Consider the following 144,179-nt stretch of genomic DNA (forward strand, 5'->3'; position numbering starts at 1 on the left):
AGATGCTCAAATATAGGGTCTATGACGATTTGGCACCGGGACAACTGGACGCCACGGAATTCGAAAATAAATAGACGTTATGTATTTGTAGGTACTTTAAAAAAATATATTTAATATTATTATTTATATTTAAATGATTATATTAAGATTTAATAGTTGGTGAGAATGTAAATATGCAGACGTAAATAATGATTTAATCGTGCATATGTTGAAGTTCCAACGAAAAAAGAGTTTTTTATTTTATATAAAGCCTTAGGCATGGTAATTCTCAATCCGCAATAACTAATACATTATGTTAAGAGTAAAATGAATTAAAACTACTAAGTAGTAGACAGAAACTGATTAAAATACCTCGTCTACGTTCTGTATACGTGTCTACGACAGTGCGGCGTCCAATTGTCCGGAGTCCAGTTGTCCCATTCCCCAAATATATTATCAGCCATGTACGCAACAAACATTATATAGTAATATAAAATTAATTGCGTTTTTTTGGAAGCAATGCACCGCGGTGCACCGGTTTCGGAGCACTGCTCTAGCTAGAGGACAACCTTTATTTTGGGTTATTTTATTATTATGAATTGCATTATAATTCAAACTATTTAATGTACCTACTTATATAAATTCAATTTTAGAACGCATGAAATAGTTGCGTGAATTAATGAACGACAAACTATTTTCAGGAACGACAAGACGTTATAATACTGTATTACGATTTGGTTACATGTAAATTGTAAGTAAAACATTTCACCGTGGCACAGTTCGCCGTGAGATTTCTTATCGGAAAGAGATGACCGTTTACTATACGGTCTCCAATTTTATTGGATTCAATATGAACATTAATTCAGTTTGCATAGCTGATTTTGGCAAAATTCATGAATTCAAGAATGAAAACCTAACCTAACAAATAATCCAGTATATCGGCTATTTTCAAAACTTGTTTGCTGCTGGCTTCTTGTAAAGTGTTAACCGACAAGAACCGTGTTTTATTTAGACATGAATTCTATGTCAGTACTATACGACCCAAAGAGGTTGGACGGTATTTTATATACGGCTATATATTTCCGATACAACATTTCACGATGAAGTGTGATACGGCGTACTGCATACGTACATGTTTCCGGAAACGTTACGTTTGAGCAGTGGCGGAACTAAATTGCGCAATACCCCGCAGCGGGAGGGGGGCTAAGAACAACACACCCCTTTTTAAGGAAAATACATTTTTGTAATTATTATATTATATTTTTTTTGTGTGGTATACTTCTGGATACATTGTATAATCAGTCATTTGAATGTTTGGGGCAAATCAAATAAGTACATTATTGTTTTCCAATGAGTATTCAATTCCTCATTAGGTACCTACGATTAAACAATAACCAATTTAATTAAAAATAACGCATTATTTGGTATATACCTAATGAAAATATTTTCCGTGTTCATAGATTTGTTTACGTAAGTATGTAAAATAAAACTATCCGGTAATTAAGTTCTTGTACAGAATTTTGTACGTATGCAGTTAACCATATCACAGTTCATCGTGAGTTGTCGTATCGGAAATAGGTGACCGTATAGTATTGAGATCAAACTCATATATAAATAACACACTTAAAAATATGTAATAAAAACCACCGGAATAAAAGAGAAGTACATAAGACAATAGGTATGTAAGTAAATTAGAAACGCAGTCATAACGTATATATTATGTATATAAAATTCTAGCAAGTGCTCGTGATATCTGATAATACTGACAGCATTATTATTAGATAGTTGATACCAATCAGTATCAAATTGATGTTCTTATTGAATTTAATAAAATTGGAGCATTGCTGTCTGCAATGCTCGACGGACAACGTGTATTTTTTTAACTCACTGATATACGGTCATCTCTTAACGGTAAGATAGTTCTCGATGATATGTAAAACATACAATTTACATTTATAACCATTTTAGTTGGGCAAACACTTATTTTTGCGGGGGGATATACAATTTGAAGTTCAGATAATATATTTTTTCTGAAACATATTATTGTGAAAAACGCATACGTACACATATTGTAACTATTAGGATTAGTTGTGTTGGTGTATAAACGCTTGGCTCCAAAATGAAAAATGGTTTCAACTAGAAGTTGCAGAAAATATCAACAATGGAAAGTGACGTAGAATGCGAGAAGTTCTCAGTTACTTTCTGTATCACAAATAATAGTAACAGGGCCACAATTACGTAACATTACCAAACATCGGATGTCCGATGTTACGGCTTCCGCCTTTTCTCTTTTTGAAGCATGCGTGCCCGTTTTATTTTAATACTAAAAGATAACTTTACTTTTCTATTCCGTGCATTTGCCCCGCCCTCTTTTTAGATATTGTGTCACTTATTTATTTTTTCCAGAAAATATGGTCACCGTAGGTCACTTACCGATATGATTGATTGTTGATGGCATATTTTGAGCACTGTATTTTTTATTCTGACTGTAAACTAAATGCTTAACACAATGTGTAATGAAACAAAGAGGTACACGGGTATCATGAATCAGTCGAAAAATACAAATTTGAAAAACTTAAACTGAAACCTGCACGGTCCCTCGTGACACAAAATTCTAAATGCAACGTCTCTTAGCTAATTCGGCACCAGTTATTAATTATGATTGTTTGAACAATAAATTAGTAAACAATGTTATCGAAATTATAAATATTTTCAGCTATCATTACCAACCTACTTATTACATGTAAATTAATAATCAATCGGTTCGCCGAAATATTGTTACGTAGGTAAATAATAGAAAGCACCTACAGTTTTCATTTATCTTCACCAGTGCTTCCCAAAGTGAATGATAACTCCCCTGAGGGGCGCTGGAGCGATCCAGGGAGCCGGTTGTAGCCTCAGAAACAATTAAGGAGCGTTGAATAGGTTATTAGAGTAACCGGACGAAGAAACAGAACGGTGACAAAACAGAACGGCCAGTGGAAAAATAAAACATTAATTTTTCTCGTATCTATTTTTTTTCTTTTATTTTGTTAACTGTCAATTCACGGTGGAACTGCATTGTATTGTTGTTTTAATTTAATAAAACGCATTTTTTTGTAGTACTTATTCCACTTTTAATCAATAGATTAGGACCGGTTTTGTCCGCCTCATAGTTTTTTGAGTTGAAAATGTCCCTCTGAGGCGGACGAAACCGGTCCTAATCTATTGATTAAAAGTGGAATAAGTACTACATAAAAAATTCGTTTTATTAAATTAAAACAACAATCGTATCTATTTATTAATTAAATACTTATAAGCCTTCTTTGCATGTTGTAACAATCTCTGCATGTTGGCCATTCGGCGTAAAAACCTCAATTTATCTGCTTGATTTTGATAATCATGCAGAACTCCACAGAATTATTAAACTCATTATTTCGTTGAACCCCAAGCATTTTGAACATATTAGATTGATTATTAAAACGAGATTATACCTAGCTTGCGGCAACACCGAGTTGAGTCCCATTTAATTGAGGCTTCCCAGCGATTAGGAATGCAGAAATTATATAATTTGATTTTTTACGGCGTATTGAAAACCTGTGTTATTAAAAATCTACACAATATAATATAGAGATACGACAATTTCAATATTAAATGTTATATTTTTCCTGAAATGTCACCGTTCTGTTTTTTCGTGTTCTGTTTATCGCTGTTATGTTTTGTCACCGCTCTGTGTCTTCATGTTCTGTTTATTCATGAGCATCTATTATATACACAAGACTGCTATCGGCAGCAATCGAGAGTAGTTTTTCATATGTTTGTATCGAAGTATTAGCCGTCCAAACAGTCAAAACTGTCTATCTCGCTCTAAAATTTAGCACACCCAAGAGAGGTGCTGTTAAAACATAGCACTTATTATAGTAACTAACTAACAACTAACTTATTGTAATTATTACAGTAACATGAACAAGTTTCGATACTAAGTATTTTTTTATACTGGTAGTAAGTATACTTAGTCTTCAAAGTCGAGCAGTTTTCCCACCTCTAGTGTACTTCGACACGAGAAAAGTAGAAGTAGGTAGTTCTTGCTCTGGAAAAGTTCGCTCACTTGCCTACTAGCTCCTACCCTCTACCCTCTAGATTCCTATCAATAATTTAAATCGAGACCGTTTTTAGCTCTTCCTACCAAAATCTTCAGTTTTCTTCTAAAATCGTGTCTACAGCTTTATAATGACTGGGTTTTGGGGTCCAGAGCCTTATTATGACCCATGGGTCGCGGCAAGGCCGGCAGTTACTACTCAAACTACTAAAACAGATACGGACTTAATCACAAAAAATAAACCACTAATATTATTGTTTGTCATCGCTGTCATCTTCAATAATAATCGAATACGGAAGAGATACATTGGTATTTCTACTAGGTGCCTAAGTGAGAAGGTAAGTAGTTGGAATTTATGGTTTTTATTTTACTTTTTACCGAGCCTCGGGCCTCCATGTTGCCACTGTAATGAATGCATAAATAAAATTGTTAGTTATTAATAATGTCCTGTCATATATTTCAACGATTTCTTTTATGAAAACATTAGTTTGATTTCATCGGTTTTAGAACGAGTTCGGTCCTGAAGAGAATGTGTATAAAAACGACATAGTTTTTAAAAACTTTGAATAAATCATAATTTTATAAAATTGCCAAACCTACGAAGATTCAGAGGACGAGTAATATTGCAATTTCAAAAAAACTTCATTTGGATATTTAATTAAGTACCTATGTGCAATGACGTCCTATGTGATTGAATGTATCGCAAATATTATGATTGATAACAATTGCACAAATGGATGGATAATTTCGTTTTTATTTTAATGTAATTGATTGCATGGACTATATAGTGGAACAACTTTTAACATTGAAATTACTCAGATTGAGATCTCTTCTACTGCGCACGAATTGCATCGGGTAAATTTAAATATTGTTACCGTTATTATATCCGACTGCTCTTACACGAACCCTGTTCCATTTCTCGCTCTGGATTGCTCTAACTAGGTACGTCATATGTTTTGCTATCACAACTATTTGCTGCAGTTTTTATTGCATCAATTAAAATAGAAAATAACACCGTGTCGACAATATTTACAATATTATAAAAAATAAAGATTTAAGTACTTAAGTACTTAATTAAACCATTATTCTGCATGCCCGAAGGCCGAAGTATTACCAAAGCATGAAGTGTTAGTTTTTTCCGATGTTGTTACGATTGCGTAAGGCAGCAAAAAATGGTTGTTTATTATCTGGTGTTTCTCCATGTGACTAGTGGGTCTCTAAAATAGCAATCTCTGGTAGTGCGCAATGGTTTACTTTTTATAAAAAGAAGACAGATTAGGTGTACGAGTAAATGGCTGAAACGTCTAACTAAATGTTCCTTGATTTATTTACTCTATTTCTCAAATTCACTTCACGGATGTTACTTGAATTGTACATACATATGTGGATTTTTCAATTTATGTTAAAACAATTTACAAATCTAAACGATTTTCATTTATAAAATTTCATAGAATCTATATTGTCTTTAGTGTTCACATAATATATTATATGAGATTGCTGTTTCTGATAGTAAAGACTTAATGAATGGGTTAGCGAGGTTTAAAAAAAGTAAATCATGGTTTATGGCCTTTCCTCTTCATAAATCTAATTAGTCAGCCAAATATGAAACTGTTGTAAAAAGTATGGTGGAATCATTTTGTTAAAAGTGCGAAGCATTTTTTTTTCCCAATATTTCTCATTTTTATTAATATATGTGAAAAAATAAAATGAATTGGCAACACATGGGTAATAAATCAAACTTCATAAACTCAGTTTATTTCTAATTTTTAGTTATTAAAAGTATTTTTTTCTGTTTTTTTCGTTTTCATTTTTTTCCCATAAAAATTAATAAAAAAAATCAATCCCAAAAGTTTCGGGATTGTGTTTACCAATCCCGGGATTCATAGGTATCGAAAACAGTTCGGGATCCCGGGATTAGAATCCCTAACCTTGACCCTGCCGAAGGTTGATTCGATTTTTTTGTTTAGAAAAATCGAAGTTTTTAAGTATTATATTTTTTTCCATAAACCTACCTATTTTGTGTTGTGGAATATTATTTATAATTTAGACACTCACAGGGATCACAATAAAACGTATTACATATTTTTCTGCCACCTTCCTATTTAAATAAAATGATATGTTTGCAGAGACATCTCTCGGTCATCCAATAGAAAAGAATTGACAGTTCGCTGTCTGCGCTGTCGGCTGTCATGCGAAAACGTAAACATAATAATATTATTTTGATAGCGATAGGTTTATAAATTATTCAGAACATTTAGCGAAAAAAGTTTTGCACTTCGGACCCCGTCATAAGTAATATACCTATTATCAGTTAGTTCAAGATCCAGGTGAATAGCAGAACTGCTGTTTAGTGACAAGTATATTTTTTTTTAAATCCCAGTTATTTGATCTGTGATCTAAGATTAAAAATGTCTTCAGAGGACGTTGAAATTAACGGGGATACGATTCTAGCAGAATCCTTGAAAGCTCAGGTATGGTGACATTATTTCTTAATCTAATTTACTAATTTTATGAACTAATCAAACTTAAATGAAACAAGAAAATAAAACTATCATTACCATAATCCTAATCTGTCTTCAAAACGCAGCTATTTAATCTTTCCTATGTCAGTGCTGAATTTATTTCCTGTCAATTCAAATCATTGCTTTGTGTCCCTAACCTTTTTCTTTTTTTCAAGAGTTTTAAATTTATCATTCTATATAATCGATTGGTATTCTTATCAACACTGTTTTCCCAACATGAGATTACCTATCAACGTTATAATATGAGAAAATAAAATTAGTAAATTCTCCAAGAAAATAACTACTTAACTATTTTTATATTACAAAAAATACTATTATATTTCTATTCTGAATAAAATATAAACCTTTGCAGTCATGGGTCATGAACTCATATTATGAGTATTATAGCTATGAATACTACCTAGCTGATAGGTTAACATTTCCATATTCTATTTTAAGTAGGTACTTACCTATTGTACTTAATGTTATACAGGCGGACCTCGACTTTCGCACAATTCGCTATTTCGCACATTTCAAAAAAATCGTTTTTTTAAAACGTCGCGCTGGCCGTGGGGTTAAGATATCCTTTTCTCGCTCGCTCACAAGCAAGTGCATTTCTTGCGTCACTTGCATCCTGCTCGCACCCGTCACTTTGCTTGTGAGCTAGCTAGGATAGGTTTAGTCTTGCGCAGGAGCGCGTGCGGGCGTTGTCGTGTTGTGCGTTTTGCTAATTTTCTTCATTTGAAATATTTCACCCTAAAAATTTATAAACATGAGTGAGAAACGGAAAAACTGCAGTGTTGATACGAACAAAAAGAAATCAAGGACATATAAACTTCACATGACGTTCTGATTGCGGTGAATCTTTTGCTTCAATCGGACGTTTGTATGATACAAATAGGTCTACTACGATATGTTCAATTTTGAAAAATAAAAATGAACTTAAGGAATACGTTCAAAATTGTGGAAATATATTATCTTTAAAGGTTATTTCCAAAAGACACGGCATAGTTATGGATGAAATGGAAAAATATTTGTCATCATGGATCGACGACCAACATCAAAAAGATGTCCCTCTGAATATTTCAATTATTCAAGCGAAGGCTCTTAGTTTGTACAAAGATTGGAAGGCTAGAAAAAGAAGATTCTAACACGATTTTTCAAGCAAGTAACGGTTGGTTTATATTAAATTCACTGGAGAATCGACTGATGCGGATAAAGATGCTGCAAAAGAATTTATTTCCTCATTATCCAAAATTATTGAAGATGGAGAATATTCCTCTAGCCAAATATTTAATGTAGATGACACAGGTTTATTTTGGAAAAAATGCCTAGTCGTACATTCTTATCTAAGGAAGAATCAGTTGCCCCTGGGCATAAACCTTCTAAAAACCGATTGACATTGCTTCTTGGTGGAAACTTGGCTGGTGATTTAAAATTGATGCCAATGTTAATTTATCAACCAGAAAATCCCAGAGCATTGAAAGGGAAGGATAAAGAACTGCTTCCAGTAATCAAATAAAAAAGCCTGGGTTTACTGCGTTAATATTAAAAGATTGGTTCACTTTACATTTCGTGCCAGCAGTTAAGCAATATTGTAAAGTTAATGATTTACCATTTAAAATATTTTATTTAAAATAAGAAAAAGAAGAGTGGCAAACAGTTAACTCTTGATAACTTTTTAATGGAAACACCCGCATACCCCACTTAAACATGTCTCTTAAACATCTTATATTTACTTGATAAATACATATTTCAAAATACACACAATTTAATTTTTTTTTACTTCCCTCTACTTTCGAACATTCAACATTCGCACACCTTTTCAGGAACCAATTATGTGCGAAAGTCGAGGTCCTCCTGTATTATGTAAAATGCAGTTACGTCCCGTGGGGGTAGGCAGATTGAGCATCGTTTGGAGGCGGCAGTTATCCGAAGGGCGGCAAATCTAGGAGAATCATTATTTATATATAGAAATAGCTACCTTAACTTAATAATAACGGAAATATCTTTCCATTTAAAAGTTCTTGGTGAACAGCAATAACACGTTATTATATTTACAAATAATATTTGAATTATGTTTAGGTAGGTACATACTTACATAATTTAAAATTTAACCAAATATGTTTGCTAGTTACTCGCGAGTTTTGGAAGTTGTCAGGCGTATTTTTAAATGTAGGTACCTATCTGAAATCATTGTCAATTGAAGCAGATATGGCATTTAAATTAGACTAATACCCTATCCATCCAAAATTTTCGAATGCGATTTTACGCCAGATGGCGTGCGAAACGTATAATTGCGTTCATGGAGATTTTGTATATAAGCATCTCGTCGAATCCGAACACAGAATGCCCCTCTACCATAAGTTTAGCGAACCGATTGCAAAATTTGCCAGAGTCGATATTTGAGTGGGGAGTTTGGGAGTACCATTTAAAAAAAAAAAAAATATTTTGGTTAGGTACATGTTCAAACACGCGCGTTAACATCATTTTACTCCCTACTTCAATTATAGTTTGTCAATTTATGGCTACGGCCGTATGTTGTAGCTTAACCACCGGGGAATGCCAAAAGAAATGGCGTATTTCAAAAAAACACTACCTTATTCTTAGGTCAATAATTATTATAAAGCAATCATTATTCGTAGGATGTTTATCACACTTGAATGGTCAAAAACATAGCTTATAATTAGTATCTTTAGAATTATCTTCAAATGTGTTAATCTTGCCCATTTTTTGAATAATAAAATGCCTAATTCTTGTCAAATTTGGGATCACAGAGATTATCAATATAATTTTTTATCGTAAATATTTCACTATAATAATGTCGATATAAATTATACTGATGGTTTTATAAATGCGTTTAAAAATTAATAAATGTAAAAAATCTTAACACCACTGCACATTTATGTACTGAAATATGACTATATTCTAAAACATCAGAGCGAGGTATAAAAGAATACTATTTTATGTAATAAAAATACTTTATGCAGTCATCAAATGTTTAAAATAAATATAACGGATAATGCTTCAAAATTATATAAATAGATTATCTACAACGTTTAAGGTATGTCCAGGATCATGCTTTGAAAATAGAAAAAAAGCTCCATTTTGACCCACGCTGAGCACGTCCGTCCTTAAGGGTGGAGTGTAAAAATATAATGTGATTAATACTACTATACGAAAGATTTCTTGGCTACTTTGAGATCCATAACTGTGAGCGTTGTATAATTATTGCCAGTACTAAATATATTATTCCAAATTTCAGGGAATAGAATATGTATTTGGGATTATTGGACATCCGGTTATAGAACTGTCGCTGGCAATGCAAGCAGCAGGACTCAAATATATTGGAATGAGAAATGAACAAGCAGCCTGCTATGCTGCCCAAGCCATTGGGTATTTAACAGGTTGGTACTTAATTACTAAAAAAATACATTTTTACCACGTTTTTCTTAGCTTGTATTCTTGTTTGTCCGGTGGTTGTTTATCCAGTACAAATCTTGCGATCGATTTTAACTAACTTCCCGACTAGCTAGACATTTGAAACTTTTAGAATATATCAGAACACGAATCCAATGTATTCTTTTAATACTTTTAGCCATCTTTAAATAGAATTGAATTCATTTTCAGTTAATTCTGTTTTGTGTGAAAAGTTATTTCGAAAGAAATCCGTAATCCAATCCACTATTATTGGTTGCTAAGAAGGTGGTCCTAGCAACTAAATTATTAATATATACGTCAAATCAAAATGACATTTCAGTATTCTATATTTGTTTGTTGCAAAATACCAAAAAAATGATTTGGTGACAATTGCCTTATTTGTCCTAAATTATTAATACATAGAATTGTCAAGTATATATGATTCAATAGAAAATTTAAAAACGTGGTATATAAAAAGTTCTTTTTATCTTGTAATTAAATTATTTAATAATTCGTTTGTTATGTTAGTTAATTATGTGTTTTAATAATATTGTTTACTTGATATTGTATTAATCCACAGTCGAACTTGGTTATTACGAGGAAGATGGGACTGACTGAATTTGCTCGTTATATCAGAGAATAGGTATTTTTAAATGACGGGTCACATAACACAAAAAGTCGCAATTCAAACAATAATATACAATTAGAATATTTTCCCGAAACAAGCATGGCATTCATAAACTACAAAAGAAGTTATTTATTGTAATGAACGCTGGTAGGTACCTACTTACTTCACAAACCTTGGATTTTTTTTTCAACCATATGAGTGGATAGTTTTTCAATTTTGTCGGCGAAAACACCAATTTGGTAGGTACCTACTTAGACACTTAACTAGTGTCATAAACGTAATCTGAACCCAGCGGCATCCTGTCCGGTCAGATTTTATTGCTTAGGGTCAAAACGATCAACACATTAACAGTTTTAAGAAAAAAATTTACGATATTTTAGCTCGGTATATCCGATAAGGAGCTTGTTATAAAAGTGAATAAATGTATGGAGAAAATCTTAAACTAAAATGTCATCGAATGTTTCCTCGTTACGTCCGAGATCTCGCTATATCCGTGATCGTAATAACCGAGCTCGACTGTATTAGTTATTCTTAATCCTTAAAATCTGCAATCCTACTGTAAAAAATATTTTAGCATGCTACAATTTTGATAGCAAAATGAAAAATAACCAAGTACAATATATTTTTCTGAAATACTATAATTTACATACCTTATTAAGATTATATTATAATAACTCAACATAAAAAAGATTGTAAAACAGTCATGTACTCTTCTTCAACTATCCATAGAATTTGAAGATTTGTCTAGAAGTGTGATACACCCCTGTTACAGGCGGGCTTCTCCCGGTGTAAAATAATCATTTAGTAGCTATAAGTCGAAACGTAACCCTGACCTCTAGAAACGGCTTCATAAAACATGTAATCTGATTCCTTGCTCAACCACGTAAGTATTTTTTATTCATAAGTAAAGGCCTTCGTCCGGTGTGTGAAAATCACATATTGGGCGGAGGTGTAATTAAGATGAATTTAATTTAATTTAAAAAGTTTAAATGATGATGGATGAGAGAGATAATTTTAAGACTAAATATAAGTATTCATATATAATAAATTTTGCCGCACTTGCCGGCAACGTTAAAATCTCCATGCGCCCGTACCCACGCCGTCCAGCAAAAAGGACTCGTGATTGGCCAAATTTTATCGCGTGAAGCTTATGATTTGACGAATCACGAGGACCACCCCGGCGCAGGTGCGTGGAGATTTTAACGTTGCCGCCATGCGCGGCAAAATTTATTATATTTGAATACTCATATTTAGTCTTAAAATTATCTCTTTCATCCATCATCAGCATCGGACGAAGGCCTTTACTCATGAATAAAAAAAATAAAATTACGTAGTTGAGCAAGGAATCAGATTAGATGTTTTATGAAGCCGTTTCTAGAGGTCAGGGTTACGTTTCGACTTATGACTTCTAAATGATTATTTTACACCGGGAGAAGCCCGCCTGTAACAGGGGTGTATCAATTGGTTATTGGAAAAGTTTGATTGTAAAGGTTTAACACTTTTTTTTTTAGAAAGTCATTAAATATTTAAACAAAACAGCCGTAGCCAACGTGCAATTAATTACATATATAGATGAAATAGCAATTTTATAACGTTAAATAAATTTAACAGAAACATATTTTTGAGAAAAGGATACAGCATTGCCAGCATATATCCAGAAAAAAAGCACTGCCTCTAATGAAATTATTGGGATCAGATAATAATTGGTCTCATACAACACCATCATGCAATGTTTATTTCAAAACTATATATTTCATTACTAGGAAAGCCCGGTGTGTGCTTGGTTGTATCTGGGCCTGGTCTTCTTCACTGCATTGGAGGTATGGCCAACGCGCAAATCAATTGCTGGCCACTTGTTGTCATTGGTGGTTCTACTCCGCAGGATCATGAAGCAATTGGTGGCTTCCAAGAATGTCCACAGGTATATTATTTCAACAATTTACAGCTGCACCACGCAAACTCCTACTTTACGACACTCACATCTAATATCGCCCGAAAACTTGAGGGATGGCGAAATTTCATGAGTTTTACAAAATCACCTGAATGGGGGGGCCAACCGGTAATCTGAGCCTGGCGATCGAACTGTAGGCCAATACTGCTTGTCTATGTGAGTAGCAGATTTATCCACCAAAGATATGTATATGGCCGCCATTACGTGTCGATTGGCAGGTTCAACCTGCTACTCAACCTCGCCGTGTATGCCCGGGTTATGAAGCCGAGATATAACTAAAAGTATCTTCAATAGTAGTAAAATGTGGCCTCTCAAATAATAGTAAGTTGTCTTAGGGGCCGTCCACATATTATGACATCACACTCTAGGGTGGGCCTGATATGTGATAATTGTGACCAAGGGGGATGGCGAGTCAGATAAAATGTGACATCACAAAGTAAACAAAAATATAAAAGGATCTGAAAACACAATATGTATTGGGGATCGGGGATTTAAGGATAAATATTATTATATAAAAAAACATTTTTTTTTTTTTAATGGGGGGTGACTTCATATGTGGATGGCCCCTTATGGAAATTGAATGTTAATGTTCTCATCAGGTGGAAGCTTCCCGACTCTATTGCAAATATAGTGCCCGACCACCGAGTGCTCTCTTGATTCCTCAGCATGTGGAAAAAGCTGTCAGGTTAGCTTCTTATGGCCGACCTGGTGCTTGTTATTTGGATTTCCCCGGAACACTATTAAAAGTAAGGAGTGATTTCATCTCACAATAATTGAATGAAATATCTTCTATAAAATTTATTAATCACCAAAGATATGTATTTTTTTATATTCCTAGAGTGTTATTAAGACTTCTTCTCTTCTACCAACTTACACGGCTCCACCACTCGAACGATGTCTGCCAGCGCCTACTTTGGTGAAAGATGCAGCCAAATTGCTCCTGAGTGCCAAACGTCCATTAGTTATTGTAGGCAAAGGAGCTGCTTTTGGGAGGGCGGAACATGCTGTCAGAAAATTGATAGAATCTACCGATCTTCCATTCTTACCAACCCCAATGGGTATGAATGCAAAACTAAACATTATTTAATTATTAGATTAATTACCTGTGTTGCAAGTTTTAAAATTGTTGGTACACTTATGAAAACAATCTTTGAAAAAACGCTTATTGAAATAAAATAAAAAAAGACATTCTCCTGTTTAATAAACTATTGTGTGTGTGACAATATATATTTTTTATAGGGAAAGGTGTAGTGCCAGATAATGCGCCACAATGTGTAGCGCCAGCCAGGACAACAGCATTATTGAAAGCCGACGTAATTCTTCTCTTGGGCGCAAGACTCAATTGGATCTTGCATTTTGGAAGGCCGCCGAGGTTTTCAGGCGATGTCAAAGTCATCCAAGTAAATAATCTTACCTTTCCAAACCACAAGTTTAATGAATATCCTGTTTTGGCAACATTATATTGTTGAAAATACAGTATTTTGAAATCTTAGAACATACTTGATAAGAAAAAACTGAGTTGGATTTGAGAACACATTTTACACTATCCGGGTGAGTTCTTTTAACCATTTAACCCATTGGAGATAATCGGCGCCATTTTACGCCGCTGTTGACTAAGTGATTCTAGACCAATAAGTGTCAATTTGGCGCCGCTTGTCCTTGGTAAAAATGTTTTATTTTTGATTTGAAATTTAAAAAGATAAGTTTAAATTGAAGTCTTTCAATACCTACACAAGTTTTGAAAAAATATTAAAATTAATCATATAATATAAAACTTGTAGCAGTTTTCGTAAACTCTTGTTAAATTTACTACAAAACTTAACTAACCAAACTACTTTTCTGTCTGTCTCCAATGGGTTAAGCTACCAATCCAAATGTTCTTCCTGTGAATAATAATTATTAATTACTAAACTATCTGTGTTTCAAATTTAAATCAATGTAACAACGTTAATCTACGAAAGTGGGAGCGTAGAGCATAGATATGTGTGAAAGAGCGAGGGGATTTTTAGTTCCGCATATCGGCAAAAAGACATACATAGCCGTGATATAATGGCCACTCTATATCTTGGTTTATAGATGGCTTAAGGAGTACCTAATCCAGTTTAGTTTTGATATTCTTTTACTTATTAAATAATGTGTGATGGTAAAAAATTATGTGTGAGCTTTTCAAAATAATCTATTTTCAATAGAAAAAATAGAAGATTAAATAAGAAATAAATAACCTCTTCGGCCCTGAATAATGAAGTCATGCAAACGTTTTTCCCATTGATAGGTAGATATCTGTCCAGAAGAATTGAATAATAGCATACTGTGCCAGGTAGCTGTCCACTCTGAAATTTTACCATTCGTAACACAACTGACAGACGAACTGAATGCTTCCAAGCTCAAATTGGATACTAAAACAAACCCATGGTGGATAACACTCAAAGAAAAAGAAGCTGCAAACAGACGCTTTGTTCAGGTAAGCCGTAAGGAAATAATTAATATTAATTATTTTGTTGGCATCAATAAATCTAACCGTGCTTGTAATAATTATTGTTTTATTTTAGGAACAATCTTCCCTTATAACTCCTCCATTGAATTATTATGCCGTGTTCAATAAGATTCAGAGTTTAATACCGAAGGACTGTATCATAGTTAGCGAGGGTGCCAATACAATGGATATTGGGAGGAGCATGCTTTTAAATATTCTTCCTCGGCACAGATTGGACGCAGGAACTTTTGGAACCATGGGAGTAAGACATGTTTATTAAATGCTACTACTTCACCCTGTCATAAAGAATATAATTTATGTAGAATTTTCATAAAATAATTACATAGGCTGGCATTACAGACCATTCAGATCCATAGCTCACTGCACAACGATCCTCCAGGCTCTCTATCCTGACATCTCTCTCTCTAACATGTTCTTTGCTCAAAAATACCAAAAATCTTCTATAACTATTGATAATATTCATTAATTACAATAAAACTAACAAAAAAAAAATATTTCCCGTCAAATATTTTGTCTCTAAAACGACAAGAACGCGCCAAGCGACCGATGTAAATGACAGATCAATTCAAACTGATGCACAGTGACAGGTCGCCCTGTGCTGAAGCTAGAAATGAATCAAAGCCACGATGCGCATGTTTTTTAGATCGGTTCAAACTAAACTGGCAGCTCAACGCGCCTGTTGCGTTGCGAGCATACCGGTCATGTACGTGTTAATCACATTCAGCCTATCTGTGTCTGTCTTATTATCCACCCATTGCAAAGTAATAATTAATGACTACACAACAGTACTCTCACTGATGCTAACTTATAATGCTCGTACAATTAGTTGGTTTAATCAATTAATGTTTATGCTCATATATTTTATTATGTTGGTGTTCCTCCCCATTAAGTATTAAGGTTGACTTTCTATAGATTATGGAATTGAAATGTATTAATATAAATTTTAATCCAGGTATTTACTATTTTCTGTTATCCTGAAGGTCGGACCCGGTTTCGCCACAGCCGCTGCATTTTGGTGCAAGGATAACGCTCCCAACAAAAGGGTTGTTTGTGTCGAAGGCGATTCTGCATTTGGTTTCTCAGGTACCTATCGAATATAATCTAATAATTATAAGTAGCTGAGGACGGCACCACATTTTGTGGCTCAAAAACCTATATGATCGGTATGAGTGCAGCTCTTCTCAAACTGTTCCTGGTAGCTGACAATAAGGCTAAAATCGCTGTGATGGTGGCCAACTTCTGATAGGAGAATGCACATGACTGTCTCCAAGTTTCATTGTATCTGGTGACTATGCCATCTCAATTTTGGCTTTTATCATTTCTGCATAAGAACTTTGTACTGTGCACACCCAGATTGTTTTTAGCACATATGCAATGTAAAATTACAGGAAAATTGCCAAAGCAGCATTTATTATAACCTTTTATTGAGTTAATTTGATCATTTTTATATACCTACACTTGAAATTATTGCAGGAATGGAGATTGAAACAATGTTCAGATATCGTCTGCCTGTAATTATAATAATTGTGAACAACAATGGCATCTATGGAGGATTTGATAAGGAGACATTTAAGGAAATTCAGGAATCCGGAGATATTGCCAAAGTGTAAGTTGATAAGACAAAATTTAAGAAAAATTACTATCATTCAAAACATTACAAACGAGATTGTGATTTGTTGGATAAATACAATGAATTTTGATTTTTTTAACCTTGTTCTGTGATGTAACGCTACATATACAAGTTAATTATTTTGTACCTCATCTTCTTCATCATATTTTAGCTATTCCTACAATCATTGACAAAACAATTAATAACGAATACAATAAAATCTATTTAATCGTTGACAATACCGGCATTTTTAGAAGTCAGTTTCTTGCTGAAAAAGTGGCTCAATTTATTGACAAGTGGGCTATAAACTGTTAAAGTTACTATACTGCCAATCTTTGTATAGCCAAAAATGCATTGTATGCGTCAAGAGTAAATTTAAAAATGTGTGACTGATACCTATTTGTTTTATTTTTTATGTATAATGCGTTAGAATATTTTGCAATAGCCTCGGTTCAGACACGGCTGAGTCAATTTGTACTAGCTTCTATATATTCACTCACACTTGTCCATGGCGGAGCTAGTACAAATTGACTCCGCACGGTCCAATCCGCGCGGAATCCACCGTGTCTGAACCGAGGCTTAATTAAAAATTGGGAACATGCAGAGTCCATTTGCTAATTTGATAACTGATTGAAAGATTATGCAGTAATTGGTATTTATATATAGTTTAAAATTTTAATCAAACTATTAAGTAATCGGAGTATTTTTATATACTTTTAAAAGAATAAATGTCGGTGACAATAATTTTCTTGAAAATTGCAATCGAACATATTAGTTAAGAAGTTGTGTTGATTTAGAGAGTACTATATTTTTGCACAAAACACTGAGTATGTATTAAATTTGTATATACAAGGATGTGAAAATAGTTCATTTTTGTGATTTATTACAGTACTCCACCACAATCCTTGACAGCTGAAACACATTATGAAAAAATGATGGAGATGTTTGGAGAAAAGGGCCATTTGGCAACGACCATTGATGAGTTAGAAACTGCTGTGATCCAGAGCTTAAAAATTAACGACAGACCGAACATTATCAATGTGATGATAGATCCATCTGCTGACAGAAAGCCACAAAACTTCAACTGGCTTACTGAATCTAAATTATAAACTATATATTTGTAGTATTGGTGAAAATTTTATAAATAATATTTTTGGAAATTTTAAAGAAAGGTTGCTTTGGTATAGGTACAAAATAATATATTTTTACATTAATTTTAATGAAAGAAACGTTAACCATTGTTATAATCTGTTGTAATTTTTTAACATTTTAAATAAACAAAGTTTTATTACGAAATATTCTTATTATTATAATTGACATCACAATATAATATTTTATTTGCAAGGGCTGTTTCCACAATTAGTTTTTTCACTTATAAATACCAAAAAAAATCATGCGACTTGTACAGTTTCAGCTTTTAAAAAAAAATGTGTATATGTCAGTGGCGAGGGGTGGAAATAGTGCACACTAAACTTTGTCAGTCATACTTATTTGTTTTCATTGAAGTTAGAATACAATTTACAGATGGTGCTGGTCAGTTTTTAAAATTCAATTAAGCCCTGCCTAACCAAACCATAATAGTTTAGGTCTGTTATGGGCGATCTTACAAAAATGGTATACACTTTTTCAGTCATACTTATTTGTTTTCGTTGAATTAAGAATACATATTACCAGAAGGGAGGTAGGCTGTTAAGATCCAACATAAATAATGCACACTACAATTTATCAGTCAAACATATTTGTTTTCTTTGAACTAAGACTACAATGTGTATAATAGTGTTTGTTAGTTTTTAAAATTCAATTAAACCTGCCTAATCCGAGCCATAGTAAATAAAAGTAAAAAATATTCATTTATCTATAAAATATCCAAAATTATAATAATATAATTAAATTATAATAAGTATAATTTTAGGTATTTACCCATAGTTAATATGGTAACTATTATGATTTGGTTAGGCAAAGTTTGATTGAATTTAAAAACTAACTAGCACCATCTGCAAATTGTATTCTTAGTTCAATGATGTATGATCGTATGACTGACAAAGTTTGGTATTATGTACTATTTATATCAGATCTTAACAGCCTACCTCCATCCTTCGCCATTCATGTGACAATATGAGTCACCCATGAAACCCGACAGGACTTAAACTCCTGAGTCAAATGCGCAAAAAGATAAATACCGCAAAAAGAAAAATATTTCAATTTGGTAAATACAATAAAATGAAGCAAAAATTCTATAGTTTCTATATGATATGATTACGTGTCACTCTATTACACGTTGTTATGGGTTGATACGTCACATGGGTGATGACTCTTACAAAATTATCGCAATATGGAAACAACCCTTTTCACTCTTAATTAAACCTAGAGAAAGGAAAACATTGAGCTTAACATATATCAATAATTCTCAAACGTGTAACAAAAACCTTTTATCAATTTTGCTATTTCGACAAACTGGCTTGAGGGTTTCAAAACTTTATTCTAATAAGTATTAATTAAAAAAATACAAAATATAGATAGGTACTTTTTCACCTTTCATATTTAAATTAATTACTATTGTGAATGAACATTATCTTTTCCTTCAGCTTATTCAATTACTCTAGGTCAGTGGTCGGCAACCTATGGTACATGGGTCACTGTGTAGCTCAGTCGAGACTGTAGAATTAAGTGAAGGGGTTACTGAGTGATTTCTAGGGGGCCAACAACATACTCTTAAATTCTGATGAAAATATTGATATATGATAATTTCATTAACACAATCACTGTTATTCATTCATATACATAATTTATCTGCTGAAAAAATACGGTAATTCTGAACTATTGTATTCTTTTATCTAAAAGAGCAATTTTAGATCACTGTGTGAAATTATATAAATTTAATCTTGAAATAGAATAAAACTGGTTTGACCATTATCGTGAAATCTTTCTTGTATACTTCCTTGTTCATTGGTTTCTTTTGCGGCCTTTCCATGTAATATTTTTCACTAGAATCGACTGAATTATCAAATTGATTATGTTCACCGAAAATACGAAACAGCTAACATTAAGGACTGGGGGAAATTAGAAGAATCAGTTTAGACTATTAATGAAAATATCTCAATATTGTAGAACAAAAACTTTGTTTCCAAACAATTGATAAGCCACGTGGAAACATAAAGAGTGAGAGAAGATTTATGATGATTGATAAATGATAATCCACATATGAAATTTAATTTGGTGCTATTTTTTATGTATTTTCTCATTCCATTAAAAATGTCGTTACGTGCTAACGTGGTAGTGAGGGGGGAGAGGGTTGTGGCATGCCGGATGGTCCAATACTAAAAAAAATGTGTCCACAGATGTAGGTTGCCGACTGATGGTCTAGGTTCAAAAAATCTTTTTCTATGGTAGGTCATTCATAACAAAACTTATTATAGTACATTATATTATATTATTAAGTATATACAATAATTCTAGACTAAATCCTCTAGAGAAAAAAAATATACATTTGTTTCCATGCTTCAAGATCATAGAAATAAAATATTATTTGAACCCTATTATAAAAATTTGGTGTAGCAATTTAGCATACAAATGAATATAAGTATTTCTCCTCTTAATCCAAGAGTAGATTCAATATAATACATATCTACTTTAAAAGATAGTATAAAGTATAATAGCTGCACTTTCTATTCTATATATTATGAATGAATTTTTGGGTAAGAGATTCAATTAATATTATAATAACCAGGCAAGATTGCTTTGGACCCGAAAGTTAATAATACTAACTTATAATGTAAAAAGGCATATTATAGTATGGTAATATGAGTAATATGACAGTAAACATAAATTAAGAAATACGATCGATCGGTATAGTATGATTACTATATACTGGTTTTCATTACATACAGCTGTAGAATGTGTGAGCTGTAATATAGAAGTCGCACTTCAACAGACTATTTGAAACAGCTGATTGAACTATTTTTCAATAGTACAGAAGTTCATAATTAGTTTTGTGTCTACCTCTCATAGAGTATTCGATAAAAAAACTTAATTCATAGAATTCAAAGTGTCATTCTGTAACATCTGCACGATTTCATCTGGAATGGCGAGTTCATCCATTGCAAGCAGTTTTTTAAGGACTTCCGTGAATTTCAAGCCCTGTAATTGAATATACATGCATAACATCAACAAACTTCATCTCAAGTTAGTAAGTATGACATTATGTTTAAACAGTGTGTAAAAAATATACATATAGCTCACACTAATGCGTGGAAAAACATCAAATTCCCACACTTGTAAAAAATATTTATGGGAAATGTGATTTTTTTTAAAAATTCGTAATACATAATTATTTGAATTTTTATTTTCTAAATTATTGTCATAAAAATATGGCATGTTATTTTAAAATGACTTGTTATATTGCTAAAATATAACTCATTAGTTATACAATTTCGGCACGGTTTTCGGTACATATTCTATTATGGTTTTCTGGCCTACACTAACATTTGGAAACGTTAACATTTTTGACTATATAAAGAAATTATATAGTATAATATATTAAACTTGCTCTCTCAGAAAACTGGTAAGGTCGCGAGGTTGCCATATGCTTCATAGGTGGATCCAAAGGAAGCACCACCATGGAAACAAATTTAATTTTACATTATATATTCATTCATATTCATCCATTCATATTTTTCATAAGTGATTAAATTTTTACCATTACAGCGACCTACTGAGATAATTGGGGTGCACATGAAGAGGTCTATAAATAACCAATAGTGGGTAAAGTCCCTGTCTTCAATAAAATTTTCTTTATAATATTACATACATATATTAGAGTGGAATCCCGATCTACAGTTCTCGCATAAATCGTTTTCCCGCACGGATCGTTTATTTTTGAAAGTCCCCCAAACACCCACAAGAACAATGTTAAATAATTCCGCATTAACTGTTCCCCGATTTATCGTTTTCCTCGATCTATCGTCTAAATATTATAGTCCCGTCACAAACATTATCCTGATTGACCGTTTTTGTTGAATATTTTTCATTTCGCTTTCGTAGAATTATTTACGATACATACTATTACAGACCTTTCAGTCGCGATGCTTTGTTTGCACAGGTCGGTCGACGCTCGGCTTGCCTCGCATCTCGTATAACGAATTTTTATAAGTCGTAACTAAAATGCCCCCCATGAAAAATACTAGAACTCTAGCTGAGAAACTGAAAATAATTCAAGACGTCAAAAAAATCCAAGAGAAAAACGAGTTTTTTAAAAAAAAAAAATTGTAAGTATAGCATTTATTGTTATTTTTCTTGGGTCCCTTGAAAATTGTAGAATCGGGGTTTCACTGTATTATTATATATTCCGTTTTTGATCATTTTATAATTTCGGTAATGATAAGTTAAGCTTATGAATCGAATATGGACTAAGAAAGAAGAGAAGGTATAAGCTCACTGTAGAGCAAGGGTAGAATGATTATGTCTTGATCTGTAGGTTCCTGTCGAGGTCCGTATTATGTTCCATCTTATTGTGTAAATAATAATTGTGATATACCATTTTTACAAACATATAGCTTTAAAAAATATAATTTTGTTCACATACCTCTTTCATGGCCAAAACGTGGTATCCATCTGGCTTTGTCATTCTATTTATTTCATCTAATTTGGAAAGGCTAAAAAAAACAAAAAGAACTAATTAATATCACAGTAAGTTAATAAAAAAAGATTTTTTTAACATTTACCTGACATACCTATATTGGTAATATACTGACTACTTAGAGCAAAATTACTGTGTGAGCCAGTAGAGAAGGGTGGAGGTAGGCTGTTACGATCCGCCATGAACAGTGCACAATAAACTTTTTTAATCACACTTCGTTTTTATTGAACTAAGACTACAATAATTGTAGGCAAATTATTTGCAGATGGTATTGGTTAGTTTTTAAATATCAATGAAACTCTGCCTAAACCAAACCATAATAGTTTTAGAATATACTGAGCGATACGACAAAATTGTGCACACTTTTTCATTCCTACGTATTCGTTTTCGTTGGATTAAGTATACATATTACACATATTGTTGGTTAATTTTTTTAAATTCATTAAGCTCTGCCTAAACCAAACTATAATAGATAAAAAATATTCTTTTATCTCCACAATATCCAAAGTTATGTTTGATTTAATTGCATAATTTTAGATATTCTATGGATAGATGAGTATTTTTGACTATTATCTATTATGGCTTGGTTTCGCAGGGTTTAATTGAATTTTATAAATCTGCAAATTATAGTATTATTTCAATGAAAATAAATACATAATGCCTGACAAAGTTTAATATGCACCATTTATGGTGGATCTTAACAGCCTACCTCCACCTTTCGCCACTGGTGTGAGCAGTAGGGTATTGCTTTTCGAGTGACATTATTTAACAAAAACATCCCAATGAATGTAGAAATCCGAATTTGTAATATGCACTGAAATTAAATAATGTCCAACCAGTGATCACAGTAGAGTAAAAGCCGATTCGTGTCAGCACTGGGACATGCCTTTGAAGGGGACAGACCATGATTGTCATTATATTTTAAATGAACACGGTGTTGACTGGGCACGGCCTGATGTAGCATGAATCAATCTAATGGGGGTATATTACTCCAGTGTAGCCAAACTAAAAATATTATTATAATACAAGCCAAGTGTACATATTTGATTTATGTTTTTATGTCCAAAGTATACCTACAACTACTGAAATGTATAACTGCCATTAACCCGGAATAAAGATTTGTAATAACGTTTTATTACAGTTAGTGGATCAATTAGCGGAATGGGTAGCGTGTTGTTCACCACTCACTTTGTCAAATTTTGAAATTATCAGTTAAGTCCCGTTTACACGGTTCATTTTTGACGATCATCGTGGAGGAATCATCCGCAGTGACCCGTGTAAACGCACATTCATTGTCGAATCATCGAAAGTGATCATCCGGAATCGAAATCGAATAAGGTTAAACATGTTCTACTTTTCGATCACAGCGGATGATTGCAAAAGTGGCGCGCATGCGCACCACGCCACTGCCCATGCCACGCATGCGCAATGCGCCCTTGACTACTGTCATCATACTATTTACATAAGTACTTAAACTGTCATTCTGAATTGAAAAGAAACCGGTTACATAAATACTCCCATTATATTACGTCTCATTACCCATGGTTTTATCCACCAACGTCTCTTTTTCCTATTCCTCTTTCTCTCTATGAAATTTCTGTATTCATACAACAAATATTCACTAATTGTTTGAATTCCAGCCTGCACTCTTATTTCAGTTGACGCCATTTTGAAATGATTTGAGTATTTCACTTTCGGTGACACGTGTAAACAAGCAGTATGCAGTTCCCTGCGGATGATCATCTGCAGTGACTCGTGTAAGCTAGCCTTTACCATCAAAAATCCAGCTTCGCATAGTTTCACAAACGGAACCCAGATTCACTTAACCAAGTATAATAATATCCTTTACTGATATTGAAAACACAACTAGTGCCATACTGACGAATTTTGTTAATAATATTGTCGCAAGACACTCAATCAAATTTACATTCACAAAATACTTCATCGACGTAGATGAAAACCAGGCCCTAAATGTAATTTTGACTTCATACATGTCTGTGATAAGGGAGGAGCAATATGCTGTGATTATTGGCTGAAAAAGAGATATATCATATGAATCCGTCAATGTGACTGCGGATTTAATTAAGATTACCTGGTATTATAAAAATATTGAATATCCCGTGTGCCCCCCTAGAACACAATCGACAAATGCACACACCAGTTCTCGTAGTCCAGTGTGTAAGGCACTAGCTCATCTGGGGGTTCCAAGTTCAATTTTTGGTCAGGTCACAATATATTTATGTGATTTTCACGAAACTTGTTTGTTCATTTGAAGTGTCAGAATTCAAATTTAGAATTTGCAGAAATAATCGAAAAAATCTGACATTTCAATTAGCATATTAAACAATCAATTTTAATCAAGACATGTATTGTAAGATGAAGGGAATTTTAATACTGCTATCAATAAACTGAATAATTTCAGACTTACGAGTAATATAAGAAACTACATTATATTACACATATTACATTCTTCTCAATATTATAGTAAGTATCACATATCAGATAGTTATCCTGATTCAGTAATAATTGTATTATTTTTACATTTAGGTAGGCAAATGAAATTCATGTGACGTTTAATACAAGTAATTAAAAATGAATGATGTTTACATATTTTATAATAATAATAACGCCCACGGTGGCCACGCGGCATAAGCGTTTTTTTTTTTTTTTTAGAATTATTAATAACCATGTCCTTGCTTTTTCGTACAAGGTGGTTGTTAGTAATTTTGAACAATCACAAACACCCAAGCTTTGAGAAAAACACATTAATGTTTTTGTTATGACCGGGAATCGAACCCAGAACTCTCGGGTGGAAGGCCAGCGCCTTACCCACTGCACCACGAGAGCCGCCAACGGCGGCATAAGCGTTGGACTATAAAGCCGTGGGTCCCAGGTTCGAATTCTGGGTCTGGCAAGTACACATATTGTTTTTCAATTTGTGTGTGTCAGGGTATGGACCTAATAGGTTGAGCAAGTGGCTGACATCCATTTCTCGTAAAAAAACAAAATCTGTCAATACAAACCTCCACTCTGTGGAGGCCCATATGATCCTATCAGGATCGGACATGGTCGAAGAAAAAAAAAATTATATATAAAATTACAGTAACCTTTCTTCTTCTTTTATATCATCAGTAACTATTAATACTCAATAAAACTTTAACTGCAATAGTGTTTCTTTTAATAATGACATTATGCATGTTGTTTGTAATTTTATCTTTGATCACTTCTAAGTGAAATATAATATATTATTTATAGTCAAATATAGTCAATTATGACCTTTTTACGATTTTACAATTAGGTACAATAAGTAAGTACCTGCTACTTTTTCCATTTTTGTACATGATAAAAATAATATTTTCCCCAGCCAGATAATTTGTTTAATAATAAATTTAGCATGTTGGAATTTATTCATTAGTATATTAAGTACTTACGAATTTTAAAATAAAATACCATTTTTGCTCCTAAGCAAAGCATATGGACACACCCCTTCAGGGTGGTAATTATGAGTATCTTAAAGTACATTAAGTACGAGAAATAGTTTTTACATCTTTTCAATCTAATGGGATCTTATCCCATTGAGTAAATAAAACATATTATAACGCAATAATCTAAATGTATGAAAAATTAGACTATCCTGCAGTGGCGATAGGTGGAAGTAGGGTGGATCCACCATGTATAGAACAGACTAAACTTTTTCAGTTATACGTATTTGATTAAATTGAACTACGACTACAATTTACAGATGGTGTTGGTTAGTTTTTAAAATTCAATTAAACCCTAGGAAAACCAAGCCATAATATGCATCTGTCTATAAAATATTTTAAATTATGCCATTAAATCATACATCATTTTGGATATTTAATATTTAGAAAAATATTGTTTACTACTATTGTTTGGTTTAGACAGGGTTTAATGAATTATAAAAAACTAACCAACAACATGAGTGTTATAATATGTATTCTTAGTTCAACGAAAACAAATAAGTATGAATGAAAAAGTGCAAAATATAAACATATTACCTATATTCTATTAAAATGTCAGTTGTAGCAATCGGCGATTGCCAGCTGTTCTACTAGGCCTATCAGTCTAAAGTGGTGTCAGACGATATCGTGAAGGCCAGATTCCAGAATAGACTACGCATATGACCGCAAATATAATATATTGGCTGTGACGACTTGCAAATCGTAAAAGTGACAAAGCGAAATCTCAAACTGTCTGAAGTGAATGAAAATCCATCCCGAAGGGAAAACTATGACGCCGTCTATGCATACTTCACAACTATATTAATATCCAACACCGCCAAGCCGACTGCAAGACCTAGCGAGACAGATTAGCGACCGCCAGCTGGCTCTGCTAGTAATAATTATATAAGTCCGTCAAGGGAAATATCAAAAGGCAAACTTCAACATGACTTTTACTCACATGACTGCTGCAATTTGAAGAATTTCTTTCAAATTCTTTTGAATTTCATTCTGTAATGCTGCTACTTCTTCCATCTTAGGATAATATAGTGATAATCAGTTCGCACACCTACTGCAATTTTTTCAGAAATAAGTTCAGCGAAAGCAGTTTCTGAGTTTCACCCGTTTCGACCGTTTCCCGCTAACTCTAGTGTCAAAATTAAATTTCAAAACTTACGCCATAGACTAATATGCTTTTAATTCTTATCTATGAATTGGTTATTATTTTGAGATAATAATAAGTTAACATTCAAATTATTCACGGTAGTCATACGTGTGCATAATAGGTATGCGAATGTACAAATACAGATAAATTAATATAGGTACCTAATAATTTTGGACTTTAAAACTCACTTACCTACCTATTCCTGTTATGTGAGTTTTCAAGTTTAAATTAATCTCTTGATGTTGATATTGTAAGATCTCTCGTCTTCTTAGGCATTCCCTCATGACTGAGGATCGTGACCACATCGGAGACTTTCCACACCTCTTGATCCTCTATTAGGTATATTTCTTTCAAGGCAAAGAGAAGGCTGCTTCCAGTCAGCTCTTCCACTGCTTCGTCTTCCTTGAAAACTACATACCTACCCAAAACCAGATTTTAGATCATTTTACAGGAAATATTGTCAAAAAATAATTTTCTGCCTACTAAGCAGTAAATCATAGGTGGGTACCTACCTACTTATGTAATATAATAATTGATATTTTAGTCAATGTCTATGGTTATCTATGAGTCTATGGGCACATGAGTGACACTGACAATTCATAATAAAAATAATAATATGTATGTACTACATATGTACCTACATATTATTATTTGATTCTATATAAAATTTTATATTAATACTTACTAGTAATTAATAAAATATTTCATGATGGTTAGAACCTGCTGTGTCGTAAACTGTCGTTCTATAATGAATAAACTGAACACGGTTCGAGGAGTATCATTCCATTTGTATGTTATTATTTTTACATTGCTTCTCCAATTTTGTAAAGTAACCCGGTAGTTCTTAATAAATTGTACCTACTTATTGTTTCTTCATTTTAGATTCCCCAAATCAAATTTGGAAATTCTCTCTAAGTGGGTCGACTTTTTAGATTATGGAAGTGATTGGAAACCATTGAAATCTTCGTCGATTTGCAGTCTTCATTTTCTTGATACCGATTATAGATTGGGCACCAATTTGAGAATGCTGAAAACTACTGCAGTGCCGAGTGTCACCAACACCACACCCCACGATATTAGTAAAGTGGAACCCCAAGAAATCACCATTACAGATGAAATTCAATCTCAAGGACATTTTGGAACTTGCCGTCTGTGTAGTCAGGAATTCAAATGTGGCTTGAGTAATATATTTGATACTGATAATGACTTTCCATATAAAATATTCAAATGCTTGCATCTAACAGTGTCTACTAATGATGCCTTACCGCCGTTTATGTGCTACTTATGTCAACAGAAACTAAATGATACGGAAAGTTTTATAGATGATGTCATGAAAGCTCAAGAAGTATTAAATAGTAAAAATATTCCTTTACCCAATGATAATCAGGGCGCATTATCATTCAACTGTAATGAAATTGAAGAAAATTATCCTCAGTATGATATGAATATAGTTTCATCAAAAATATGTTACAATGAAGTTGAAGAAAGACATCAAAATTTCATTACATCCTGTAAACCTTCCATCTCAATTATTCCAGTGGAGTTTTCTAAACCTGAGAATTATTCTTCGACACCTCATAACAGAAATGATATAACACGAGATGTCTTGTTAAATCCAATAAAACTTGAAATAACATCAAATAGAGAGATTTTGGGAAAAATACAGCATGGCTCTACCAATACTGAGAGATTAAATAAAAAGATAGAGATTCTTGAAGATATTAAAATAGAGCCTCCATTGAATCAGATCGCTTACAAGTCTTTCAAAACGATTTATGATGAATCTTTGTCAACAATGAATAGAAGTACCGCTCAAAAAATTGTACAGCCAGAGATTGCAAAGATACCTAATGCAGTAGTTCCTAAGAAGAAAATTGTTGTCGAAAGAAATAAATTACTTTCAAAAAGCACTGTTGTTTGCAATAATTGTAAAGCAAAGTTTATTAGTAAATATGCTTTGAATCATCACGTCAAACATCTGTGCTCAAAAAAAGAAAGTAATTCAACAATGCCACTAAAACGTATTAAATTAAAAAAGACACCTGATCCACAAGTGATTATTAATGATAATCAAAAAAATCCTTCTGATTATATTAATACATCACCATTGATGGAAACCCAACTAAAACATAAGAGAAAAGCAATTTTAACTGTCAAGAGTGAATATTATTGAGTATTCAACGACGATACGTCAATCTTTTGTCTAAGACTGTTTAGTCATGAAATTAATGGACAACATATATGAAGACTGTTATAAGTTCCAAGAGATGGTTTTGAGAGCAACCCAAGTTCCTTTGAGGATTTATTGTATGGAAGTACGTCATATCGTCACTGTTCTGGCAGAAGACACTAATTCGAAAAAATGAAATATTGAGTAAGTATCAAAATGTTCCTTATTTCAAACTCTACCGTCTGGAAACCGTCTTAATAAATAAACAGTCTTTATTTTAAAGTCATCCTTTTTACGATTACTTAATAAACTCACATGATAGACCATTATTTCAAACATTTTAACAACTTCAAAGTCAAATTACTCAAAACTAGTATTCTCCAGTTAGTGTGTTCTGCCAGAACAGAGATGATATTATCTTAACAGTGAGTAAATTATTAAATTTGTACGTACATGCAATCACTATGATTTCATCCAAATATACAATATGTATGATTATCAAAAACTTTGATTTGAAAATTAATTTCTCATGATTTAACAATGGATTAACTTTAGTAATTTGTTGATTAGACCTACAATAAGGTAAAATTTGTCTTTCTATAACTTGAACCACTTCGATTCATTGTGCCGCAAATTTGTTTACACCCTTTATATATTAATAAGGTCAACAATTCTAATATATTAGGATATCACTAATCTGGCACTTTAGAGGTTCATCATGTCCAGCAATCCGTCACACTATCAAAAGACGTTTGAGGCTTTCACGGTTGTTTTTTATTGTAGTATATTCTTGGGTTTTCACCGTGTCTCCTTCTTCTTTCTTTACTCGACGTTTCGGGCTCGTTGCAGAGGCCATTATCAAGAGATATGTTTTATGATGAAATGTAGTGTAGGTATTTGAGACCAAGATATTGGGTCGGAATAAAGGATATTTTGCACGATTGGTAAAGGAGACCATTGAAATCCACAGAAACCCTGAAAATATTAATAGGGATGATGGATTACGGTTAAAAACGTCATGGCTTCCGGCACTATCAGCAAAATCTAATATTAGAGCCGGTATCCCCGGTCGTAATGATTGACAGATTACTCTGAGCAACGTTTGCTCTTAGATAATCGGATTCCTTTTGACATTCTTAGAGCAACGTTTACATTCACACACCTACACTACATTTCATCATAAAACATATCTCTTGATAATGGCCTCTGCAACGAGCCCGAAACGTCGAGTAAAGAAGGAAGAAGGAGACACGGTGAAAACCCAAGAATATACTACGACTATCAAAAGACATTTTTTTTTAAATTACGAGAGAGTTTTTAGACAAAGTTTAAATGAGAGAAAACAATCATCGATAAGAGATTATTTAGGTGGACAATAAAAAAATATTATGATTTACTACTCTTTTCTATTATCTGTTTTTTCATACATTCCAGGTATGTATCTGGCAATTCTAGTAATCCAGCACCATCACGTTTTATATAGTACCGGATTAGTGAAATTCTACTGCATATCAAGTTTGCATCACATTTATGATCTCAAATTAATTAAAGAAGATATTTGAAGACAGGAGGAAACAAAGGTAATATACATATTTGAAGATTTTTATTATGGTTACGAAGTTTGTGCACACCATAATTATTATATTGAAGATATATATTTAAATTGTGAACGTTTCAAACCAACTTTAAGGCCTTGTTACAATTCGAATGTAATCTGTATGCATAACAATAACAAACACGAAAGTTATGCAGCTTTGCAGAAATTTAATACAGGCTCTCTCAAAGGCAAATACAATAATTGTAACCCGTATGATAACTCAATATCATAGGGCCTTTACACATGCAAAGATTTATTGCCAGCAATACTTATTGTTGTGATAATAAAAAGAATATTGTGATAGTAAACACTTAAGTAGGCCATGTACCAAAGACGCACACAGCAAGCTTGCAGTAGATACTTCACGCAAGATACAGAAGCATTTAATGCACAATGCAGTACCTATGCACTTAGGGCAAGCATTTGCTACGTGAGACAATTTGGGGAGAGACAGCGTGTGTGCCACATTATAGTCTTTATTATTTGCTGTTCAAAATTCGATGGTTGTCAAGAACTTGAAGTGTTTAAAAAGAGAAACGGCAGTTTCCATTTTCATAAAATCTAATCTTAAAAATGTCTTATTTCTTTCTTACAGGTATAATTTATGAAAAAAGTTTTCTAAATGATATTTTTATACTAGAATAACAAATGTATAACAATTAACAAAATATTTTTCAAAAATTAAAACTGCCCTTGAGCGAAACCCTTCAAGATTACAGCAGTAATGGAATTGATATGGAACAAATTTGGTGAAAAAGTTTATGAATTCGGTAAGTATTTTGAACAACTGTTTAACTGCACACTAAGAACTATACTTATTTTGCCAGGGCACGGACCATAACATTTTTTTTTTATATATGTTTATCGACATAAATATCAATATTGGTCTTCCTTGATGATTGTCGCGATAGCAAATAAATGTATTTGCTTTAGTTTATCTTAATGTGTTTAGTTGTTTTAGTAAGCAAACAACTTTAACAATTTTGACAACTTTATCCACCGTTTCGATCTCATGATAAACGATAATTAAATATTTGTCGAACATTCTTAAGTTATGGCCCTTTCATTAATATGGTTGCTAAGAGGAAATCCTTCATCTTCAACAAAATAAAAATCGAATGGTCGTCCAAATTCTTCTTCTGCTGAAAATGGAATTGGTTTTGGGATGTTTAAAATATTATTTGAATGTGTTTAGCGGTTTAGCCCAATCCGGAATTGCGAAATACTCCATAATTAATATTTCTGCCATAGTTTCCAGCATCAATACTCTTGTAAATAACCCATCTGCTTCTGTGCATACCATAATATGAATAGGGAAGTACTCTTTATATTAATTAAAGTAACTACTTCCTGATTAACTAGTTTTTAAGGCCACTGGCCGATGACAATTAGGCATATTCCACAATTCCAGAAAATTATTTTTTTATTTAAACCCAGTCAACTTGTTTTGGAGTTTTCATGTATTTTCTTTTGTGTGTATCTTGGCCGCCTTAGAAATATATTTTGTACTTTTTTTCTTTTACGACAAATGGATATTACCCACTTGCTTAACCTATTAGGTCCATGCTCTGGATTCAAGCACACGTTGAAAAACAGTATGTAAATTTTATGAGACCCGAATTTCAACAACTCAGTCATCGTGGGTGCTTGTTTGGGCGGTATTTTCATGTATTGCGATTATAAATCTTTCAAAACAATAATTACAATCTTTGTACATTATTTTTCGAATTGTTTTTTCACCTCTCGTAAACATGTGCGACATTGATCGAAAGATGAATCAGTGGCCACGTACCTTCAACAAATTTACATTTTATTAGTGTTTTATTTTATTACAGGTGCAGACTGTAGAAAAAAAATGGTAAACAATTCTTTCATCCTACAACTGTAGTTTGAATACTAAAACTAAAAGAATTCGGGATAAAATATACAATCCGAAAATACAAACTCTAAACCAAGGCAGAAAGAACTGAGGATTTCAATCAACCTTTTCCACTACCGAGAATACTATTCTTATCAACAGCTATAAATACTTGTGTCCTACACAATCAATACAACGCGGAACAAAATTAATGTAATTTTTTCAGTTTATTACAAAGTTATATTACTTATATTTTATGTACATATGACGTTTATTTTGTTATTATTTCCGTATAGTTTATTAAAAAGGCATTTTTATAATTAAAATTTTAATGTTTTTAAAAGTTGTTTTTCGCAACTATGTCCAAAATGTATCCCCCATTTGCCCCAATTTCTATTATTATTCAATTCAGTATTGATCCTCCGCCAATGCATGAAGTATAATGCTGAATGACCTCTTGTCTTCATCTAGTGCTCCACCGAAATATGGAAAATTTCACCTTGTAAAAAAATGTTATGTATAATATTTTTTCATTATTCTGTGTTTGGAACCTCAAAAACGAATGATAATATTTTTGTATCATTTCATAGTATATGAAGTTCTACAGCTAGGATCTGTCAAAAAACATATTCAGTCAAAGAGAAAATTTTCACCTTCCTCTAGTGACATACTATGACAACAGTTATATGTTTTTAAATGTACCAAATTGACAACTTTTGTTTTGATGTGGTGAAATAATATCGTAAGATGTTGAGAAAGGGTCTACGAATAATAAAAAAAATCATGCTAAAACTAATATATTTTATTTACAATTACAATACATGGCCATAATACTTTATATACACTAATTTCTTAAAAAATATTTTGTTACAAAAAACACAGTATAAAATTATGTTACATCAATCATGAATTTGCATGCTGTTTTTTAGAAAACACAAATAATGGATTATTATATTTTATTACACGTAATTGACATTTTCAATGATATTTTTAGTACATTATCAACGCATAATTTATTTGAGATTAAAAAGAGATAGAAGAGACATTACATACACAATATTTTATGGTATTTTACTCATGATAATGAAATCAAATTATTAAAATAAATATAATATTAATTAAATATAATTTTTGTTGAGCTTATGTTGCTCAAAGTGCTGGTTACATTGGTAGATATATTAATTCACGTCACATTTAATCAGACGGTTCCGAAAAATGCATTCATTTTAATGGTCTAACAATATTTTTTATATTAGCTTATTAAAACGTGTTGCACATTTAAAAAGGACATTTTTCTTGCCATTTTGACAGCAACGTCATCTGTATGATGCATTTAATGAATATGGATTATTTACCATTTTGCACTATGAATTAATTATAAAAGCTCTGTTATGCATCATTTGGCAAATAAAAAGGTTACTCAGTTCCATTTAATAAAATGATATAGACAGAAATAAATGGAGGAACTACAATATAATATAATGAACATTCAAAGCAAGCTTATTAGGTAATGTAGTCACCCTATTATGATATTTAAATTAAATCAGGAACAATGTTGAACTTATTGATTTGTACACCCAATAATAACTCAGGCTTTTTATATTATATAGGTAGATATATATTTTTTGTGATTTAGGGATACAAAGTTAGAATTTACACAATATTTAAAAAAGTATTATTTTATATTGAAAAAACATAACTTGGAAATGCCTGTGCACCGTACATATTAATAAAACTAAAAAATGTAATGTTGATTTAATGTCAATGGTATTTAAAACATCTTCAGTTTGTCGCCCACGTTGGCCTAGTTGTATTAATACAAAGCTCTGAGTTCAAACCCGTGACTGGTAAAAAAAAATGCATACAGTTTTTTCAATGTGTATTTGATCCAGTGCAAGAACCCAACAAGTTACGTGAATGGCTTAACACCATTCCTCGTAAAAGACTCTGTTAATAAAAACCTTCATTCTGTGGAGACACATATCCTCTGCTTGGGATTGATTATGGAAATTTACTTCACTACAGTTATAATATTATGGGCATTAACAATGCAAGGATACTTGAGTAAGCAAACAATGTATTCGAATTCCACTTGATCCATCATTTTTTTCTGGGATTTTTCTAATAGATATGTTTCTAAGGCTTTTTCAAGTTTTGCATTTTAAATAAAGGATTTGTATTGTTTAATCTTTCAAATCGTCCGTTGATGAGTAGAAAATAATTCATGCTTAATATTCAAAGGTTTTATTATTAGCACGCCGTCTTAATGTTGAAAGACAGCCGCCTTCTCTTTGAACTGTGCGCGTCTTGTTGCTTTTTCTTGTACGTCAAGTTTCCTTTGTTCTTGTTCTTCACGGATCTCGTCATGGAATTTGTTTGTTTTCGTTAGTTCCTCGATTTTGGCTTCAAAGAATGTTTTCGCTCCATTCACTCCCACTTCGTCCACGTCAATTTCTGTCAGTCTCGCCAATTGACACAGGCCAGAGTCGTTGTCCAGTTCACCAGCTCTTGCTTTTCTGTAAAAGATAATATTATTTCAGTGAGACATAATGGAACAGGCAATATCGACTTAGAATGCCGTCTCCTTTTCATCTCATTTTACCAATCTCGTTTTTATTAGCTCGTATTCTTGTTTGTCCGGTACAATTTTTTTCTTGTTCGTCCAAAATTTTTAACTAACTTCCCGACTAGCTAGACATTTGAAACTTTTAGAATATATCAGAACACGACGACAATGCATTCTTTTAATACTTTTGGCCATCTTTAAGCAGAATTGAATTCATTTTCAGTTAATTCTGTTTTGTATGTTTCGGAAAAAATTCGTTGAAAGTAATATTTTACTACTCACTATTATTGGTTGCTAAGTGGGTCCCAGCAACTAATTTATTAATATATACGTGCGTTACTATGGAAATCAATATGAAATGTCAAAATGACATTTCTGTATTCTATAATATTTATTCAATATTTCTATCAAGTACAATAAAAGTTTTTATTAATACATAGAATTGTCAAGTTTATATGATTCAACAGAAAATTTAAAAACGTGGTAGGTATATAAAAAGTTCTTTTTATCTTGTAATTATTTAGTCTCAAATTGTAGTTTGATATTATATATAAATTGTGTGTTAGGTATTTACACCTACATATTTTAGTATCTTAAACTGACAAATGCTACATTTTTTGTTATTGAGGATTGGAGCATTTCTACGAAACCTGCTCTCAAACAGCAATGGTTTTAGATACGCCGAGGTCTGAGGCACTGACAAGTTTGGATTTCATTAAACTAATATATTGATACTTTCTAACGAAGCGACCACATTGTCCGCTTAATGGAAAACTGCCATTGCGTTCAAAAGTTGTAATGATAGTATTCATTCCTTAATTTGCCGCCATTAAGCAACACATGACTTGCCTGCCCCCACGGGATGTCACAGTAGCTACCTTCTTCTACTAAATTGGTCAAACATTTATCTTGAATCTAAATTTACTGAAATGTTTATAAAATAGCATAGGGCTGGGCTAGGCATAATAATCTTAGTCACTGAATAATTTAAAGATGAAGAAAAAGTTTCATAAAAGCAATGTCTCGTTTTTATTAATTTTCATAAATTTATTTCAGAACAGTTATAAGATACATATTACTTTAGAACACTAGGTTGGGCAGGATAAAACAAAGGATAAAACCACTTCACCAGCCAGTGGACGTAACCAATTTTGATTGACACATCCTACATTATTAAATTGAGTCAGAAATAAAATACAGACATTTAAAGTAACCTTACTGACATTCAGGAAAGAAAAATGACTTAAACAACTTAACGAGTTTAGAAGGTAGATAAAATTTAATGCTCTCGAGTATTCCGATTTTCACAGTAATATTTTTTTTTTTTTTTCAATAACGAATAATGTTAGATTCTTTATTATAGAAAAAAATACATAATTTTAAGAAACCTCAGACTGGACTTCTTTTATGATCAAGTTAGTATCTTTTTTTGAATTTGAAGCACTCATCCGGCAAGTGAAAGGCGAGAGTTCGAGTCCCACTCGGTCCCAATATAACATATATTTTTTCCGAGGTTTTTCAAAATTATGTTTTTCCTCTAAGAATATCTGATAGTTAAGTCAATATTTTTACCTGTAAATAAGAAGAAATTCTCTGAATGATATTTTCTGGTCAAAATCTTCATCGACTTCTGCTATCATTGCTTTGAGCCCAAGATGTGTCTGTGGTGCACCAATCCTTTCCATCATCCTTTTCAGCTCTGTGAGATCTAAATATCCATCTTTACCCTCATCAAACCTGGAAAAAAGAAGAATGTACACGTTAGTAAAATTTAAAAAAATATATATATGGCACACAATTAATTAATAATGAGAGTTTAGCTCTGTGTCAAGGCTCTAAAATTCGATACAAAAACATAAACATCCGAGTCCGTAACGCGAGAATTAAAAACATCACATTTATTTGAAAATTAATCATAATACAAAGAGATGGGTTACTATTACAAATAATGTCCTCATCTCAAATCGGAAATACAATTGGTAACGAAAATCTAAAAAAATAGTTTAAAAACCTACAAAATCTTAACACCACTGCACATGGATGTACTGAAATATGACTATATTCTAAAACATTAGATCGAGAAGTTTCAAAGAATATTATTTTATGTTATAAAAATACTTACATCACAATATGTTTAAAATAAATATAAAGGATAATATGGCTTCAAAATTATATAAATAGATTATTTAAAACGTTAAAGGAGGTTTAACAAGCTTATGCTCTGAAAATACCATAAAATCTCCATTTTGACCTACGTGGCGCATGTGGGCCGTTAAGTTGTTAATTTCAAAACTTCAATGACGACACATAAAAAGATTAACATCAAATAAACACCACCTATCCCATTCTGTTACATTCGCATATTAATTTTTCATTTTATAAAAGAAACTGTCTTGTCGTAAAATATTGTGATTACGAATTTAATCATGAGGGAAAGGGTTCGCCATCGTCAGGCTGCAGCCTGATTGAAATATAATAAGAATGTTATCGCAAAATTAATGGTGGCGATATTATTACTTATATTGTCTTATTTTAAGAAAATTATTAGTGTGAAGGTTAAAGGTGATAGAAAATGATTAGATTGCATGACCTCTGCTACTTCCATGTAGCTGATTTGGCACACAAATAAATCACTCCGCTTTTTCGCTTTATTACATTTTTACGGTGTTCTAATTTTATTACCACGGCGATATAGATATATTTTTTATTATCATGTAGAATGTAGATTGTAGAAAGATGTAGGTGGCATAATGGCGCATATATTAGACTTTCAATTCAATTGCTATATTGGCAAGATGCAAAAATTAAAAGTAATGACTGAAAAAACATGTGCTTGTCATGTTATATAATTGCAATAAATTATAATAAATTAAATTGAAGGTAGGTAACAATAATTATTATTAGCACCTCGGTCTATGATGAATGTGATGATTATGCACCTACCATAATTCTCCAAGATTTTCTGTATTTTTAACGCGGTATTGTAGACCTATTTTAATTGAGCTAACAACGGTACGCGTAGTACCTATATACGTAATATTAGACATAATAATCTTCAAACCAATATAATTAGGGAGATAACTTCTCTAGATGGTAACTCGATTCATTATCGTCAAAACTATTAATTATTTAGATACCTATAATTAAATATTTTTTAGAGATTGCTATTGGTATCCATAAAGACATATTTTAAATTAAAAAAAGGTAGGTACAGACCTACAAACTTATCTAAAGCTAAAGAATGGCCAAAAATAGAACTACGAACTACCATAGGACGCCCTTTTGAAAATATCAAGATTTTGTCCAGTTACGAGTCTTGATTGGGTAGTATTCGGCAGTGGCTCACCCAACACATTCTTCAGATAAGTTTGTAGGTCTATACCTACCTAAATTATAATAATCGGATAGGTAATTAATATGTTCCTGTTTACGCTCATAAGTGAAAGTATACAGGTCTTCATGTACCTAGTTACTGTCATATCAATACACTTTTTATGAGCAATGGTTCACGATTTACTCAACGCATTAGATTCTTGGTCTGAATTAGGGAATCCAATCCCGAGCCAAAATCTTGATCCCGGGATTTCAGGATTACAATATGACGATCGCGGGATCCCGGGACCAGTCACTTTTTCAATAGTTAATATTAAATTTTTATGTATACAAATAACGTTGATAAAATCGGTCAAAAATAAATCTAGTATAATTTATACTGTTTAAGACATTTATTGTTAATATTGTGCGAAGCATTGTTTTTTCCAATCTTTCTCATTTTTATTAAATTATGTGAAAAAATAAAATGAATTGACAACACATGTGTAATAAACCAAACTTCATTAAAACTCAGTTTATTTCTAATGTAGTTATATGTTATTAAAAATATTTTTTCTGTTATATTTTCGTTTTTATTTTATTTTCCATAAAAATTGATAAAAAAAATCAATCCCGAAAGTTTCGGGATTATGTTTACCAATCCCGGGATTCATAGGTATCGAAAATAGTTCGGGATCCCGGGATTGGAATCTTTAGTCTGACTAATGAAGACAATATCATATAATTTTTCGTGTCACCATGTTCACCGTAAGCTATTGTATCAGAAATAGATGTAGTATTGCGATAAAAAAATGATTGATTTAAATTAAACACTTGAAAAACGTAATAAAAATCACCGGAATACAATGTAAAGATAAGAAAATATGTAAGTAAATTAGTAATCATAATAATATCGTATATATTTATATAAAATTCTGAATGCTTCAAAAGTAGGTTTGCAAATAGTTGCTCGTTAGTATCAATGCGTACCTATCAAATATCTGATAATAAATTGACAGCATTATTATGTATCGGATATTTGCAACCAATCAATATCAAAATACTTGTAATAAAATTGGAACATTACTATCTGCAATGCTCCACGAATAACGCGTATTTTTCGATCTCGATGCTATACGGCGATCTCTTTTCGGTACGACAGCTCACTGAGATCACCGTGAACATAATATGGCGAAATATAACACGTACAATGTGCATGTAACGGTAATTTTAACCTGACTTAGAATTAGAATCCACACCGGCGGATTCAAAGACGGCTTTCCACCAACTACTCCACTAATTCATATCATATTATAAAATTAATTATTTCACTTGATAAGTATCGTAAAATTAATGTATAACTAAAGTATGCGGTATATGCAGTCTTCATTAATATAAATAATAATACCTATGTATTATGTATATGAAATGTAATTGTTTGGACAATTAACTACCATAATGAGTAATGACTCATTGATTGTGTTTTTTGCGACATGTTATGTATATTTTCCGACCCCTCATTTTTCCACCAACCTAGTTCATAATAGTATTTTAATCGTACACGGAATCTAATATAGAACGTTATCACAGTAACCAAATGCGTCAACTCATTGATCGGCCCCTTCTAGGCTGTGCTCTATATTTGGCTATAATATTATAGCCATTCACCATGCTCCGCGGAGTTTACTCGGTTGGGGTAGGCTTTGGTTATTTTGACTGCGTATCTCTGACGTCATTCGAAGAGGGAGAAAATGATAATAAAAAATGTCGCCTCTGTTGACATAATGCCATTTTATAGTTCACAATAAATTTATTTGTTTAAAAATATCAAGGTAAGTAAGTTAGTACTGGTATTATAGTATAGTGAATTAGGTTACGGCTAAATGTCGCCTAGAATAGGTGCGAAACCTTTTGAATAAAATTCACTTTGTTATTATTATGTTTGATAAATATTTTTTTTCTTTAAGTTTTCTTTGTTACATTTTTTTATACAGGAAATTAAAAATAATTTCAAAATTTATCGAGATCTTAGTTTTCTCTAGACATGTAGTAAGACTGACTAGGTACCAGTGGCGAGGGCTAGAGGATGTAGGCTATTAAGATTCAACATAAATGGTGCACACTAAACTTTGTCAGTCATACTTATTTGTTTTCATTTAACTAATAATACAATCTGCAGATGCTGCTGGTTTGTTTTTAAAATTCAACTAAACCCTGCCTAAACCAAACCATAATAGTTTAAGTATTCTATGGGCGATCTGACAAAAATAGTGCTCACTTTTTCAGTCATAATTATTTGTTTTAGTTGAATTAAGAATACATAGTATTTGTTGTTAGTTAGATTTTTAAAATTCATTAAGCATAGATTAATATTCTTATGCCTATAAAATATCTAAAATGATGTATGGTTTAATGGCATAATTTTAAATATTTTATAGATAATCAAATATTTTATTACTATTATCTACTATTGTTTGGATTAGGCGGGGTCTAATTGAATTTTAAAAACTAAGACACACTATCTACACATTGTAGTCTTAGTTCAATGAAAACAAATATGTTGGACTGAAAAGGTTTGAAAGAAATGATTTCATTGAAATTAATAACACCAAGCAAATCATATATACAGCATAAATGCCACTAAATAAATATTGATACATAGGTATTATAATTATAGCTCTTATCAATTGAATAATTATTAGGTACATACCTATACCTATTTATAGTATTATAGTAAAAAATATTTTAAAGAAATGATTTAATAGTTTCATTGAAATTAATTCGATAGCTATTTCACCTTAAAATAATGGAAATCTAAGGTACGTGGAGGCCCAAGGCGTTGACTGATTTCGAGTCCCTTACCATCGAAACTAGGCAAACAAAAAAATATATAAATTATCATTTTATCAATCTGTAGATCTTAACAGTGTTAATTTTATAGCATTTAATTAAATTATCAAACATATGAGTTGCCTGGAGTCATATCTCACATATTCACAAAAATCGAGTTTTGCGATAATCGCAAAAAACCCACCAAAGCACTGTTTTTATAATTAGAATAAAACTATTGAACTCCCTTGCATATTAATAAGTGAATGAGTTAATTTGCATTATTAAAAAAAAAATATATATATATATAATATTCCAAATGCTGCAGACACACAGCACACAATGAGAAATATAACTCCCTGATTGGTTAGAAAGACCTTGATGACAGAACTCACATTGTACATGACGTGTTTCGTGCCTTATTCAGCTTTGGAGGCATCTTTGCGAAATAAGGCGCCATTGAATGTTAAAAGTTAAAAATATAGTAGTGGGTAGAGTTATGCAACAATGATTTTTTTCGCTTAGAAACAGCATAGTGTAAAAAATGCGAACCCGTTTAAGTTTTTGACAAATTTACTGACGAACCGAGCGCCTCCTGCGCTTTAAAGAAAGCCAGTACTGTATTTAAATTCAAATCAATGTCATTTTATTATATAAAACGTCTGACAACATGCGTTGTTCAAAAAAAAAGAATTCTCTATTTAGGAATTAACGGTAATAATAATAATAGTAATAATTAATAAAAATAATCAGTGCAAATAAAAAAATGCCAAAATGATTAACGATTTTGTCAATTTAATAATCATTAAGTTTTTTTGAAGTTAACCCGCTTTGCTGTTGATAAAATATTACTCTGCAGTAGGTAGGTACTAAAACAAGACTTAAAAGTTGGATTTCGTCTGGTTTCAAATTCATTTTCAGTCTGGAACCGGTTTTCGGAACCTTTCGTCAACCTTCGCATTATTTTGGCCACTCCTCGCTTGAAACTGATACGATACAATTAATTGCATCTCCGAGGAAAATAAATCACAGCAATGTTATACATTTTATTACTATAAAAGAGCAATGTGATATCTTTGTAATAATACAAAATACAGAAAGCATAGAAAATTTATTGTATATTACTATATTGCATATTTTAGTATACCGAATTGGTGGTGTAGCTACCTAATAGCAGGAGAATGCAAAGCTTTGGGACCAGGGAACATAAAATTATATGTTGTATGTTTGGGACCCAGTCGGGCAAGGGGGCCTGAATCTCAGACCGATGGTTGTTAATGAATATCCTATTTTATAATATTATAGCGTTCACAAAAAATATAGATATCAGTGGCGAGCGGTGGAGGTAGGCTGTTAACCATAAATAGTGCACACATTGTCAGCCATACTTATTTATTTTCATTGAACTAATGATACAATTTGCAGATGGTGCTCGTTAGTTTTTAAAATTCAATTAAACCCTGCCTAAACCAAACCAAAATAGTTTAGGGCTTGCGCAGACAGAGCGCGGTCAGGCGGTCTGCGTTCCGCGTTCGGAGTTCGACGTTCTTTGTACTGTATGGACTTCATACTGTATGGGTACACAGCCGGCGGTCAGACCGCGCCGGTCAATTGGAACGCTACAGTTCTGGAGTTCTATGCCCGGAATTACAAAGAACGCCGTACCTCCCGTCCAGTCCCGTCATAGGAATTTGAGCAGTCACACAACATAGAGCGAAACCACACGGGGGAGTGAGTACGCAACAGCGGTGCTTTCTCACTTCCACTCGCAGTCGGAATATAGCGGTTTCGCATTATGCAGCGCTTGTGTCAGTACAACGTTTGTAAACAAATGGAACGCTTATTGTTGACCGCTACCTGTCTGCTGTCCCTGAACGTTAGCGGTCAACGGTCGGTTGAACGCAGAACTCCGACCGCTCTCTGTCTGCGCAAGCCCTTAGGTATGCTATGGGCGATCCGACAAAAATTATGCATACTTTTTCAGCCATACTTATTTGTTTTCGTTGAATTAAGAATACATAATATTTATTACAGATGGTGTTGGTTAGGATTTTAAAATTCATGAATATATACTAAATAAACCATAATAGATAAACGAATATATTTTGACTATTATATAATATTATGGCCTGATTTATGCTGGGCTTAATTGAATTTTAAAAACTAACAAACACTATCTACACATTGTAGTAATAGTTCAATGAAAACAAATACTGATGAAGTTTAGTGCTCACTATTTATGTCAGGTCTTAACAGCAGATAGATATAATATAAATTGCACAGAAATCTGAAAAAATGATACTTATTAAGTTAAAAAAAAAACTCTCTCGACATCGATTTAGGATAGAAGAATTTGGGCACAAAGTTACATAATTACATCGTAGACTATTTTTGAAGGAAGGGCTAAAAAAACTCTCGACTTTGATTGTGGACGATTTTTCTAGAAACACGAGGGCCCTTGCATTATTTTCTATTTTTTATAAAATTGCTTCAAAAAAATTTTCCGTCCATATTCGAAGTCAAGATTTTTTTTTATCTACGAATTTTACAAATTCTGTTCAAAGTAAAAGTCGTGATCTTTTTATGTTTTAAAATTCCATCCAGAATCAAAATCGACAGCTTTTTATTATGTTTTATAATGTTTTCATCGGAAAATTACTCTGTATCGCTAGATTCTAGCAAAAATGGGCTAAGTTGGCGGCTACGCTACTTCCTAACCTATTTTTGTATATTATATATTGCTGGTAAAAATATTAATCGTATTCTCGAGATTCTCATTGATAATTTCTTAAGAACGATTTTTTTTCTATTTTTCAAATATTAATAGCAATTATAACGTTTTCTTGTCATTTTATTTTGTATAACTATGAAGAAAATCAATATACCTACCTATAATATAATGTATAAGTATCTATATTATTAATAATTATTTAATTGCTTTGAAACTCCAAGCGTCTGATAGTTCGCAAAGTATGCGGCAGAATCCACACGTGCTCAAAGTAGTCATACCTGTTTCACTTAATAATAATAATACTATGTATGACTTTCGATAAAGTATACGAATACCTGGTTATCTTGTCAGTGGGGCAAATTTTGAATGTTTCAAAAACACATTCTTGACACCATTAAATTATTAACGGATATGCATAATTTCGTTTTTTTCCGAGATTTATAGGCATTTTGAACGACCTTTGAAAATATTTACCGTTCCCCAGAATTAATTTTAATAATATTTTTGTTTACGGATGTAAGTGATATCAAATTTAATAAAAAAATATATATATTATGTATTAGTGTAAAGCAGGTGGATAACAGTAATTATTTTGTTGTTTACATTATAAGCAATGTTACAAATATTTTTGGCACCATACAGATTTATCCACTGAAAATGTTTAATAAATATATCTCCAATGTTCGTAAAAGGCTAAAATTATGGCTACTAATTTCAACACTTTGGACATATGTATTTATTTTAATGCAACTGCTACCTACTCGCATTTTTTCATATACCTATGTTTTTACAGTAAATTTGTATAGATTCACCAAAAACAACATGTAAATGTAACAACGACTTTATTCGATTTTCGCCTTAATTTCTGCTTAGAATATTATGTAGATTTAAAACAAGCTTTGCCAACATTCTTTTTTTGTTTTATATTTGTAAGGTAAAGTACATATAGCTTTTCATCAGATTTCATTTTAAATTTCATTGTCTATTTGTCTAGTTTATGGTATTAATTTTGTTGCTGATGGGTAGTGGATGCAACGCTACAATATTATCTATATATATGTATTATATACTATTATTATTATTGATAATGTGTTCGGGTAGCCATGATTATTACTAAATTACCTGAATTATTATTTTACTTGGCCATAAACTTTTATTTCACCAACTTTAAATTAGTGTATCTGAAAAAGTTTTCTTTGGGGAAGTCATAGACAATAATTATTACGTATATTAGAGGTAATAAATAACTGATTCTTAGATTGACCATTCAACCATAAAATTCGTTGAATGAACTCTATTAGATAGAGTACCGAATAGTAAGTCGGAATGTTGGCGACAGTTTAATACTGGTTTGTTACTAAATTAGAATACTAATTATGTCACACTCTGTATGATAGAAATATAAATAATAATATTTTTCGTTTGCCATAAATACGCCTATATTGTCAGACAGACACCTTATAAATAATAATTCAATGACATAATGTCACGTTTGTGAATTATGTACCCAACGGGCGAAACGGTCTTGAGCCGTTAAAATCAGGCGGAAACGAATATTGAATGATTGAATGCTCAATATAGTATTGTCAATTTAAGATCGGTCACAGTTTTTGTAGAATATTACAATCAATTATTATATAGTTGGTTGGCATGGCATTTTGAAATTTTGATCAATCTAAATAATATGTTGTTCTTTCAGTTGTTTTAACATGTCCATAGGAAACTGATAAGAATCTAGGAAGATAATCAGATACCTAGGTGCCTAATCTGTATCAACAATTTTTAAAATAATAAAAACTTTAAATTACATTTTATCGATTTAAATTGATATGCTGTATAAGTAAAAAAATCAATTTCTTTACATACTCATACATTGATCAAGAATCAATCTATTTTATTGCTTTTATAAAACTTAATTAAAATTAAAACACATATCTTCGAATTATAATATTAAATTCTTTTTTATTGCACTATTATTTAAGTAGGTATAACAGAACTGTGAAGTCGCATTTTATTAAATTATATATATTTTTTAATTAATCATCTTTAATTGTAAAAATCTGAGTCATGGGTCGGATGTGGAGTTGAAGTCAGAGCTCGATTTTGAGATTTGGATTCGTATTTTTGCGGTAAATTTAGGTAACTTTTAAAGTTTTCATATAAATGAGATTCATTTAGACTGCGCCGCTAACAAAATACATAAGCAGACTGCTGTAAACATAAGTCCAGGTGTAGGTATGTCATAATAATTTATATAATATGATATCCCTCTGCATTGTTAGCTAAGATAAATAGACAAGAAAAATATTCTTGGTTCTTTAATACTAAAATATAATTGGTATGTAATGAATGGACTTATAAAAATGTGAAAACAATAATTAGTAACATGCGGCATTTTGAGTGTGACTAAGAGTGAAACTTTTCATAGGGTCGCTATTGCAAATGTTACCTATGGGTGTTTTATCCAGATTTACGTACTAATTAAAATACACCAACATTTTTTTAATTGGCTCTACAATCCTATGTTATCTGGCCCGCCTGGCGGAGAGGTTTATTCCATGTCAATTTAGAATATCTTGGGTGCTGGGATCGAATTCCGGGTCTGGAAAACTCACATGTTATTTGGACCAGAATATGGACCCAATAGGTTGAGCATGTGGCTAACATCCATTTATCGTAAAAACAAAAAATATGATAATACAACCACCATTCTGTGGATGCCCATATGATCTTCTTAAAATTGGACATGGTTAAAAGAAAATGTGTCACAATTTAATAATGGACTGACGTTAGATATTTATTATAATATGTACCTGTCTAAACTGTTCCTATTGTTAAGCAATTATACAGGTAAGTACTAATTAACCCATGTGTAACTATAATTATGTAATACTAGTATTTTTCATTTCTTCTGTGTGACCATGACTATTTATCACTAAAAATATCACAAAAGAGAGTAAAATAAACACTTTATTTTAATTTATTAAATTATTCTAAGCCCCTACTTGTAGTAGGTCTACTTTATGATGTCAAAGTGTATGCTATTTTTTTTCAATTGCTATAAATTAATATAATTCGTGTGTAGGTATAACATATTATGTCATATTTATTATTTGCAACTATATAGGACATATTATAATATGATGATGAATATAATTTATAAAATATTACTTTATATGAATACTCGATTGATTGAAGAACCAACTGAATTAGAAAAGTAGCTCAGTGAAGAGAATAATAATACATTATTTGTGACATGAGACATTGATTTTATGTTACCTACATATTGACAAAATAATGAAATTAGCATTCGTCTTTTTGCACTTAGTGATACTACAAACTATGCTAATTGACATTGTCATGTCTTACGAAATGCAAATAGACATAAATTGCACAATCTACATAACATGAAGTAAACAATAGATTTATATGTACCGCTAACAGTTAACTATTTGTTTCAAATGATATAAGTATCTCAAATGCATCGTTCGAGAATTCACAATGCGATAGATTTCTCATTTTCACTTTGTTTTGCATTCCCTGAGAATCGCATTAATTAATTGCCACTCAACTGAATAACCAAACACTTTCTTTCCAGGCAGAATCGAATAAAAATGGTTCAACAAAATAGTTAGAGGTGAGTGAGTAATTCAGATTAATTGCACGGCGTACCTATTTCCATGATGGCTAATAATAAAAACAAACGAAACATTTCAGATTGAACATAAAGATGGTTTTTAGTATCTCATATCCGACAAGGGAATTTCACTTCATTGCTGTTCTTGACGCTTGTATTATCATTTTGCGGTCTAGTTGTAAAGTTAATTTCATGGCTTTTAATTCGCAGCAACAAAAATTTTAATTCAACTTAAATGTATGAAAAATACGCCTATCATTTTGTAATTAATCAGACCGATGGCCTGCCCATTAAAAATAAGTTAATACAACGTAATACTTATTAAAAATGATTAATGTTACAATTCATTGTGCCAAATAATTCCATAATATTATAATTAAAATTCACATAAATAAAGGATTAGTCAAGTTAACTTATCGATTGACACAGCCTTATGTAGATACAAAATCAGAATAGATGGAATCAGGGAACGCCAAATTAATGGAAACTGGGGTACTGTCACACACTGAATTTTCTGCCCCTGTGGGGGGCGCTCCCATAAGGAGTAGTGCCCCCCAGCCGCTCGGTCTGACCCTGGTAGTCAATGTGCCACCGGTGGAATGATTACGACCCTCGACAAAGCTGAACAAAATTAACAATATTTCATATATGTAGAAGTCCCGCAGTTTGCTCTGGCAGGTCCCACCACTTCCCAGGGTGAACTGTGGAGGAGATAAGTCGGTCGCAGACCATGTACATATAGGTAATAAGGTAATAGGGTTAAAATTTTGATCAAATATAATATGCTTAGGTAAAGGGTAATTAAATTAAATTAGATATAAAATATGATTTGGATGTTAGATAATATGTAATGTAAATTGTAATATAATGGTTAATAAAATGTAATAGGCAATGGGTTAGAGAAATAATAAAGTAGGACGTATGGACGGGCGTTAGTAATATGTAGTAGTTAAAATAATTAAGATAATTAAGGAATTAATGTAATTAAAGTAATATTAATCATATTATGTACATCGATATCGCTATATGTTTGGTTGATAGTCTGACATCCGTCAACCTTATATAAATGTGTAGCATATGGCGGTATCGGTGATCGGTGTGAATTTGTAAGAAATACAACCACCCCTAACGGATAAAAAGGCAAGATTATTAAATCCAAAGGCAGTCTGTTTTGTCACTTGTGGGTTCCGGGAGTCGCTTCTGCGACGGCTTGTATCCCCGGGACCCTCACGATCTCGTCTGCATAACTAATTAGAAATAATTAAGTTAATGTTAAATAATTAGTTAATAATAATCAAGTTAATTTTAAAATAATTAAATAATAATATTCGAATTAATTTTTAATTAATCAGTAATAAATGTGGTTATTTTTGTGACTTCGGATATTAGTTGACTCTTGTTTATTGAGACTTCGAACTGTGAACTTCGAATATTAATTGATTTGACTTTTTTTTCCTTACTAATTGTGGTGTATGGATAATAACAATAAATCGAGTTTCTTTTAATTATTATAAACTTTGGGACTTTCGATACCAATGTGAATGATACCTTTGGACTATAATCCTTGATGAAGGAATGCCATAAGGCCAAACATATTCTAATAACAATAAAATACGAGTTCTGAAGATTTCATCTGGTGTTTAATTGACTTTGTGCCCCGTGACTTCTTGGTTACTCTACGTCCATGAGGTTCCTGCCTGTTCCTCCACATTAATGAACCTCCACTTCCAAGTGCCTGAGCTAGTCAGGAAGTCGGAGGCCTTCAGTACCCTACTCCTACTGGGTGTGTTAGAACAGGAAGCGGTTCTCGGGTGTGGAAAAATATGGGATACATTTAAACACGTGTTAGAATAATGTTATTTTCAATAGTTACGTCTGTATGACAATAACATGCATCAAAGTGTGTTACGTAAATGAAATGTGCATCCAATATTGACTGCCCTCGGCACGCATTGGGCCTGACCGCCATAAAATACTCTGTTTCAAAATATTGGTCCACGGCAATGGCTTTTACATTTCTATTTATTAATCTGTTCTGTGGAAGGAATACATGTACACGTATTGCAATATGAACCCTTATTTAAATTGAGTGGAATTAATTTTTCCACGACATTTAACCGAAAAAACATAACTTTTGAGAAAAAAAAGCTGGTAACATTACACTGTACTCGTTACAAAACATCATAGAAAAATAGTTTGACTAAGTGGGACTCGGACTCTTTCATTTGCCGAGTGAGTGCTCTAGTCTTTAAGCTATCGATCCTTCTATGTTCCATGCGAATTATTTATTATAGTTACGTATTTAACTGATATAGGTATGAACTTAGGGCAATCAGTTTTGTCATCAATTATAAGGTAAATGACATTAATTACAATTTACATAATCGTAATCGACGTCCGGTGCAAGCCAAATTTAGAATTTAATTATTGACGTAAATTGATATTCTCGTACTATAATAATCAAATTATTTTTTTATTATTCAACACTGAATGTAAATGCACAAGTTAAAAATAATAAAGAACCCAAAATACATTTATTTGTGTTACGAAATAAAGAAAGAATCGACGAGTAGGGTTGTTTACGAGAGTGCTTTTATTTTTAGGTGCCCATGAATAAGCCAATCGTTAAAAATACTATTTTCAAATTTATATAAAATGCACCTAATAACGTATTGTATTTGGATTGCCTTAATATAATGCACACATTGATCTTTTTAATAGCTTCTACGTGGGTTATTTACGATTGATAGGTATAATAAGATTTTTTTTTGTATTTAACATCTTAATTAATATAGTAATTATTAGTAGTTATTTAAAAAATGTTAATATAATTAGCAGTGGCGAAGGGTGGATGCAGACTGTTAAGATCCGACATAAATAGTGTACAATACACTTTGTCAGTCATACGTATTTGTTTTCATTGAAATAAGTCTAAAATTTACACATTGTATTGCCTAGATTTTAAATTTCAATTAAACCCTGTGAAAGCCAAGCCATGATAGATAATACTCAAAAAATACTCGTCTATCTATAAAATATCAAAAATTATGCAATTAAATCACACATAACTTTGGATATTTTATAGATAGAATAATATTTTTTATATTCTATTGTAGTTTGGTTTAGGCAGGGCTTAATGAATTTAAAAAAAATGAACCAACATTATGTGTAATAAGTATTCTTAATCCAACGAAAACAAATAATAAGTATGAATGAAAAAGTGTGTACAATTTTGTCGTATAGCCCAAAGTATAGCAAAGCTATTAATGTTTGGTTAGGTAGGGTTTAATTTTTTTTTTAAAACTAACCAACACTATCTGTAAATTGTAGTTTTAGTTCAATAAAAACAAATGCGTATGACTAACAAAGTTCAATGTAGACTATTTATGGTGGATCCTAACAACCTACTTCCACTCTTCGCTACTGATATATAGATGCCTATCCCAAACAAGAAGATTAACTGCCTACCTCAGTATACATTAGATAGATTAATGAAATAAAAAAAATCGTGCTTTAGGAAATACGAAAATCTTAAGCTGTCTAAAAAGATTACCATAAAAACTAAAATAATATGCGCAAATTAAATTTGAAAAGTTAACCACGACATGGTCATTATTTCAATAAGCTATACGAGTAAATATTACGTTAAATAAGTTATCAACGTGCTTGTACAACAAGTGCCTGGCACTTTCTCGCTAAGGCGTTTTTATTAATAATATTTATTATTAGGTTTCTGCACGAACGATTTCTTCCAACTAAAACAATAAAGTTACGTCCTACATTGGTACTACTTAACTGTGGTTACTATCATTTCATATTATAATGGAAATCGCGTAAGAAATTCAGGAGAAACATGCAATATACCGAATGTATAAAATCACAATTTCTTTAGAGGGAAACTAAACCCCATTTATCATTTCTGAAATAGAAAAATATCACTGAAATAATATAATTATACAAATTGAGTTTTACTATATTCAGGCTGAGGCACTGAATTATGTATTACGATAGTGGTGCCAATTATTAATTTTCTTCGAATGCAACGCGGTAACCAGTTCACAGAAGAGATGTACATAATATGTCGGTCCAGCCAGCTATTGGGCCCATCGGGCCTTTCGATCTGGTAGCCACAAAGGCCAATTTTGTTGCCTTAAAAAATGCGGCGTCTAATTGTAGACGTGAAGATTTCTTCGCATAGTTTTGTATGATGTCCGTATTGTTTTAGCTTTTTATGTACTATATACCAATTATTTATTAATTTGAATCATTTATTTTTGTTAGCTCACCGTGCTCCTCTCTTCTATGTAGTGACCTCAGTCTTGGGTATCTGTTCCTGAGAGATTCCGAAGTGTAAAAAAGCTGCTGATACTTATCATCGAAACATAGGGCCTCGTGATACGCTCGATTAAGACCTAGTGTGGTGTTACGTTTATGTTGTTCGCAGTTCATGAATATTTTCGATATTTCGTTAAAATTATTAATTACCCTTTATTTTAATATGCAACAATCATTTTCTACCATATTGCATTCGAAGTATAAGCAGCAACTTGCACTACGATCGAAGTTTACAGTTTCGTTCACGACTAACAGCCTGACAACAATAGTTCGCCTGTCCTCGAATCCATAGTTATTAGGGAATTGTCGCATACATAGCAATCGCACATACAAAGGTAATCATGCTGATTGCGATTGATGTGCGTTCATAACCCAATAATACATTTTTTTTTTGGAATGTTTTTTAATATAATATTGTTTCTGAGGTTATTTCAAATTATGTTTATTCAATAAAGGATGTGGCCTTCATATTCATTGAATATATTATAAAATATCATCATCATCATCATCATCATCAGGGGCGCGAAAACCCGGTGTGGGTCCTGGCCTCCTCCAACAGCTCCCTCCACCTGTCCCTATCCAGTGCGGCCGCTTTCCAATTTGGTACCCCCAGAATACGGCAGTCACTGGCAGCTCGATCCAACCAGCGAATCATTGGCCTCCCTCTTCTTCTACGTCCTATTGGATTGCTGGACATCACTCTCTTTGTCGGTCCATTGTCATTCATACGGTGCACATGACCTAGCCATCGCAGTCTCCCAATCTTAATTGATTGAACTGCGCTGCAATCTTCGTACAGCCCGTAGAGCTCAGCATTATATCTTCCCCTCCAATTGGTGCCATCCCTGATCGGTTATTTACAGCGGAGAATTTGTCTTTCAAAGATGTTCAGGGCTCGTTCATTTCGCAGAGTTAATGTCCAGATTTCCTATGCGTAGATGAGCACTGGCTTTACAAGTGTCTTGTAAAGAGTTCTTTTAGTTCGGCGAGATACTCGTAGTTTACAGGTATCCGGTTTGGATCGGAAAAGGTGATTTACTTAGGTACTTATTAGAATCATATTATGAAAATCTGATTAATTAGGAACGTATTATAAAAAATAGCAATATGTGGCTATATATTTCGTATAATGTTACTGAAATCAGTAAGTACCTACTTATCACACATACAAATTGGAATATCATATTTTTGTTTCATTCTATTTTCCGAATAACATCATATTGTATTTGTGTATTTTCTCAGTTGGTAGTTAAAGCTACAAAGATTCTAAGCTAAATATTTACTAAGCTGGTAACACTTAAAAACTGAAACACTCTGTGTTAAGTATGAGATAACTAACATGCTATTATTTTTACTTTCTTTCGTACCTATCATTTAAAACGATCATTAGCTATATATCAAAAATGTATGTTCAACATTTTCGTTGTATGATAAAATTATTTCGTGAAATTGTGTACCGCTAAAAATTATATCCATGAACTATTTGGCGTTTGATGAATAGATTTTATAAGAATGAAAAATCGTGTTCACTCGTTCGTGTTTGATCATTATCGTGCATATTTTATTTAAGTAATTGCGAACACACTACACACATGTGAGTCGAAATAATGCAAATTTCGACAAAAAATACGAAACGGTTCTCAGCGCATTTATTTGGTTCGTAGCCACGGATTTATTCAATAATCATCCACATTATAAACTTAATGAATATATTCAGTTTATTAATGTTTCAATATTAACGTAGAATCTGAAAAAATAATCTTTGATTGAAATACTATTATAGCCAAAGAAAACATCTTGTAGGTGAGCCTAAATTTGCAGATCTGTTCAAATTCATCTATAGTTCGCAAGTGTGGATTCGTTGATTACTCAATTTCATAAAGTAAATAAATGCTCAGATTTTGACTGCAGCGCAGCTCTTCATTGCCCATCCCGATTAACAATAATATTATAATATTTAAATTATACATGAAACAGGGAATATTTAAAGCAAATAGATTAAAAGTCTAAGCAGTATTCTGACATCACTTTTAATTACTGTGTGGTCTTTATATAAAAGAAAAAAATAAAACATTGTAAGATGTAATTTTATCAGCTTTTTTTATTATCATGTGGAGTCTCCTAACCAGTTTGCGGTGAAAGTGTTCTAATTAGTGGAAAAATGGTAAGTCGATTTCGAAAAAATATAATACTTAATAATACTGTATAAAATAATTTATATTACATATATAGATATCCACCGCACTTCCGTGTACATTCCCCTTACCCAGACACTCGAGCGTTTTGATTCTAGCAATAAACACCTGGCCTCCAGTTATACCAGCTGGTGGGATGTTATCACACGAGTCGCTGTGCCCTGTCGAACCCACTTGTGGGTATCGTGTGCGCGTGGCCTTAACTATTGTAGGCTTAAGAGGGCATCCACAGACTGAAACCGCATGTGGTTTTGAACCGGGCGCCGTATTAAACTTATGATTTATGTTCATGGAAATATATTTTGACAAGTATATAAGCGTCCAATCATATCAGTTTTTTAATTATAAGGTAAATATGGCACATGGTTCAAAACCACATATGGTTTCGTTCTATGGGTGGCCTCCTAGTGTTCGTTTGTGTCATCCGCGCCGCATTGCCTCACATGTCGATTTTAAAATCATTTTCATTTATAAGTAATAAAATAACCGGTCCTGGGACTCGCCCTCTTGTGCACGCATCTGATCATTATCAAAGCCGTGGAAGCCTGATAAAGCAGATTTTCGGAATGAGCTTACTGCATTACTACCAACAGTAATCCTCCTAAAAAACATGTTGATAACTATGATTACCAAGACTACATATGTTAAAGCGACTTGTATGATCTGCATGAAACGAATAATGAAAAATATAATGTCATTATATTACAGAATTCGTCGCAGTTCTGATAAAAGTCTCTATCAACAAAAACATACCTAGTTAAGAGATAAGTGTCTGACAAAATTTATTTAAAGGTCTATGAAAAATCACAATATAAACATCTTTTGCATCTGATAGATTGTGTTTAGTGTAGCCAACTGTTCTTGACAAAACCATACAGGATAGCGTAAAAATAAGATAGATAACATACATATTTTTTATAATTAAAAAATGAATGTATCATTATTTTCAAAAATATTGATATAAACTAAACTGTCACGAAAACAATGACTAAAGAGGAAATGATTGTATCACAATTAATTAATACTACCGAAATCACACAATTAAAAATTAATGTAGACACAAAATATAGTGATCACTGATCAGCCAGATCAGTGTGATCACTACTTGTGTGTGTATGGAAATATGCAGAGCCGGATTTACATTTAAATAGGCTTCGAGCTAATACTATTAATTATTATCACCCCTCTCCCAAAATCCAATCTATTAAAACGCAATTTTTGAAAATGTTTATTTTGCCATATTACTATCTAGTATCTAGCTATCTATATTTGCTTACATACTGAAAACCATTATATATTATTGCTTAATCTAAATTTTTAATACATGGGTTTAAGTTGTTAACAGTTAAAATAAAAACTGAAATGCAATACAATATGAGACGTCATCGGTATACCTATAGATATATTAATATATTGTTTGATTCACCCAAAGATTGTATGTGTTTGAACTTTCGGGCTACGGGACTCCTACCAATCAGGGTAAATGGTAAATCCGGCCTTGGAAATATGGTGCAAAACAGCAACATATTGTTTTTTCGAGAAAATCTAGCGTGGGAATATTGTAAGCTATTTACTGTGTCGAAAGATGCTAGATTTAACGCCAATGGTATAGGTAAATCGTTTTACAGTGGCACCATGGGTACGGCAAATTCGGCTTGCAGTTGTAGTGGTATTGTTTGCTAGCATTGAAACAGGCATTGTCGCAAGCAATTCAATACACGCGCGAATTGCCTATGGTGCCACTGTAGAATGATTTACCTATACGCCAGATGCATATTTTGTAAGTTCTTATCCAAAAATGCTAGATCTGACAAGAAAAGCGCTGGATCAACTTAGTATATTTTGTGAACTGCCATTTGAAAGAGTGTGTTTTGCATGTACTTAATAGCGTCTGTACACGTGTATGGATTTACTGGCACCAATAGTGTATAAATTAAACTATCGTGATAGTAACTGTTTACACGCAAAAGTACTGACTGTCTCGCACATCTCATTCTTAAAGCGTAAGCGAGACGCGTTGTTGTCATTGTATGGTGCTATTTCACAAGTTGTGAAAATTGGTAAACGTCAAAATGCTCTGTGTGATGTAGTTCGTATTTTCACGTCATGCAAGTTGCAACTATCGTGTGAAAATTCAGAAGCTGCTAAACCTCTTTTGTCAGTCTTGCAACTTGCACGATAATACGTTCTGCCGCCGGTAAACCCATGCATGTGTAAACGGGTAGGTACACGTTAATCTAAAAACTACAATCTCCGTTGATAGTGGCTTTTGTTTGAACAATGACGAGATATAAACATGTAATTTCAGATGATGATCGTCAGCGACGATCTAAATTCTAGAATGTAGAATAATATAAATCGTGTAAATGGTTAGGAATCCCTGACCTTTTACATAAACATTATTGTTCTTTACCCAGTCACCACGCTCATAATGTCAAGCGATATCTGAGTCCGAGCTCTGAAGCATAAAGCGTTGCAGATATAACTCGATACCTACAATATACTAACTGTTGTTATGTTGTTAGGACGTGACAACTAGTAAATATGTATGTAGACATTGTGGCAATGTACTATGGTTATACTATAGTAATTCTTTCTAGGCACGTAAGTAAATGCAAAACTAGTCTGCAGTGCGTAATATTAGATAAACACTAGGTACATAAAATATTTGTTCTCGATTTTTTTGGGTCAATCAAATGACATTTGATGAGTAAATGAGTGAGTTTTTAAATAAAACTACAAAAATATATTTAGTATGTATGTAATGCGGTATGTCAGAGGCAATGTGTTTAATAATTATTATTATTCTCTATTTGTTTTCGTTGAACTAAGTATAGGTACATAATTCCATATGGTGTTAGTTAGTTTTTTTTTAATTCAAAGCCCTTCCTAAACCAAAACTTATTCGATGAAAATATTCTTCTATATATAAACGAATATTTTTTGATTATTATCTACTACGGTTTGGATTAGGCGGGGTTTAATAAATTGAATTTTAAAAACTAACAAAGTTAGTCTTAGTTCAATGAAGACAAATATTATGTTTGACTGAGAAAGTTTAGTGCGCACTATTTTTGTCGGATCTTAACAGCCTACCTCCACCCTTCGCCACTGCTCAATAGTGTCATATCTAATCCACTACCTACTACCGAAAGAGTCTATATCAGGCTTGTCCAACTTCAAGTCGGCTGTGATCCACTATCCAGTATCAAAACTGGCAGTAATCTATCGCTTTCTTTCATTGTCATTATTCAACTTGAACAAACGTAAATAACAGCACCTGTCTGCAATACGAATGAGGACCCGAGGACTTGCTCATGGTTAATTTGAAATGGACTTTCAAGTTAACTTTAACTGGTTAATGAAATAAAAATAGGAATGGTTTATGCTTCCTCTTCAAAATCTTAATGAAATCACAATAATTATAACAAGTGAATGTATTCATCTTTTACACTTTCGTCACTCAATTCCTCTGAACCTATGGAGTGGTCGACCGAAATCCATTCCACGATCAACGCGTTGAACATACCTGGACATATTAAACGAGTAAAATATATTATTTTTGGCTTTACAAGATTATCTAGCATACCTACCCATAGATAACAGGCGTATATTGAACACACCTACGTTTTACAGTGCGGTTTTCTAATGCCTCAGTAAATTTTGAATAGGTTTGATTATTATCTGTACTAATATGAAAAACAAACATGGTAAAATAATATATAATTTCATATCATAATGCTGACAGCTGTTTCGGTAAACAAATTCCATGGTGCCATAACTTCAATGTACCTAACATACATAATGTAATAATACCGTAATTCTGTTGAAGTGCATATTACTTCAAATTACCATATTATTCAGTAGAACAACTAATTAAAATGTTACTATTCTTCATTCGACTGATACAGTGGTAATCAAAGTGTGCGCCGCTGGGTTATAGAGCGCCCGCGCCGTGACAAATACTCAGGGGCGCTTTAGGATGTTCGAATAAAATGATTGTTTGAGACTGTCTTAATTCAAAGTGTAGGTAGCTGGTGCAAGATCACAATGATAGACTCATATGATTTCGACCGTTTTTAGGGAAAATGGCGTAACCCTCACAGAACAAATTTTACAGGAGGGGCAAAAAACGCTTTTTGAATGATTTTGGTTTTATATATTTTTTTAAAATAGACAGACATTGGGTGCATGATGATTGATGATTTGGTGTAATTAATTTTTCATCTAATAATAATTAAAGAAGTTTTTACAGAAAAATCATTAAAATTGAGGTAGGTAAATGCTTTTTTCCTTTAATTAAAACTTAATTAAAGCTCAATTAAAACCAGAATTTAGATAATAATTCGGAATTTGCGGCTTACTTCCTTTTTATAGAACGTGTATTTAGTTGTATACTTTGTTAACTAATAAAAGCACTTTTCGAAAAATCGAGGGTTACGCCCTTTTTCCTAAACACAGTTGATTTGTTGGTTGATCACAAATTCATGTTGTTTTTCAATGTATATTTGACCTAGTGAAGAGTCCCAATGGGTTGGGCGAATGACTAGCGACTAACTTTACTATTCCTTGTAAAAATCCGATTATGTAACCTCCACTCCGTGGATGCACGCATGCTGCAATTAGGATCAGTGGGTCTATTCTATACTTATCGACCGCTAAAGTGATAAAGTGATAAATATTATCAAACTTAGGGTAGGTTTGTATCAAGGTCATGGCCCCCATATCCTGAAGCGGTCCCCTAGGCCAGGAATATTATCGGCCCCCCTACCTATCGCTCGCTAAAAACAGATGCTCTACAGAAACGTTTCCCAAATGGTAACCCAGGTAGAGTTAAGGGTATTCAGTGTATCTTTAACGTTTTTTTGTATAAATTCATTTGTGTTATGAAGTTTTCGAATATCGACACACAATATTAAAAATTTGCATCACATAATCACATATTTTACAATGGTAATATTCTCAAAGAAAAATAGCGCCGCAGGCGACTATTTTACCATTAGAACAAATTTGTGTTGTGTGTTTATCTCACTTATAATGTAGGTGCCCCGCGCGGGGGCCCCCCAAAACCCGGGCCCCCAGGCTAGAGCGCTGTCATCCCCCCCTTGTGGGGGCCATGATCAAGGTATTAGCACTTATTACAACAATTACAAACATCTTATTGTAATTGTTACAATAAGTGCTAATACTTTGATACAAACCTACCCTAAGTTTGATTTAGCGGTCGATAAGTATAGAATAGACCGACAGATAAGGTAATTTACCTATTAATAAATCCATCTACATAGGTAATACTTATGTAAAGTATATTGAGGTCTTAAAAATAATACTACATAATTATAATTTATTCCAAATTTGGTAACCAATAACTGCTAAGGATATTATTCGTAAAGCCCAAAATATGAAAAAAATATTGATCTAAACACTTGATAATATGCATACATTAGGCCTTTATACGATAAAATGTACCTATTAATGTGTATACAATAAATATATGTCATTTTTTATCAATGATCGGTTGCGTGATAGTAAAAATACTAAAAATGATAAAATGCCGGAAAAATAACATGACTGACTATATCACAATCACAGAATTCATTCTTTCAGTGTAAGAAAAATGACGAATATTCGTATTTGTAAGTATAAAGAGAATTTCATGTTTTGTACTTTTCATACAATGCTATTGTGGTCATTGTGGATCAATTTTATACACCACTTACGAGCAATGAATCAATGGCATTACAACAAAGGGTGATACAATGATTCACAATAAGTACGTATGTGATTGTGGTACATTAATACATTATATCAGGGGGGGGGCAAACTGCGGCCCGCGGGCCGCATGTGGCCCGCCGGGTATTTTTTTGCGGCCCGCCATCATTAATTGTACTTCTGATTACGAATAACTTTTTTATAATTTTTTAAGAAATATTGACAATAGATTAAAATTTGAAGAATTTGTTGTTTCGTAAATGTGTTATCTCAGTAGGTACGTCTTCCTTGCGTCTCGTCTCACACTATGTAACCAATATTTTCGACGTTGAACATCGTGACATATTTAAATACTTTTAACTCCGCGTTGCAAGGAAAAAAAATATATGCCCATGATATGGTAAAAAGTTTGATTGGATTTCAATTAAAACTCAAGTTAATCCTTCGACAAATATCGAATAACAACGTGGACCACTTTCCAACTTTGAAGTTGCTGAATATACCAGAATATAAATTTGAATAATATGGTAAAATTATTAAAGCTCTGAATGACGATTTTTCACAAAGATTTGGTGACTTCCAAAAAATTGAGACAAGTTTAGCAATAGTACGCAATCCATTTTCAATAGATATTGATAGTGTACCGCATGGCCCCCACAAGGGGGGAGCTGACAGGGCTCTAGCCTAGGGGCCCGGGCTCAGGGGGGGCCCAGCGTGACAGGTCGACCAGATAAATGAGATAAACACACATCTTAATTTTGCTCTAATAGCAAAAAAAAGTCGCCTGCGGCGCTAGCTTACTTCTAACTTATTACCATTTTAAAACATATAGTTGTTGGGACGTGTTGAGAAATACTGTGTTAAAAAATCGCTAAATTACACTGAATTTTATTTGACCTCGAACACCATTTGAAAAACAATACTGGAGAGCGTCAGACTGCCTTTAACCATAGCGATAGGTAGGGGGCCCGCCCAAGACCCTGGCTTCGGGGCCCGCGTCAAGATGTGGGGGGCATGGTGTACCGACAGAGCTACAACTTAAGATTATTGATCTGCAGTGTGACACTGATTTAAGAGAATTGCATCGTCGTGAAGAAATCTCCAAATTTTACAAAGCCCTTAATTCAGACAAATTCGACCAACTTAAAGATTATGCAAGAAAAATGTTCGTTATTTTTGGATCAACCTATATATGTGAACAAACATTTTCGATCATGAACCTCAATAAAAATTCTTTACGATCAAATATCTCCGATGCCCATTTACAAGCAGTTTTGAGAATATCAACTACAAAATTAACACCTGAATTTAAAAAATGTTAAAAAAACAGTTTCGTTCTTCTAATTAATTTTTTTGTAATGTTTATTTTTCGTGATAATAAATAGTGTATATCTAAAAATGGTATTTTACTTGCGGCCCGCCACTCATTTTGAATTCTTGAATTTGGCCCTCCATCCAAAAAGTTTGCCCCCCCCTGCATTATATTAACACAAATATACTCTGGCATGACAATTAATATTTTTTTCCGCATCCAAGAGTGATTTTATTATGCGTGGGCAATGATTGCCTACTAGGCACCAATATTTAAATCAGTCATATTAATATCGGTGTATTTTCCCTAGTAGTTATTATAAACCTTATCTTATATATTAAGTAACATTGACACCGACGCTTACCATTCTTCTTTTTTTATAGAGAACGGCCATTCATTTTATGGTGTTATTCTTTAGATTTTCCCCTTATAATCCACGTGTGTCTTTATGTGTTCCATTTAAAGTATATAAATATAATATTAGCTTTGGATTCCGTACATACTTTAACTACAAACCGTATATAATGAAAAGTGTCATTGATCAAAATTCAAAATGATCATATACTTACCAATTATTGTGGTGGTAAATACCTACAAGTGTAATTGTTATTATAATATGTAAATAATATTATTACGATTTAGTTGGTGCGTATGTATCTGATCAATGATGGCAGAAAAATAATCTGTTTTAACAAAGAATTAGAGTTAGAGATGAATAAATTTCAAGCAATGGAAAATTATGTCAAATAATATGAAAAACATTCAGTTTTGCATGGTATCGTATATATTGGCAGAGTCGCAATTTATACATTTAAAAACATCATTGATACATTGCTAAAGTTCGTAAAAATATATTGTGGATTTTAATATAACAACATGATTAAATAATATTATGCATAAGGCGGTAAATCCACGAGATTATTTTTCTATATGAGCACTTAGCCATAGATGAAGATAGCTTTTAAGATTAGCAAACCATGAATTAAACATTTTTTTACATAAACATTCGTTTTGAAGATACTTGAAGTGATAGAAACTGTTAAATCAGATAGTGAGGTGTACTTTATTTGAAATAAAAATTATGTAAATATTTTTTTTAGCATATGATAATATTTTCTAAAATCTTTTTTCACAATCAGCAATACATAAATTATTGTATTGCTGGATAATTTAAATTATGCCCAAACTTGTGGTGTGGTGCTACTAAATAGGTACTGAGTACTTAAGCTCGATTCGATAATATAAAGAAAAATGATTTCAACTTAAACCCGTTTTTATCTATAAGAAAAATTGATGTTTTTATTTAAAAAAAAAAAACTATGAATAATAAAAAACAATCACATATAAGTACATCAAACTACATTTCAATGCCAAATTTTATTTAATTACGTGTTTCGTAAATCCGTAGTACAATACAATCCCACTTAAAATAAAATAAAATTGTAGTTATTTGTAGTGTTTCCGGGATCTAATACATTTTTTCTGTTTTCTTATTCGTTGTAGATGATTTAATCAATTGATAAAATTTCCGACTTACTTGATAGTAAACAGAAATTCGGAACACTAAAGAAATCAATTGGTCACTTTAAAATATTTTTATACCATTAGTCACGTATTATAAATATAAAAATATGTTTTATTTCGCATGAAATAAAATATTTTCCCATGAATACTTTTGACTGTTCGTCGGCATATTTTTTTAAAAACTAATTGCGCATACCACGGCAATTACATGTAATATTATTGATTTTTTTTACCTGTTGCTAAAACGTAGGTATTTACAGCTGTTATTCTGTGTCAATGTTTATTTTTTTCTGTTGCAACTTTATTATGTTGATTTAAAATTGACAAATTTGTCACCAGAGGAGTTGACGTTGACGGTAAAGCTTATGATAAGTTGACATCCATCGACCTCAATAAAATTGATACAAGTTAATTTGTTTTGTTCAGACCGACAAAACTCTATAAGTACCTATCCATGTATGTTGTATGAGAAATGATAAATAAATTGTCAACCATCAGGTCATACCATTGGATAGGTGACTGAATTTCAATTACTATTTACATAATATTATTATATTATATTTCTACTAAAAACTGTGACAGCAAAGCACAATATTGTGTTTTTTTGTAAACCTATACTGCGTTTAATACAAACCAACATTTATTACTTCGTTATAAGAACAACATGATTTTAATATTATACATTATAATAATTTATTATAGCGTATAGCCCGTTTACACGTGCTTGGTTTTACTAGCGACAGTACGTATTATCGTGACCATAATGATAAAATGCAAATGTAAATACGTATTATCGTGCATATTGCAAGACTGCATTCGTGGATCAAAAAAGTTTAGCGGCTTCTGAATTTTCACGAGATAGTTGCAACATACATGACGTATGCGCATGCGCAGTAGAACAATAGAGGCAAACCTGCCAGAAAAAAAAGACGAACTACACCGCGCAAAGCATTTTGACGTTTACCAATTTTCACAAATCACCATACAATGACAACAAAGCGTCTTGTTTTCGCTTGAAGAATGAAATTGGTGAGACAGTCAGCACTTTTGCGTGTAAACAGTTAGTATCGCGATAGTTTAATTTACACACTATCGGTGCCAGTAAATCGATACACGTGTACTAATATGACACATAAAACGATGTGCAGTAATATAATATAGGTATACCTATACGTAGCAATGCATTTTTTTAAATCACGTATGTAGAGGAATTATAATATAATTTTATTATCAATGTGAAGAAACAAAAAAATATGTTTTTTCGATAACTTACAAATTACTCGATCAATATATATGAAACTGACACAGCTTATAGACGATATTGTTGGTAGGTACCAACATAGACTTGTAGTAATGATTTCCGATAAAGTAGACGATAATTAACGCACTTGCAACGATGGAAGCGTCAGTAGAAAAGCATGCGCCTATCATTTGAACCATTTTATTCTTTAAACTTTCTCACCGTATTTCATATGGACGGAGTCGTTGACGATCGCTAGCTATAAAATAAATATAATATAATACTTACTTACCCAAAAAAAAATCTAACACAATCAAATATATATATATATATAATTAACATTATACATCGATTATTTGTTAAGTATCTAAAACTTCCAATATAATATTTTGAAAACACATTGAGAAATATCTTATTAAAACGACAACATATAATTACGATGGTTCACCTTTTCTGAACATACGATGTTTCTCAATATTTCAATCGTATTTATAATAAAGTTCATGTTTATGTAATAACGCATTAGTGGGAAGTTTTAGATAATCAAAAAATATGTTATGCCTAATAAACTCTACCTGTAAACATTTCAACCAGATAGGCTGTTACAGCTTTAATTGATTTCGCAAACATCTTTATTTGGATCCACTGCCAGAAAGATAGTAAAAATATTTACATTCAACCGAAAGATTTGTAGAGTATTTTTTATTTGTTGAAAATCTGTTTAATAATTTTCTAATTTACCAAAACAACCCATTATCTATAACGTTATAATACCTATTATTACGTTCAATATAAGCCATCGCTATTTTCCTAATCTGGCAAATTTTATGTGTTCTGATTAGTTGGGTACTAATTTTAAAATAATATAAATTATAAAAAAAAACTAACGTGACAGTTTTTTGTGTGAGTAATGATCACATAGCGTTGTTATTAATAGAGTAAAAACTAAAAATTTAGTTAAAACATGAACTATATAATTTTAATAATGATAAAAGTGATAATATTGCCACATCCTGTTTCCCTACGTACGTACGTCTTAAAATTTAGAAGGAAGTGGCAATACTTACTCCAAGGATTTTCTTTCTTTTTTAAATGATGAATAATTTAATTATTGCATCACTTTAAACCTATAAGAAATGAGTCTATTCTTTATTGTAATTTACGACACAATATTCCGCACACAAGAGGGGGAGAGGGGTTCGTGTCTGGAAGATAGTAAAGTTATTGTCTTGTGAATGGTTTAATTGATTCATATTTATATTAATAGTTTTGAATGTGAATTTGTAGTAATGCGGACAATGAGATTCATGATCTTCTGAGGGAGAAACAGTACGTCGATTGGATACATAGTTAGGGAAAATTAGTCACGCCCACTTCACGAAAATCTTCCTTAATATATAAATTTCATTCGGCCCTATACCGGTAGTCCAGTGCGTAACGGGCTAGCCTTTCATCCGGAGGATCCGCTCCGGGTTCCCACAATCCATTATGTGATTTTCTCAAATCCTGGGTATTGTGATTGTTTCTCTTCTATTACTAATTACACTACTGTCATTGGGCCTCGTGGCTTGTTATAGTGTGAAAAAAATGAATACATTATAAATAATACAAAAAATCTTTGTTATTTTATGTTTTAACAAAATCGAGGGAAAAAACATTATTTTATATCGAGTTGATTTTTTATTGGTTCGCCATTAAATTTAAATACAACGTAGGTATCTAATCTAAGCAATCCGTTCATTGAGATACACTTTTTCAGATAACATAACTTGTTTATATCGTGGTCGATGCTTGAAAGTGATAAATATTATTAAACTTAGTACTAACTATACTACACTTTATCACTTTAGCGGTCGATAGTCGCCTTATGTATAGAATAGACTCACTGGACTGCAATTTTTAATTAAGTATGACCTTTTTGAATTTTTGATAGTGACAATCAGTAAAAAATAATTCTTTACAGAGATATTATTTGGTAGCAAATGCATTATTGCATTTCTTCAATGGACGGAATAATATGTTCTTTTACCGTAAATTTGAATTCAGACATCTGAATATCTTTGATTATTCTTGAAATCAAATATTATCTTTTGGCACACCCTAATTTCTCACGGCATACCAGTGTACCATGGCATACTGGATAGCCCTAATGTAGTAGTAATACAAAAGTTTTTTTTTATTTTCCATTAAATGTATCGTTTAAATCGGTAACAGCCAGTAACAGCAAACAAATGTCAAAATAAATATAGGCACATTTTTATTTTACAATCTTTGAACTCTAAAAGTTCAACGTTTACATTATTTTTGAATAAACTGTTAAGTTCAATTTTGTTTATTAATAAACCTGGTTACCAGTGAGTGATACTATTTATCTTTTCCTTTGAACTGTACGCGTTGGTAATATCATAAGAAACACGTCCATACTTCCATCACACGGGATTAGACCAACGCGTTTCCAAATATGTGCGCTATTTCTGTATCGCTTCTATTCGTCGTAAATAAAGCTTCTAGCATAAATATTTACTTGACTGGAGTGAGTGCCACACAATCGTACACATTTGTTAGAATTTATATCTTTATTTAACAAACTTGCTTTATCTTATCAGTTAGCATCCGAAATAACGTGATGACGTTGACTAAACAGAACTGTGCATTATTATTATTACGATAAAAACAGTTTAACATATTTATATTGTTTTTATGTTGTATTCACAATAGAAAAAATACATTGTTATATTCAACACTTCCTCTTGAAATACTGTGTATACAAACTGAATTAATAAAATTTACTCGTAATATCTCAATAACATTAGTAAGTGAGTCAAATACCGTTTAATTAAAATTAGTTTTGATAGTATGGGATCAATGAAACAGATAATAACAACCCACATAAATTGATACAACTAGGGCAGTGGTGTTTTCATGTCACGCGTTTGAAGTGAAAAAATACCTATAATAATAATAAATGACAGGTCGCATTGTATTAATGTAAATTCGGTCCTTACATTACATATAATATTATCGCACTAACTTCATCAGGCGGCGGAGGAAGCCGCGCGAACCTCTGATTTTGATCGATTTACAAAAATCTTGACACCAACCAGTGTAGCGAGAGAACGCCTCATTTGATTTCATTTCTACCCACAAAAATGGATGCACCAAATAAGAAATAAAAACTTAGTACCTAGTAGTAATTCTGGCTGGCAGTTTCAAAATATGGTGGACCGAAATGTATGACGTAATTGAAAAAAAATAATAAACCTATTATATGCGTGCTGTATATGTTCTGTTAAGCCGTGTTGACACGGTCCAAGTACGATCCAAGTACACTTGGACCGAGAGCCATCCAAGCGCACTCATATGGGACATCTTCATACAAATTACTCCTATCAGTCCTATCCAAGCTATTTGGACCGCGTCCTACTAATCCAAGCTAGCTTGGATAGGAATAATTAGTATAAAGATGTCTCATATGAGTGCACTTGGAATTGGATGGCACTCGGTCCAAGTGTACTTGGATCGTACTTGGACCGTGTCAACGCGCTTTTAAGTGGTATCTAGAACGTCATCATTTATAATTTTTAAAAACCATTTTCCTATGAAAATCTGCTCGGCACGTCAAACAGTTGAAAAATAATATTTGGGAAATTTTGGCACGCGTATGTAAAAAGGTTCGTCAACCCTGAACTACGGTTTTCAAGAAAAAAAAATCATTGACTGTTTTTTAAATAAAAATATGTTATTTATTATAATCAGCATCATGAGCGCTACAACCCTAGGTGGATCCTGGATTCCTCCAACAACTCTCTCCACCTATCACTACCGAAAAGTAACCGCTTTCCAGTTCGATACCGCGTATATACGGTAGTCATTAAAATCTCCATCTCTTCTTCTTCGTCGTATTGGATTGCTCGACGTTACACTCTTTACTATTCGGTGAACATGACCAATCATCATACAAACCATTTTAAAGGAATAGAGGGAAGAACCGATATGCGCCCTGCATAAAAAAGGAGACTGACTGCAATACATAATTACGGAGTAGTAACACTCCTTTACTGGGCATACAAAGTGTTAAAATATATTATATAGCAGTGACGTGCGGTTCATTGATGCTGTGGATGCTGTGGATGCAGCGCACCCCTAAATTCGAGTGCTTAAAGTCAGACAACGTTATCTACAAAAAAGTGTTTTTTGTTTTTTTGAGATAATGTTATTTTACATTTACGGCTACATGATAGTCAAACAACGTTATGTCAATCTTTTCTAATTTCTTATTAAATCATCAGTAAAGTTTAACGCTAACTACATAAGTTAACCTTGTTTTCATATTTTTTTTAAACTATCCCTATAAATTTTAACATCATCATAAGCAAGATAAATGTACAATACACAATAAATTATAAAATATTAACATTAGGTTTTAAATAAACATTTCCCTTGTTGAGTTACAAGAATCTAAAATAACGATTTTTGGCTCTCCTGTAAAGTTGCACTTTTGTAGATAGTGTTTTTTGACACTAAGCCCTCGAATTATTCCAAGCTAATTAAAATATTTAATATACCCTTAGGATCTATATTTATCAATAGCGAAGGGTGGAGGTAGGCTGTTAAGATCCGCAATAAAAAGTGCACATTTAACTTTGTTAGTCATACGTATTTGTTTTTATTGAACTAAGACTATAATTTACAGATGGTATCAGTTAGTTTTTAAAAACCAATTAAACCCTGCCAAAACCGAACCATAATAGTTTTGGTATATTTTGGGCGATAGGACAAAATTTTGCATACTTTTTCATTCATTCTTATTTGTTTTCATTAAGTACATTAAGAATACATAATATTACACACATTGTTGGTTATTTTTTAAAATTCATTAAGCCCTGCCTAAACCAAACTATGTATGTATAATAGATCAAAAATATTATTCTATCTATAAAATATTCAAGGTTATGTATGATTTAATTGCATAATTTTAGATGTTTCATAGATAGACGAGTATGTTTTGACTATTATCTATTATGGCTTGGTTTTCGCAGGGTTTAATTCAATTTTAAAAACTTACCAACACCATCTGTATATTGTAGTCTTATTTCAATGAAAACAAATTCGTATGACTGACAAAGTTTATAGTGTGCACTATTTATGGTGGATCTTAACAGGCCACCTCCACCCTTCGCCACTGAATTTTTAAATAAAATCATTTTACTGTCATGGATATTAGGTAATACATTATAGATAAAAATGTTTACTATAGTACCAACTTAAATAATACCCGTACGTTGTAGCGATCACTACATTTCCAATACTCACGGTTGTAAAATGTACAATATTTTTCTATAATATCTAGGTACTTACACACAAATCACTCATTAATTAAATTTATCCAGTTCAAGTAATACATATTTTAATCAACTATTTTTCCGACAAACTATACATCATCTTAAAAGTCAATTAATTGATAAATGTTAGTTGCAGGGATTTTGTTATGATTCGGGTAATATTTAGGAGAAAATTGTTTATTTATAATATTTTGGTATAATTTAATTATTCTATGACTGGTTTAAATTGGTTTTAACCCCTCTTTTAAATTTTCTGACGAATTGAATGCTGTAACTGGAATATCATTTGTAATTAGATTAGTAGATTAATACGATAACAATTATACCTATTCAATATAAAAATTATTGGAAATTTAATCATCAAATATTTTATTTAGTTATCGTTTATCTACTATGAATTATTGAGAAAAAATAATTATAAAATTCAAATTTAATGAAAAATCATACTTTTTCATTCATATAGACTGTGACTGTATACATAATATACCTAAAGCACGAAAATATCGAATGAAGATACTAGATTCGGTGAAACCGGTGTTTATTAAAATCACGATGTTTTAATTCGAATGGTTCAATTGAATTAAACTACGATTTTGTGTATGTACGATAGAAAACGTTTGATTGAAAACATCCGTACACTTCGACCGAATATGCACTTTAGTGATGATTAGATGATTTTAGTGATGGTTGAATTAACGTACCGTTAAAGTAAAATGGTAGTAAAGTGGAAATTATAAACTTCTCTAGAATCTGCATGGAAACGTTACAAGTTATAATATTATTAAATAATATAAGTACCTACCTAATATAATATATTTATTAATATGGGTTTTGATTATTTTCAATATTTAGTTTTTGATTAAAAGGTACCTAACCGTTGTACGATAATTATTAATACTTAGGTATTAACCGCGTCCGGAAACTTGTACGTATACAGTTCAGTTTACACTTTACAGGAAGCCAGCAACGAAAAAAATTGTATTTTGCAGAAATCAGCTATGAAAATTGAATTAATTTTCATATTGAATTTAATAAAATTGGAGACCGTATAGTATGCGGTCATCTTTTTCCGATAAGAAAGCTCACAATTTACATGTAACCCTTACTAACAAGATACTTACAATAAGTACAATTTGATTACGATTTGATATATCATATCTAGTATATAGAAATTAGTAATGAGACTTAGTAAAATCATAACTCATATTATGGTAGTTTATCTCGCAACCGAATCCTTACATTTCAAATAATTATTTTTAACTAATAACATGTTTTAACACCTGCTTCAAATACGTATGCATTTGACGGCTGCAGAATCATACTATTATTGATCGATTTGTGGGTCAATGTAAAACTCCGCAGGCAAAATAATCATTTAGAACAGATTTGGCTCTCTTGCTTCTGTTACAGTAAGTTCTGTAAGTAATTTATCGGGTTGAGTCACCATGTTCAATGGAAACAAAAGATTTCAATATCCCACTTAATTATGGACCTATCAACGTTTAGTGTCGAATAGAAATTAACTTTCAAATAATATATAATAAAATAACTAATAATGCGACTTTTCATTGTAAATAACTTATTTGTCTGTAATAATAATTACAAGTATTTAACAATTATGTGGTGTAATTTTATTGATTTCTGTAAGGTGTATTATTTTTATGGCTGAATAGATAAGTGGTTGGTTTTATGACATTATATCGGAAATTACATAACATAGAAAGTTCTCTTGTATTCCGGAAAAATTTAACGCTGATTAAAAAAACCTTTTCATTCATTATTGGCAAGACATTTAACATTTAATACAGGTAAAACAAAACGATTGTGTCATTGTTATCATGGGAAAGAGATCATTATTTCGATATAGTAACACTTTTTACATTATTAGGTAAAATACTTTTTTATCCGGATCAATGACACTGCAGACATTAATAATTACGTCGATAGCTTTTACTAATATAGACGTACCTACTTATATTATATTTTTTAAATTTTATTTATAACTGTGGTCTTTGTTCAATAAATTATACTTGTATAATTTGTAATTTAGACATCTGTATAGGTAAAATTTTACTTAAGTTTGAGAACTCTTTCGTTTGGTATACAAACTATATATAAATTAAAATTTATCATTACAATTTCTTCTTCAGTTTGTAGGGAGTAATTAATGGCTCAAATTATTCCACAGACCATAGACATTGAACTACATTAGAATAATTGAATATATCACGTTCGTTTTTTTGTTAGTTATATTATTATATAGTATGCACAACACAATGATATGGCAGTTGTAGCCACCCACATAGAAAAAAATGCATAGAAATTACAGACCTAGTTGTCGTACGATTTACATTAGCTGATTGCATTGACTTATATATATATGTACTTGCCGCACCCATACTTTAAAAAAATCAAAATAAAGTGTACATAGACATTAGCAGAATAGGTGAAATACATGAACGCGAATCTACAATTCTACACTATTAAAATTATTTCAAAACATTTGTCATTCGATCAACGTTTTGAAAAATATGATACTTACTTATTGTTTTTTTTTATTTTATTCCGTTATTACTAAAAAGCTATCGGACGAATATTGATGAAATTTGCATATTTTATTGACTGCATTATTGGTACCTACCAATTTAGTAGAGCTCAATAATATCTCAAAAGGTTCCGAAGTTACAAGATGAAACTTCTCAAACATAACCCACTTGCATAAATCCATCACGAGTAATTAAGGTGATCAGATAGCAGTGATGGAGTGGAGGGTGAGGGGCGCGTAGAGGCATGCGCGCCTAGATCCAACGGTTGACTATACAGGATGATAAATTACATTCGAATCAGCCTAAATATTATTAATTAATTTAATTTCTATATTATAAGCGGACGAAGTCGCGAGCGATCGCTAGTTTGCAATATATGTAGGTAAAGTTTATGTTTCAGTCATATTCTTTTTTTTATTTACAAAATATTGGCATTTGAACAATTAAATCCGGAAGTAGGGAAGTCATATTGAAAGAAAAGATATCGATACCTAGTATCGAAGTATCAGTCAAGAAATATCGATACTTTTTGACAACACTACCCGTAAGTCCATATACACGGTCTCTCGTAATATTTTATTTTTCAAATATTGTGCCAAAATAGCTGAATATATTCTAATCACTAATCTATTTTCGATATAAAGAAAGTACAGTCACTCTTTAAAAGGCAGATAGGACCTTGTACCTCCAATAATATACGCATTTCATAAAAATGTGGGTGTGCCCTTGTAAGCATTTTGTATCCAGGTTGCAGTAAAATACAGAACAAGCTGGTCGAAGTATTTACTAGACTTCTTACTGAATAGCACAATATTTAATCAGATTCTGTAGTTCAATGTTAGTTAATTTTAAGCAATACTTCAGAAGGTACCTTAAAGTCCCATGGCCTAACTAACAGTACGTACTACACCACTTTATGTGTTGTTTTATATTATGTACAATATGTAATTGATCATTTTCCCGTGCCACAATAACTGCAACATAATGTGAATGTTTCATGTTCAAAATGATTATAATATACTTCAAGTTTCAGGGTTTATCTTGACAATAACTAATATGTAAACATTTAAAAATGGAATTTACTGTTTGTTGAATCTAAAACTGTGTTGAAAAGTTTGTAGTTTTGACAGATGAGAGTAATAATAGTGTGAAGTTTGTTGCAAATTTTTCCAGAAATATTCATTGAATCCTCTTCTTTTAAATTTCACTCGTATGCAGGTATTTATCCAATAGAAAAAAAATCTTATCTGGCAATTCCATTATTGTTAATGCTACTTAAGTCCGAAATCGAAGATCAATAATTAATGCAATGAACACGTCCTATAATAAATTATAATATTAATTATACCATTTACTTAGACTACCATTTTGGACTTGGTGTTAGAAAATGGAGAGGAATCATATTTCACGCTGATAATATCAGAATTATTAGTAATAATCTTTACTTCTTTTTAAGGGCATAATAAAACATTGATATTATTTTAATAATCAAACTCAATGGCGTACGACAAACGTGTAATGATCTCGCTGTTTAGTATTAAAGATAGAACTGTCACATATATATTGAATATTTTCTACATTTGATGCCAGACGGCATTATTGATGATCGAACTGCAACGTATACACCTCCGCGAGTTTTCACGTGCAAGCAATTACCATTGTGCAAGACATTTGGACAGTGACGTGCCTAGAATATTTCATAACTGGGATAAAGACATGGTATTATAAATTACAAAATTAAACTGTGACTACGAAATAAAAATGTGACACAATATTAAATACTTCAGAATAAATCGTTCGATTTTAAAATTTGGAATTCAGCTCATCTGAATGACTCAAAATAAATGTTAGCATGCAGCGCCTTCACTATACTATATCCATTTAGGACATTTCACTTTTGAAGGGCATATTTAATTTTCATTTAGTTACGAAATAATACATATAAATAAGTTGATTCCCTTGCCAAGGTATTTATTAATTTAGTTCAGGTTATCGTAGGTAGATACATTATGTATTGCCATAATCAAGTATAAACACATTCTTATCTATTGTTAAAACATCTTATCTTCATAATTAAACTTATTATTACATTTCCATCGATAAGCCAAAGTTAGAGGTATCTCAATCTAGATATCTAACTAGTAACGAAGCAGGTAGGAATGTCAATTTACTATATTAAATTTGATAGGTACTATATTGTATATTATGGTCGCTATCGCCGACTGTGTTTTAATCGCTTCTGTCGTATCGTTTCGTCTCGCACAGACCTTCTCCCACTATTTTTTAGTTAGTTTAGAAATTGAAAAAATATTCATAACAAATATCTTCCTCCCGTTAGACATTGAAACGAAAAAAGAATTTCTTGAGAAACTGGAGAAATCAATAAACCGATCTTGAATTCCCAATAATGAAAGATTCTCTAATATTTTTTCTTGTATCTCGAATTGAGAAACTGCAATCTCTATTGGAGTTATATCTCGTAAATAGTCAGCTGTGTGAATACTTCGTTTCCGGGTTATATCGATCGAAATAGAAAAGTATATTTTACAACCGTACAGTTAATATAAATGACCGTCTTATTAAAATTTATTCGATCAATGCCCAATGCATGTGGGTATACTGTTACTGTTTGGAATATTATATTTTTGTCGGTCTCCAAAGCGATTGCAACTGGGTACATATAAGGAGAAACCGGAAGTGCATTTTGAATATAATCTGAATATGAATGAAAAACAAGATATTATTATCATATTTTGTTAACAACGAAAGTTTTGTATATTAGATCAATATATGGGCTATATGCACATACATTATTGACTAAAACACAATAATATTACAGCCTTCTGTTTTATCAACTATTTTCATTTTTTAACTTCTTTTAACCAATATTTTTTTCATAGTAACAATACTATCAAATTCTGTACGTGTACAAAATATATACCTACTAATAATATCACAATGGTATGAGTACTTTGAAACCAAACTAAGAGTCTGTATTATTATAATATTAACAAAAAAAAATATTTTCTATATAAGGCATAATACTCGTAGGTATATAAAAATATAATATAAGTTTACTTGGTCAAGATTCTTCTCCGTTTTACGTTTGACCACATTTAATCCTTGTCTGTATTGAACGCTTCAAATTTATAATTTGTTATGTTCATTATATATAAAATAAATAAATTTGAATTTGAATTTGAATCCTTTACACGCAGACGGAACACCTGTTGTACACTAATTAATTGGACATTCGATACAATTAGCATGTTATTTAAATGCGGTCATAAAGTTAAATAACATGTTAATTATATCCAATGGTCAACTACTCCAAACGCTCCAGTCGCGGTGTTAGCACTAAATTAGTGTAATTATTTCAATGTCATGATAATTGAAACATTATTTATCTAGAATAAAGAGATGCACTATAGGACATAGGTTAATTCGTTCGCTAACTTTCGATAGAAAACTGCACCAAAAGAAAGTGATCCTGCAAAGCTATTTTTTTAGAATTATTAATAACCATGTCTTTGCTTTTTCGAACAAGGTAGTTGTTATATAAAAATATATATATATAAAAAAATGCGGTGAACGAAGTTTTCTTTGTTACAAGCGTAGATAAGTCGTTGGTTTTAACGTTAGTTTATTTTTTCTACTGTATTGTATTTTCAAATAAGATCACTTTTTTTATTTTGATAAGTCATTAAATGCTTAATTGCGAACAAACATAACAACCAAAAATAAAATTGGACGTATGTTATCGACAATCATTTGTATGATTTTAGGTAAGTAATTAATTGATTTCTGTGAGTTAAAATATTTTTTTCGTATGCTTTCAGCGATTCTTGTATGAAATTATATGCATAATAATATTATGTACTTATATAATATGTATTTTTGGTTTTGTTGAATCTTCACAATGACCCAAGTCAGACGAATTTCAGTGGTCACGTGGTGCCCACAATAATTGTGAAGAGTGCAACATACGCGTTGGCCGGTAAATGTTTACCATATTACTCTATCTGCAGTGTCGGTGTTTCAATGCGCATCAAAGGACGCCTATTTTTGCTTAGCCTATTAAAGGGGGGGGGTATAGGGGTTTGAAATTATATGTCAACTTATCCGTTTTTGGAAATATACATTTATTTTAAAAAGTACGGTTCGTTATTATTAAATACTTTGTAACTCAGCATGAAATGACGCTGTTTTATTTTATTTTACTTAATTAATTATTCCAAAAATTGCACAAAAAGTAAACGACCATTTTACCTCCACATAGTGAAGGTTACTTAGAAATACTAGTTAACTATAGGGCCCTCATATTGAATCGAACACATATTGAAAAAAAAAAAACAACAGCAAACACAGGATTGAACCCATGACCACGGGTTCAGATACTAGGGCTATTTTGTTGGATATATTGAGTCCATTTTGCGGAATATTAAATTTCAAATTAAAAGGTGGAAAATAGGGAATCCAATATTTTTTATGAAGATTAGTTTTAAGAAACTCATAAAAATTCAATCCAGAAAGTCCATGTCCTGGGATCAAAACATACTCAACAACAAAAATGACATGTGATATTTACTCAGTTGCGAGATTCAAATCTACCGTCCATTTCAGAAGTAGATATTATCGTTAATTCCACAGTTGGGCGCCAGTAACAATATAATATTATGTACCTAGTAAGATAAAATAATTTATATACCTAGTATACCGATATAATACAGATAAAAAAGTCTTCCGTAAATGTTTTGATAAATTTAAGCAAATATAAGTATTGACTCTAAACAGGCGGGACATTATCGTGAAATGTTGAATATTAATTTGTATGTATTTAGGTGAATAATGTTATCGATGATGACTTTTGTATGAGCAAATTATTACTCATCGTCGACGATAGCTCCATAGCAATTTTACTGTAAATATTGTTTATAATTATTAATAATATTAAAAACCGTTTAGTAAGTAACATAGTAGGTATATATTAGTCATTTGCGGTAAGTGAATATTTTAAATTATACCGCAACATAAACATTTTGTCAGAATATTATATTGTCAAAGTTCATATTATTAGTGTACTATCCAGAACATTTTTTCATCGTGTATTATTTTATTTTTTTAAATTAATCTTTCATAATATAAAAATCAAAATGAAAAATTTTAACAACCTACACCAATACCAAAAATAATAAGCATACAACATAACAATCTATAATGATATGTATATTATCATAAATTCCATCTACGATATTAATGTCCATCAATGTACTTAACGGAAAAATACTTTAACATAATTGAAATACGGATTGGTTATATACATATAAAACTAGACAAGTATTTTATCATGATGTACCTATAATATTAGATTTTATATGACATTTTATTGTTAGTAGGAACATAATATAGAAGAAAAACATCGTTCATATTATTATGATTTATGAGTGTAGGTAAATATAAACAGATACATTCTATTTATAGAATAGATATTGTTATGATGTTTTTAATTTATATTGTGTTTGGATTAAGATGGAAAATTCAATAGTATATACCTATTTTGAAATGAATTAAACATACCGATTAAAGGTTGTCTCGTACTGTTTGATTTCTTTCCGGGAAAACTCATGAAATTCAGTGTAAACATTCACCACTTTGTATTGACGTTTAACCTCTTTGCCCTCCTCCAGATCTTCGTTGATCTGCTGCCTCCTGGAAAGGATTGAGCTTAGTTCACTGTCTGCAGACATTTTCGAGATTAAAAATGCGATCTCTATGTAAAACTTTGTGCGAAAATCGTCGCTCGGATTTCAGGCAATCCTTTGAAATGAGGCTTGATTGTGGAAACAACCTTTATGATCGGCGGCCGCGACGCAACTGTCTGCGTAGTGAGCGCGGACTACTGAGTAGGCTACTATCAGTTTGTGTTAACCTTCAGGTATGTCTGCGCGAATTTAATAAAGCGGCTATATTTTCAGGATTATTTAAAAACCCCTAAAAAATAGCCTGCCTTCAGTAAATAGCCAAAGGATTAAAAGGAGATAAATAATTATCCAGGAAAAGAAATATTCATTTTGATGTAAATAAACAATCAATCAATAACATGATACAAAAAACATGAATTTGTCACGATTTAAATATAAAATACCTACATATTTTTTACACAATAAATTATTACCTAATTGAAGACATTCACGACTTGACATATGGATTAAAAACGAACGGGTTGGAAAACAAGATGTAATATTATACAAAATAAAGGTTATTAATCTTTTCTTCGTATCCTTTGCCTCAATGGAAGGATGGTAATCAATGAATTTACGAGCATTTTCAACAAATATCTTTCCTCTGGAACGTTACTGCGCTGATATTTTTGCTTCCGTTATGGTTTATGCAGTCGATTTCATGACAGTTTCGCTCCATCTGGAAGGTTCTCGACCTCCTCCTTTCGACGCCACCAGAGATCACCCTTCTCCCAAATCTCAGAATAATAAAAAAAAAATAGGGAGTGCATTGATTAATCTCGCAGTCCCCGCTAATTGATGTCTGAAAAATCTGACTAGAGGAAACAGTTTTAGGTAATTGAGCGATGGATAAATTATTTGCACGAGCAGACCCAGTTATATATTATTAAGGATATGTAGTCCATGTTTACTGTCACATGTAAGTCACCACCAATAATTGACAATAAATTTAATATATTCTTTAATGGCATACATATCTAAGTAAAAACAAATGATAACAAACCTTTAAAGCATCACCTACCATGTTCATACTTCATTGTATCACAATGTTCAATGAACAGGCATAAAATGAAATTAAATAAATATATTGGTTAATTGATTTTGCTGAAGGTTTTTTTAGGCTTCAGCGGTTTTGTTTTGAAATAAAATCCTTCTGGATTTCCACTGTATTTTGACGTCAATTTGATGAAAATAATTACACTTTCGATTTTATTATTCACGTATCACGGAGGTTCCATGCACCTAAGATATTTTTTTTTTCGGAAAATTTTGATAAAATTTAAATATTATCAAAGATGTTTATTTTTTTATTATTATTAAGCTAAGAGTGTCAGCTGAGGTTTATTTAGCTGTTGTTACATTCACTTTATAGAATAATAATAGTTATATTATATTTAAAAATAATACATATTATTCATAATGGATAGGTACATAATATTACATGTCAACTTCAACCATGTGATACTATAATTTATACTTGCAGGTTAAATTCGCTCAAAAACATTTGAATACATAAAGCGCTTTGATGTTTGGCTGAGCTATAAACATCTCAATAATAAGTGGTAAATTTTTAAGGAGCCTTCGTCTTTGACCTTCATATAAAGTGGACGACATTGCCAAACGACGTGATGTATATGTTCATTGTCGCTTCCGCATTGACATTTAGGATCATTTGTTATACCTAAGTGAGCTAAGAATCCTGCAAGATTATAGTGATCAGCTCTGCAATTAATTGTTACAATTTATTGTTTCTCAATCAAATATTTTATGGACGTATTATTTTAATGCGTGTTAATTTTAACATTCGATTTAAGCCAGTTAGTACGTGCATCGCCAAAAATGCATCTTGCAAAATACAATATCTATTGGATATTTTGCAATAATGATAAAACGATACTGTGATAAACTGGATAAGTTATTTTTTCTATGTATTTTGTAAGCTCGTCTTGATAATAAACTAATACAAAACAGTAATCAAAGTCAAGAGAGATTTTGTTACATAACTCTCTGGATTATTTTATAAACTCCTTATCCGTCCAACAGCTTATGCGTCGTAAATTTGGATTTGTGAATGAATGTATTTATTTGGTATAAAGTGAAGAAACTGGTGTGAAGTCTGCGCTGTATTTATATTATACCACGCCTTTTCGATTTAAGGCGCACTGCGCAGTCGTCTCTGGCATATTCCCTCCACAACAATCGATGTGTTCAAAAATGTCTAAAAAAAGAATTTTCTCTACACGAAATTTAAAATCATATTTGGAATAGTCTTATATATTTTTTATATTAAACTTATATTAACTTCATTAATGTGACAGTATGAGGTGCTGAGGACGGAACTGATACAAGTACCTACACCGGTGATCAAGTTGACTAAATCGACCTCAAAGTTAAATATGCGACTGTACATTTTATTATTCTACTTTTGTAAATGAGGTCTAATTCTCAAGTGATCCTTTATTTATGTTATTATTGTTTGAAGGACAAGACAAGTCAAAAAATGTAATTACATATATATATACGGTAACTATGAAAATAATAACGAACTTTTATATACCATCTCCATGGAATATTTATTCAAATTTGTTGAGCAGGTATTCAACTTGTGTTTACAATTTTATGTTTATTTCATAATGATATTACAATCTGTTTATATAATATACCTACATATAATATTATATAATTGTAATAATTTATTGCTATTATTGAAGGTACTGCATAATTTTTATTGTTTTTATTAGACTGTACGTACTTATATCATTAGCATTAAAGTTATATCTAAAACTATATATATTGTGATTCTAAGGTGCATTTAAATAAATAAATATTTGCGATCCTTTATACATGTAAATATTATTACAAATGAAACAGATGTGATTATATTATATACATGCTAATAATCTGACACGTTCTGCTATTGCTCGAATTAATAATACTTGATAGACTTGACTGACTCTCCAACATGTTAGAAAAATACAAAATTCGCAACGAATGCAAAAACAAAATAACAAGAAGAGATAACTAAATTTGCAACTAATACCCTCAATTTAAAACATCCGTGGCTTAATCAAGCGGCTATAAAATTGGCTATTATTATTGCATACAAAATACAAGACAATGACACGCAACCATTAAAACAATGTGAAAGTTATTGATACTTTCAGTAGCCGATGTTAATTATTTATTATTTTTGTATGATGAAAGAGACTATCTCCGTGGTCCAATGATATGTAAACAACCTAAGTATGCACGCTTGCAATTGCATAAATTGAAAATTTAAAATATCAATAAATAAAAGTTCATTGATAGAATTCAAAATTCAAAATAAAGGAACGAAGGTCGGCAGTAAGTGTACACATCGCTGACGTGGGAGAGACTATAAAAAAGCTGGTGATTTTTGATAGTCTTTAGTGAAGACAGAGAAGAGGAAAAGGGTTAGAGAGACTGAGTGAACACGCTTGCTGGCTAAGAGAAGCAGATGACTGGTCGCTCAAAAGATCGCCATGTTTCAGAGTCACGAATCTTAGCCACAAGCAGTGATGCCAACCGTACTATAATTATAGTACAATACTATAATTTTAATTCCCCGAAAAACGTAAAATACTATAATTTTACGCCAAATATACCAAAATACTATAATCTTAAAGGATTCAAGACGAAAAATGTTCCTGTACTATATATTTTTCAGAAATACTATAACTTTTACGCCTTTGTACTATAATCAGTATAGAAAAAGATGGCAACACTGGCCACAAGAGAACTATCGATAAGAAAAACTATTATTTTACAAATAACAAATACTTGAAAAAGTTTAGTAATTTAGTTCTTTATTAGTTTTTTATAGTAGTTTATCTAGTTTATTAGTAGGTACTTATTTCATAATTATTATATTACACACAATTCCGATTTCAATACGGGTGTAATAAAATAAATACTGATAAAATTATAACTAAACATTTCGAAGTGTTTCTTAGTTCTAAATAGTTCCATCATTATTTCGTAGATATTTTTATAGATGATTTTACTCCGAAGCAGTTGATTTTATAATAAATCTTTCTTACATTTCAGTGCATATTGAACCGATCTGTAATAATAGTACATATTGTAACAGTGATATTCCAAAACACCATTAATCCAAAATAACAATTTTCCTTATTTTATACAACCGGGCTTAAAATCAAAAAAAATCAAAATATCTTTAATATTATGATATAAGTATGTGCTTAAATGTCAAAGTTCTTTGGTGTGAGCACGCGCACCCTTGTAAAAAATTGTCCCCACAAATGTATCCGACCTCCGTACACAGGGATTTTGTAGAAAGTAGGAGTAGATAGTTGATTTGTCCAAATAGTCTAAACAATGATCTGCATTTTATTTCGTTCGCCAAATTATTCACATTCATCACAATCTCATTTCTCACAATATGATTGTATTCCATTTTGTTCTCCATATTTTTGGTTTGTAGAGATGTAAACACACTATCCTCTTTAGTATAGTAATAGTAAATATTAATATAATTAAATATAATAGTAAAATTAAAAGGAAAGTTTACCAAGGTATCAAACAATCCTTTCCAAAATGCACTGATGACCTGAAAAAGTAGGTTACAAGCAAAGGGGCTTCTCTCCATTTTTGAACATCACTACAGTCACTGTATTAAATGTTCAAATTATACTAAATAACAAATATTTTTAATTTAATTAGTGATCAAAGTAGCTCAGTATACTCTATTAATATAATATGACTTATAATGTATCTAAAAATCTCGCATATTCAATGTATACTGTAAATAATATAATCCTTTTGATTTTAATCTATTCAATGTTACTTACTCTTAAAAACAGAGTGATAAAATGTATTAAAAACTGATATTTCCCTTGCACAATTGTGTGATTATAAAGCATTGTTATAACTCAGTCATAATACAGGAAGCGGTATTATCCTGTAAAAATATTATGATACCAAGAAAATCGAACAGCTTACCCAGCTACTGCGGAAACAAAACATCGATAAAATACAGTTTGTATAATAAATTAATGTCGATCGTTCAGTTGTAAAGTTATGGATCGCAATCCTGGAGAGTCTTTCTTAATCCAGAGAGTATGCGATGTTTTACATTTACGATTTACAACAGATTTCATTCAAGAAATTTTGCGAGAATGCAACCCCAAATTCAGGGATCAGGCGGTGAACCTATGGCATGCGTGCCACATATGGGACGCCTAGGAACTCCGTCGACACGCGAAAGAATTAGGTACTTAATGCGTCAATGCCATTGAGTTACTTTACAAGCTGTTTGTTGGCGAATTTAAAGGCGGGCGATTCAGCTACTGCGATTGTGATGATGACACACAAAACTTTCCATTCGCTGAGAAGCCAACAAGCTAGCGACCATTTTGACAGAACGTAGTTCGTTTTTTCCTAGGAGGTCGCTACTACGCTCTACTGCGCAGACGCAGTAGGTACACACGCCGGCGTGTAGCGTGTAAAGTTGACCGGCTTTCAACTTTTCTCGGTAGATTGTTTACAATCTGCTTATTAGCTTGTTCGATGATGACACTGGGTGACTTTACAGGCAGATTGTAAATTCGCCAACAAGCAGCTCGTAAAGTAGCTCAATGTCATTGACGCTTAAGACGATACATCAGTGAAACGGTAAATAATTTTCAACTATATATATAATAGTATTCAATATATATTTTGGACTCGCTGGCATTTTAAGAGTGAACGTCGAGCTGTGAAGACGTCATTTTGTTTTGTGATGGCGCCGGGGGTATTAATTCTTAAATCGTGTAAAGATGACTAAAACGTTACCTATTTACTTGAAAAAGAAAACATGTCAATGAATTCATTATTATTGTTACTAATAGAACAATAAACAGAACATTAAATGGACGCATGTTGGATTTATAAGACAAATTATATTCCATTCGGCATGCGTCATTTGCACCGCCGCATCGCCTAGCCACGATCTTTTTAGACCATGCCTCAACTGAGCATTATTTGAAAACGTCAAGCACGTGTGAGAAGTTTTTGAAATATAGTCGAGAACGCAATTTCTATTCTTGTGGAAACCCGACTACAAAAAGCTCTCAACTGTGATTATATAACCATTATTACAAATATTTTTTTTAGTTTTACGACATATAAGCATAAAAGGGTTCATCACCCCCGCCCTACTTGAAAATTATAAAATAAAATTGAAAACAATTTGATTTTATGTGGGCCCTTGAAGAATGATTATGTTATTATATTAGTCGGAAGTACGTGGCAGTGAAGAACTAGGGACTGAGAAGAAAAGATGAATCTAGAGAAGGCCTTTATCCGGTAGTTGATTGATTCCACCTGATGATTATGATGATCAGTCAACATATTATTATATACACTTTATATCATTGTGCATCGATGGTGCTATAATAGCCCAAGAAGAGTCCTGCGTATCTATTCTATACGCAAGACTGCTTTCGGCCGCTGTCTAGGGTAGGAAAGTATCCAACTATAACACTTATTGTAACAATTACAATAAGGTAATTGTTATAATAAGTGCAATGTTTTAACAGCACCTCTCTTGGCTGTGATAAATTTTAGAGTAAGATAGACAGTTTTGACAATTCAGACGGCTTGTCATTTGTTCAATTGTTATTTGACAACGTTTTTATTAGCTCGTATTCTTATTTGTCCGGTGGTTGTTTATCCAGTACAAATCTTGCAATAGATTTTTAACTAACTTCCCGACTAGATGACTAGACGACGATTCGCTGGACTCCTCAATCTTCCACCCCCACGACACTCGCATTCGACATAAGCACATAAAAGAAGACTATTATGTAACTGAACAAATATAAATCACGTTTGCGGTAGGTAGATATAATAATATTTCAATTAATTGATAAATTGTAAAAAAAAACTTTTTAAACAAACGTACATTTGCGTAGGTACTAAAATGCAATAACAAATAAAATGTATTGATATGATTCATTACAATGATTAATGAATCACTAAACTATTGTTAGAAATCAATATAAACATGGGTACCTAAGTTATTCTGAATCAACTTGAAACTGGATTAATTTGTTGACATCACACATAAAGTCGTTATTTTACGAGTACAAGTGTGTATGTATGACTGTATGGTATGTATGTAATATGATCGATAATGCAAAAGTCTGCAGACAATGTGCATTGTTGCAACTGCAACCTGATGATTTATGTAATGCGTATGTGTGTGTGATCAAAACCAAATTGCATACATTGCATACAACTGCAATACGATCATAACAGTATTTTTATTATACTATTTATACTGCATTCTATGCAGTACTATACTTTTCAGTGAAAGTGCAAGTTACTTGACAGTTTTTATAAAATATTTTAGATATACCTGTATGCAATATATTTAAATTCAAATAAAACGATCTATTTTTATTTGATTCGTTATAATATTATGTAACGATTTATATTATATTAATTCAAAAAATAAATAAAACATTGTTAACTTTATTAACCACAACAAAACCGCGGAAATATGAAATTGTATAGTTTAAAATTCTTTAAATTTCTACTAATAATATAATAATATAATAAACAAAATGATTTTAATAATTTGTAAGTATGTGTTTTTGTATACTTACTCTAAATTGAAAAAAAAACAGTAGCGGAACTTCAAATTCTGCCCCCCCCCCCTCCTTCGAAAAAATCTCTTACATCATACAATTCTAAAGTAATTTTTAAAATAGTTTATTTCGTGAAAAATGATATTATAAACCTAAAATTTATATATTAATTTAACTGGCGTTCACACGGTAAAACTACGTTATAATTTTTGTGAAATAAAGTTTTTGGTGATTCTACGGTATTTGAGTTATTTTGTCATCTGTTTTATGTTACATAATATAATATAAATCCATGATTAGAATGATGTAACAATGATGTAAGGTGAGAAACGTTAGAGTTACCTACCTCAAATAATGTAATTGTTTATTCATGTCACCCTCAATGCATGTGTAGACAAATTTACTTAGCATTATTATATAATATATTAATTATAATCTTTGCTAATATACCTAGGTATATGTAAAATATTTATTTTAAACTCCCCCACCTTGCGTAATATAGTTCCGCCAATGAATCATTATATTACCCATTTTTTGCTTTCAGAATAGTATTCAGGTATCATGATATGATACCTAAAAAAATATTTAAATTTTGATGACTTATATTTTATTTTACAAGATAACGTCATTTTCATAGCCTCGCGTTTATCGACGACGTCTATCAACGAGCTCCGTAAGCTGTAAGAAGACTGTATTATTTTTACATTGAAGCTTACACATAAGGCTTTTCGAGTTTTAGCATAGATGTCAGAGAAGGAGAAAAATATTTTCCACGTGAAAATCGACGTGTTTGTTTTTGAATTTTTGATGATAAATTGTCAGCAATTTTCCACTGCATGATCCAATTTTAGGAGTTTTTAACTGTTAAATAACAACGATTTACCGAAGTTACATCAAGTTTTAAAACAATAAGAAAAATATAAATCGTTTTTTATCTCAAAGATAAACCTAACGAGTCGAAATTTGAATACTATTTGTCTATTTTTATTATCTAAGTACTTATATTATTAAGGATTTTAGTTACAATGATGTATGATAAGTTGTTTCTACTTCAAGACACCGAAGATTTTAAAAAATCCTAGCATTCGCTTATTTACAACAACATCCAGTTTCGTAAGAAATAATACTGTTTTTTTTACTACTAAATTTCTATAAGAAACCGTTACCGAAACCGAAACCCTATAATATTATGATAGTATTTTTAGTATCTTTTGGGATAATAATATTTGGTATATTCTCGAGAAATTTTCGAGATTTTCCATCCCGAATCTCGAGAATTGAAATTTTTAACATTTCTGGAAATCCCGGATCTCGAGAATCTTTTCCCGAGATTCAGGATTTCTTTATTATTAATGTTTATTGAAAAAACGTTTTTTTTAATTGAAATAAGTAATGTAACAAAATTTGAGTTCGAGGGTGTCACACAGTGTATGAAAAAAGTGGACAGAAAACACAAAACGTTCAAAAACTAATCGGGTATTTAACACAATTAAGCCAAAAATTCTATTTTAATAAGTGATGTTTTGAAATATTTTTATTTTCCTACTTCTATATTTTGTTTGTCTTCTTACTTAAATAAAAAAAATATATTTTAGGATTTTTTACAGGTTTTTTAATTTTTTTCGATATTTCGCGGATTCTCGAGAACTCTTTTCCGGAAATCCCGAATCTCGAGATTGAGACTTTCTCTTGAAATACCCAAATCTACCTATAAGTACTGTGATTATTTATAGTATTTCTTAAAAAAGTTTTGGAGAAATGTGTGTTTTTTGCGTAATTTCGTATATTTAAAAAATATATTTCCTTGATATTAAATGCTTTTCTCTCATGCGACGAAGAACATAATATTATGCACCTATATTATAATATAGTATATCAATATTATCAATGTCGGTGTACATGGTAATAAATTAGGATTTCCTATATTGATGAAGAAGGATACTTGTTATACACAAAGCAGCCAAGCCACAATTTTGAAAAAAATGAGTTATTGTTATTTCCAAAATCTCACACGTTTATTTTACGTTCTGCATAAATCAGCCAAGCTGCTATCATACAAAAATCTCATATAAATACGTTTTAAAGATTTTACAAATCGCAGAATATGACATTTTCGATATGCAAAAAGCAACCACATGACAATGTTATTATGTAAATATTGAAATCCTGACTGTGTACGCGTAAGGTGTGTTTTTCTACATTATTAATAAACATCATTTTCTGAATTACATTAAGTAAGTATATGTTTTTCATTTTATTTTCTCTAATATATACATAATATAATAAAATATATAGATTTTTCATGTAAAAATTAGTGCCAGGCAGCTAAATATTAAATTAATAATTTACGAACTATTTTCGAGAATTATATTGCGAGAATATATTATGCAATTTAATACCTTTTAGTAAAAATTAACATTTCGAAGTGTTTTAAACAATCAATACGTATCTAAAAACATTTAAGGATATCAATGACGACTATATGAGTTTTTCGTAGACACTATAAGTGTTTTCACATTTTGCTTTTGATTTTTTGTTCGTGTTTTGAGTCGAATCGATTCCAAAGATCGTTCTTTTTGCGTGAATCAAACATCTTTATCCCAAACCTATAAGTATAATAGTTTTAAGTTCTGATGGATTTAATTTTTTTACTATTCCATTTGAGTCGTTATTTGCGACCCGGGTTTCGCCTTTCGGCACCTTCTCCTTCTTCTACTTCGGCTTCTTCTTGAAGATGCCGAAAGACAAAACCCGGGTCCCAAAAAACGACTCAAATGGAAAAGTACAAAACTTAAATCCTTTAGAATTTAAATTCAAATTCCATAGGTACCTTTGGTCGATAGTATTAATAGTATAATACTCGTAATTTTTTTCGATATGTTAAAATAATTATTGAAAAATAGTGTTGTTGGGATTGAATTATATTTATATATGCGTATTTAGTCGCTCTTGACTTATTGTCGATGGTGGAAGATTTTTAATCATTTTCAGTAGGTAAATAGGTAGAATAGTGTCAGAGTCTTCTGGCAGTGTAGGCGACTCATTTAAGTGTTGGTATCGTTACTTTTAGAGTGATTCATGGCCGCAATATCAGAAGCATCTGTCCTTCTTCATCACAACTTTATTTTTCTCCTTCTTCTACACTCACAGAGATGGCAAAAAATGAACACTATGCGATAATAAATATTTGAAAAAGTTATGTATTTTTGTTGCAAATTGAGGAACCTAAAATCGTCAGGTTATGGCCACGTGGTAAGAAGAGATCCGAGCATTCTGGAGAGAAGAGTGATCTCTGGTGGCGTCGAAGGGAGTGGGTCGCCAGGGCGTACACCTTCCAGATCTAGCGACACCATCGAGAAAGCGACTGAATCAACAATAACTTGAGCAACGAGATCAGCGCAGAATCGGTTTATAAAATTGTCGGTGACGCCTGTAATTTCAGTGAACACCATCCTCAGTAACGAGTCAAAAGATATGAAGAGTCAGCATTGAGGTACAATCTGCACGTAGATTTTATAAAAATAAAAAATATTTTATCTGTCTTGTTATAGTTATAATAGTTTGTTGAAATTAATTGAAAATCAGTCACGCCACTGAAGAAAATATATGTAATGATTAAAAATGTAGAAATATGGTTTTGACGTTTGAACACCACTTTTACAATAATGTTTTAAATTGTTTATATCTAATATTATGACTAATAGATAGGTACACAATATTTTGCGGGTAAGTACATTGGTACATGATAATATGTGTTTATGAAGATATGCATGTTGCTTAAAAATTCTTGGAACATTTGTAATTTAATAATATACCATTTTAATATCGTAGTCTTTTGGGGATCACACCCTGGCGAGCGGCGGCCGCACCTTCTGGAGACCATTTCATATGTAATTTTAAACTAACCCAATTACTAGAAGCGCCGTATCACCCATAAGTGACATGCATTGTCAAATTAAGCTGTTTACGCTACATACCGCTATGGAAAACACAATTGTTACCTACGTTGCCTACGTGATAATAATCTACAAGATTCTTACGTACCTTTTAATTATGATGAAAATAACGAGACTAATGAATTATTATATTAAGGTACCTATCAGGTGATCAGACATTTTGATATAACTTTTGATTAAAGAAAAAACGGAGGCTCGAGGCAAATCGCAATTGAATGCTACAAATACAGCGAATATTTTGTTGTCAGATTTGTTAATACTTTAATTTTTAAGGTCGGACGTGCTCAGCGTGGGTCAAAATTGAGTTTTTTTTCTATTTTAAAAGCATGATCCTAAAACGTTGTAGATAATCTATTTATATAATTTTGAAGCCTTATTATCTTTTATATTTATTTTACATATTTGATGACTGCATAAAGTATTTTTATTACATAAAATAGTATTCTTTTAAACCTCTCGCTTTAATGTTTTAGAATATAGTTATATTTCAGTAAATAAATGTGCAGTGGTGTTAAGATTTTTTACATTTATTAATTTTTAAACGCATTTATAAAACCATAAGTATAATTTATATCGACATTATTATAGTGAAATATTTACGATAAAAAATTATATTGATAATCTCTGTGATCCCAAATTTGACAAGAATTAGGCATTTTATTATTCAAAAAATGGGCAAGATTAACACATTTGAAGATTATTCTAAAGATACTAATTATAAGCTATGTCTTTGAACATTCAAGTGTGATAAACATCCTACGAATAATGATTGTTTTGTAATAATTATTGACCTAAGAATAAGGTAGTGTTTTTTTGAAATACGCCATTTCTTTTGGCATTCCCCAGTGGTTAAGCTACAACATACGGCCGTAGCCATAAATTGACAAACTATAATTGAAGTAGGGAGTAAAATTATGTTAACGCTCGTGTTTGAACATGTACCGTTTAAAAAAAAATCGGTTAGGTAGGTAGCGTGCAGGCGACATTTTTTTACTATTAGAGCAAATTTGTGAATTTGTGATGTATGTTTATCTCAGTTATCTGGTCTACCCGCCACGCTGGGCCACCCTTGATCTCGAGCCCCCAGGCACTGTCAGCCCCCCCTTATGTATTCCATGGGTATGTTTACGAGTTAATTACGAATATTTAGATTTGAGCTATCGATCTCATATCTTCACTTACTGTGCTCCTCTATATTATATTAACATCTACTTCATGGCGCTGTATGTGATGACAGTATAATGTCACGCGCTTTTTGCATGCTGGCGGTAATGCAACAGTTTTAGTTCCAGAAACGACCGTGGTGACGTGTATAGAAGACGCACTCTAGTTAATATAACGGGAATAAATATGTTAATATGTAACTCCATCGTGCATTATAATATTATTTTTTAATTTATCAGTAATCGTTACCCTGTGGCATGTATTTAACTTATTGCAAGGGGGAAATGACTTTCACAAGTTCTCAGTTATCACAAACGTGCGTAGTCTTGGTTTCTCCCAAAATCGACTATTAATATGTATGTATTGTTAGTGAATTACGTTTTCTAATGGATCCACTAGTGCCAAGATGACACAGAAATTTAAAATGGGGCTTATTACTTACCGTAAAAAAAACATTGAACGCGCACAATACAGGAAGTAGGTACAATAAATTTTCCAATCTGAGGGATTCCGTCACAGAAAATGCTTACGTATAGATCCAACTTGTTTACAAAAGTTCAATGAAAACACAGATGTGCTTACTCTTTCATGTTAACCGTTGCAAATTACGAAAAAACAATTTAACATACGTTAGCTATGATGTTGCCATTAAATAAAAGTAAATACACGATTGAAAAAAATGTATACGTCCAGAAATATAGCTTGTTGAAAAGTAACTTCTGTTGAAAACCTCTTACCTCTAGATACCTCCTTTTAATCTATATAAAACATTTCCACGACGAAATGAGTAGGTATAAAATATTACGGAAAGCATAAAAAATCCCTACAACTAATATCAAAATTGCCTACTTATAAACATAACCATGGGCCTGGGGGGCCGGGCTTAGGAGGGGCCCGGCGTGGCGGGTCGATCTCTTAACCGAGGTAAACACACACTACAAATTCGCGCTAATAGCGCTAATTCGCGCTAGAGTGGAATTTTATTTTATAATTATTTATAGTGTTGCCTGGATAATAAAAACGACTATTTTATCCAATACGGCGAAAGTCCGCTTGTTACCTGGCTATCACAAAAGGGAGTCGCGATCATTGCTTCATAATATGATACCGTGCCGACAATTCAAGTGTATTTATTTAAAAATGGCAAAAATTTCGGAAAACCCTTTATTTTACACAGAACCCTGCAAATCTGCAGAATATCATTTGGGGATCACTATTGTATTAGTAGAACATTTCACGGCTCTTAACCTTAGCAATAGATAGAGGGGCCCGCTTCAGTATATGGGGGCCATGAACATAACCATATAAACAGATGTTTATCGTGGGGGACATTGAAATCAGTCCGTGCCTCGGGCCAGCGATTCCCTAAGCCTGCCACTGCTTACATAATATACTTATAACTTTAATAGATGCAATTGACGTATTATTTTATCATGTTCAAATATCCATTCCACACCCACACTATGAAATAATGATGATTTGACAAATATCAAGACCTTCTGTGGAAGTTTGACATCCTTTAGGTTCTCTTGGGACATTACACTATGACATATCCTTTATGGTAATTAACAGAAAAGCGATTATAAACAAAACAATAACATATGTAGGTACAATAGTCGGTTAATTTACTGATGAATGTCATGATGGGGTCTACAGATAAAAGTACCAACGCATAGTTTTCGATGACTAAACGGAATTCGGCAATAAATTATTATTAATATGAATATTGTTCTTAATTCATTAGGTACCTAGCCATAAAATAGGGATGGCGAAACCATGAGACGCGATTCGCTTTGTGTGACACCCGGGCAAAGTTCGGATTATGTATGTAGGTACCTATATTATGAGCATATTTAAAAAAAAGTACAAATAAAAAATTCCAAGTTGTCTTTGCTGTCTGAAAATATAGTTAAAGACATTAACCTAAGGAAATAATGGATTATGAATGTAGTTAAAAAATAATTCGCTAAAATTGAGATCGAGATGTATGGAACATGTATGGTGCGGTGAAGAGTTTCTAGTTTCCGTCTGAAAATATTATGATTGGATTATGAACGTAGTTCGAAAAAAATGCTAAAATGAAGATTGAGCGACCGTATCCGCAAAAGCTTATGATATCCAAGTATGACAGGAAGGAATGTTTGTGTCATACAACTTTTGGAGATGGATATAAAGCAGAATTTGGCGCCATTCCACTGTAAAAAAAAAAGTTTAATGAGCTTCAAAACAGTACCGGTCCATGGGTAGGGTGAGCCGCACGACTCTCCGGGGCACCGATATTTACGGGGCGTCATTATTCCACTTTTATTAATAGTTTAACGCTCAGAAGGTTCGACAAACAAAATATTATTTAGATCCCATGTTGTTTCTAACAATTTTTGGTTATTTTGGCAGTACAACAATCTAATTGTTAAATAAAAATACAACAGGTAAAATAGATCATTATTTAACAACGACTTTAGTGACTAAATGGCGTATTTGACAATGATTACCTATTGCTCTTCATTCATACTGTAATCTTCCAACGGCTGGTTGACTTTTACAATTTTATTTAAATATAATAATATGAAAAACTCTTATGCCGTTATTTTTAGCATGCTTTATGATGCTACATTCAGTAGATACGACATAGTGATAAATTTTAAATTTAGCAAATACATATTTTAAGTTTTTAAAATGAATTCTTAAATATATCTAATATTTCAAATCCTTCTTTCGGGTTATTAGTAAAGGTCAGTAAAAGACGCCATAAATTACAACAAGTTTTATTAATTCAGACGTCTGATATCATTGTAAATGCTCTCGTGCATACGCAGGTACAAATGGGAAATTACAATTAGAAGTATTGTTAAGTGGATATTTTTAATATAGGACACCGTTGTGCATAGTTACGTTTCGACTTTTTTAATAAGCCATAAGCCCCACTTAATTTTCATTTGATCGCTAGTTTTCACGAAAGCAGCAAGCTTTTGCGTCGAGATAAACTTTTACAGTAAAAGCTCCGTGAAAATATTTGGTCATAATAATTTATTATCTAAATAATTTCAGCCATTGAGATAAAGTATTTAATGTGTTTTAATATATTTTAAAAATGAGAAGATCAATCGTATGGTATGTATAATTATTTATTTTGCTATTTTATGGAGGATTTCCATAAAACTTTACGCGAAATTTTAAATATGTTCTACAAAAAATACTTTTAATTCAACTAGGAGTTTGACTAAATCCTTATATTTAGTTTTTAAAAGATTTTCGTGTTTTAATAACATCTACTTAATCATTAAATCTCACCATTACTTTAAAAAATTGTCTCTAGTTTTATAACTAGAAATATTAGATTTTATAAAACAAAAAATAATAATAGGTAGTTGAATTTTCATTATACATATTATGTAGGTTTGTTGTCATATCCATTTTAATCCAGGGCTTTATTAATGTGCAACTTGTTATGAAAGCATTTTCAGGGAAGGTGCATCTAAATTCAATTAAAATGCTTTCAAATGTAATTAAACAATGCTAATGAGAAATTTTACAACCATTTTCGATTCACCATATAATTTTGCATTCATACTATACGATTAATTGTATCTTCGTAATTAATATCTTTTCAGTAGGTATTTTCCTACTGACTACTTTCAAGGAATAATTAAAACAATATGATGTTGTGAATGTATTATACTTAAACAAAAAAATATATTGTACTAGTAATAATATCTATAAATGCAATTTAATACAAATAATTTACATTTTAACATATTTTAATTAACCATGCATGTATCTAAAAACTTACAATTAAAATAAAACTGTGTTTGTTTAACGGTTCAATTTGTTTTATTAGATACATATTCTTATAGTTATTTTTATAATTAAAATATAATTTATGCTCTCGAATGTGTTTATTTGAAACTTGAAGAGAGATCATTTGAAAAATTCATATTAGTAATGTATTTTTTATTTATATTAAAAGATCTTCGGTATGGTCACAATATTCTATTTACGTACAAAACAGGTGAGTTTTAAGTAACACAAAGTGGATAATTTTATTTTTATCGTAATTGCAAAATATCGCACCTGAATACATTCGAGATATTTTGGCAAATTCTAGATACCTAAGCCAACTAGGCTTAATATTAGTTAATATTAGTAAAATTATTATGATACCGGAATTCTTGAGTTTATATTTATTATAATAGAAAGCCATGATGGATCATTTGTTTTTTATATCAATTCCTAGTGATATGGTATAAAATCCGAAATAGGCTTCGATTTTTAGAATTTAATTCAGTGTATTTTTTTTACATTTTTTTGTTATATGAGAAGAAGTCGACTAAATTATAGTTAATCCCTATAATAATTATTACTAAATGTCTCGGATAACAAATTGATTTCTATTTAAAGAAAAACAAATTAAAAGAAAAAACTTTACTGCGAAAAGCTAAATTATTAAATTCCAACAACGATTTTTTTTTAATGGCCAGTTAGTTGATTTTTTAACATTTTTACTACGATTTTTGCACTCCAAATTATCATCCAATTTATTTGAGTATAGATTAGAAATTTACATTTTCAGAAATTTATCTTTTACGAAAACGCGTTTTCTATCTAATGCCATACTTCATCACCATCATCAAAAACCAGTCAATATGTCACAAATCAATTATTGTAATATCGTTTAAAATTTTTATAAACCTACTCGATATATAACAAATCACAATAATTAGTATTATACGAAACCAGCCAACTGGCTCCGCTAGTTATACAATAAATACTTTTCTTTGTGATATACTAGTACTTTGCTCAACAGTTATAAAGAGTATATACATTTTTTGTCCAATGTGTTCAAGCCTACTTAATTGTATTGAGTACCTAACTAATCATCAGATATATTTTACGATACCTACCTACATGTAACAAATAATTAATTATGAATAATGCGAATATTTCAACGGAAAATTATGTTGAATGTCTGGAAGTAACAGTTTTACTGACTAATAGCTAAGAGTCGATAATCAATCAGTTTCATCATATTATATTAAAATGGTTTTGTCAATGTTTTGCGTAGGAATCGAAATGAAAAGTTCAACGGGAGTCCATCGAAAAACAGACATCTATTCGATTCGCCAGAGTCGGGAAAACTAAACGGAACAGCACCGTCAAGGAAACCGACTCGCACCAAGTCTTGTGTGAATTATTTTAAAGAATTCACTGCTAACACAAGTCTTCATGGACTGAAGTATCTTGGAGAAGACCGGAGATCCATTGCGGAAAGGTAGGAATCAACCAATAATAATGTACATTAAAATTATAATATCAAGTTTTATTAAGTTGGTACTAAATTCATGTTTAATATTTAAATTGTTATCTGGAGCTGTTACGTATCATTTACATTTTCAATCGATAAAGAAATGTATAAATACTATTGAATAAGGTTTTCACTATATAAAATCACTGGATATATTCAGATATGGGTATTAATCAATACCTGTCATTTTTCTATCATATATTATTGAACCTTGAAACAAAGGTAAGTATAAGAAAATCTCTCTGCCTGCCGAAAAGAAATATTACCTAAGTAGGTACTTATTTATTTATATACAAGCGACCAATAGAATTCAATTTGATCGTTTATATCGGTGGTTGGCAAATGTTTTATATATAGTAGCTGCTTTAAAAAACTACCATCATTCAATTTAAATAGTGATAGTTTTATGAATAAATAAAAAAACAAATTGTATTATTAATATAAAAACGTTTATTTTCAAGCATAATATCAAACAATATAACTAATCTACTATATAATATAAAACAATAAAACTATAACCTATTTTATAACCTATAATCTACTATAAAATATAAAACAATAAAACTATAACCTATTTTCCGTATACCCAGAGACTTGAAATTTGGTATAAGTACATATTATATTAAGGCGGTGACAATACGGGGTGGTTCGGTAAACTTGAGCACTTTATACAGTGTTCTCAATGTGTGACGCTATTGATCTGTAACCATAACTAATAGATTACTACTTATGGACGGTTTCTAAATAGAAATGTAAAATAAAACATACATGTCGTTGATCTAATTTTAGAGATAATATAACATCGCATTATCATCGTTGATTTTACACATGTTTGCATAGGGCAGGGATGGGTAAATTCAGATGAAGCCCCGTGATAGGGCGTTGCGCCGCTGATGGCAGCCAGGGGGCGGGGCTCCAATAGTTATAATATAAAAATCATTGTAATGCATTAAATTTATTTCATCAGGAATTTTTCATTAATCATGTGCGAAATCAGTAATAATCCTTACATAGTAGAGTTATAAAACAGAAAAAATATAACCTTTCTGATATCACGTGACCCGTTAATAAAACAATGTAGCTTTTTAGCTTTGAAAACTACTCGAGTGAAGGCTCTTAATTATAAATTTCATAAGAAAATACTTAACAAAAAGAATACTTGTGATAACCTGGATTCTTCGACTAGCTCTTAATTATCCTGTTAAATTACGCACTCAAAAAAAAGGGACCGCTTATTGGGACGCCGTTGGTTTATTTCTATACACTTTAACTTATATTACTATATTATATAATTATTAATCGTTGTTTTTATTTTTAAGTAACAACTTATGACGTTTAATAATTTGTTTACGTAAGGAATTGCAAATGGCCGACAATAATGAATTTGCTGCCTAGACAACGGAACAATTATTCTAAACTATAATATTATTATACCGTATAATCGTCACGATTGGAGTATCATACTGTGGCGTAATGGTAGTGCGTTCGGCTGATAACCGAACAAGCGGTGGTTCGAATCCAATCGAGTGCGTTTGTGTGAGAAAAAAAAATATGTGTAAAATGTCACACGCCAAAAATACACTCTGATCTGATTTTCCAAACGCGCCTCTTTAAACTTTTTGAAGTCATACTTCTTTAAGTATGACTTCAAAAATATTTACAAAGTAAAACATCTACTTGTAAAATATATTATTTTTTAATATAGTGTCTTGGGATAATGAATTATCGCACATCACTATTAAATTTTTCGGTACCCGGTGGGTATAATTTTAGCGTGCCAAATTTACTAAGCTCACCGCAATCTTATCGTTACAAAGTTATGCGTTCAATTTTTTCAATCGATTTCAACGTAATTAACTTCATAAATTTCATGAAGTCATTTATTTATTAATATCGTGTTATATCACGCTCTAATAATAACAGTATCGAGCTTTATAACATCATAATAATAATGTGTTCATCTCCTTAGAACAGTGTTTCCCAAATTGTGGTACGCGGACCCCAGGACGAGTTTGGTGGGGGTACGCGCTGCACCGGCCTTTGGTTGCGCCTAGTGCAACAAGCATACAACATCAATACAACATCCGTGCTAGAAGGTTTATTGCATGCGGAAGAAGAGCAATAAATTGTTGGAATTAGCTTCAGACGGATTCTTGAAAAATAAATATAAGAAGTGTAGTTTAACATAATTCTGGTTGCAAATGCAACATGCAGTTTTAACAGAGAAAGTCCTGAAATACATCTTGCCTTTTCCAACTTCATATAGTCTTCAATTTTTTTTGACGAGGGGTACTCAGTTTTACGAAAATTATAGAAGGGGTACACAGATTTCGAGAGTTTGGGAAACACTGCAGAGTAATAACGATGTACCTAAGTACTGTTATATGTACCTACGTATCAAGATATGTGTACATAGTTGATAATATTAATAATATTACAAAATATTTAATAACAACCAGTGTTGTTCAAAGTAACTTTATACAATGTCACCATATTAATTAGATTATCTAGCTAGTTCAGGATTACCAACCAGGGTTCCGCGAGTTTGTGTCGGGTATTGACTTATAGTCTTAATATACCAAGACCACGGTCCCCACAGAGGTGGGCTGATAGGGCTCTAGCCTAGGGGCCCGGGCTCTGGAGGGGCCCGGCATGGAGGGTTGACCAGATACTTAAGTGAGATAAACACCCATCACAAATTTGTTTTAATAGTTTAAAAAAAGTCGCTTGCGTCTCTATTATTATTCATGTCCATTATTGTACGACAACATCTTCTTGGCTACGTGAAGGAAGGCGCTGTTGTCGACTAAATGGGAGGAGTTTGTTAGTTTATAATATAAGGGGGGTTCAAAATGGAAGGAGCATGTTAGTTCACAGTTTTAACACGTAGCCAAGAAGACGTCGTCATAGAGTAGTTAACATTTTAAATTATATGATTGTGCGAAGTAATTTTTGATTATTGTGTGTCGACACTCGATAACTCCATGACTAAAGTAAGTAGATGTATTAAAAGTAGAAAAAAACCGCTAATATACTTAATAGGTACCCTTAATTTGACCTAAAACACCATTTAAAAAAACTTTAATGTAGTGCGTCACACTTCCAACCTTGGGGATAAGTAAGGGGCCCGCCAAAGCCTGAGGGTCTGCTTCAGGATGTGGGGGGCACGACCAGGACACACACTTTCACACAAAAAGTGGACAAAACAAACGGCGCTGCAAATTCACGCAAACTGCGGCACCGACATGCTGATCTTGTTTGGATCTAATTGGTAGTGATGTCCCTTGGCAAAATACCGCCTTAGCAGACTTAGAATGTCACCCCTTTCATTTTTAGTTTCATTAGGTACATACTTACCTATTTTATGATTTATTTTCGGCCATCTTAAACATACAATTAATGCACCAAAAATCTTTAAATTTACATATACACCATATACGTACTGATAATTAGATAATTTTCACGAAATCTACACTCAAACAGTCATGGTTTTAGTTAAGTGGACGTCTGTAATGCTGATATATAATTTTATTAACTATTTCTTTTTAAGAATGTACCTAACATTTTAATTATTGAATTAATATATAATACATAATTTTGAAAAACACTTCTGAGAACATATACTACACCAATAGAAAATATCTTTTTGAAAAAAGTAAGACACCCGCCAGGAATCGAACCTGCATCTCTTGGGTTTACGCCCCAGTCCACGCATTATCCACTATGCTACGAGGTGACATACTAATTACGACAAATTTTAACTATTGGCCTTTTAATACCTACTCATCAGCGCTCCTCCAAATCAAGCCACTATTGGAAATCTGTTTTTGTTTAGCAGAATAAATAGCTCAAAACATGAACACAAATTTGCAATAATCATCTACATGCTTTCCCTCAATCATGGTAACCTGGTGATTCCGCCGTTCATTACGAGTCGCCATATCATTTCGGGCGTATACCAGGGTGTGATGAATGAGAATCGTTCTACAATATTGTACTGGGAGTGTCCCAGCAGAAATTCTTCATGATTCTAGTTGTGAATCGTTTGCATTTAAGAAATATTGTATTTTGATTTCTACTGCAACGATCAAGCTTATTGTATTGAGTTAATTTTTCAATGAGGTACATGCAAATTTATGTTATGTTAAATGTGGTAATATTCAACCATAAATCTGCGAACGTTAGTAGAGTATAACAACAGCGTTGTAAATATATTATAGCGATATTGCAATTTAGATAGAGTTCATTTTCAACTTTATGTATTTATTTGGTGAAACGGAAGAATTAAATTTCTATTAGCAGGCCCAGATGTATACGAGCTGCTTCGTTTACGAGGACTCTTTTATTATTCGCGTCTTGCATCCGTTAATAGAACAATGGCGCCAGGGCTCCGCGAAATTTCGCAAAAGCTTATAAAAATCTGCAATTAACCCCTCTTTGTACTTAAGTATACAACACTATTCACGACTAATAAAAGCACTGTGAAAGTTTATCTTCGTTTAATGTTCGCAAGATGGTCAGTTAATTGAACTGGCGTTGTGTGGTAAAATTAAATGGTTCTAAAACAGTATTTTGTTAATAATTATTCTACGATAGGTAGGTAGCTGAAATAATAATTTTACTTAAACACAATTCTTTGTAGGTACTGAATACAGTTTTTTTTATATTATAGGTATGTATTGTATAAAAAAGTGGATTTAGTACAAAAACATGACGTGTTTTATTAAAATTATTAATACAATGCATTTCCATCGTAAATAGACAGTAAGGTTAGCACAATTAAAGATAGCTGAGTTATTACTGAGCCCACGGTGGCCGCGCGGCTTAAACGTTGGACTATAACGCCGTGGGTCCCAGGTTCGAATCCTGGGTCTGGCAAGTACTCATATTGTTTTTCAATTTGTGTGTGTCAGGGTATGGACCTAATAGGTTAAAAACAAAATCTGTCAATACAAACCTCTACTCTATGGAGGCCCATATGATCATATTAGGATCGGACATGGTCGAAAGAAGAAGAAAGAGTTATTTATATGTACAGTTGTTTCGGGCTATGAACCCATCTTCAGAAAGAAATTAGAGAACGCGAACTATTTTTCTAAACTTAAAACTAAATGCGTGTAGATTGAAGCTCCCAAAACATGGCAGAAAGGGAGCGAGCGTTGTGTTAAGTTAAGTTTTGTTTTCTTTCACCAGTGGCGTAGTTGCATTTGCCCCAAGGAAGAACAAGACCATAAATAGTTAAATCCGCCCCCGGTGATAAAATCATTGTGTTAATAAATTATGTTGGATATTATTTTATATAAATTAAATAAGTTTGGGAATCGCAGATCTTGGTGATGCAATTTCTAGAAATAATTTTCTTATAATTAAACTTGACCTACGAATCTTGTTATATATTATGATTTGATAATTAATAATAATAATTCATACTTCTTACATTCCGCTTTTATCTGTCATTATTCATTAATAATAATATAAATAAGGTGTTTGTTATGTTGTTAATTGCACTACATAAATGAGTAGAGTTATTTGTTTTATCCAACTACCAATCAACATGACGTGAATTAAATTCTGTAAAACTCTATTAAATGACGTAATACCTGCCCTGTCAACTTTATGTAGTTACGTACAACTAATTTCAAAACAAATATCGAATAGGCACTTTTTAAATCAAGGAAATAAGTAACATTGCTAATTTTGATTCCTAGACGGTATCGAGAATAATTCTCGAAATTTTACATTTGGTGACGTTGCACTACTTGCTAATTTTAATATAATCAATCCATATACAAGACTCACAAGGCTAACATTTTTAAATTGTGTGTTATATGCCGATATCGGTACAGCATTGTCACTTCCTAGACACACTTAATTTTTTAACAACAATATCATATAGTTGGTTTAAATAATAAAGATACCTAAATATTTATTGATTTATTGTAAAAAATAAAATAAAATAATAAAGCTACATAAGAATGCATAAACCTTAATTCACATAATCTAATTAATAACGAGATTAGAGAATTCAAGAATGCAAGAGTTTTTGTTTGGTCGAGAACTCGAGAATCTCGAGAATTCTCGAAAAAAATATTTTCATTTCGACTCTCCATGCCGATTTTTATACCAGGTTATTTAACAAATTTCGTTGGGAGCTTTTTTAGGACTCTTTACCGACGTCTTTTATTAATTCAAATTGCAGTTGGCATCGTTTTTTCCCTTTTTCCACTTTTTCCACATTTGTCGAGATTTCAGATTGACTTTTCTGATTATTTCTCGAAAATTCACCAGACGAGATTTCTCGATCACAATCCCTACCGAATCAGGACTAATTTCGTCTGCGAAAATGAAAATTATCAACCGTGTCTTGAAACGGATAAATCTTATCCTAGTCGTATATAATATTATAAATTATATTATATTATAAATTCAAATTAAGTACCTATATTATTATGTACTACAAATAATTTATGTTAATTTATTTCATTAAATTTCCATGAAGAAATTATACTAAATACTACCATTACAGTGATTTACGTAATTAGTAAATCGAAATATTATACAAACTATTATACGAATCGATAATTTAAATTTCACCATTTATACCAATTTTCTGAATTCAGAAAACAGTACCAACTGAAAAAAAAATAATAACTTTTGTTACGACTATTACAACAAACAAAATCATGGATCCACCGAAATTAAAAGCGGTATATATTCAAAGCGTTATAACGTCATGTTTTATTAATTACTACAAGAAACAACATCTCTTCGCCAATTAAATTGTAAATTAAGATAAAACTGCATGTTTCTTAACAACTCTGGATTTCAGTGTGCCCAAATGTCTCGCCAATTTCAGTCCCTAATGGTTCATATCTCTCACTAAAACTTAACGTGTGGTACAAATCTTTGAATATTTACTTTGACCTTTTATGAATATAAATAAACATAAAGTAAAAAACTAACTCCGCGCTAAATCGTGAGAATTTCCGTTATTTTCCACATTAGTAAAATTATTATCATATCAGTTTTATTATGTGACGTGATCGGAAGTCAGTAAATTAGAAGTGCAGTAAATAAATAAAATTAATCAGTTATTGTTAACGATCGTTTATATTAGGTATGTGTGTCTAAAATTAAAAAATCTGAAATATATATACTTACATACAGATATTTAATTATATTATATTTTTTATACTTGAAAATTGAATGACGTTACAATTTATAATATAAATCGTTATTTTTAGGGAACAGTTTATTTAAAATAACTTAAATAAAAAAACGTATTGCTTGTTTTGTGGGTTATTATTAATATTAAGTATATATCAAAGGATTATAAAAATATACACTTAAATAATAGTAAAAACATGTAAAAATAAATAATTCATTTTTTTAAAACTAATATGTTAAAAACATTATAATTGAAAGGTACAGACTATAAAAAATTAGCAGAACATACAGAAAACAGCGTTATCAACATGGATTTTGTAAAAAAGGTTACAGAAGGACCGAAACATCAAAGGTAATTTTTCTTACTATCTTTACGTTGTTCCACATAAAATATTCTTAGTCTTTAAGTTGTTTCTGTTTTTAATTGAATGAAAAACTTCATTGAAAAATTTGGTGTCATTTGTAATAATGGTTCTTAGCAACACACTTTATAATTGTTAGTTATATTGACTATATGCACGACAAAATCACCTTTGATTGGGTGATCTGAAAAGGGGTCTTCTTAGCGTCAGTAATAATTGACATACGGATGATTGATGATTGAGTGACATTATAATTAACCATCGATTAAAACCCCAATTTGTAAAATTATGAATTTATTATTATAAAATATAATTATAACAAATAAATATTCAATCGACGAGCTTAGTTAAAATATTTTTTGTTTAAAAGATAATATTATTGTATTCATTAAAATAACACAAAATATATTACATACATGAAGGACACTTGTTCCTGGTTAGTATTAAAATGATCTAGAATAAGTTCATTATATCGTGTTTTATTTTAATTAATACTACTTATATTACGTAATCCATGACGTCATTGTAAATTTATTTTTATCAGAATGACAATGAAAAATATTTTTAATATTATATAATACATTGTATAACTTCACGGTTCCTTAATTTTAACATATTTGTATATTAAAAATGTTTACCAAATAACAAAAATATACTATAAAGTACCTATTTACGTATCTATGTTTCGTATCAGATTCTGAACCACGCGGAATAACTACTGCATATTGTGTTTTATTCTAATTACAACGTTTTTATAAGGTCGTATTCTTATTTGTCAGGTACAAATCTCGCAATCGATTTTTAACTAACTTCCCGACTAGCTAGACATTTGAAACTTTTAGAATATATCAGAACACGGTGCCAATGCATTTTTAAGTACTCGTAGAATTAAATTCATTTTCAGTTAATTCTGTTTTGTATGAAAAGTTATTTCGGATGAAATCCGTAATCCAATCCACTATTATTGGTTGCTAAGTGGGTGGTCCTAGCAACTAAATTATTAATATATACGTGCGTTACTATAGAAATCAGATTGACATTTCAATATTCTATATCTGTTTGTTTGTTTGTTTTTTATTTACTTCATAGCAAGTACAAGTTTGAGCATATTAGAGCATAATAATTCAACAGAAAATTTAAAAACGTTGTATATAAAAAGTTATTTTTATCTTGTAATTATTTTACATAGATTGTATTTGACATCTATCTATTGGAGTCATACATACTAAAATTAAAAAAAAACGTAGCAATATAGTTAAAAAGTATGAATGTTATTATTATTAGGGACATTTGCGCAAACTCTATTTTTAATAAATTCAAAAAACGGCAATAGTACAATTTATTATCATTGTTTATTCCCTACGGAGTACTTAGCTAAAAATAATTATGATAAAAGCACTTATCTACAGGTGCAATATTAATAGGATAAATTTATTACTAGAACGTTTTATAACCATTTATAATTTCACGCTATTCTATTATTAATTTATATTGTATCCACCTGTAGGGGATTGGTGGATGCGCGGTAGATGTTATGAAGTATAAAAATTTGAAACAGTTTGTTTCTTAAAAAATTAGGACAAAGTTTTCTCCAACGCTTAAGCTGTATCATCGCATGAATGTTTAATTGCTACGTAAAGCTCAATTGAGTTAAAAATCTAAATACAATAAAATATATAGTTCCTCTCCACCCCCTTCCTGTGATAGACTGTTGGAACTGTTTTTCTACACGTTATTTTCTTCAACGTATTACCTTTACATATTACCGATCGAGATCTTTTTACACGGCTAGATCAGTATTCATAATTGGGTTGGTTTAATAAAATATTTGTGCTTATTATTTTTCAGAATATGGTGGTTTATCATGTTCACGCTCAGCGTGGCCGCATGTGGACATCTGATGTTCAAAGTTTGGACAAAGTGGCAGCAAAGTCCGGTCATTGTCAGCTTTTCCGAGACATCCACACCAGTATGGCAGGTAGGTCGAATTGTTGATTCAATTCCGCCATTACATAGTAAGAATGTTTGGCGTCTCTCCGCAATAAAAATATGAGCTTTTCTGTAAAAGCTGCGGTCGTTATAGAATCGGGACCCAGTTACATAGGATTGACGTGAGCATACACAAGCTTTCCGGAAGCTCGCACCACGGGGAAAAAATCTATTTAAATGTATTAGAGCTGGGTCTAGGACGATTTGGCACCGGGACAACTGGACGCCACGCAATTCGAAAATAAATAGACGTTAGGTACTTATAGGTACTTTAAAAAAATATTTAATATTATTATTTATATTAAAATTATTATATTATGATTTAATAGTTGTTGAGAATTTAAATATGCACTCGTAAGTAATGATTTAATCGTGCGTATGTTTAAGTTCCAACGAAAAAAGGGTTTTTTATTTATATAAAGCCTTTGGCATGGTAATTTTCAATCCGCAATTGAAAAAACATTATGTTTAAGAGTAAAATGAATTAAAACTACCAAGTAGTAGATAGAAACTGATTAAAATTCCTCGTCTACGTTTTGTATACGTGTCTACGACAGTGCGGCGTCCAATTGTCCTAGCGTCCAGTTGTCCCATAGCCATCAGAACCACACTGAAGTCGCATCATACCGCTCACGAGTTTCATACTGGAACACCAAATTTACGCGTGATCGATTTTTGTTTTATTTCATGCAAATTTACACATTTTCAAGTCACGTGATTTTAATGAATTGGGTAGTTCCAGCAAAAATTTATGAGTTCACCTCACGTGCCGTGATGGTAATTTGTTTCTAGCTTAAGAGTGCAATATTTAAAATTTAAATAATCTGAAGATATTTTTTTAGCGGGCACAAATTTTCCGGAACGAATTAAAAAAAAATAGTCTTTTATTTTCGTACAAAATATTCTTATTCTGCTTTTCATCATACATTATGAGGTTTGTTTTATTCAGACTTTTACGAAGTTACGTTACAGCTGTTCTTCCATTTTTTTATAAAATCTGCCGTGGGGATGGCGGCCAGATAATCTTATGTACGTTACTAAATTACGATGGGTGGAATTCTAGTTTTGCCCCCCTTTTCCACGTGCTCATTTAAAAAAATCTTCCTTAACTTTTCCGTATGACCACGTCTTCGTCTTCGTCTTCACATTTTTTTTGTATTTATGAATTTCTTATTTGGTCTCTTAGAGTTTTCTTAAGTGATTTCATTTCCAGGTTTTGAAATACACATTTAGATATAGCGTTATATACTTTGTCCTTGATCCTATGTGTTATACATAATTGGACTAAGGCAAGTTTTCCAAAAACATGTGTTACCGTCTACTCTCATCTTTTTTTCCAAATAATGTCTTGTTGACATCCCGATGATATAACCTGCACCTTCGTTTACTTACCACTTAATTTCACTAATGAGATTTTTTTCATTTACTTTACGTGATAATGGTACCAAGCTGAGCAGATTCACCCCCAGATATGTGTATTGGTGTATTTACTATTTATTATAAAAACTACATAAATTAAATTTATTGATCGTTAAATCCGATCAACCAATTCTACGTCGGCGAAGGTTATTGATAATTTATCTTTGACTTGCGCTCTAGATATAAACTACATAATATGTAGATATGTATACTATCTATCTATAAGACCCGTCAACCAATTAAAATGGGCTGTACGCGGGAATGACTAAATGGTATAAGGCTAGAAATTTTTTTATTAGTTGGCTCATGACAACCACGTCTGTCTTTTTTTAATAACTGTACCAGCTCATGTAACAGATGTTCATAGACTGACTTGATCAAAGTGCTAATTTTGATTTTTTGAGACACAATGACTTACTTTGTCAAAAAATCTCAAAAATCGTATAAAATGACTTTGTCCCTTTTTGCAAAATACTCACGATACCCATATAAAATGATTTGATATCCATATAAGATGATATAACATAATATAGCTCAATACTGATATGATTAGCAAAAACTAAACTCATGTCACAATAATTGACGATGAGTTAGTTATGACAAATTCAGAACAAAAATCATATTATACAAAAATTACAGAAGCAGATCTCAAACGTTTCAAACAAAAATTGGTATTTATAATAATTCTAGGACAAATAACCCCCCCCCCCCGGAAAAAACCCCCATACAAAAATAAAAACTCCATAAATATATCTAACGTCAAAAAATATGGATATAAAATTAAAATTATACTTACATCTTGTGTGCCCATTTATAGAGAAGAAATATTTAAATCTTCAACAGAAAATGTACTTAGTTTAATGTTATTATTTAAAATTATACTCAGTCAGAAAAGTTTCTCATTCTATTTACTTATTAAATATTCTAATGACATTTCAAATGGGGGGAGTCAATTGTCTGCGATTATTTTAATATACGTGTAATTAATGACCGTGGGGGGTTACTGGCGGGGAGTTTTTGTCCAATGGATAATTGGTCTGTTACAATTTATAACACCGTACATATTTTATTTGCGTTAAATGGTGATGATTCAAATTAATGTTCGCATACATATCCGGCAAAATAATTCTACATGATATTGCCTTCACTAAACTTGACGACATCTTGTAATTGCAAAAATATATATCATAATCTTAAATATGAGTTAAATCTGATGTCATTATTGTGAAACTTCAATGAGTAATAAATACTCTACGCAGGGAATGGGACAACTGGACTCCAGGACAATTGGACGCCGCACTGTCATGGATACGTAAACAGAACGTAGACGAGGAATTTTAATCAGTTTCTATCTACTACTTAGTAGTTTTAATTCATCTTACTCTTAACATAATGTTTTTTTTATTGCGGATTGAGAATTACCATGCCAAAGGCTTTTTATAAAATAAAAAACTCTTTTTTCGTTGGAACTTAAACATATGCACGATTAAATCATTATTTACGTGTGCATATTTAAATTCTCACCAACTATTAAATCATAATAAATAATAATTTAAATATAAATATGAATATGAATATTAAATAATCTTTTTAAAAGTACCTATAAGTACATAACGTCTATTTAATTTCGAATTGCGTGGCGTCCAATTGTCCCGGTGCCAAATCGTCCTAGACCCCTCTACGCATGATTTTGTTTGTTTTTACAAAAGTTTTTCTTATATTTTCAGATTCCATTTCCAGCGATAACTATATGCGCCGAAACAAAAGCTCGCCAAAGGGTACATAACTTCACCGATCTCTACTACAAAAACCTAAATAAGAGCCTCACAGATGAGGAGTGAGTTTTTTGTCTTTATAACCATTTTATATCATATAATTTATCGAATACCAATCTTGATCCTTAGTAACACGAATTCAAATACTTTGAAGAAAACCTTATACAGATAATACAAATATAATAATTTATTAGTTAATTCCAATTTGCTAAGTCAAAAGGGCGTAAGCTACATTTTGGTGAAAATATGTTATTTATGTTGTAAAATTGTTTATAATGTCAACATAAGTGTTGTACAAGTGCGTCAGCAAGAATTTTTCCGTGACAAAGTTAAATTGTTTTTTAAAAGAGAAATTCTAGGTTCCCAACTTTTTTATTTTGCGGAATCCTTAAATCATTTTATGGAATCTCGAGGAACCCCTCTCTGGCTGACGCATACGATTCTTTTATTATGCCAATACGCATCTCCACAAGAACTCATACTTTTTGTCTTCGAGGAATCTACTCCCAAAAATTTTATTATAAACAACATTAAATAGATTTTTTTTGGGTTCTCAAAACCCATAGAATTTTCAAGTGAAAATCCGCCCCTGTACCTATTACTGTAGTAGGTATCCTCTTAATTTATCATCTATACATCTCCATTGAGTTGGCCCACATGCACCGCAATCTTTCAGAAAACTGCGGTATCTTGCGGTGATCTATCCGCAAGCTGCCGCAGGATACCGCATTTTATAACAGCGTGTGAGCGACCCTTCGCAGATGTTTGCAGTCAAAATAAATGAAAGATGATTTTTATATAATTTCCTATTAAAAGATGATTTGACGCACAGAATTAATAAAACAATTAAGCATTCATAAAATTTATTACTGACTAGTTACCTACCTAAATATAGAAAAACACTACAACTTCTTAATAGTTAAGATAAAGGTGATCTGGGAAAAAACTAAAAAACAATGGCTAACTGATTTATCGGCTATTTTATTATTTTCAATGCTATATAATTATTTCAATCACATATGACCTCTAAATTTAAAGCCGTTCTATTATAAAAAAAATGTTTTTATGACTACGTTTTCTCAAAATAAGTTTTATGTGAATACGTAATAGGTACTACATGAGCACCTACATTGGCACAATGTGTGTAATATTGTATGGCAATTCGTTAAATTTAGTATCTGTACCTACAATATATTTACATTTTCTTTAAAACCACTCTGAATATAAAGTTATTGATTTTTAGCAGGCGCATACCTAGAAAAATCCTTTGGGGGCGTCCGTTTTGAAGCATTATCCATAATATTTTTTTATCCATTTTAATGCGGAGGAAGGGGGAGGGGCATGGTTAACAAATATTCTTGTCACTTCAACCGCGGAATAACGCACTTTTCCGGGTACATTCTTCATACCCAGACACTCCACATTTTACATGAGTCCAGCTATAAACACCTGGCCTGCTGGTACAAATAAAAGTGTTCACCAACGTGTTATTGGGAGCTATCGCATTCACAAGTTGCTATCGAATGCGCGTGGCCTAATAGTCATAATTATTATGAGGATCGTTAGTGAACATTTATGTCTTTTACACGTACTGCATCGGTATATTAAAGCAAAAATTGGATGCCCCTGATAGTTTATACCAGTTTATTAGTTCCAAGGGTCTTCAAGTGGCCACGTGTCGTAGAATACCGAGAGGAAAAGGGCGAACCCCTTGAGAAGTCTGTTTGACAGTCAATTCATCCGGGTCATGAGGTCCTGACGAAGAATAAGAACAACTAATAGGCCATTTACCTAAATAATTTGTATTTTACCATTTTTTGATGGTGTCATGAAAATCAAATTAGCGGTATACCCCGTTTACACTGCATGGATTTACTGCTGAGTCCTGACAGTAACGTATTATCGCGGCCATAATAAGAGATGCACGTGTAAACACGTATTATCGTACTAATTGCAAGATTGCATGCATGAATCAAAAAAGTTCAGAAGCTTCTGAATTTTCACACGACAATTGGACCGTGCAATATCTGCGTCTGCGCAGTAGAACGATAGTAGCGAACCTACCGCGCAGAGACTCGTTTTGAGGTTAATCGATTTTCACGACCTGTCAAATAGTACCATAAAATCACAACATCGCGTCTCGCTTACTCTTGAAGAATGAGATTGGCGAGACAGTCAGCACTTTTACGTGTACACAGTTATTATCGCGATAGTTTAAAATACACACTATTGGTGTAAGTTATTCCATGCACGTGTACAGAATAGTGTTTCTATGTTTCTTTCTATATGACGGCCCTAGTATATTAGTATTACTGCAGGTATAATATTGTCTTATTTACATATCCGCAAGTACCTATTACTATGTTTTCCAGATATTTTTTTTAACTGCAACATTTAAAATTTCAGACGTCAAACATTCGAAGCCATATCATTGGTATGTGATCCTCATATTCATCAGGGCGGCGACAAGACAACGAATCAGTCCGCAATCGATATTATAAAATCAGTAAGTACACAAATGTTGTGTTTCCTAGTACAAACCATATTAGTTTATTCGTAGATGTTGCATATTGATCATTAGATTAGAGCATTCTTTGGTTCCCCTTGGAAAATGTTGGTTTGTTATATCAGTTGCTATGCAACAAATAAACAATATTTTTTCGACATTTGAAATGTTCAATAAAAAGTTGGCGGCAGGGGGTATATTGGTAGGCAAAACCATCGACACTTTTTTTTAAAAATTCAAATTATATTATTTAACACGGTCATAAGACGAATAAGAAGACGACGTTTAAGACGAAGCCTGGTTCACTGAAATTCATTCAAATTCCATCAAACATATCATTATAAAACCATTAAGCGCGAAATATATTATGGTGCATGTCGCGGACTATCACGTGACGTCACAGTAAGCTGCCGCTACGGGAAAAAAGTGTGTAAAGTCGTTTTTCTTGGTGGTTAAAATGTTATCACTGTTATCAGACTGATGCTCCCATCCCGTAGCACATTTTGAACCTTAAAAATAACACTATCATTCAATCTTCCGAAATCACTAAAACAACAACAAACAACCTCACGTTGAACCGCACTGCATCGACACCTGCATAACGTTTTGAACGTTTTTATCGTTTTCTAGATGTCTACATTTTTTCAAATCATTTCAAAATTACGTTTTTTGTTTTTAGTGGTTGGGACTATGTATTTTCTATAAGAATATTGTCTATAATCTATGGTCTGCAGGTTGGGTTCTGTCCAAAATATTATCTATGTAATTATCTAAAGTAATTTTAATGTACGCACAGGTAGAAACTGTTAAAATTAATTAAAATTAGCATGAATAATTAATAATTTTTCAAAATACCTACTAATACATTAGAGTTGGCACTTTTTATAATTGAATTACCTACAGATGGTGATCGTTCAAAATATTTTGCAAAATGTCGAAACCATAGACTAAATTTATCGCCGTGACAGTGACGTGACATGTATCTCAATTCTACCACAACTTAAGAATTTAAATTCAAATATTATTATTATGTTTGTTATTTCTGAGATATAAATTATAATTAATTTTGTTTTTTAGTTTTATCTTATTTTATCATCGCTATCATCAACCGGGGTCAGCAGCTGAAATACAATATATTTATATATACCTATATTTCAAAAAGTATATAGGTATAAAGTATAAACTTTTCATACCATTCGTAATGGTGTAGGTATTTATAACCTTGGTTTTATCATGATGAACAATTTTATGTTAACACACAATTATTGGAAAAAAAAAATTCATCGGTATTGAATTTTTCAAGTTTCATTAGAGCAGGCCTGGGAAAATTGCGGCCCGCCAAGTATTTATGTGGGGCCTGCGAGCTTTAATCGTTTAATAGGTAATAATTTCTGAAAAAGTTCACTTTTTCTACATTTTAAATCCTTTTTAAAAATAAAATTCGAGCATATGTGAATTGCACCGCCGAGAGAAATCTGAACTCGAACAACTCCAAAAATATTGGTTATTTTTTAATCAGCCTACATAATATTATGTGAATATCAATTATGAATATCAATAAAAACTCTACGGCCAAGGATCACCGATGAACATTTACAAGCAGTTTTAAGAATCTCAACTACAAAATTAACGCCTGAAATTTAAAAAAAATTTGAAAAATGTAAAACATTCTTCTCATTAAATTGTTGGCTATTAGAGATTCGTTTATTTTTTTTATGTTGAAATTCCTTTTTCAGGATAATAAATAATGTAGGTGTATTTAGAAATAGTATATTACTTGCGGTTCGCCGTTCATTTTATATTCCTAATGTGGCCATTCATCCAAAAAGTTTGCCCAGACCTGCATTAGAGCTTGTAGAAATTTGAAAACACATGGGCGTCTTTTTTCTGAATGCACATCTGTTGAAAAAAATGCGAGATTGACTTGTAGCTAACTTAATCGGTAGATCAGAGTAAAATGAATATTTTAATATCTATTCTATGCTGTTTTTTTAATTCAAAACAAGTAGAAAATTATAAAATTGGTTATTGTATTATATTATATTATATCAATAATTGATTTACGACATTTCAGGCAGCTCCGCAATTTGATGAAATGATTTGGCTTTGTAAATGGAAAACAGTAATCAAAAATTGCAGCGAACTCTTTAGTCCTGTTTTGACAGATGACGGACTATGCTTTTCATTCAATGTGTTGGAAGCAGACGAACTATATCGGAAAGACATGTAAGATTTATATTAATATTATCAAACTGTATTAGGTACATTTTAAATGGTAATTTACTGACCATTTTGTTAGTTTTTTACGTCAGCGGATATCACTGGTGAAGGGTGACTTTTGGAAAGCGGTAGGCTCTGTAGATCAAAAAAAAGGGCATACTTGTCAGGTATATTATCATTATATCTACAATATATAGATACCATAATGCCTCATACCGATACAGGTGATCCATTGACAAAAGTCCACGATAGAAAATTCGACTGTTTTTAGCAGTTTTTGGTAATGAACAATAATTAACGGAAATCGGAATTTCGGAACAAAATAAAATATTTATTTCAATATTATATGCGTTGGATATAACGTTTTATAATATATATTTACAATAATATATTTTGTCAATATCCAACAGGATGCATAAGGACTATGACTATTTCCACCATGGCAAAAAAACGGACGGCTGGTCTCTGGATGGTGGTTATCCAAAGAATCTTCCACTCGACACGTATCCTGAGAGGGGATCGGTAATATTTTATAATATGTTTCACAATTAAACATAATTGTTTCGAAAGTTACTCCATGATACTCGTACAATCATGAATATTTCCTTCAATAAAAGTTGTGCAAGTATAGTTTTATTTAATATTATATCATTCAAGAATTTTATTAAAATGGTGATTTTTTGGTCGAAAATTTTTCACTCAATTTTTGGTGGAAAGATGTTGTATTAATCAAAATAGAAAATACATAATACCTACTTAATTTTATTTAAACGGGTTTTATGCCGTTATGTGTGTAGGATATTCTCAACACATTATTATGATGAAAATTATTTATAAACAAGTTAACCTTATAATAATTAAATTAAACTGTACAAATTTGATGTTTAAGTCGATTTAATATATCAGTTGTCACATCGTTACCAACGCATGTAATATCTATATAATGAATTATTACATGGAATTCTATGAGTTGATAAAATATTAAAAGCACCAACATTATTAAAATATTCTTTAAATTTCAATGTCAAACGATTGGTATATTGTGTCACAGTTACTGTACAGTAGGTTTTAAAATATTCATTTTACAATAATTACATACCTAAATCTTGATCATGTTATCTTATTAGGGGTACGGACTGCAAGCAGGGCTCGTAGTCTTACTAAGGGCATATAATAAAGATATTGATTACATGTGTCGTGGACCAGTACAAGGATTTAAGGTTGGTAAAGAAAATTCAAGTAAATATTAGTACAAACCCATCATAGACTTCGAATAACACTGAATTATTCTCTTTCAGCTTTTACTGCATTCGCCATCTGAAATACATAGAATGGCTCAGCATTCAGTAAGGCTTCCATTCAGTCAAGAGACAACGTTGGTTATTAAACCAAATATGATGACCACTTCGGATGGACTACGAGACTACGAACCGACGAGGTGTGTGAAAATATTCATTCATAATAAATGAACAGCATGGATTTAGAGCAGGCCGATCAACGGAAACTAACCTGATGGTATTTACCGATTATGTGTCATCGGCACTGGATAGAGGCCACCAGGTTGACTGTTCTTACAATGACTTCTCGAAAGCATTTGACAAGGTCGATCATGACATCCTGATGGAAAAACTCCAACTTATTGGATTGTCGGATCGATTTTTGAAACTATTCGGGAGTTATTTTAGGAACCGTCAACAATACGTATCGTACGGCCTTTATCAGTCACAGACCTTTTACACATTTTCTGGTGTCCCCCAGGGCTCAAACTTAGGGCCGTTGTTGTTCACGATTTTTATAAATGACATAGCATTGGTAATAAAAAATGCTATGTTTTTGTTGTTCGCTGATGACTTGAAACTCTTTTTGGAGAAGAAATTCTTGAGACTCCTTTACTTGAGGTTGTATGGATACTATCCGTGGCTTTATCCAACTGACTTTCTCTTAGGCATGCTTACATACTGCAGTCTGCAATTTAGAAGAAATCTTTATTTAGCTACGTATTTTTTTCGACTTATACAAGGTATAAATGAGAACTCTGCCATTCTGGGCAGTGTTGACCTGTGTGTCCCTGATAACTATCTTAGAAATAGAGACCACCAGTTGTTTATTCTCCCAAGGTGCACAACCAACCTGCCACTGGTAATGCCAATTGGGAGAGTGATAACTATGTTCAACGAAATTGCTTCGGGTGTTGATATATTCCACCTACGTGAGAATGAGTTTAGGTGGATGTTGTTTTATAAAATCTTAAAATAGGGTCTGCTTAACTCATCCGGTGTACTTCCTTCTACCTATCTAATTCATCTACTGATATATCTCTTTTTTTTATGTAATACTGTTATATTTATATATCTTTGTATCTAAATGTCATGTTGTGAACGTCTTAAACTTATAATTTGTAATGTCCACAATATGTTAAAAAAAATAAATGAATTGAATTGAATTGAACATATTTTAATAATAATTAAAGGAACAAATTTAAACGATATCGCATCTGGTACATAATAGAAAGTATATCTTCGTGGCTACAGTTTGATTGGGGTCTTTATTTATTATAAATATAAATACGTAATTTTACAGCATATGTGCTTTAAATTTTTCTTCTTATTCTTAAAAGTTAAATTTTCAGGAGGCAATGCTATTTTCCTTCCGAAAGACGATTGAAATATTACAAAGATTATACGCAGAAAAACTGTGCATTGGAATGTTTAACGAATTATACCGCACAGAGATGTGGATGTGTTTCCTTCTATATGCCTCGTAAGTTGCTTTTATAATTATTATGTAATTATCATAGAAATAATAAAATTGCTGATATTGTCTTTTCAAAAATTTGTTGTTTCGTCAAAAATTAGACGTATTACCTATCATCTTGTTATAACACATATTACTCATTATATTATATTATGTGGTAAATTGATCATTTATTAATTTGTAGGAGACCCAAATATGGAAATCTGTTCATCTGGCAATAGAGCTTGTGTTATCAAAGCTGAAGGTAAGATTTTTTAGCATCCAATTATTAATTACAGACATATTAATTAGGAAATTTCAATTATAGCTCATTCTGGAATTCATGAAATTTGACTCCACTAGTTTTTAGAGTTATTTTGAAATTATATAATTAATTAGGTACCTATTCTTTTAGTTTTATGAATTTATGATATGTCAAATAATACTCTATTAAATTTATTTTAAGTATGTTATGCTAGGGTTCTGACTTCTGATATTCCCTCCGCACCTGTACATACACATCTGAATGTAACTACTGTATTTATTTTAATTGATTACCTTTTGGTTAATAGCTGACCTAATAATATGGGAAGTAAAGGCTGGGTTAGCCGATTATAAAAGCACTGTTAATGAAACCAAAGAGGAGAAAGAAATGCGTGAAGCGAGTGACAGAGTTGCAGCACAATGCGATTGTCTTTCTGGATGCACACAGATAAACTACGACGTTGAACCTTCACAAGCTGACTTTAACTGGGTTCAACTGTTTAAGGCTTACAAGGAATACAATGCTAGTGAATCAGAGTGAGTAATTTTTGCTCGGTTAATCTCCATTTTGGACTTTACTATATTATTTACACTACGAACCTACGGGAATGGGATGATTTGGCACCGCGAACTGGCCTCCGGCGATTGAGAAGATAGAATCATATTAAACTGACTTGCTTATTTACTACAACAAATCGTAACGTACGTCTATTCCTTTACGCATTTAATTCAACTGTGCGGCGTCCAATCCTCCCGGAGGCCAATTGGGTCGGTGTCAAATTGGGTCGGCGTCCAATTGGGCTGGCGTCCGATTGTACCGGCGGCCAATTACCGGAGGCCAATCGCCGGAGGCCAGTTCGCGGTGCCAAATCGTCCTAGACCCGAACCTACAGGGGAGATTCAACATTCCACCAGGGACACGACAAACGTGGTATTGGAGGTGCCAAACACCCGGGCGGCAAAAGTCCGACATAATACTTTTAAAATTTATTTTATAAGAAATATATTGTATTCAATTACATAGGTTGCCTACTGCCGATGAATGGCACTTACTACAGAGTAGAAAATTGACGAGTTAAAACGAAATATACAAATATTACCTAAATTCTTCTTTAGGTGTTTAAAAACTCCGATCTATCATCACAGCTGCATATACACCGAAAAGTATTCTTTCAAAGTATCAATAGGATGGGTCAGTGTCATTTTATTTAATTAATTTATTTAGGTCAACCAACAGGATCAATCACAGAGGATAAATGATATAATATTGAATATAGTATAGAAAAAAATAATATGTGATGGTCCCAATAACAAGCGGACACAAATGGCTTAATAAATAAAACGTATCTGCAAACATATTATATTATTTGTTTGATAGGGCGCCAGAGTCAAAAAGATACAACATTAAATTGATTAAATTGTAGAAAAACCAATTTGATTGTTTCACGGATAGTAAAATTTTTCATCCCATTGAATACTTTTTAAAATAAATTGTGCTTGATTCAGTTGTTTTAAACACATTATAATTCAGAATGTTATATATCAGTGCTCCGCAACCTTTTCCAACCCATGGCACACCAAAGGTCTTTCCAGAATTCCGCGGCACACTACACGTAAAACAATTTATACACCAAAACATGGACTCCACATCCTGAAGGGGGACCCCAGCCCAAGATCTTTGGCGGGCCCCCCTACCTATCGCTAAGGTTAAAGACAGTGTGATACTCTAAATTGCGTTTTTCAAATGGTGTTCCAGGTAAAATTAATGGTATTGATTTTAGGTTTAGCGATTTTTTGTATGGTTATATTCTAGTTATATAAATATGGTTAGTTGTCGGATTAGGAATAATTATTTGTCGAGTATAAATTGATAGGGCAGGCGACTTTTTTTGACTCGAAAATGGGAGATGAACTGCGATAGCTTTGTCGGAAATCCGAGGATATTTTTTGTTAACGAAATCCAGAAAATAGCCAATGGAACATCGGCGAACTTTTTTAGCGTCCCGTCGTTTATCAATTCAACAATTTCCTCTCGAATTTATAGGAAAAGCGCTTCTATAGAATTTTCGCCATTGGTTGCAAAAGGGTTTCGTATCCTGTCGCATTTATTGTATGAAAGTACTGATGAAATTTCTTTTGCAGCAAAGTTAAAATGTTTTTGAGACGGATCTAAAATTAATTGCTTGTTTTCAATGGTGGTTTGGTAGTTCATTTGGAACATTTGTAGAGTTGTCTTAACTCCTTCTGCGAAAGTTCTATTTTATTTTTGACTTCTTCTAATTTATCAGAGCTCGTCAATATATTTTCATTCTGACTCGTCGAGTCTCGCGGCACACCAGTGTGCCACGGCACACGTACACGGAGCACTGTTATATATTATGGCATAATTTTAGATACAATATGGCAAATTTTTCTACATAGCCTTTGCGCGTGTATATTTTGAATTTATGGCACTTTGACCAGGGATATTACTGGCTGAGAATGACATTGTTGTACAGTACCACAATGTCCACAATTATTACTTTTATGTATATAACTATTAATGCTAATGCAATATAAATCCTAAATACTTAGTTTTTCTATTTTATTTTTCAGTATGAACATGGCCCGAGTTGTGGTTTACTACAAGGATTACCAGTTTATAACGTCTCGTCGTTCTGAGTTATATGGTCAAACAGATTTTCTTGCCAACTGTGGAGGTTTGCTTGGACTCTGCCTTGGATTTTCCGTTCTTTCGCTAGTCGAAATTATCTATTTCGTGACGTTGAGGTGAGATCTACAAAATTTTCTACAGAAAATAGAAGTATTTAAATTTGTGTTATTTGAAAACGGAATAGATATTTTTCAATAAGAAAATGATATATGTAAAATCTTAATATGTTGAAAATGAAGAAAACCCTATCTGTTGGACTGAGTCAAATATATATGAAAATTTCGCTACAAAAATGAAATTAACTGCAACATGTTTTGTATAGCGGATTCATTATAGCAAAGTATTTTTGCCCGTGATTATCCAAAACCTTAACATTTTCAAGATTTCAACTCAAGTTTAGATTTACCGAAACAACTAATTCCATAAATTATTATTGCCCAATTTATTAAATTGTCAATACTAAGTGAGTATGTAGTTTAACTTGAAGTGGCATAATATGAAAATCAATGCTGAGTGATGATGAGTGAACAGGCATGATCAAAATAGTTATAGGTAGGTATGTTAACATCGGTTCTCAACATTGTATTGAATCGTAACTATTCACGGATTCAGAAAAACATGTGGAGATATTACAAATAATATACTTTGAGAAAATCACAAATATGTCAAACGCATATTATGACAGTTGTATCGAAAAGTCAGAAAAAATGTTTCAATTTCAATCCGCATCAACATATTCTATGATTTCATTCTGAAGGTGATGGAAAATATTTAAAAAGCTTTTATAAATATTTCATAGATGCCTTAACCTCACAACTTTGTAAAGTGTTGTAAGAAAAGACAAGTGATGTTACTTACATAATATTATTATTAATAATTATTAATAATATGTACTTTAAGAATATATACCAAATCAACCACACTAAAAACTTTCCAGAAATGAAAACGAGTATTTTAATACTACTCTTTTTATGACTACCTGAGAACGAGGTTTTTTTAAGAAAATCGTGTCAATGGTAATTAGAAATAAATGAATATAAAAATATATAATCTTGTAGTGATATGCAGTGCATGCTGTGGATACTTAGCATTCCCTGAAATACTCGATGAAATAGTGCAGGTAGACTGTAGGTAGATAATAACAATATTTACTTTTATGCAGTTGGATGATAAAAGAGAAAAAAGCATAAAACTACTTCGTTCGTTCAATTAATTACAAACTCCTAAGTAAATAAGCATGTAGCATGTATCTTGATATTGAAATTTCTGTTTTCAGGGCTTTCTGTAACCTGAGAAATAGGATAGCTAAACGGGCGCGAAATAATAGCAATTTGGCAACAATAGACCCAGGAGAAATAAATCAGCTGAAAACTGCAGACAATGAAAAACCTTCAACAGAGTAACGATTTCCGAAAAAATGATTTCGAAATTACCAAAGTTTATCATAGATATTTTATAGCCCATAATAATTTTATCATTTTAATGAATATTAGGTATTTAAAAATGCATATTATGTAGGATGATGTTTTGTGTCTCTCTACTTATCTGTATTTGTGGCTAACCTATTGTTATTCATAGTGATACAAATGTAATTGTCATTCTTTCTATGTTTAAAAAAAATGTGATATTATTAGTCAATTTGAAATTGTTGCTTACAAATATTGATTATTGATTTATTCTCTTATTCATATGATGTGATTATCAAAGACCTTATCATGCACGTTAAAAGCGTAACTTGTAAACATTTATATATATAAGTAAAAAAACATTAGTAGATTTAGTGAACAATATAATTATTATTATAAAATAATACAGTCTAATAAACTTATTTACGCTGTTTTTTATTAAAATAATATCCACCACCTTTCTTATGTAAATAATTCTATTCAAATATAGACCGCCATGTTGTTTTCCACGTCATGTTGACTTTATAATATTAGTTCATGCTTTCTACGCTAGATGCCATACGTGTATCACACCCCGTTCGATGCCATAAATTATTATTATTCCCCCGAATAAAATATTACAAATATTTTTTTAATGAAATATATTGTATGTATAATATTATTGATTGTTTAAAATTTTTAATAATGTAAATGAAAAATTATTATGACATCTATTGCAGTACACAAAAGGTATTTTCAAAAAAAATATAATACAATAGTTCAACAGCAGAACAAAGATGGCAGTAAAATGTATATGATATTACCATCAGCGTCGATTACTCTGTAGGACCTTTAGATATAGGTTCAAGATAGAAGTACCCAGTTAAGTTGTAAAAAATGATACTAATCTTAAACAATTAAATGTATTGTTAATTAATATGATGGAAAATCTAATCACAGCGAAAACAGTATAACCCATTCACAACAAATACGACCATACGTTGACGTCTGCTACAAACCTCTACGGAGGCGTAGCAGAGTAGACCTACGACGCTATGTTAAAGACAATACAATATTATCACTTTATTGATTCATCATCTGAATTTGGATGTGCTCTAACAGTCTAACTAACTCCTTCAATGTACTCAGACTTTGCTGCTACATTGTCTGTAGGTATATCCAATATAAGTATATTCATAAAACGGATCCTAATATTTTTGAAAAAAATTGAGCGCTGACGATATTTTTTTCATATGAATTGACAACAATTAATACTGACATTTATTCTAATATATCTATTAATATATAACATTAGCTATATATGTATTGAAACGGGTGTCTTGATTGTTGATATTATGTAGATGTGTAGATATTAAAAATAATTAACAATGGCATGCTGAAATTTGCCATTAATAATAACTGTTCAAATGATTGTTATATTATTATTTTCAAAACATATTTCTCACATATTACATTATTATAAATATTATAATATATTACCACCTCATAACACTAACAATATAACCTAACACAAACTCAAACGGATTTTTTTTTATAGTTATAATATTTATAGTTTTTATATTTATAGTTATAAGCTTAGAGGCCTCTCTAAGCTTCTTCCACTCTTCTCGGTCCCTAGTTATTCACTGCCACGTACATCTACCGAACTGCATGACTTCGTCTATCCAGCGGGTTTTAGGGCCACTATGAAAAAGAATAAGAAAACCAATATATTATTATAAAAAAATATGAGTCGCATTAAATATTTTTTTAATATTCGGTATAGGTATCTACCATAATATATTGACAGGTAGATATATAAAGAAAATATAATTCCGAGTATTCTAAATTGTTTAATATTGTTTGGTAAACAATAAAAATAAAATGTTTCTATTAATTGTATGGTTACTAAAATCAGCTACTTACATATTTAAATAATATACTAGGAAGAAGGAATTTAACAAATTAAGCACTTGTCATATTTACAAAGTGGTGATAAATTTACAAGTAAAATATCATTTAAAGTAAATAATTTCATTATGTGTATTATTTGCATTGTAGAATGCCAACACAATGATATAATACGCAATGTGTGCACATAAAATTGTTATTGTCCAAGTAAATTCAGTTGCTCTAATTAATTATTTACTTAGGTGGCCATATTACTGATTCACGCTTGTTTTTTGACGAAAATAAAACGTGTTGAAATTTTTCAGTAAAGCAAACTCCACCACCTTTACTGATTATGTATGTCGATTTTTTCAGCAACCCAAGGAAATTATTATGGACAAATACTAAAAACGAATTATGAACGAAAGGAGGTGAAATCAGACAAGTATCAATGTACTGCTTCATTTAATACAGGGGCGAAAGCAAAGGATAACGTACAAGAATCCGTATTACTTAGCTAAAAAAATCTACGTCAGTGTTCAGCAAAAGGGCAGAGTCCTTTTTCATCGACGCAATGAATAAGACAATGTTTATTAAAATAATGAATGATAGCCAACCTTCAATTATAATACAGTACCTACATCAAATGGAATAAACGGAATGATTACAATCAAAATAGTCAATCTCTTACATATTTTATACCGTTAGCTAAGTTATTTTCACTAAATTAATTATTAAAATATTTTTATCGCCATACTACCTGGTACCTCGTTACATTTTTTAATTATTTAAAATTATAAAAATAATGCTAAAAGAGATAAATAATCATTATTTAACTAACTACGTACGTATGTACATATTATGTGTTAGCAATAATGTAGGTAAATAATTAACTTAGGTAGGTACTTACTTGGTGATAAGATTTTTTTCATAATTAAATTTTTGTAAACGTGCAAATAATCACGTTTGCATAATATTATTCTCAATAAATTTCAATGGATAATAATAATAAAATAATGCTTATTGGAAGTTTAAGTTGAAATGTTATTATACAATACACGCTATATCGCAGAAGAACATCGTCCGATTTTAAACAAGTTCGATAGCCTTTGACATTCTTAACACTGTTTTTTCTGTTATCGGAGTAATAATTTCCGATAGTTTATCAGCAAGAAAATTATTATTGTTTTGTAAGACGGATTTCTTTGACTCGTGCCCGTGACGTGCATGTGACCACGCGGCGACAGTTATCATATAAGTCGATAAGAAGTCATAGATACGATATAAGTATTTTTAAATAATTATTATTAGGTATTGACTTCAGTCAGTTTATAAACCAATAATTAATAATAATTATTAAACGCATGCCTTATGGCACGTATACAATATTAGGCTATTGATTGTTTTTTTTATATGCGTTACAATTTTTTAAAACACTTGCAGGTAGGTACCTTTTTAATATTACATGCGTTACATTTTTTTAAAACACTTGCAGGTAGGTATGTACCTTTTGAATATTATAAAATAAGTATCCAGCATAACAGCTACCTACTTACTGATTTTGTATTGAATAATTCTTGTATTATGTTATTTTTATTTGATTATATTAATTACTTTATTATAATTTGTCCACTTAATCGTATTATGAATCTTAATAAAGTCGTCATAATAGTAGGTACCTATGTAAGTAATCTCTGATTTATTCTAATTGGAAAGAAACCTAAGAGATTATAAAAAAATCCAATTCATTAAAATTTTTCAAAGATATTAATATTATGTTCTACATTTATTTTTCCTTGACTATGAAAACAATATTAAATTTATCAATGGACGATCTGGCAGGTTAATTAATGTATAGTTTTATTTGTAATTCAGATGTTTAGGTATTTTCAAATAATTCATCTATTATTTGTAAAACAGGTACTTACGTATTAACTTCAATTCAAAATATTCCAAAGGGTAAAGTAGGTAGGTACCAAGGTACCGAGTGTAAAGTTTGAATGAAAAAAAACAATCAAAAGAGTATTTTTTAACGAATATTAATAACATGTAAATTAAATACTTACACAGGATAGTTAGGTATGTACTTACACTTTCTTGCATCATCTTCTTGGTAAGAATTTCATATTTTTTTTTGTTTTTTGAGTAAGTATATAATAATTCTCTCTTTTGTGATATAAAGTGTAACATCATATTTTTGTATAAATACCTAATGTGTGTAAAATGTATTAGATGATTAGTTGAATTAGGTATGTGTGCGTTATATATTATGATTGGAATAAGGTGGGGGATGGGGTGATTTTCAGAATGTAAACAACGTAATTTCATATAAATGGTGTATTTTATTTAATATATATTTTTTACCCATTTTGTATCACAGAAATGCAATAAAAAATAATGCAATGCAATAAAGATACAGAGCTTTGAACCAATCGTAGGTTACTCTGAACTAAAGACATGTTATGCTTGAAAATCTCTCCTATACAATATTACAGAAAAGCTTTTTCCTACTTAATCACAGGTACAATTACAATATTTACTCTCGTAGAAAATTGTGTTTAATCTATATCACATACGCCCTAAACCTATTAAAGCTGACAACCATTAAAAAACACTACTTTACTCCACTCGTTCCATTTATATTCGAATATTTTACTAATCTTATTAAAGCCTGAGATCTTAATTACATAATGTCCCTTATTTCTTTGAATACAAAAATCAAATTGAACAAATCATAGTTATAAAAACATTTAAAATGGAAACGTACATACAATATTTCGCGAAATAAAACAAACTTATATTATTATTTTTAAACGCGATTCTAGAGAACTATAAAAAATATAACTTATAATTTTATTAACTATTATTGGAAGACGTCGAACTAATCGCGGTAAAATTAAACTGTCACAATTACACAGTATCAAAAGTCTATAGTTTTAGATTCACAAAATTCGATGATCACCAAGGTCTCCACAAGGGCTCTTCTCGGGTTGACATTCTGAGAAGTCCAGCCGTTGAGCAGTCAAGAGGCTGATGAGGAGAATTCGGAGGCGCCGGAGAACTGGCAGGAGTCAGCGGAAGGCGGTAAGTGGGGCCTGTCATTCTTGGTGAATACATCGGCGAAGAAATAGGCGACGGGGATGAAGACAGAGAAGGCGAAGAACACGGGGTCACTTCTACACTGAGCGGCATCAACTTATCCATATCGTTAAGCCTGTGACCGAGATGAGTCATCAGCTTGGTTCCAAGAGCGACGTCCACTCCAGGAGTGGCAGCCAAACACCGAGACACTTCAGCAGCGGCATGAGTAAATCCAGCTCGGAACCTGTCAGTTCCAACGGTAGGAGTAGCGGCCAGCTTCTTGCTTTTTCTTAGAGTATGAAGATGACGAACTGTCAACTCCAATATGTCAGCTTTCTCCAACTTGGCAACGTTTTCACCCTCAGCTTGAAGGGCGGAAACCATCAGTTCCTTCAGCTCGTCAAGGCAGCGATTAATGCGAGCCCTACGCTTCCTTTCCAGCATAGGCTTCATCACCTTTCTGTATTGATAAGTCCTCGATAAGGGTTGAACACCATCTTCTGAGAACACGGGCGCGTTAGCGTATGCGATTTCGAAAGACATATTTGAAACTTGTTTTGTATAATAATTGACGTAAATATTAGCGTATAAGGTTTGAATGTCACGACAGAGTTTGTTTGCGTGTGCGCTCTCCGCGGCAGTCAGACACGGAATAGCGGATCGGTGACGTAAGCAGGTCTTTTATAGGCGGGCCACTCGGTCGCGATCGTGGGAAACGCTTTGGTCTTTGGGTTCCCACAGGCCGCGGGCCACCTGTGGGCTGCAGCTGCCGCGCACACTCCGCCAGTCGGCGGTGACGGTAGCGCCGTCCCGTTCGCGCGCGCCTCGCCGCTCGCTACCGCCCGCGCCGCCACGACCTCGCGCTTCGCCCTTATGCAATGTTTAGGAATTTCCGTGACTTACAGAATTGTCCAAAAACAATAATAATGCAATCCCGTCTGATTTATTTGACGTGCGCGCAAATTTTGATGCGCGTGCGTCAACAATGAATAACAAAGACCACAAAACTGACCAACTCTTTTTAATTCATTCCCGGTTTAACCAATCAAACATGAATGCAAATTATATTACATATAAAAATTAGCATTGCAGTTATTTTAACATATTTCTTACTGGTATACCATAAATAAACTTGCATAATCGTTAAGAAGCTTCGTGATTATTATAATTTGGTAAAACACGCCATTAAAAATTAAAATAATACAACTTTGTTGTTGTTTTTACAGCGGTGGGACATATTGTCAAAACTCAATAATTTAAACTTTATTACCTACGCATTTATTTGCTTATTAAATACTTAACAGTAAACGGGTACTACTGTTTCTTTGTTTTTAATGTCATGTTGTGAACGTCTTAAATTTTTAATTTGTAATGTTCACGGTATGTAAAAAAAAAATTGAATTGAATTGAATAATAAGTATGTAGGTAGGTAGATGTCATATATCTACTATCATAGTACATATTATATTCATTCTAAAAGTGAACTCACGACCCCTAAAGGTCATATAATAATCATATTTTAAAGCTACTGCTAGTGTTAGGAGTTAAAAAGTTCAGACAAAACAATATACTACTGAATGAATTCATCTATGTACTCACAAATCAATTCCATTATTCTCGTATTTACGTATATAATTACATTATTATCTTAAGTTGTCTTACTTGTCGATGACCACTGGATGATCGATAGATACAGATGAAATCTGAAATATAGCAAATAGTAAAAAAAAGTGTAAGCTCTACGAAATCTGCTAAGAGCTACACCATTTCCTTGAAAAGTGTAGCACTTAAAAAAATCATGTTAACATCTTTTAACGTCCTTGTATCAAATTCGATAGTACGTAGTAGATTGTGATTGAATGAAATTATGTACCGTGTAAGTAATTTAGCTATTGTCGAAGCGAGCCGTAATACAATGTACTTGTTGGACAGCAGTGGGGCCGGCGCGTGCTCGACCGGCCGCCGGTTGGCGCGCGCGTCCCACATATTGCGAACGCACTACTCACTCCGGTCATGGAGTAATTTCACTTACTCTGTATAAACTATGCCATAAACTAATCATATTAGATATTTTTACTTAACAATAAACAAACACATAAACACTATTATTATATTGCATAGTTGTAGAAAATTTTGACTACTGATTTATGATTTTAAATGAGAACAAATGCACGAACGACAGAAATTTGTACGTGAAATAATCTCTTACTAGTATTATATACATAGATATTTGCAATTCGCTTTGGTAATTAATTGTTTATTTATTTATTTACTTCTATCGCAGCGAATTGATTTTTATGGCTGCGCGCGGTGTGTCATGCTCTCGACGCGGATGTGTTTTTTTATGACTAGGAAAGTGTTGGTTTATTTATGCAGAAGTGATGCCAAATGACACGTAATTTTATAATGATTTACCTGAAAATCAAACCACAAGTGTATGCATTACAATCTTGTTGAATTAATTACGGATACGAATAGGGTTTATTTATAGAATGTAATTAATTATATGTACGTACTTATAATAATTTATAATTATACATGTGATAAGACTGATAAGATAAGTAGGTACCTACACGTAATTATCATTTCATGTTGAATTTATTGAACATAAGTGGGTTTTCTAGTAGTAGGTGGAGTATATGCTTAATAACTTTGCACTCCGGCTCTAAAATGAAAACATTTAGATATATTATTATCTATTTATTTTCTTATTACTACATATACATATTAATACAAGTGAATATTAGTTTTGATCTTATTTTATGCGAGGTAATCAGGCAAAGAGGCGTATCAGTGTAGTAAAAAGTGCAAAGTTATAAAACGTATAGGTAATCTACGTAGCAGTGGCGAAGGGTGGAGGTAGGCTGTTAAGATCCGACATAAATTAATAGTGCACACTAAACTTTGCCAGTCAAATATATTTGTTTTCATTGAAGACTACAATGTGTAGATAGGTAGTGTGTTAGTTTTTAGAATTCAACTGAACCCTGCCTAATCCAAGTCGTATTAGGTACCTAATAGCCAAAAAATATTCATGTAGGTACCTATCCATAAAATATATAAAATTATTTCATCAAACCATTCCTATATAATTTTATATAACGAATTTTAAAAAAACTAACCATCACCATTATTAATATAATATATTCTTAATTCAACGAAAACAAATAAATATGAATGAAAGGGTGTACACTTAGATTATAGATACATGTTGGATCGCCCATAGCATATAATATTATAAACTATTATGGTTTGGTTTAGGCAGGTTTTAATTGAAATTTAAAAACTAGCCAGCACCATCTGCAAATTATTGTATTCTTAGTTCATTGAAAACAAATAAGTAGGTACACTACTTATTTCGAATCTATTATTATAAATACATACTTAGGTATGTATTCAAAAATAATTAATGGTATTTGACACAGTTTCTGTAAATAAATGTAGGTAGGTAGGTAACTGATAGATACAGTACTTTTATAGTGTGATTTTATTTGTACTGATTGAGGTACCTACCTATCTAAAGTAATGATGCCTTAGGACGCCTTAGGTACCTACATAAATAAATCAAATAATAACAATAATTTCATCATCTACTATGGACAAGTGAAGAAACCGTATTCATCAGTAAAATAAAAGGAAGTAAACACAGAACAGATTAATAAATATAATTCAGATAGGCTTATACCCCCAATACACTACATTTTGAAGCAGGGTTTTGAATGTGTGAGTGTCCTACGAAAATGAATCATAGACGTGTAATTGTGTGTGTTGCAACCTTCAAATATACCAATATTGAATGAGCGCCAGTGCATAAACTGAGAGCATTTGTCAGAACGAAGGACAAGCTCAGAATGACGTATTCTTGACACGTATGGTGACGTATGTAAGTTTATTCCATATTCTTCCACTCTCGAGATCCACACCTGTTAGGTATTTCAGTTCCCATTAATTCTATGTTCCCTGGAAGTTAAGCTAAGATGAACACCTTTCTCAACGGGTTGGCCCCACAACTCTCGAGTCTCAACAATCTATACACGCAAGACTTGGGTCAGTGGAAGACCCGTGGCACTCATGAATAATTAGTGCAACCACCTGGGGCATCCAACTTGTGCTTTAATATTCTGACTCGGCATATCTAAAAGACAATACAGCACGAATGACACAAATGGACACTAACGATCCTAATAATTATTACTGTTGGGCCTCGATCATTCGATAACTACTTGTGAATGCGACCGGTCACAATGTTCATCGGTGGGTATGGAGAATGTACCCGTGAAAATGCAGCATATGTGCGAGTAGCTATAAGAAGTAAGGAATGTAAATACGGAAGTCAACAGAAGAAGGTACCTACGTGGAAACGCAATGATTCAAGTTAGCAATCAGAGAGCTGCATCTAACAGTGATCGATTAGTAAGTGTCTGAGAAGACGATGGGTCGCATATTATTGACGATAGGACCGGTAGATAATATGTACCTAGGTAGGTAGGTACAACTGAATAATTTTACTATGAAATTACACAATATTATAATATATGTACCTACCTACCTACTGATTAGTAAAGTGTGCAATTTATATGACAGTCTTATCAATAATGCATTTTCGATTATTGTATGATCACTTAATATTATTTAAACGTGTTCTTATCAAGTTCGTATATTTTGCTAAAAATCTCAGTGATCTTAAACATAATCATATTAGGTATATTATAACACCTGCATAAAATTTGCCAGAGAAATGAGAAATTTAAATTACTTATTATATTCGTCAACTAATTATTGGTAAATACTATTTATTATCATCACTCAATAAACGTGATCCAAAATGGCCAATGAATAATTTTTGCTTTACAGTTGTTTGTATGTGATTGATTGGGAAAATACTAAACAGGCTTGTAACGCCTACGTCCTACACACATTTGTAAAAATAAAGAATGTTTAATAATACCATTAAATATTTCCGTTTTAATAATTCAAGTAATTATATTAAAATACCTTTTTATGTAGGTAGTAAACAAACGTATGGAATTTTTCTTATGCGTCATTTTCCTGTACGGTATTTTATACGTATCTGTTGGGGAAAAACGTGATATATAACTAACTAACCTTATTTGCGGTTTTAAAATTAAATTATTTCCCAGTATTTATATCGATTTCCGCGCATATATTTTATAGAAAATATAGTAATTGATTGAATGGAATTATATCGTTGGTATATTTTTAATCATGTATTATAATTTACAATTCGTTATATTATACCTATCTGCCTTGGCATTTCCTAAATATCATAATTGTGTTAATAGATACCACGAGCCAACCTTTCTATTTAATTTATATGCCATGTTTTATAATATGATATGTACCTTATAAATATCTAATATAGAAAATTGAACAGGTACGTACACAAGTATTTTATCAATATTTACCTCCTATCCTATTTTGACGATAAGCTGTATAAGATAAGGCACATTTAAACATACGTACAATATAACGTGTAGAATAAAATGTAATATTTTACAATATACAACCTTCGTAATCGTATACAACGAATATAGCACGTCGCGAAGGATTTACATCCGCAGTTAATCCCTAGTCAGTGACTAACTGAATGTGTGATCCCCTATCATTTTACAACTACGTTGGTCAAGCCATGTCTACAGTATAGAAGACACCTAAGATGCTCCTCTAAAATAGTCTGAATGGTAAAATTGAGACGAAGATTGAGTTGAGTTGAGAACTCAATATATATTATATAGGTATAATATATTTAATAATCTGTTTGTGTGTTATTAATTACATACAAATTATTATAATGTTTTCTCATATAATGCATTTAAACGTAGGTATTTGGTTTTTGTTTGTGCATAGTGCTTTTTTTAAAAAAAAGTATTTTTCTCAATTTTACAATAATAATGTTTCATCAATTCGTGGATTTGTTTATAGGAAATCCGTTGATGGTCCCTAAGATAAGTTTTAAAAATTAGCTTGCTCAAGCAGTTTCTCCATCTAGAAATAAACGTAAAAATCCAAAAATAATGAGGGTTGTCAGGTAGCGCTTTATTGTTTTAAAAACAACCTTAAAAAAACAGCGGCCAGTCACGTTCATTAGGATTTAAAGAAGGATTTCTTATCTTTGCCTTATCACGCAAACAAACCCTTTTAATTAAGGGTGATACAAAGTTATCTGTAGGATTTGAATATAAAATTTTGAATAAAAACTGGCCGCATATTAAAGTCTATAGTAAAGAGTGGTTTTAATGTCTCAGTATCTACCTTAAGGCCTCTGGTCAAATAAAATTGTCATATAAAGATAAAATTAATATTATCCAATTAACATTCAAAGGCCGCCACATGAATAAAATTAAGTTTAGTTATCTGCAGGATACAATGTACCTACTGCAAGTAGCCAGGTAAGTACGTAGGTAGATAGGTACCTACCTGTATTACCTTGTGATTTTTTTTGCTTATTTAAAAATGCAAGAATTCGGAAAACTAATAGCAAAAAGTGTGCCTAACTGTTTATCACTGCACAGGTAGCCAACATTATGGACCTGTCTTGTTTATTTTATTTCTATTAGGTACCTATCGCCAATCATTGTTTACACATGGCGCCAAGGAAACGGTAAGTGCTTTACCTTAGAAATAAATTAAAAATAATATCTATTGTTGCTTTATCTGTATGCCTCTTTGGGGCGTGTTTTATTTAGATAATAGGGATTATTGATTTAAGTACAGATGTATTTACAGAATACAAAAAATAAATAATACAAGAAACCACGATACATTTAACCTAACCTAATTAAACTATCTATGTAACCTAAAAATCATCACCGTAGTAAAATATTAGTGATTTAGTATATTATAAGTATTTGTAGCAACTGAGCAGGCACATAGCTCGAAGAAAATCCATTCGCTAGGAAATGCTAGGTGCTGGAATGACGAGGTAGTGATGTTATGTGAAAGTAATGGCAACGCAACGCATAGTTATGATGGAGAGGAATGGAATCTACTTGAAGAAGCCTTCGTCCAGCAGTGGATTGATCCAGGCTGGTCGTGATGATGATTTAAACGTATTTTTAAATATATATCGACATATTAAATTTACTAACTTTCGTTTTTTCTTGTCTGCATCATATGGAGGACAGACTAATTCTGATTTAGATTCGTCACTTTCAACTCCTGACTCCTCTGTCTCCCCAGATTTTTGAGACACGGGTACTAAGGACACTCCATGTCATGTCACTAAGTCAATATATATATTTTTTTTAATTTAGGTATAAACACTATCATTAAACACCAAGGTGCTACATTAGTCCCGTGCAGTTTCGTCTCGAGTAGGTAGTATGGCACTAAAATATTTTCATTCGGACACGTTTATAACGTCATGGAAGGCGGCCGTGGACAGATTACGGCTTCATATACATCAGGCAGAGATGAGGTAACTCAAATCAGATTAAATTACAATATTATTTTGTTTTGTTTGTAAGTAGGGATATTGTATAATATTTATTTAGATATGTAAAATATGGTGTACGTAACGACCAAACTATTAAATTGACTAAAATCAGTAACTCCACAATAGTATGTTCAACAGTAATAGAAAATAGGTACTTTATACTTACAGTAAGCTGTCGCTTATATATTCATTATCTTTTTATCCATGAAGAGTGTTATCATTATTAATAATGTTATCATCTTGTAGACATGTGTAAGTAAGTAGGTACCTACTTATATTCTAACTTACTAACTCATAGAGAACGAAATTAAAGCGGTTATGTAGGTACATCTACAATTATTATACTTACAATATAATCAAGATGACAAATCGTTTCGTATCTAATTGCTCCGTTCGGTAGATTTAAAAAAAACATGAGTAGATACAATATTAAAAGCGAGTAGATACTCTACTATTTTTTTGTATCCAATTTATTCTGTGGCGACGGGCAGAGTATCATTCGAGCTTTTTGTGCAGCATCCACTGCTGCCTCTACTGGCACGCATCGCGCGTCGTGTCTATCTGCTCGTGCCATCTCGCTCTATCGTCACTTCCTGCGAGACTGTGGGAAAATCGGGCAGGTGCGCGCGCGACCAACACTCGCAACCCTCCGCACACACACACACGCACACTCGCGCGCGTACGAACAACACGCGCAAGAAACTAGTCGTGCCTTCTGAGTAACTGGACACCTCCACCGTCGATATATTTTATGCTCTCCTAATACCTGGACAGGATTTTTTACGTGCATCCTTTTTTTCTATTCCTTTTGTGGGCTGATGAAAATAATGTTGGGGTTTTGTTATTTTATTTTATTTAAGGCATAGCCATGCATGACACGCTTCAAATAAGCTTACAAAAAAACGGTCGTTAAAATTTTATTTTGATTTTGCTTTTATTTTTTACGGCTGCCAAAGGTAATTAATTATCCACTGGAAATAATCAAGCGATCTGATTGTAAAAAAGTTTATTGCGAATCGATATTTTCCATGTATGCTCACGCGTTAATTCAATGGCAAAAAAGGTAATTAAGGAACAAGATTCGATTCGACATGAAAGAATGGGTTTCATTAATGTCACATAGGAACTAGCTACCTACCTACATTTCTTCTAATTTTACCAGTTTTATCAGTAGGTAATTAAAAATCATGTAAGATTTAAGTACACCTACCTACCTATGTAAAATTTTGGCTCACAAACGTCACCCATAAAGAAGTAGTACATATTGATGCAAGAATGAACAATCATGCACTTTTTTAAAATGTAAGATTAGGTAATACTTTAATTTTGTTTTTTGATATATTATTTTTATACTAGAATAGAAATGTAATATTTAAATAATGCCTAGGACCGCTGTGAGGACTTACTATAGTGACTGAATATTTAATTAAAATACATTCACCGCTGACCGGTTAATTACTTTTTAATTACCACATTTAAATATCATGTTAATTATATCTAATGGCCAACTACTGCAAACGTGCCAGTCGCGTTGTTAGCACTAAATGGGATAATAATAACATTGAGAACATGTAGGTAAATTATTGTAGGAATGTACAAAAATAATATAAGTATAAGATACCTATAATATGTAGTATGTACCATAGCACGCGTATAATAATTGCGGGGAGTGAGGTTCTCAGATCCGGAACATCCCCCCAGGATCAAAAAAAAACACACACACACCATTTTGGACATTTAGCCGAATGTGATATTAAAATAAATGACTCGAGGGGAGGGTGACGGGTGACAGGGTAATAAAATAATTCGTAAATACCTAATAAGGTAGGTATATTAAAATAGATTTGTAGGTCATTTTCAAATCAATTTCCAATCAAAATATGCATGGTGGACATAGGTAATTTCGATTCTTGCTAATGTTTGTTTGGGTTTGCTAGCATCAGTTGGCGTCTTATTGCGGGCGTGAAGATTTCTTTACACAGTTTTGTTTTGACTTTGTTTTTTGTATTTTATATAAGTATATCAGTAAATTCATTTATTGCTATTAAGTTTCATATTAATTAAGACACCTACATATATAGATAACATATTAATAGTAGAACATAGGTATTCCTGTGAACTGTTTCCTCATACATGTCAGGCCCACCAGGCACCAATAGCGAGGCCTGAGCGGCTGTTAAATGCACTCCCTAGATATGTAGAAATTTTAAGCGATGGAATATTATGTATTTTGTTTTTAAAATTCAATTTTATTGTTTAATTTGTATTTTTCTAGAATTATTGCTGTTTTTTATTTCATTTCTTTTGCTATAAGTAAAATTATTTTTTGGTTTGTTTTCTTCTCTACTAAAAATTAACCTTTACGGTGTATTCTAAATGGCATGTTGGGAACACGTCTTGAATTAATAATTTGTTATGTGCTCAATGTGTCGTTATTAAATAAATATTATGCTAGTTATTTCGGTGTGATTGCTTGCTTTTTCTGTGTACCTACTTGAAATTGAATGAAATTTAAATAAAATCCGTTGTTCATTATTTTCAAAAATATGCACTGTCCACATTAATCTGCATATGCTATAGAAAGTTTTAATATGTAAATTTCAATAGCTGTTTTGATAGATAAACCCACATGCGACGAAGAGCGTGCCCGATTTCAAAAGTCACCGCACGCCACTAGAAGGTATGTAGGTAGATATTATCTCATTGCATTTAATAAAATTTTACTGTTTTGAATGTGTTATTTCATTTGTTTATATAGGTACCCATTTAACATTTTATTTTTGAATAAGTATCGAATTTTTTAAAATAATAACATAGGTAGGTAAGTAACATAGCTAATTTTATTGATATGATTTTTAGGATTTTAAACTTGATTGAAAAGTTTCAATGAATAATTTGCTAACCTATCATCATACTTTCTACTTAAACCCGATCAGAAAGCAGGATGTAATGCATTTAAAAATCTTAACAGTAACCTGCAATTATAATAAACGAGGATTTTCACGCCGATTCCAAAAGTGCTAAAAAATGCACGCCCACAGACCAGTTTCGCCGTGTTATTACTCGCTATTCAATATATTGTTATGCTACTGGTTTTATCAAATTAATTTGTATTGTATCTGGCACATGTATCACTCTACTTTTTAATGACTTTGCATGTGAAAACGTTGACATTTAAACACTGGTATCGTTTTATAGCTTTAACACTAATAACTACAATGACACGAATCACTATTACATTATAATTAAACCAATTGATTGAACCTTCATTCATGTAGTGTCCGGATAATTTTACGTAGGTATGCAATTGCCCGTATCACAGACAACTGTATCGGAAACCGATGGCCGTATAGTATTGAGATCAGATTCATATCCGGAATACAAGGGAAAGACAGAAGAAAATAAATCAGAAGGAAATTAGAAATACAATCATACCGTAGGTATAATTTATAAGTATAAAATTCTGGTAGGTGCTCGTAAGTATAATAATAATAAATATTTGATAATAATGACATCGTTAATAATAGATATTTGATACCAATCAATACCTAGTGTTATTTATTATTAAATCTGATAAAATTGGATCATTACTGTCTGCAAAGCTCCACGAACAAGGCGTATTTTTTTATCTCAATGCTATAACTACGTATCTCTTACATATCCTGTAAAACAACTCACGATGAAGTTTGCTACGGCGAAATGTAAAACACACAATTATTTACACATTGTAACCCATATGCAAAGGAATATTATGCAATAGGTAGGTACCTACATTTATTGTTGCCCAGTAGGATATAGCTCAGTGGTAGAGCATTCGACTGCCCAGTATTAAAAATGTTTCCTATTTTTGAGATTATGAAGAGAACGGGTATAGGGAGTTTACAATCGTTACAAAAATGTTACAATCACTAGTTATTAAATAATTTATAAAATAAATTCATGTTAATATATTAGTGTACTTATCTATTGGTTCCAAAGCGATTAGTATTTTACCTATTTTTATGTCCAGCAATGGTATATTAAATTTAAAACAACAATAATTATCACCTAAAACGAACTTTGCCTATGTCAACATCAGCTGGCTCCAAATATCAAAACCATGCCGGATTTACTCAGCGTATTTACTTGGTGGTGGATCGGTGATATTATTGTTTTTAATGGAAAATAGTATTGTCAATGTCAGTGATTTTATGGTACCACAATATTATATAATATAAAGTGCAGATGCGCCGACAGTAGGTACTACAGTAGAACCTCGATTATCCGGATTTTCGATTATCCGAATCATTTTCATTAAAAGACAAATGTGAAATAATCGATGCTTTAAAAAGCGGTGACTCGGGACGTTATCCATCTAATAAATATGGTGTCGGAACGTCAACTATCTAGGATATGAAAAAAAAACAAAGTGAAACTATTATGAAGTCAGAAGTTTAATGTCAGAACATGGAAGCTCAGAGCGTAAAGTTATGAAAAAATCAGGAAATAAAGAAGTTGAAGAATGTATTTTTATGTGGTTCATACAAAGGCGAAAGAGTCACGTCGGTAATACAACCGATGAATCAGGGTGTAATAGAAACATTCAAACGTTTATAATAATTATAGAAAACATAATATGCTTCGGCGATTATTGCTAGCAGACGAAAATAATCAAGAAACAGTTATGAGCTTCTACAAGAAAATAAATTTAAAAGATTATTGCTACATGGCAGCAGATAGGTAGTTGGAATTCTCTAGATGTGTCAACTTTGAAAAATCATGGATCAAAATTTTGAAAAAAACCATTAGTAAGTTCCAGTAACGCGGTAGAACCTGCTTTAAGCAATAATCGATAATTTTATTATCTAAGTAAGTAGGTATTGATTATTTTAATAAAAAATAATTTATTATACATATGTGAATGTACTTACTTATATGTAAATCTAGACAAATAAAAATTATTTATACTGAATATACTTATCTTTCCCTGTCAATTATGTTTTTTTCGATTATCTGGATTTTTCCTTATCCGGACCATCCCTAATTAGTAGGATAATCGAGGTTCTACTGTATTTATATCGCCACCTTAGACACCCTATCTGAAATTTCTTGTTTTTTTCCAAACTATCTAACCTTACTTATTACAAAATGGATTAAATACTAATTTTGCTGATAACAACGTAAGTAATTATTGCGTTCTTAGGTTTTGTGTGTTGTGTTGAATTATCCAAAACCTACGTACCCACTTACTTAGTTGAGGCATCTTCATGACTTGAAGGCAGACACGAACAATCATGATTCATGATTAATGGTAGTAATTTCAAAAGAATTACGTCGATTACCACATCAATCGATGCTTATCGTAACCACGGATTTTATTGCGTAGACTCTATAGACACGTTCGATTTGCCATTATGAGAAGAAGTAGCGAACATTACATTTGTCATACATGAAAATTCCTTCGCGTCACACGACCGGCGAGCGAGAGCGACTTTTCCGCTCGCGTGCCCAGAGTTGGAGCGAGAAGGCGACAAGCTTCGAACATCTCACACACGTCAAACAGGCGTCCGTACACACGACGGGGCACACACTGAAAGAAACGGGCACACACACGAGCACGGCAGCACGCCCAGAGGCCGCTTGCCGCCGGAACATTCCACAACGGCGCGAGCCAGTACGTGCTACTTCAAAAGTACCCACAGTTACCAAGAACAATCAGTACTGAAAACGAACAACATTTTAACAAACACCTGTATAAATATGCTTAAATACACATATATTAATACTTTATTTACAGATATTTTTAAAACAAACTATCGTTATTTAATTTATGAAATAATCGATGTAAAAAAACGTTGGATTCTTGTTGTTTTTTGAGGATAAAGTTTACCTTTGAACGTCCTCTGCGTAGTACGCCGGGTTGATTTAGTGAGCCATTAGTCAACTGACTCTTTTCCTCGTGTTGCTGTTAATGTTTGTTTGTCTCTTTTCCGCTAATGGGGCTCGGTCTCGGCTGAGAGCACGTGCGCGAGAGACTTTCCCACGGTTCGAGTCTCGATGATGGAGGTGAACGGGCTGCGGGGCCAGAGAGGGCGGGGGCATTCGACCCGCGGGTTTCATTATATGGTAATATAAATATAACATAAACGCCCAGACCGGCGGCTGCCCGGTGGCACACGGATCAAAGTATCATACTGTTTCATCACGTCATGATTGTATGCTAACTGCCGGGTAATTTGCTTGGCACGAACGCCAATCTCGCGCTTTGTTTCTAAAAAACATTTACTAATCAAATTATTATTACTTCTGTTGAGAAGTCGTGATTGACGACTCTCTCAATGGTCCGCTAAAATACTGTATTAATTCATGTAAACACAAAATCAAACTAACTACTAGTTCTATACTTACAGTACAACCTAAAATAGAAACCATATTCGTTCGAGCAAGGTTAATGATTCATGTGACGTGTAACGTGTAGGATTCAATTTAAATATTTATACCTACACTACTCTCCATATTAGTATCACATGTTCGTATTCTGAGAAAATGGTGATAAGTAAAGAAATCATAAAATTAATAAGTAATCTTATTTGTTATTAATTTATTACTAAGTACACGATTGAATGCTTGATTAAACAAAAGAGCGAATACATTTTTCACACGGATAGGTACATTTTTTTACTTTTCGAACTAATGAATAATTTCCAAAAACTGATAAGTACCTCAATATAATAACAATTTATCATCAAAATCTAACACTATTTAATTATATGTTATGCAATTTTACACAATATTTAAACATCTAGCTTTCAAAATCATATAAAAACAATTAAAACGATACCTACAAACAAATAATAATAGGTTTTTTTTTAAATAGGTATATTCATTGCTGTTAAAGGTTGATCGAGTAATAGAAATGGGTATATTGTAGAATACGATGGGGGGGGGGGGGGGAAATAGCGTTAAAATCAACCATTTACAAACCTCGTTCAGCACATAAAATATTAATAGGTAGGTAGGTACCTCAATACTGAATTGTTGTGGATATCGAAACCGTCACATGCACAATAATTCTTCGACTCATTTCTCGGAAGGCGAAGGCCAAGTGCGACTACCGCGAGCACGAAAGTGAAATTTTACGTCGAGCGGAATCACTATATCCGTCCCATTCTATCGCATGCCAAACTATACGAAAAGAAGATACGTATTTTAGTGTAATGACCACCTAATAAAATGTCCTACATACCCTCTGAGAGGAGAGATATGAAAAACATATTATCATTAAATAGCAGCGATATAAATTTAACCACGATTTTACCGTTTAGTATTTAACATATTTTATCAACGAATACTTTTTTCTTTATTTCCTATTTTTTTTATTTAGGTACGAACTATAAATAAAAAAAATACTATTAAATCACTAAAATTAATAAACACCTTAAAATGTAAGTTTTAATGAAAAATTGTATGTGTGTTTGTGGGGGGGGGGTATAAATTTACCGCACCGGGTCACTTCGCCACTGCTCAGATGCGTTGCTGATCCGCACACACAATATAAAAATTAGAGGGGACGTTGATTATCGGTATTATTTTTTGAAAATTGACTTTCAATTATTCAATGTGTCGTGACTTTTTTTTTGTGAAAGACGTAGGTAATAAGTGGATATATAATATTTCAATTGATGAACACTCATTTCATTCACTATCCAAATTAATTGTCACCTTGCTCCGAAAATTCACCAACCGACATTTTCTTAGAATATGGGCAGTGTAATTATTATAAGATTACATATTGAGGCTATTTAAACTTATAAGTAACCTGATTTAGTAATCTGAAAATGACCCTTACGATTTAAATGTGTACGTAAATAATATATATAAGTATATGATTACAAATTATGTTCAATTTGATAAATAATAGGTAGGTACTACAAATATGATAAGAATATATATCTAGGTTATCAACATTACAAAGAATAATTAATGCAATGAGTGTTGAAGACCGCTGATATTCTAGAGATATTGGTAAGATAAGACTTACCAGCACGTTAATTTGCATGCAAATATGGTGCAATATTATTATGGGAAATTGAAGCTGTTTGTGATATTGAAAAACGCTACATTTAACGATATAGGTACGACGGATGAGTATTTTGCGAGCTAGATTGCATATTATTTAAAAAATTCTAGTTCTGGCAGCAAAAACGATATGTTGGTAACGCTGACATGCGTTCGATTGGGTAATGATAATTATTATTGGCTGTGTCTGGAATGTGAGCTTGTGCATCGACAGATTAACCTACAGGTATCCGCATAAACAACACTGCAGTATCAGTAATTTATGAAGTAGAATGCAATAATATACAAAGTGTCAACTAACGTCTTCAATATTATCTTCTTTGTAATATAATAATATGTAATATTACTAATCCGAGCGTTTGCTAGGTTTCTGAAACACATAATATTGACACCAATGTCATTAAAAGTACCTAACATCAATTTCAATTATTGTAAACTAAATTAGTGAAATCCAATACATACCTAAGTACCTCATTTTATTGGAAATTTAAAGGCAAGGTTTAATCGAATATTAAAAACTAACCAACACCATCTGCAATTTGTATTGTTAGTTCAATGAAAACAAATAAATATGTGTGACTGACAAAGTGTGAAATATTTTTGTCCACAGTCTTATATCCACTGTTACAAGGCTTAATTGAATTTTAAAAACTAACAAACACTTTTGTATTTATAAGTTGTTGACAACATATAAATATGATGTCTGATAAATTTTAGTAACCAACCTACTATTTATGTTGGATGTTTATAGCCTACCCTTCGCTACTGGTAGAACCACAGAGTAATGATATACCTACCTAGGTATAAAGAGCTTCGATTTTTCGGCAAAACGAAACCGTGTTTCTTAGATATAACGCAAAGTAGAACCTCGATTTTATTATTATCAACTTAACTATGAAACGTTATACCATCGTGTTGCTTCTCAGTACGGCTACCAAATTTAAACACAACATAGTTACCCATATGTTCTACTAAAATAGCTAAAAGTAAGCAAGTAACCACTAACTTTATATTTAACACAAAAACAATATATTTAAGCAACACGTGCTCGCAGTTTTTAAATGAACTAATCAGTCAAATCCATATTTACCGGTTACATTTACAAAAAATATTTAATTCAACCGTAGAAATTCTTCTTACTCTACCCTCACGCATTGTGTGGAGATATAAGCGTGCCGAATGCTCAGTCACTCGCAGTTATGGTTCGTTTATGTTCAGGCCTTGGGTATAGCCCATTATTATGCTGAAAAAAAAATCTAATTTCTAATACCTATGTCTTATTTAGAGTCTGTCTTCTATAAGCTGGCGTGCGGTTCCCCCCCCCCCCGCTTCAGCATTCACCACTGCATTCCCTCTCGTTTCCTCCCATTGAAAACAGTCGAACGCGATGGCACAATGCTTTCCGTCCGCAAACGACGTGACGTGAAAGCCAGCTTATAGAATACAGACTCTAGTCACTGATTTATATTATATGAGGTCATTATTGTTATTATCTAAATCTAAAACTAAAAAAGCACATTAATTATAAACTTTGAAAAATATCGTATTATTAAGCGGTTCAAAAGTTTAAAACTAATTAACGTGGATGGAATTTCATTAACTTCATTTCATTATGGAACTAAAAGCTTTATTTCGTTGTTAATTTGTTTTCTGAGAGGTATTGTTTTAAATTTGTAAACACCGTTTTGTATTACTAAACTATTTTTACGCTAACACAAAAAAGTGATCGATCGACTCTGAGTAGGCATTATACTTATTTATTATTATTTCTGTATGCAGGTATAGTAATAATGACTCACGAGTCACGTTCTTCGAAGCTTCTTCGGATGAACAGCTTCAGATTGGAGTCATCGCTAACCTTTTGTGAGTCAGATATTAATTCTTCTGACAATTAAATTGCAGTTTTCATTGAAAAGTATATATTCTAAGTATTCACGCAGGTATATGTTTTACAAGTCATGTCGCATAAGTACTACGGATTTCATTGTCCAATGAAATTTATCCACCGCGGGAAAATGACTGCTACTGAAAAACTCAGTGTTAAATTCGAGTTATCTGTTGTCGGTTAAAATTGATAAATAGAAAAATTTACTGATGTAACCTCAAAATAGAAAAAAAAACTATTTCTTTTCTTGATTATTCTCTTCTCAGTCGGCTCAAAACTAGAATAAATTATTCAACATTTTAACGGAGACACTCCAATCCGTAGTATCAGACGATATAGTAGCGAAACGCAGTAAGTATGAGGTAAAGTGTAACTGTATCGTTGTGTAATCTCATAATAGTTATTAATTTTCTATAATACCGCAGTGAGTAGGTAATGGTTTTTCGAATAGGCTTGTGAATATATCTATTCGCGCGTGCAATTGACAATAAAACTGCATTAGTTTGTATAACTTTCACATGAAATTATAATAAATTTGATGTAACAGTGGATTCATTCTAATTTATAATGTGGATAATTATTATAAACAGTTGCACACTAAAGAAAGGAATTTATATTCTCTATAATCATTTTGAAAAAAATTCACAATTTTTAATAATTTTCTGCTGGATTATACACAAAAACCATCTTATATAATATTATGTATGTATTTCTAGCAAGATTTTACAAAGTTTTTTTTTAAACCTGCGCGCCAACATAACCACAAGATGTTGAGTTTTTCACATGTATACTGGCAGTCTTCGTCGGCTGACTCGAACATTTATTATCGGATGCATATTCATAATAATATAATGTGTATATTCAGTGGCGGGCTTCAAGGATGCCGACGAGGTTGGCCTCTTCGTCACCGAGTACCAAAATCTTAAATTACAATATGAGTGTAAATAATCCATCTAAGATTTTTTAAATACTTACAACCTATTGCTATGTTTTAATTCTTAATGCCGACATATTGCATAGGTAAATGACATGACCAATGGCGAAGGGTGGAGGTAGGCTGTTAAGATCCGCATTAAACTTTGTTAGTCATACGTATTTGTTTTTATTGAACTAAGACTACAATTTATGGACGGTGTTATTTAGTTTTTAAAATTAAATTAAGCCTTGCCTAACCAAACCACAAAAGTTTTGGTTTACTTTGGGCGATACGACAAAATTGTGCACACTTTTTCAGTCATACATATTTGTTTTCGTTGTATTAATAATACTTATATTACTTATTACACATATTGTCGGTTTATTTTTTAAAAATTCATTAAGCCATGCGTATACTAAACCATAATCGATAAAAAATATTCTTCTATCTATGAAATATCCAAGTTATGTATGATTGAATTGCACAATTCTAGATATTTTATAGATATACGAGTCTTTTTTGACTATTATCTATTATGGCTTGGTTTTTGCAAGGTTTCATTGAATATTAAAATCTACCCAACACCATCTGTAAACTGTAGTCTTATTTCAATGAAAACAAATACGTATGACTGATGAAGTTTAGTGTGCACTATTTATGGCGGATCTTAATAGCCTACCTCCACCCTTCGCCACTGATGACGTCCATACCTCTCAGAAACTCGGTCCTCTATATATTAGCTAAAACCTCAACGGTTCCAGATACATAAGGTTCTAATGGATTCAAATTCAAATGTCATCAAGTACCTTCGGTCGAT

General features: G+C 31.9%; 5 protein-coding genes and 1 long non-coding RNA gene across 7 annotated transcripts; 3 read left to right on the top strand and 3 right to left on the bottom strand.

Annotated features, from left to right (window-relative positions):
* Nucleotides 1–6,243: 6,243 nt before the first annotated feature.
* Hacl (2-hydroxyacyl-CoA lyase) lies at nt 6,244–17,956 on the top strand. Its single transcript, XM_085953436.1, has 11 exons — nt 6,244–6,528; nt 9,824–9,965; nt 12,370–12,527; nt 13,157–13,303; nt 13,396–13,615; nt 13,797–13,957; nt 14,830–15,018; nt 15,107–15,292; nt 16,032–16,134; nt 16,525–16,657; nt 17,550–17,956. The coding sequence occupies exons 1-11, from the start codon at nt 6,466–6,468 to the stop codon at nt 17,767–17,769; spliced, it is 1,722 nt and encodes a 573-aa protein (XP_085809562.1). The 5' UTR covers nt 6,244–6,465; the 3' UTR covers nt 17,770–17,956.
* Nucleotides 17,957–20,552: 2,596 nt separating this feature from the next.
* Nucleotides 20,553–26,890, bottom strand: LOC147067966 (uncharacterized). The gene is made up of 3 exons (XR_015071408.1): nt 26,718–26,890; nt 22,242–22,311; nt 20,553–20,797 (listed from the first exon to the last, which is right to left on the bottom strand). It is a non-coding gene; the product is annotated as an uncharacterized LOC147067966 (long non-coding RNA).
* A 648-nt stretch (nt 26,891–27,538) lies between these two features.
* On the top strand, nt 27,539–33,334 carry LOC147067967 (THAP domain-containing protein 5-like). Its single transcript, XM_085952392.1, has 5 exons — nt 27,539–27,710; nt 27,804–29,295; nt 30,526–30,671; nt 31,284–31,458; nt 32,524–33,334. Exons 1-2 carry the CDS (start codon nt 27,628–27,630, stop codon nt 29,092–29,094), a joined length of 1,374 nt encoding a protein of 457 aa, XP_085808518.1. The 5' UTR covers nt 27,539–27,627; the 3' UTR covers nt 29,095–29,295; nt 30,526–30,671; nt 31,284–31,458; nt 32,524–33,334.
* A 348-nt stretch (nt 33,335–33,682) lies between these two features.
* On the bottom strand, nt 33,683–77,707 carry Swip-1 (EF-hand domain-containing protein D2 homolog Swip-1). Its single transcript, XM_085952394.1, has 3 exons — nt 77,405–77,707; nt 36,685–36,849; nt 33,683–35,062 (listed from the first exon to the last, which is right to left on the bottom strand). The coding sequence occupies exons 1-3, from the start codon at nt 77,572–77,574 to the stop codon at nt 34,810–34,812; spliced, it is 588 nt and encodes a 195-aa protein (XP_085808520.1). The 5' UTR covers nt 77,575–77,707; the 3' UTR covers nt 33,683–34,809.
* Nucleotides 77,708–102,430: 24,723 nt separating this feature from the next.
* LOC147067969 (pickpocket protein 28-like) lies at nt 102,431–120,610 on the top strand. Of its 2 annotated transcripts, XM_085952730.1 has the most exons (14): nt 102,431–102,720; nt 103,029–103,122; nt 104,981–105,110; nt 108,268–108,377; nt 110,722–110,821; nt 112,896–113,047; nt 113,452–113,563; nt 114,169–114,261; nt 114,340–114,479; nt 115,671–115,801; nt 115,980–116,039; nt 116,347–116,575; nt 118,634–118,807; nt 119,968–120,610. In XM_085952730.1, the coding sequence occupies exons 2-14, from the start codon at nt 103,079–103,081 to the stop codon at nt 120,092–120,094; spliced, it is 1,602 nt and encodes a 533-aa protein (XP_085808856.1). In that variant the 5' UTR covers nt 102,431–102,720; nt 103,029–103,078; the 3' UTR covers nt 120,095–120,610. The 2 variants fall into 2 exon arrangements, with proteins under 2 accessions (XP_085808856.1, XP_085808854.1); XM_085952728.1 differs by lacking the exon at nt 102,431–102,720 and having other exon boundaries at nt 102,943–103,122.
* Nucleotides 120,611–124,288: 3,678 nt separating this feature from the next.
* Nucleotides 124,289–126,709, bottom strand: LOC147067970 (enhancer of split mbeta protein-like). The gene has a single exon (XM_085952481.1). The coding sequence runs from the start codon at nt 125,588–125,590 to the stop codon at nt 124,925–124,927; it is 666 nt and encodes a 221-aa protein (XP_085808607.1). The 5' UTR covers nt 125,591–126,709; the 3' UTR covers nt 124,289–124,924.
* Nucleotides 126,710–144,179: the final 17,470 nt, after the last annotated feature.

Source organism: Rhyacophila brunnea, unplaced genomic scaffold, assembly GCF_057557595.1.
Source record: "Rhyacophila brunnea isolate RB1 unplaced genomic scaffold, BYU_Rbru_1.0 scaffold_3, whole genome shotgun sequence".
NCBI lineage: Eukaryota > Metazoa > Arthropoda > Insecta > Trichoptera > Rhyacophilidae > Rhyacophila > Rhyacophila brunnea.

What these genes read in the sequence shown, in the direction of transcription:
- Hacl (XM_085953436.1), top strand. Translation starts at nt 6,466, where the DNA reads ATGTCTTCAGAGGACGTTGAAATTAACGGGGATACGATTCTAGCAGAA. An exon ending in GCGATGTCAAAGTCATCCAA is followed by an intron (nt 13,958 to 14,829) that starts GTAAATAATCTT and finishes TCCCATTGATAG; the next exon opens with GTAGATATCTGTCCAGAAGA. An exon ending in TTCTGCATTTGGTTTCTCAG is followed by an intron (nt 16,135 to 16,524) that starts GTACCTATCGAA and finishes AAATTATTGCAG; the next exon opens with GAATGGAGATTGAAACAATG.
- LOC147067970 (XM_085952481.1), bottom strand. Translation starts at nt 125,590, where the DNA reads ATGTCTTTCGAAATCGCATACGCTAACGCGCCCGTGTTCTCAGAAGAT.
- LOC147067969 (XM_085952730.1), top strand. Translation starts at nt 103,079, where the DNA reads ATGGATTTTGTAAAAAAGGTTACAGAAGGACCGAAACATCAAAG. An exon ending in GAAGGACCGAAACATCAAAG is followed by an intron (nt 103,123 to 104,980) that starts GTAATTTTTCTT and finishes ATTATTTTTCAG; the next exon opens with AATATGGTGGTTTATCATGT. An exon ending in GACCAGTACAAGGATTTAAG is followed by an intron (nt 114,262 to 114,339) that starts GTTGGTAAAGAA and finishes ATTCTCTTTCAG; the next exon opens with CTTTTACTGCATTCGCCATC.
- LOC147067967 (XM_085952392.1), top strand. Translation starts at nt 27,628, where the DNA reads ATGATGGTTAGAACCTGCTGTGTCGTAAACTGTCGTTCTATAATGAAT. An exon ending in CGAGGAGTATCATTCCATTT is followed by an intron (nt 27,711 to 27,803) that starts GTATGTTATTAT and finishes TCTTCATTTTAG; the next exon opens with ATTCCCCAAATCAAATTTGG.
- Swip-1 (XM_085952394.1), bottom strand. Translation starts at nt 77,574, where the DNA reads ATGTCTGCAGACAGTGAACTAAGCTCAATCCTTTCCAGGAGGCAGCAG. An exon ending in TACGAGACAACCTTTAATCG is followed by an intron (nt 36,850 to 77,404) that starts GTATGTTTAATT and finishes TCTTTTTTCCAG; the next exon opens with GTTTGATGAGGGTAAAGATG. An exon ending in GAATTTCTTCTTATTTACAG is followed by an intron (nt 35,063 to 36,684) that starts GTAAAAATATTG and finishes TATCTTTTACAG; the next exon opens with AAAAGCAAGAGCTGGTGAAC.